The sequence below is a fragment of the Nilaparvata lugens genome, chromosome 6 (assembly GCF_014356525.2).
Source record: "Nilaparvata lugens isolate BPH chromosome 6, ASM1435652v1, whole genome shotgun sequence".
Lineage (NCBI taxonomy): Eukaryota > Metazoa > Arthropoda > Insecta > Hemiptera > Delphacidae > Nilaparvata > Nilaparvata lugens.
Genome location: NC_052509.1, coordinates 52,891,794 through 53,035,972, shown reverse-complemented (window position 1 = coordinate 53,035,972; position 144,179 = coordinate 52,891,794). Strand labels below are relative to the sequence as shown.

General features: G+C 34.1%; 7 protein-coding genes and 1 long non-coding RNA gene across 9 annotated transcripts in view; 4 read left to right on the top strand and 4 right to left on the bottom strand.

The window, feature by feature from the left end:
- The window catches only part of LOC111052661, a gene marked incomplete at its 3' end in the record, with an annotated part of 33,377 nt that extends 25,267 nt beyond the window's left edge, over positions 1-8,110 (bottom strand). Inside the window, 1 exon segment of the mRNA XM_039431251.1 lies at positions 7,734-8,110.
- Positions 8,111-21,085: 12,975 nt separating this feature from the next.
- Positions 21,086-33,056, bottom strand: LOC111052665 (proton-coupled amino acid transporter-like protein CG1139). The gene is made up of 8 exons (XM_039431249.1): positions 32,771-33,056; positions 32,415-32,565; positions 31,843-31,961; positions 31,054-31,138; positions 29,948-30,232; positions 26,017-26,195; positions 23,856-24,049; positions 21,086-21,741 (listed from the first exon to the last, which is right to left on the bottom strand). Exons 1-8 carry the CDS (start codon positions 32,827-32,829, stop codon positions 21,479-21,481), a joined length of 1,335 nt encoding a protein of 444 aa, XP_039287183.1. The 5' UTR covers positions 32,830-33,056; the 3' UTR covers positions 21,086-21,478.
- Positions 33,057-34,372: 1,316 nt separating this feature from the next.
- LOC111052663 (putative serine protease K12H4.7) lies at positions 34,373-49,470 on the top strand. Its single transcript, XM_022339406.2, has 9 exons — positions 34,373-34,492; positions 35,212-35,461; positions 36,504-36,706; positions 38,874-39,109; positions 40,263-40,401; positions 42,053-42,342; positions 45,803-45,935; positions 47,088-47,242; positions 49,197-49,470. The coding sequence occupies exons 2-9, from the start codon at positions 35,231-35,233 to the stop codon at positions 49,307-49,309; spliced, it is 1,500 nt and encodes a 499-aa protein (XP_022195098.2). The 5' UTR covers positions 34,373-34,492; positions 35,212-35,230; the 3' UTR covers positions 49,310-49,470.
- A 3,277-nt stretch (positions 49,471-52,747) lies between these two features.
- LOC111059247 (putative serine protease K12H4.7) lies at positions 52,748-55,632 on the top strand. Its single transcript, XM_039431488.1, has 4 exons — positions 52,748-52,969; positions 53,194-53,396; positions 55,089-55,324; positions 55,523-55,632. Exons 1-4 carry the CDS (start codon positions 52,748-52,750, stop codon positions 55,630-55,632), a joined length of 771 nt encoding a protein of 256 aa, XP_039287422.1.
- A 5,291-nt stretch (positions 55,633-60,923) lies between these two features.
- On the top strand, positions 60,924-61,947 carry LOC120351970. Its single transcript, XR_005571678.1, has 2 exons — positions 60,924-61,166; positions 61,658-61,947. It is a non-coding gene; the product is annotated as an uncharacterized LOC120351970 (long non-coding RNA).
- Positions 61,948-66,452: 4,505 nt separating this feature from the next.
- Positions 66,453-100,649, top strand: LOC111052660. Its single transcript, XM_039431487.1, has 19 exons — positions 66,453-66,549; positions 67,482-67,724; positions 68,891-69,093; positions 70,204-70,439; positions 72,191-72,329; positions 72,986-73,112; positions 74,331-74,505; positions 76,122-76,254; positions 76,846-77,000; positions 83,031-83,071; positions 84,919-85,122; positions 86,292-86,494; positions 90,862-91,097; positions 94,584-94,719; positions 96,345-96,516; positions 96,950-97,085; positions 97,999-98,131; positions 98,842-99,011; positions 100,415-100,649. The coding sequence occupies exons 2-19, from the start codon at positions 67,506-67,508 to the stop codon at positions 100,522-100,524; spliced, it is 2,928 nt and encodes a 975-aa protein (XP_039287421.1). The 5' UTR covers positions 66,453-66,549; positions 67,482-67,505; the 3' UTR covers positions 100,525-100,649.
- A 253-nt stretch (positions 100,650-100,902) lies between these two features.
- LOC111052657 (alpha-aminoadipic semialdehyde synthase, mitochondrial) lies at positions 100,903-131,154 on the bottom strand. The gene is made up of 21 exons (XM_039431486.1): positions 130,828-131,154; positions 128,884-129,030; positions 127,591-127,767; positions 126,727-126,879; positions 125,370-125,497; positions 123,783-123,880; positions 122,235-122,362; positions 121,031-121,160; positions 119,645-119,789; positions 118,058-118,229; positions 117,633-117,703; positions 116,685-116,821; positions 115,701-115,858; positions 109,615-109,758; positions 108,800-108,948; positions 107,971-108,220; positions 105,786-105,957; positions 104,526-104,620; positions 103,740-103,941; positions 102,841-103,020; positions 100,903-101,578 (listed from the first exon to the last, which is right to left on the bottom strand). The coding sequence occupies exons 1-21, from the start codon at positions 130,873-130,875 to the stop codon at positions 101,463-101,465; spliced, it is 3,000 nt and encodes a 999-aa protein (XP_039287420.1). The 5' UTR covers positions 130,876-131,154; the 3' UTR covers positions 100,903-101,462.
- Positions 131,155-131,698: 544 nt separating this feature from the next.
- Positions 131,699-140,379, bottom strand: LOC111052656 (sorting nexin-16). 2 transcript variants are annotated; one of them, XM_039431247.1, is made up of 7 exons: positions 140,131-140,379; positions 139,080-139,229; positions 137,344-137,485; positions 136,039-136,128; positions 135,270-135,488; positions 134,137-134,273; positions 131,699-133,135 (listed from the first exon to the last, which is right to left on the bottom strand). In XM_039431247.1, exons 2-7 carry the CDS (start codon positions 139,193-139,195, stop codon positions 133,006-133,008), a joined length of 834 nt encoding a protein of 277 aa, XP_039287181.1. In that variant the 5' UTR covers positions 139,196-139,229; positions 140,131-140,379; the 3' UTR covers positions 131,699-133,005. The 2 variants fall into 2 exon arrangements, with proteins under 2 accessions (XP_039287181.1, XP_039287182.1); XM_039431248.1 differs by having other exon boundaries at positions 139,080-139,220; positions 140,131-140,347.
- Between the last annotated feature and the right edge of the window lie 3,800 nt (positions 140,380-144,179).

Sequence of the window (144,179 nt, the reverse complement as noted above, 5' to 3'; positions counted from 1 at the left end):
TTTATCATTTCAGGCCCTAACCCGGGCCCCCTAGACCGGGTAATTTTATTTTTTCAGAAAACCTATATTAGCCTATATATTATCCGGGCCCTAGCCCGGGCCCCCCGCGCTGCGGGGGCAGCGGGGGTGTAACTGCCTTAAACCTACATGAAACACTACTAGAAACATGATAAATATATAAGGTCAGATGAAGTTAACTTGAGGGAGGTTTAGTATCCCTGGGATCACAAAAAAGTTCATTGGTTTCACTATCATCCTACTCAGGGCCAGTATTCTTATCTTGAACTATGAATTTATTTTTATCATCACTAATGTCATTGAAATATAGATCTCGAAGTGAATTTGTACATTCTTCGAAGTCTCTGTTCAAAATGTGCATATTGACTGCTTGAATCCAATCACTATTGCATAAAAATGTGCATTTGAGAAAAAATGAAAAAAGTTACGTTAGTCGTGACCCTTAGGTCCCAGGGACCCAAAAGCGTCATTTCACGAAAACAACAAGTCACAAAGCACTAACACTCTACATCAAGTTTGAGTCATTGAGTGTCTACTGACATGAATTTACATGAGTCAGAATAGACAGTAAAGCGAACGGAAGCAAAATTATAACTGAAATAAAAATTTCCTGGGTCCCTAGGGCCCAGGCTCACGACTAGAAGGTAAAGAGGGCTCAATAAATAAGGGCTCAAGATCATACTATTAACAACAATAGAATCTCTTCAATTCTTAATTCTTGGTTGACGGGACCAAGCGTTTACTTCTAATTAAAAAGGGTACGACTTATCGAGGCTATGGTGGAAGAGGAGGAGGTTAATTATAGATGGTGATGGAGAAATCATTCGAATTATATAATGCTACATATTTTATGAGCAATCATAGATATTATTAATGAAAATGGAAAATAATAATATGAGAGTAGCCTAGTTATAAACTTTGAATTTTAATTTATCCAAAAATATTGACAGATTCTACAAATGTCAAATAAAAATGTTCAAAATTATTGACAGACTTTTAAATTATTCAATCAACTCAATTGTTTTCGTTTGAATTCAAATTTCTGATTACATGGCATTATTTGCTGGTAGACTAGCGCAACACTACTCATAACTCAAATTCACAAACTTAAAAATAAATTCTTCCCGCTGACGTCAAATACTGTTCTGGATTGAGCAGAATACTTTGTCAGTAGACAATAATTTTGTCTGGCAGTCTATGAAATTTCCAGTTGATGACCTCATGTCTTGAGAATATTAGTGATAGTATAGTACACTGTAATTATCGTCCCCTTCCATGGTGTATGAAAAAGAGAAATCCAGAATACGAATCATACGAAAAAACAAAAATGCGAATTATAGAGGTCAACCAGGGTGTCCACTAAATCAGGCTCACAAAATTGCCATTAGTCCCGGCAACGAATGCTCAAAAAAGGGTATAGGGGCAAAAGTTTGCAAGACAATTTTTGACCTCGCAGTTCTGCTTGGGTAGTAAGGAGGTAAACATTTCAAATGTCCCAACCCCCTACTCACTGTGCTTAGGGGGTCGGGGTGGTTATAAGGTACAATTTCTTGGTTTCTTGCATATAACTCGAAAATTATGCATTTCAAGGACATGACTATTCTATACAAAATTGAAGCTTACATAAATTCCTACAATATCCCTCACAGCGTTTTCTATGTCTTTAGTCCAGTCAAGGAAAGGTTATAGAGGAAAAAGTTGGGAAAACAATTTTCAACCCCGCGGTTCTGTTGAGGGTAGTGAGGAGGTGAACATATCAAAAGTCCCCACCCCTACACCATGTGCTAAGGGGGTGGAAGTGGTTTGAAGGTACCATTTTTTGGTTTCCTAACCTACCCTAAACAGAACCGTGGGTCAAAAATTGTCTTCCAAACATTTCTCTCTACACCCTTTTTTGAGCATTCATTGTCAAATTATATTCTATAATTTTCGAAATATATTTTTTTGAAGGTGTAGCATTTAAAAAAACACCTTTGTCTCCAATTTTTTGCTATTTTTGCTCTTATAACTTTTTAGAAATCGATAGGAAAACCATGCTGATTTTAAGTTGATGATGAGTGTGAAAACTTCAGTTTTGCAACAATAGACCAATATTGACAAAGGAATTTGTAGGGAATGTTTTAAACACAATTTTTTTACTTTGCAGCTTTGTTGGGACTAGTTAGTACGTAAATAAAATAAGAAGTCCCATTCCTACCCCTTGTGCTGAGGGTGGTTAAAAAAATGCTTTTTCAATTTTTTGCTTACACGCTTATTTCCAACAGTTTTTGAGATACTCGCTCTTGAAAGAGCACGTGTGGAATTGTTGAAATAACAGATTTCATCAAATGTCTTGCTCTTTCAGGACTTAATACTCTTCAACAATGCATACGGTAGGCTAGTGAAAATTAATGCTTAAAATCATAGGTTTATATACGAGGGTAAATCAAATGAAAGCCTTAAAAGTGTTATAAATTATTTATTTTGATAACTAAGTGAAACTTACATTTACTATTTTTGAAATAGTCTCCTTGAAGTGTTATGCTAGTATTCGATCGCTTTAGAAGCGCATGAATACCGCATTTGAAGAATTCTTTTGTTTGTGCTTGTAGCCACTCGTGCACCGCGGTTTTCATTTCTTCATCACTTTGGTGATCACAAGCAAATGCTTGCCATCCATTGCTTCTTTAAGCTTACCGAACACATAAAGGTCACTAGGGGCGAGTTCTGGAGAATAAGGTGGGTGAATCGGGCATTAAAATTTGATATCCTGGATTGTTTGAACCGAGAGACGGGCTGTATGTGGTCGGGCGTTGTATATGCTATTTAACAACACACCTGAAGTGACAAGTCCTCGCCGTTTACTCCTAATTGCTGGCCGAAGTTGATTTTTTAAGCGATTTCAATCGAGAGGTATTGTTTACTGTCATTCCTCTGTCAATGTAATGTTCCAAAATTACTCCTTTTACATCGCAGAAGGGAGTCAGCATGAGTTTTCATGCTGATCACTGAGTTCGGAATTTTCATAATTTTGGCGATGAGCTATGGCGCCATTATTCACCTGCTCTTAGTGTTTCTGGTTGATGGTAATGTTTGTTTTTGGACAAGCAAAACTCACCAAACTCTAATGTCATCCTGCAATGAATTTCCATTGGTTTGGCACCCTCACTTCTCAAAAACGAATGTCTGATTGCTGTTCTAACGCGGTGCATATTGATAATAGGGCGGCCATATTGTGACTGAAATCACTGCTAGCTGTGTGTAGCAAGGTCACTGATGCTGTGATGCACCTGGTAGCCATTGTGTGAGCTTCAACGAACATCCCTGCCAACTATCGGATCAATCCTATAGCTTCTCGGAAGTTTAAATCACTTTTAAGGGTTTCATTTGATTTTCCCTCGTGGGTTTATTATAGGTTTATAGAGCATTAAATTCTCTTCCATTTGATGTACTATTGCAGGTTTTCCTTCAATTATTATAAAAGCTTCAATGTGGGAAATGACATTTTAATTTTTTTTTTAAATTGATCAATCGACAAAGAAATTTAAAGGGAATGTCAGGAATACAACTTTTTCTCTTCATCTCAATGAGGACAAGTTAAGAGGTGAACATAGCGTGCGTCTCTAACGCCGCTGTTGAAGGTGTGAAATGCTACCGGCAACACATTACATAATGTCTGTTCAAACGAATTAGTGAGGTATGGATGGGCCAACCAGAATATTAGCCCAGTCAAATAGTCATTATAATGCGGCCCGACCAAACAAAAATTAAGATAATTGATTTTATTGTTTTAAACGGTCCATTTGGGTATTGGTAAGAGTAATCTATGGTTTCCCACCAAAATTTCTGAAGGCATAACTTTTGGCAGCCTGAAAACCAAGAGCATTAAATTCTCTACAATTTTCATCCCCTAGATGTTCTTCTATCTCCAATAGGAAGCGAGTTATAGCTCGTTGATTTTTTTTTTTTTTCTACTTTGCGAAAAATCGTTAAATCCATGTTTTTTCCCTTTACCTTCTTATAAAGTGGTATGTGGTATTTTTTGATCGTAATTAGAGTATTACTAAGTTGTCAATACAATCACTAATGATAGAGTTGGAACAAAAAAGGAATATTTAGGGTGGTGATTTAATTTATGAGACTCATGATTTGGCGCTAACTTCTTTTGGGTGAATTCAGACCAACTGCTAATTGCTAAAAACGGTCATTGTTGGGAATAAAAAGTGTACGCTATACAGTGTTACATTGTGAAAAGTATTAAGTATTCACTAGAGTACATTTCATAAAAATAGTCCAGTTGAGGATGAAACAGCAGAGTGCCTCTGAGGGTCAGGCTTGATAGTTTTGTTAGATATATGATAGCCCAACAAGTTGATCGATTTCAGTGAAAATGAAGACTTCTCATTATTGATAGTTAGGTTGTATTTGTTTGCAGCGTTGATAAACTTTTTCAAGTTTATATCATGTTGCTACTGTGTTTTGCCACAGATTGTAACATCATCAAGGTAAGCATAAGTGTCTTTTGTAGCTGTTCAGACCGTATAACTTGGTCAATTACACGTTGGAACACTGCCACTCCATTAGTGACCCCAAACGGAATGCGTTTAAACTGGTAGAGTTGACCACATGCCTCAAATGCTGTGTAGTGCTTTTCTTCTTTCCTTATCGTAATTTGGTGGTATGCACTTTTCAAGTCGATAGTTCTGAAAAACTCATAATTTGAAACTTTGTTTAAAATATCATCGATTCTTGGTAGTGGGTAAGCATCCAGTAATGTAAAACGATTTATAGTTTTGGAGTAATCAATGACCATTCTTTTTCTATGATTTTCATTTGTAACCACTAACGCTTGAGCTCTCCATGGAGAAATGCTGGGCTCTATAACATCGTCTTTAAGCATTTTACTTACTTCATTTTCAATAAACTTCAAATCATCCGTACTGTGTCGATGATATTTGATTGCAATTGGTTTACATTCCGGTTTTAAATTAGAAAACAATGACACCGGTTCTACAGTTGAGGCTGCCACGCTGCATACGGTTAACTGCAGCTTTTTTCCACCAAAAACTACTTTAATACTTTCATGGTTTTTCAAAATATCATGTCCAACAATTATATCCGCACAAAGCTCTGGTAAGACCGAAAGATTTGCTTGTTTGTAACAGTGATCAAAAATGACAAGATCTACTAAGCATTGTCCTGTTATATTGGATGTGATTGATGGAGTCGCCATTGATACAGTACCCCTACCTGGTCTTATAGGAAGACCTAGGTTGAGAGCAGTAGAATTGTTTATAAAACTCAGAGAACTCCCTGTATCTATCAAAGCAGAGACAGATTTTCCATTAACCAGGGCTTGTACTGTACCCTTTGTCAATCCTCCGGGCGAAGCTGCTAGGTCAATAGAGTTCATAATATCTTTCGATTTTTTTGATTGTTTAGTTTGTAATTTACTCGACCTGCAGACCTCAGCAAAGTGCCCCTGTTTTCCACAATTATGACAAATTGTATTTTTAGCTGGGCAGCTGACCCGAGGATGTCTCAAATTACCACAAAAATAGCATTTTTCATTAGCAGCAGCTAATAAACAGTTTTCTGAATCAGTATTCTGATTGCTTGCTTGAGTATTTTGGGAAGAAGTTACATTTAATTGGGATGAAGATTGGAAAGCTAATGATTGTGCATATGCAAGTTCCAGGGATCTGGCTTGACTATATGCCTCTTCTAGTGTTAATGCAACATTCTCTAGTAAACGCTGGCAAATTGTAGGAGACTTCATTTCAGCAATAAATGTGTCACGAATATAATCATCCCTATTTCTTTCAGCTGTCACAGCTTTAAACTCACAGTCCTTACTTAATAGTTTTAAGGCATGAAGATATTGATCAATAGTCTCATCAGGCTGTTGTTGACGTGCAGATAGTTTATGTCTTGAAAATATTTCATTTATAGGTTTTACATAGATTCTCCTTAAAGTAGATATAGCATCATTATACGTACCACTTTCGCTTATGTACTCATAAATATCTGGAGTGATGAAGTTGATAAGTGTTTTGAGCTTTTCAGAGTCTGATGATTGTGGTGCGATACTGGTAATGAAGTTCTGAAAAGTTTTGTGCCAATGTGTTCATTCCTTGCGGTGTAAGTGCACGTCCAGTGCCAACATACCTATTATCAAATTTTTGGTTGAGATCGATTTAGTATGTTATTTTGATCACAAAATCACAAAAATTAAACGGCGCTCACTATTGTTTTTTAAATAAACTAAGTTCAAAGTAGCACAATTTTACATGCATTTAACCTATGAGTAGCATCCATTTTGATTATTGAAATCATCAAATTACAATATTCCTAATCTGAGTTTTCCTAACCCAAAGCTTTTCCTAACCTAAGCTTTCCTAACATAAAGCTTTTCCTAACCTTAGCTACTTATAGGTTAAATGCTTGTAAAGTTCTGCTACTTTGAACTTAGTTTATTTAAAAAACAATAGTGAGCGCCGTTTAATTTTTGTGATTTTGTGATCAAAATAATATTCTAAATCGATCCCAACCAAAAATTTGATGACAGGTATGTTGGCACTGGACGTGCTTGCTTGCAGTTGATAAGTTTGGATCCACACTAAACTTGTCTGGCTTCAGTATCGTATTCATTTTACAATATCAAGTTATTAAAATTGTAATAGGAATGAGAGTAAACACGACATAAGTATTTAATACATCAAAAAAGGTTTTTAATAACTTGAACTATACAGGTTTCGAATTGGAATGAGTTTGTTTGGAGACTTAGTAACAGTAATAACAAATTCAAAACATATGTTGTTATACTAAACTCTTCAAAAAAGAATCGAACGAGAATATCAATTGAACAATAATTGATTTTGAGATATCGTGAAAAACTGAAAAAAGTACCAAAATCTCTTGGTTTTCAGGCTGCCAAAAGTTATGCCTTCAGAAATTTTGGTGGGAAACCATAGATTACTCTTACCAATACCCAAATGGACCGATTAAAACAATAAAATCAATTACCTTAATTTTTGTTTGATCCGATGTAGGCTACTATTTGATTGGGCTATATTGCCATTGGTTGAAAATACATTTTAGCTACCGGTACCGTAGCCTTCGTTAGGTTGGGTTTGAAAAATACTTGATTTTGCAATAATAGTAGGCCTATGTTCATAGTGTTGGTTATTGTACTATAGCACAGCTCCTCTATGCTGATGTTGTCAAGTTTTGGCTACTATAACTAGGATGAGGCTATATTAAAATTATTCAGATTTGGAGAGTTATCTTAAGCTAAGATTTTCAAGAAGCAGAATACAATATTGTTATAAGCTTATAGTCTAATTTAATGCATGTTTATCCACTATTTATTTACTACAAGAAAATAAATGAATGAGCTGCAAGTAAACAATACCATAGTCAGGATACAACGCTATAGTCATTTCAACTTTAGCAAATACGGTTTAAGTCTACTGCAAGACAGCTTGCGATAGAGAGCAATTAATAGCTTCTTAGTCTCATGATATTCTACATTAAGCTATTAATTTGAAGTTATGTCAATGATAATATTGCTTTCCAGTTTATTCTCCTTGTAAAGTTTGTGAAATTTATAAATTGAACTCGGTTAGGTCTATTGATAACGGTATTTCAATTTGATGAAAAATATGTAGATTGTATACCAAAACATACGTTAATCGGAAAGAGAATTAGATTAGTAAACCTATAATTCTACTCACAATTTTTTTATAGAAGCCTTCCAGCCCAAAATTGACAAGGGCAGACAATTGAGTGACAAAATCTCCAATATGATACAAGTCATCTGGAACGCCGATGCAAAATCCTTAGCACAACTCTCAAACTCATTGTGCAATTGAGCTCAAACCAATTTTTGCAGATAGATAATGATGATTCTAAGCAAGAACTGTACAGAACACTGTCACTTCACTGCAAATCACTACCTCTCATCAACAACTAAATATTGCGCAATACCGATCTCGATAGTAATCAATATTCTGCTTGTGCTTGATAATATGACAATGATAACTAATATTATTGTGATTGATATGGATTGGTGGAGTAGGGAGTAGGGACGGACTTCACAACAAAGCCCAGCCACAGAGAAGGATCAGAGGGGAACATTCTTACCGACTATTGTTTCGCCTAATGTGTAGTATCACTTATACCGGTAGAAAGCGCTTGTATACGCAAATGACGATTTCTGTCTGAGCTTGATTAGTATTGTTGTAGGGGGACGTAGTGGTGAGTCATTGGCATCCTACACTTCCCTCTCCAACAAACCAGTTCACACCACTCTCTCCCCCCCACAAAACAACTGCTGACAGGATTTATGGCTTGAGGCATGCATGCATGTCATTGTTTTGCTAATAATACATAGACTAGACATTCATTTTTCTTATTCTAATCACTTGCTACTCTCAACTCTCCAGATCGCATGAATGCTGCGTCTCCAGTGACAAAGAGGATTAATTTTTATTTCTAATCAACAAGAACTAGAAAACAATAAGTGAATGAGTAGCCAGATAAACTGTTGTCCATTATAAAAATATAATATAATCCAAACTTTATTACATTATGTACTTCAATTCAATAATTGAAAAAATTTAAATCAATCTAATTTAATCCATAATATTGCGATTTTGAACTTAAAAATTGAGAAAGAGCATGGAATAATTTTAATCATGACATGTTCTTGAGGTGCTGTGTAATGCAGCATTATATTTCTCTATTATTGTTCTAAAATGATTTTAATAAATGATGTCAAAACTGCTCATTAACAATAATATTGTTTCAGTTACTTTTTTTCATTGAATAGCCAAGATTGTTAACCTTAATAATATTATTTCAGTTGCTTTTTGTTTTCATTGAATAGCCAATGGTTGTCAACCTTTTTCATGGACTGTACCCATAGTGGAAAGTTCTAATTTTGCATATGAACTAAATGCTGTTAGGCTAGCCGTCTAGCGGGAGATTGGGGAAGAGGGAGTAATTTGAAAATTCAATGAATTTCTCTCATTATAAACTTATAAGAGTTATAATCTTCTTAGCATTCAGTAAAATAACATCCAGTTTCATTGTATATTATAAGGAGGAAATTGATTGATACTCTTAAAAAGATTTACCTACCCCTGTTATTATGTATGTGTATTTTTGTCGTAAATGTATTTCCTTTGCTTGATATAATACAAAATTATAAGTAGAGCAATAAAGAGCAAAACTAAAATCGTAAATCGATTTTGAAATAATCTTCATGACCTTTTAGAAGAAACTTTGTGGCTGAATCTGCTAATCAATTCCGACCGTGTTGATAAACTTGAAACGCAAAAAATGCTGTTGATTTTATCATTTTTATTCATAGTTCACTTGGACGCACGGTACGATTCAATCACTTGAAAATATCAAGAGATTGAAGATATTCTCCTCATATTCACGATCTCGGTAGTTCTAAGATGGAAAACAGTAGTTGAAGATAAATAATTAAGGTAACTGAGCTCCTATAGGATAAAATTTAGAACCAATCATGAGTTTCTATGATGTATGATCCTCGTTTAAGAGACTCTTGATTAACAGTGGAACTGCGAAAAAATGGTAAAACTTTAATCGTCACTTTTTCAATCGGTTGCAACTTTCTAATGGTATTGAAATCGAAAGTATTGTTGATTGGAGTGAGAAGAGGAGGAAATTCCTCACATCCTTGACTAGATTTTGATTTTATATCTGAATTATTTCATAAGATATGCAGCATTGAATAAATAAATTGTCATTATTTTGTGTATGGAATATGGGTTGAAGTACAGTGTACACTCAACAAAAAATTTCCCATTTCTCTTGGGAACTTGACTCATGATATATGATTTCCAACTACCTTGACAAGCCGAAAAGAAAGAGCGTACGGGAAGATCCGAAAATTGTATCAAAAGTTATGAATGAAATTTCGATCCTTGAGGTGTCCTGAAAATCTTTGAGATAGAGCGTTCTACCTGTTCTCAGATTGTAGAGCACAAAATTACGCCTAGTAGGATGTTGAATTATACATTTTTGAATTGTGACAATCGGAAGATATTGTTGATTAAATACTATAAGATTTATCAAAATTGATTTTTCCATGAAATTCTACTCGTTTTGGAAAAACTGTAGGATAGAACTGATTGAAGTTAGAGAGGTCTGAATGATTTCATTTTATTCTGAATTTTATGTACAGTAAAAAAGGAGAGAGACGATTTTTTTTGTCCAATGACTGGATTTGATTGTAATAGCTCAGAACTGGAGAATGAACCAGACATATTAGGTATTTGGGCCACTCTGTACAAGAAATTTTGCATGCGAAAATTGGTTCTGGACTTCTCTTATGCATACAAACCCTAAAAAATCAGAACTACAATGAATATAAAATATTGCCTCTTTTTCATGTCTAAATTGACTGGACTAATTATAATGTTATAACGTGAGTCACATCTATCTTCTATAGAAGGTGGCGACAGGCGCGGATCGCCCCGATCCCCCCCCACCTATTTCACAAGTGGTGTTTGAAAAACTACAGTTACTATAGTTCAGTCACTATAGACATCAAAAGGGGCTGTGCTTGCATTTTATATTGTAGATCTGAATTATCAAATTTGGATACATGAGAGAAGTCCAATTTTGTCATGCAAGATTTCCTTGTGCAAGATACAGAATGGCCCAAATATACCTAAAATATATGGTTCATTTTCCAGTACACAAAGAAATGGCCAATTTCTATATTCAGATAAATTATAGAAAAATACTTGATCTTGTATTTTAGAACATAATCTCCTCTTTTAGTTGCTGAAAACGATTCATGGGAGAATATGATCCTAGTGTAAGATTAGATTGTTGAAAAAATCATGAAATCAAAGATACTTTCCCTAGTATTATTCTTTGTATTAGTATTACTCATGTTCATTCTTATAGAACATGATCTAATGAACTTATATCATGGTGCGAATTCTCAATGTTATGACAAGATTATGGAGTTGCTGGTGATGATTGAAGCTAAAAATAAGGTATTTTCCAAAATACAAGGAGCATTGTTATCAGGTGTACTTGAAAATCTATATGAGAAAGAGCGCTCTACCTTGTCTCAAATTGTAGAACACAAAACTACCCTTATACCACACACTCGAGTTTGTGCCACTGTACAAGCTCTTTATTACTGAAAGAAACCTAGTGGACATTCCCATAGATGATAATTTATAAAACAAAGCTCTTTTATTCACTGTATCGAATGCAGCCCGGTAGTCCACAAAGAAGGCATATAATTTACCACCTTTTTTGCTGTTTTCAATTCCGCCAATGAAATAAGATTAAATGAATTATCTGCTGTCGAGTACCCTTTTCGGAAACCTGCCTGATTTTCCTTCAAAATTTTATTACTGTGTACCCAGGACTCCAGTCGTGGTACTCATGATAAATTCTTCTTCTTTTGGCTTTACAGCTCGATGTGAGCTTTTGCCTCTCGCACAAGAGCCCTCCACACATCACGGTCACATGCCTTTCGTCTCCATGTTACCAGTCCCATTCTCCGGAGATCATCCTCCACTTCATCAAATCAAATCAAATTCTTTATTTACACATTGTTGTACAAAAAGTTAACTGTATCAAATAGTAAATCGTCAAAAATAAAATCAAAACATAGAACAAAAAACATATATGCCATACAGTAGGCTACCACATCAATCATTTTTAGTATGAGTAATTTCTTATATTATTGTAAGGTTCCATTATCAAAGAACTCGTCAACACTATAAAATGCCCCTTCCACCAAAAAAGAAAATACATCTTTTTTGAAATATCAAAATAGCCATAGGTGATTATTGGTCAGATCAGCGTTTTGTAAATGTTCAGTTTGGTTGCCCTATATAGAGACCTAGGTAGATGATAAATTAAGCTTAGTAAATATGTTTTGTTCATTTATAGTGGTTTTGAATAAAATAATTATTGAACTAGCGTTAGCGAGTTCTAACTTTTGACTTACTGAAGGACAAAGTCATTGTCCGTCTATTTGTATGACAAAACTTGTTGGTAATTTTGTAAGCTTCAATTTTGCACAGGATACGAATGTTCATAAGATTCATAGTTTCCGAGATATATGCGAAAAATGAGAAAACGGTACTTTCAAACCACCCCCACCCCATTAGCACAGGGGGTAGGGGTGAGGACTTTTGATATGTTATTCCTCTAACTATTCGTAAAAGAGCTGTGCAGTTGAAAATTGTGTTCCAAACTTTTCCCTCTATAATCTTTTGTTGACTGCACTATTTTTTATTTCTCATAGCGGCAAGGAAAGTTGTGTGAGTGCGCCACACCAGATTTTTCTATTTTTTCTTTCTACTGATTCACAAAATTTTGATTCTAATAATAATGCCGCGGTGGGAATGACGTCCAAACTTTGTTTGTAGAACTCGAAATGCTGTAAATTTAGAATATGCACGGGAAAATCAGCAGCAATGAGATATGGCATTCAATTTCCCAGCAAGCTGCACTCAACTATATCTAAAAATACAAACTGCTGTACAACTAATAACTAAGCTCATAGGAAGTCCATATTGAGATGAAAAATACTGATTGTTTGATAATTTTCATAAAGAATCTAGTGCATCAGATTAAGCTAAGACTAAGCACACCTGAGGAGGGCGCGGCTTGGTGATACAAAGTGTTGATCTTAATGGAGATTGTGTGAGTTCTTCCATTCAAACCAATAAAAGCAAGAACTATGAAAAAAATATTTTGAAACAGTTCTAAACTCTGGAAAACTTGCTGTAGTTCCTCAAGGAAGGTTCTTTGGTCCTTTAAGTAGCTGTTGATCAGAAGAGTGTTTTCCATAAGTCTGGTGGAGTGAAAGCGAGGATGAGAAAGTACGAATTTTTACCTGGTCCCATGACATTTTAGAGTTTTTGCTGCTTATTTACCTCTATTTAACGAATTTCGGACCTCTCAACAACAAAGTTTTCTCTTGACTTCCACATACAAAGTGCAGTGTGTATAGGAAGCAGACGGTCATTTTCAAGGAATTCTTTAGTTTCAGCAGAAAGGTCAATAGACTTAAAATAATGGCAATTCAGGTAGGAAGAAGATAGGGTGGTAGACAGTCAATAGAGGGTGAAACACATGTCGGAGATTGAATTCCAAGAGCTTGTCATTATTGTAGACCAGGCAGGTGAACGACTGGACTTTCCCATTCTTGCTTTTCTCACACATTCACAATTCTTTGAACTGACTATGATGATGATGATGATGACTGTGACGAACCTGAGGAAAAGAATCCGCCAGATCAGAAGTTCTAGAGGCTTTCAAAATTATCAGGCGAGGATTAAAACTGAAAAATAGTGTACCAGACATGTCCGACTGTTTGAATAGATGTGAGTCGTTTATCGAACATGATGTTTTATTCAAATGCAAAATCCAACCGATATTACTCACTTTTTCAAATATAAAACAAAAAAAAAATAGGAAATTTGAGTTATTATAGACTAGTATTTATAGTGTAGTTAACCATATTTTGCGTTCCATCTAATAGTAGTGTAAAAAGTTGAAAAATATTGCTACAGAGTATGTACTTTGATTAAGCTCTACTAATAGTACAAATCAAGCTTTCTGGAATAAATTGGTGAGTCTACTTATTAGATTCTACAAATATTAAAGAAACATGTTTTTTCAACAGCATAAATTTTAAATTTTTTATATTAATATTGGCCTAATAGGTACCCTACCTACGTTTGCGATGATATGTTTTATGTACCATATTCATTTATTTACCGCCGTGATACGATATAAGATCCATAGGATCGTGGCAGTTTTCTTGACAGAACCTCTCAATAACGAATACCTCTCAGCAGCGAATTTTTTCTCGGATAATCGACTTCGTTATACAGAGGTTCAACTGTATTTTCATTTTCATAGTATTGCTTTTCGTAACATTGAAGGACTGATGAATTTCGAAGTATTTTCTATTCTTGTTGGGAATATAGATGTTATTGTGGAATGTTGAATATTATTGTTTAACTTTGGGCTCATATATTCTATTGGTATTCATTATAAATTAAGCTTAGTAAATATATTTTGTTCATTTATAGTGGTTTTGTATAGACTAATTATTGAACTAGCATGAGTTTTAACTTTTGACTTACTGAAGGACAAAGTCGTTGTCCGTCTGTTTGTATGTTCTACAATAACTTTAGAAAGAATTGATCAATCTTCTCAAATTATGAACACGTATTCTCCGAACCCTTTTACAGGTCAAGTTCGTTGGACAACAAATTGACTCACTCTTTCGTCCTTTTTCAGGATATAAAAATAACATTGAAAGTGCATAAGAAAAAAATTGTTATGATCTATCATTTGGTCAGCTGAAGAATTCTTTGCATGCAATTACTACAGTTTTTCCATTCATTCATTCGTAACATCATCTGAGGTTATTTGGGAGCAAAGTTAGTAGACTGTCTACTAAAGTTGATTTGGGAGCTATCACACACGCTGACATATGATTTTAGTTGGTTCTTTATACTTTACAACTTTTGTATCAACAAAATGAAATGGGTTGATATAATTATCAATTTGCGGTTTTGGCTATTTATTTTCTCTTGGAACTATGTATCGAAATCATGTATCAAACGTTAAAAAAAATGATTTTGGATCCATATGAGTGTCAAAGATGTTGAAGCGACAGAGTAATATTTTTAGAGTAATTTTTCATTTCAAATAACATTCCCAATGGAAACTGCTGTCAAATTATTATTGTAAGAGAAATATTTAGCAGCTTTATTAATTTTCATAAACTCTGTATAATCAAAAGTTGAGGGTTTTAAAGATTACAATGCAAAACAGTTCTTGAGCGAGTTCTCTGAACCACGGGGGTCACAAGTTCATACAGATAGAAAAAAGATAAATTCTTTTAACCGTATATTATCATAATATGCTAGAATAGTATCAGTAGTTATTAGTAATTTTTCATATAGTGATAGCTAATAGTAGGTTATAGTAATTGCAAAAATAATAGACTATTTATTATTTGATATAGCCTATTACTAAATAAGTTTCATAGAATGTGTAAATTATTTATTATGCAGATTTTTATATAATTTGCATTCGTCAATTCCATTGAATTAAATTGAATTTTAATTCTGGGATATATTATATCACACACTGTCAACAAATTCATTACTTTATATTTCTTTACTTTGAAATATATTATTGAAAGGAAATAAATTATGGAGGTTTCTGTTTTCTTCGTGATCTATTCATTATTTGAGTTTATGAATTTTGTACTCAGAAATAAATATGGCTGTCTAGCAAGTAGTCAAATAGAAAAATACATGAAATATTTTTTTCTGTATACCCAGTTCCCAGTAAGTTACAATTAATCCAGAAGATATAAAGAATAATCTTATTTGACTTTAATTTTTATTAATGGACTAATCATATGAATAGATGGTATGTTGATTTAATAATAAATTATTTTGAATGAAAAAGACTAAGAAATTGTCAAAAGATAAATCATTCATTCAATATGAATAATTACCACAATATCAACTTCTCAACTACAAAAAAAAAAAAAAAAAAAAATTATTTGATTTGAAGTTTCACTTTGAATTGAAAAAAAGTATAACAATAATTGATGGAGCCTCAATTTAATCATTGATAAAAATTATTCTGGAAGGATCTCATTATCAGATTATTTGTCAATGTGTAATAGAATCGACTCATTCATTTATTTATTTATGCATTCATAGAAATAAAATAATTCCAAACTTATTATGAATTACCTATATTGGAAAAGGAACAACAGCTTTTATGTTGATATCAGCAGCATGAGATAATACTGAGAGGGAAATTATGGAGTACTGTAGTATCACACAGAAAATATTATTTTCCTTTCTCCTCTCTGAGAAGTTACTGTACTAGTCGAGGGTTTAGAGTCATAGTAGCGTATCTACAAAATTCCATTTTTCAGCTTATCTGACCTATCTAAATAACTTTTCGTGGTCTATTTAGTGACACACACGCTTATCTCATTGCATTAGCCATTGAAAAGATAAGTGGATATCGTATCTACAATCGAATGATGAAATAAATGACACAAAAGCATATGTTCTGTTACGCTTCTTTGACTTGAACAAAACTGAATGACACAAAAACTTATCTCCAGTTACGCTTCAGTTAGTGACCTACATAATAGCTGATGTGTCAACTTATGCTAGTGTGACAGTAACTTTGAGGGCAAAAAAGCTCACAAAATCAATGCTAACATAACCTTCATAGCCCATAAGTCTTGATTTAACAAGATAATCAGACTAGCTTTTATTCTGATCAATGATCACGAAAAACAGAGGAGTTTTTTTCGTGTGAGTTGGTAAAGAAATGCTTGAAGGAAGCTGATGATTGTGAGTTGGAAGAAAGTTAATTTATTTATTTATTCATTCAACTTCCAACGGTACAACACCAATTTCACATAAAAATAACATAGAAAATGAGATACAAGCAAAGAATATATGGATAAATAAAATACAACAATATAATATGTATATACAACAATAGAAAAACAATGTGGATAATTTGAAGACAAAAATTAAAATACAGAATGAATCATAGTTAACATACAATATTATATAAGTGAAACGACCCATGGAAGTTTACCACAAGGAGCATAAACAAGAAAGGGAACACCAAAATCACACATGCAGGGATCTTTTCATAGTTCTCCTTAGAAAGCTCAAGGACACCCCAAAGAAATCAACGTCAGCTGCAGCAGCCTCACAACCAGAGCGAAGTATTCTAGAAAGCCCATTATTATAGGCATAGGCTGTTGTGTGAGAGCATCTGTGGAAAATAGAACCTTGAGTACATTCCTCTTGAAACACAGATGTTAATACTAGCCAGAAGTTCAGGGCAGTCCAAATATCCATTGACAGTCTTGAAAAGAAGGACCAGGTCGTTGTGTTCTCACCTCAGAACCAAAGGGAGGAGATGAAAATGTCTCTCAATCTCCTCCACAGGAACTTCAAAGTACTTGAAACCCATCCTGCAGCTCAGCATCCTTACGAAACGTCTCTGCACACTTTGCAGCAGGTTAATCTGGTACAGATGATATGGTGCCCAGATAATAGAGCTATATTACAACACTGGAAGAACAAGAGCCCTAAACAAAACCAAGAGACTCTTGGGAGAACTGAAATCCCTGGTGGACCCAACCAAGGAGAGATCTAGCCTCTCCAGTGATCACACTTATGTGATCCAGTGGGCTAAGAGACTGAGTCATATTCACTCCAAGGTCCTTGAAATTGCATACTCTTTTCAAAGGAATGCCTCTCAAGGAGTATTGAGAATCAAGTATAATTGTTTCACGCTTGAAAGACATTACTACACACTTGGTTACATTCAGAGCCATACCATTATCAAGGCACCACAAATCAAGGTTGTTGAGAGAATGCTGCAGAGATTCATGTCCTAAGTCTTGCAATACCCTGTCGAATAACTTGACATCATCAGCATACATTAGAAACTTGGATGATATGAAGCTTTGAATGTCGTTTATAAACAAGTTGAAGAGGAGGGGGCCCAAATGGGATCCCTAAGGGACTCCAGAGGGAGCCAGGACAGGAGATCACATGTTTTCAAATGGTGACAGTTGTGGAGACTAGAGTCGACTGGTCTGAGTGTCACCATTTGGAAACACATAAGCCTAAGGCTCAACTCTAGTACAGCCAGTCAATTCAACTCATTTTAAGGCTCAACTCACACTTACGCGACTATAGTCGAGAGCATGTGTTTTCATATGGTAACGTCACGGAGACTAGAATCGACTGGTCTGAGTGTCACCATTTGGAAACACAATGTGTCATAAGTCATGCTCTCAACTAGAGTCGAATCTCTTCTCGACCTGAGTGGCGTTTGTGACTTGATATGTTTAAAGGCTAATGTAATACCTTGGTTTGCCTGTATAATGACTGCGATCAATTTACAAATATTAATATTTATAATATAACCAGCAGGTAATTCTAGCTCAGCAAGGATCCAATTAAAACTTGACATACTGAGAACTTAACCTACTGAAATGTTGAAGAATTTGCAATATGCCTATAGACATCCTTGGTAAATAAAGAATTTATGAGAAAAATTTCAAATCAATCAGTCCAGTAGTTCAGATGTGATGATGCGTCATTCGTGAGTTTCCCATTCCACGATGCCAGTTCTTTCCCTTATTAATGATATAGATTTCTAGAATATTCTCTCAAATGCCATAAAATGTTCATAGAATAAGAAAACAAAAAATAAATTCTCATTCCGAATAACTGTTTTCTCATACTCTCTTGAATTCTTTGCATAATATTATCAATAACTGTCATTGAATTTAAATTAGTGTAAAAGCAAGTTTATATTGGAACTAAAGAACTCCAATCTAATCTACTCTATATTAGTATTCTTATTCCTTTCTTTATAGTGAAGTCCACGTTATAATGGCAGGTAGAAGGATAGGAGCACAGTACGAATGATTCTATGGTTATTGTTGATCAATTGGATTGTATTTGTCAATAAAATAATTTTTTTCATTGATTAATTTCAATAATTTTGCAAATTGACTATATTTCTAGATTTCTAAAAAATTATCTGGTAACTTTGTGGAGCTAGAAAAGGATAGCACTATCTGCTTTGTTGGATGATAACATGGATTGCAACACCAATCAAATAATGCTTTTATAACGTGGATCTCTCTATAGTCTTGACACAGAATACAGATACAAAGTCAAAATTGAATAATCAGAAGAAAATCTTGGTCAGCAGTGATCAAAATTATCACATTGATATTCCATATCAACGTCTTGTCATAAGCATGAAACACTATGACAGCATAGGCTTGAGAATGTACAATAAGTTGCCATTGGATATCAAATGTTGTGAAAATATTGTTATTTTTAAAAAATTTCTTTTTGAGTGGCTGGTTTTGAGACCTTTCTATTGTTTGACAGAGTTTTTCGATTCTACTTGATGTAATTCTACTTTGTGACTTTAAACTATTGCTTTGACTTTATTATTTCGTAATTGTATTATCATGACTTTGTCAATTACCTATATTGGTCTACGACAATAAAATCTATTTATTTTATTTATTTATCATAATTGCGTCCAATTTGTTCATACCGCTTAAGTTGAGATTTGAATTTTTTTTCATTGAAAAAACCGGTATTCCAAATATTTCAACTAAATAGATTATTGAATTCAGTCAAGCTACAGTATATTGTTGAACCAATATGGCTTGGTAAATTAAGTGAACATTATCGTGCACTATCCTTGTTATTAATTGTTTGAAGCCATTTGATAATACTCACATCAGTTGGCATTCCTCCCAAAAAAACCATCAATAATTCTTTTCATTAAACTGATGCTGACAGTTGAAAGTAAATTTATTCCACTACTCTGTAACAATTAGTAACACTTTACGATTCGCAATTTCCAACAGATATACAAAAGGCTTAAACATGTTACCTCTCTCCTGGATATATTGATATAATAGGTAGTTTCTTTGTAATAACTCTAGTATGTTTCAAAAAAGAGAACCTTAGGTGTAAATAATGCTTTGAGGAATGTTTTACAATGTAACTGACTTACGTCAGTAACACTTTACGATTCGCAATTTCCAACAGATATACAAGAGGCTTAAACATGATACCTCTTTCCTGGATATATTGATATAATAGGTAGTTTCTTTGTAATAACTCTAGTATGTTTCAAAAAGAGAACCTTAGGTGTAAATAATGCTTTGAGGAATGTTTTACAATGTTCTGCAGTAAAACCTTCCCAATCTTGCTTCTCTGCTGAGAAAAATAAAATAATTATTTTTGTTATCTTCCAATGGGTGAACACTATCATAAAGCCAAATGTTATCCACTTTCTCCTCAACATAGAAGAAATTCATTAGAAAGCACAAATTTAGTAAAAATTCACCTGAACTTCTAACAGTTTGCTATTAAAATCCTAAAAAATCTGGTGTGGTACACTCACACAACTTCCCTTGTTCATTGAACTGTAAGCCTCATTCTCAAACGAGGAATAACTTAGGGGAATAACATAATGACGATTGGCGGTAACATATTTGAAACTACGATCAGACTACTGTATAATATGTGTATATATAATTGTTTTCAGAGTACTTTTTTCTTTGTGTAAATTGTGAAATTCGATTATTTTTTAAAAGTCGTCGAAACAGCTGTTCTACAGATGAAATATCTCGACTATGTGCGTTCTTAAAATAAACTGCTCTACCTACCTACCTCATGCACGAGAGGGAGTTGACAAAGTCCATTTCTCAAGGATGGGGTGGACCCCATTAGTTTCCCAGGAAAAAGACTCATGCCAGTTGATAGAGCTGATAAATAACTATACAGGGTATGAATTTGAAATGAATCGGTGAAGTCATTTTTTGAGAAAATCGTGAAAAACATGGTTTTTCAGTAACTATCCGCAATTTTTCTAAAGAATATTACGGAGCTCCTGCAATTTTCTTAGGAAGACTCATGTCAGTTTATAGGGCTTATAATAGCTATCCATGGTATAAATTTGAAGAAAATCGTTAATGCAGTTTTTAAGAAAATCGTGAAAAACATGGTTTTTTAGTAATCATCCGCCATTTTTTCCGCCATCTTGAATTGAATTTTATTGAATTTCTTATTGTCGGGTCCTCATGGTATAAGGACCTTAAGTTAAAAATTTCAAGTCAATCGGTTGATTAGGAATAGAGTTATCGTGTTCACACACACACACAACACACACACACACACACACACACACACACACACACACACACACACACACACCACACACACACACACACACACACACACACACACACACCAACACCCAAAAATCATGTTTTTTGACTCAGGGGACCTTGAAACGTATAGAAAACTTGAAATTAGGGTACCTCAATTTTTTTTGTACAGCAATACTTTCCTTAACTATGGTAGTAGGGCAAGGAAAGTAAAAAGGAATTCAGGAATGTGCTTGTTTTAACATGAAACTGTAGTCCTATAAATAAAGCTTTTAGATAGTTTCTCTTACCATGTAAAAGTTCTATAATGAATTATTTTTATTCAATAAACAATTATTCAAGAAACAGAATACCTGATACAAACTACTTGATACAATATGAATATTAGACAATGAAAATAAAAATGAAGTAGAAAGTGAAAGATGGAGAGGAATAAGTATCAAGGTTTTGAGAAAATGTTTCATTGCAGTGGAGCATTGTTATAGACTACTAAAAAAACTGTTTAATTATATTCAAGAATTTTATAAATCTTTCTCAACATTGCTTCTTTTTATTTTGGATCGAAAAGTTTGTGACCGATGTAGGGAATAATCCCCATATTCATTCATAGCAATAAAACTTCAACCGATTATCGCTTCAAGAGAAAAATGGATGGATTCATTAAAGAACTAAAACAAATTTTCAATCAAATGTCTCTTCACCATCATAGAAAATTGCAATGTCGTAAATAGCCTGTCCAAGGCCAAATACAGCCACACAGCCTGCTAGGAAAAGGAGAAATGCATTGTAAGCAATGAAAATGGCAAACTTCACTCCAGAATATTGATTCCAGTAAATGCAGACCCACATCATCACAATAAAGGCAAAACCAGTCACTGATAGAGTGAGAGCCCCCAGCAATACGATAAACAGACTCAGATTTGGTATTCCCATCGCACACAAGTCTGTGAAAAAAATGTTAAATTAGTAAAATTCTTACTCACGATGTTACATTGGAATACCAATATACGGACTTTAATCCTTTAACAAATTGAATGAAAATGGATAATGATAAATCAAAGATATATCAACGGTATGAAATTGTTATCATCTATCGAACTTGTAATATTGTAATGTTATATTATACAGGGTGAGTCATATGTATGGGAACCCTTCAATAAATTGGAGAATGATGTAGATATAATACTGTAATTTTCAGGATGAGTTATTTGTCTAATACTCCACCTTTTGACGTATTTCAACCCCTCATAAAAGGGGGTGAGTTAGGGGCTGTACTCGAATATTTTAAATGTAAACACCCATTGTGTTATACATCATTTTAAAGACCTTTTTAAAAGGTTGTAACTCAAACATTTTGAACGTGTGATACATCATTTGAGAACTTTTCAAAACCAGAAGGATGACATCGATAATAATGTTCTATGATACTTTTATCCAAAATGGCGGCTGATTGAAGTTTAAGTTTTTAAAGAAATAATTGATAAATTTTAATCAGCCGCCATTTTGAATAAAAGTATCATAGAGGATTTTAATTCCCATACATATGACTCACTCTGTGGAATGAAAAAATATTAATATTGTATATTCATAATTTACATGTCAAATGAAAATTAATGAGAGATTGCATCTATTCAAATGCTAATATAATGAATAATTATTATTAAACGAAAATCCAAATTGAATGCTGTAAATCACCCTAAAGACTTCTGCTACTGCAAATATTGACAGCAGAGTAGGGATGTCAATCCCGGGACTGATTTCCAATCCCGGTATTTCGGGATTATCCAATATCAATCCCGGGATCCCGGGACTGATCCCGGGATTGGCAAAAATCAGTTTAATGCATTTTTAACCAATTGTTCCACCTCAATTACACCAAAAAATGTTCAGTAACAGTGTGTGGAGATGAAAAAGGCCCATTAAAGAGGGAGAGGCTATTATCAGAATGAAAAAAAAATACTTGGGAATAATATTAAAATTGAACATTCTATTTCTATAAATGTTTTCAAGATTAGGAGTAACTGTTTCATTTGATGTCCCACCTTAAATTTGCTGTATCCTAAATGATAGTGAGATCTGAGGAAAGCAAGATAACTCATCAGAGACTTTTTTATGTAGAACAAAAGCTTTTCTATCCTACATCAGGACGGGATAGAGTTCACACTTTAATAATGTCAAATACTGTAAAGTGAAATATCACTCAAATTAATAATATTTTAATAGAATAAAATACTTTCAGTAAGACCGTAACGCCATACCGACCGAACAACGCGAAAGCTGAACCACTACACTACTAAAGTACTAAATGAAATTTCGTACTATAATATTTACTTCAACTAGATAATATTCTACTTATGATAGAAAAAAAGAAGAGGAGAGGAATAATATTAGGGAGTGAATCGTTAGTGCTTTTTTATTTCTGATTTCTGAAGTCTTTTCAAAGTTCGGAATGCATTTCAAGGAAATGCCATCAGCACTATTGCAAATATTGCGCCGTCTAGACTGGTAATTGGTGTGCTGTGTAAACAGTGTAGAGACATAACAACCGATCAACAACCATTCTGTCAATTATGCGAACTGATAATGCGAATTCTATTAAGCCAGTAAAGAGTACAGTATACAATCAATATTATGTATAATTATATGCAACTGTAGGCTGTGCCTGTAGAATAAATTAGTCAAACACTTATTACAATAAATTAGTTATAAAAACTCATATTCATCACCGTAAATGAATTCCATATTGAATTGTTTTTGGAAAAATATTATTCACAATTTCAGGTTCACAATCCCGAAAATCCCGGGATTGACGCTGGAAAATCCCGGGATTGTTAGGTATCAAAAATGGACCGGGATCCCGGGATTCGGGATCCCGGGATCTCGGGATTGACATCCCTACAGCAGAGTTAACAGCCGGATGGAAATTCGATGAGAGCTACTATCCAAAAGTTATTATAATATCAACTACTGACTCTAAGACGGTTTCTTGATTGCTTCATTTATAATTATATGAGTTTAAAAGTTCCAACAAAGCTGACGATGAGAATATCATACTCACTTGTACCAAGGATTATTGCCAAGCGGATCATATAGTGTCGAAAGAAATTTATTTCCACATGAGTTTCAGTATTTTTGCTTTCATCAGGACCACCCAGATATGTTTTCCAAATCAGGTCATAGGTTACGAACACTGATAGATGATAGGTCACAAAGATAGCGAAACTCATCGAAAAAAGTATCACTTGAGCTATTCTGTGAAAAATGAAAATAATAGAATATTTTAATAATAAACCTCACACTATAGTCCAGGCAATGAATGCTCAAAAAAGGGTATAGAGGGAAAAGTTTGGAAGACAATTTTTGATCCCGCAGTTCTGTTTAGGAGGTAAACATATCAAAAGTCCCCACCCCTAGCCCCTGTGCTAAGGGGGTGGGGGTGGTTCAAAGGTACAATTTTTTGGTTTCTCGCATATAACTTGAAAACTATGCATTTTACAGACATGACTATTTTATAAGAAATTAAAGCTTACATAATTTCCTATAATATTGATCTCTCAACTTTCTCTATATCTCTTTCACTTTTCGAGATATCCACTCTAAAAGATGTGAGATTTTTGAAAAAAAAAACACATTTTCCCTAATTTTTTTGCTATTTTTGCTCTTATAACTTTTCGAATATCGAAATCCATGCTGATCATGAGCTTATAGAGCATCAAATTCTCTTCAATTTGATGTATAATTTCACAAGTTTACGCACATCCCCACGACTGTTGCAGCAGCTTCAGTGTTGAGTGTGAGATCTTCAGTTAAGTAAAAATAGACCAATTGACAAAGGAATTTGGAGAGAATGTTTTGAACACAATTTTTGACTTTACATCTTTGTTGGGACCAGTTAGGGGATGAGCATATTAAAAGTCCCCAACCCTATCCCTTGTGTTAAAGGGATGAGGGTGGTTTAAAAGTTGCATTTTTCAAAGTTTTGCCTACACACTCATATCTTGAGAAAAATGCGTTCAACCGACATGACTAACTATTCAGAAATGAAGCTTGATAAATTCTCTACAATATTTTTTCTGTGGTAATTTGTGATATCTCCGACAGTTTTCGAGATATAAGCTCTTAAAAGTGTAATATTGTTAAAATAACAGCTTTTAATCCTATTTTTTGATGTTTCAGGGCCAAATTGTCTTCCAAACTTTTCCCTCACACACTTCGTTGACTGGGCTACTAGATAGAGAAATGTAAAATTCATCCATATCAAGGTGATGAAAAATATTACTTTAATAAGCTAACTATAAAATTATATTAAAAATATAAAATTAAATTTACTTTAATAAGCTAACTATAAAATTATTGTTACGGTATCGGAAAAAATAGAACAATGATTATGAAGTAAAATCGAACTACTTGAATGTAATAACCAAACAAAAAGACAGAATCCAAATCAGAGATGAAAAATCTATTCTTTTTTGTGATTTTGTAAAAAAATCGACTTGTCGAGAATCGAACTCGGGCTTTTTACATCTGACGTGTTATCAACTATTACTGATGAGTTCCACATTATAAAATCAGTGGAAAAATAGGTCAACATCGTTACCGATTATCTGCTTTACCACTCTCTTCTATAGTAAATAGCATTCCTAATAAATATCCGATACTGTTCATTCTTGTTTATAATAATCAGTCATATTTTATTTATCAAGGAATATATTCTTCAATTATTTAATGATGAATTTCCATGATTGAGATTAAATATTTTGGTAATTTATTATATTTTTACATGTTTAAACAATCTGGCAACGTTGCCGAACTAGAAAAGGGATAGAGAAATCTCTTTCGTGAAATGACGGGCAAGGATAGTAACACCAATATTTTAATCGAGTGCTGACTATAACTTGGACCTCACTATACGATATGGGATATAATTTGATGAGTAGTAGATGCAAAATTTTGTGTAGGCTATTTCTAAACTGAAAAAAGTCAAAATAACCTATTGTTCTACAGATAAAATATCTCGATCTCGTGACCTTTTAGAGGGGCTTCATCTGTTAAAAATTATGAAATCTAGACCAATAATTGTGAAGAATCGAGAAGGAAAATTGAAATTTAGTCTTCTCTCCAGGGAGGTGAATGAGATTCATATGAATTCCGTTTAATAACAACAATTGCTCATGAACTCTGATATCATTTTCATTCTCATCTGTAATAAAAAATGTCACCTGTCCCCAACGGGTAGATTGAAAGTAGCTGAACTCTTGACATCTTCTCCATATTTTAGGTATCCACAAAATCCAAACGCTGTGTAGAGAACCACAGCCGGTATCATTGCCATGTTTACGATACCAAAATACCCTGTATAGTGCTTGGGAGTTTTCATTTCATTTTCCAAGGCTAGAATCTGCCAAAATCAAAAGAAAATGTCAATTCAATAAAATTTAATTCAAATTCATTTTATTTCCAGAAAGTACATTTTACAATATATTCCCTGAAAATTACTCCCTCTAATATGGAACAAGTCCGTGTTTAGAGGAGGAGTCATTACAACAATAGACACAATACAAGAAAGAAAAAGTTGACTTTCAACTGCTGTAGTTTACAAGCATAAGCTATTCAAACATATTTACATACAACAATACTAACACTCATAAAACAATTGAAAGAAATATAATCTTAAATTCTCAGTCAATAATAATAAAAAATAGATTCAATAAACAAAAACTTATTGCTTCCTTTCTTTTGTCATAGTTCTGGAATCATTACCGATGTACTCATTTACACATTTTGAAAACAATCATTTCTACAATATACAATTATTTACATTAATAGAATAATAATAATAATTTATCATAAAATAAGAGTCGATGGTACTTATTCAGGATCAATACTAAACTGCATTCAAAAGCAATGCCAATTCTCAGTTAATATCAGTAGGAAAAAGGAATTTTTTAAGCTACAACTTGAAGCATTTCTGATTGATTTTTTGTCTTAATTCTGGCGGCAATTTATCGAATAATCTTGGATTGAATAATTTAGCTTATTTTACAACAACTGCACTACAGTGAAGGCTATTCATTAAGGATAGAGTAATCATGAAGATTGATTATGGTAAAAATTATACAATTGATTACAATTACACATCGATTGGCTTTATTATAATACATTTTTTTAATCCACCTCTAAAATATCAAATAGCAAGATCAAACATCAAAAAGAGCTAGTAAGCTCTACAATATCGATAATTAATTGTGTTCTAAAAGTTTTATCAAAATAATATATATTTCTATTATGATTTGATATAGAGCTATCCGGACTAGATTCAACTGATATTCTTCCTTATAATCTCACCGATTGAAAATGTTTTGTACGTTATCACAAAATCAAAAATATTCTCTCTTGGTTAAAAGTTCGACTGATGTATGTTAATATATAAATACAAGCATCTTGAAAAGAGTGAAATGTTGATGATTGAATAATTGATGAATAATTTTATCATCGTGGCATTCGTGGAGTACCCCTCAAACTTTTCACCAGCTATCTAAACAATAGACATCAATTCCTCAAAATTGACAACAAAACTAGTTGCAAAGAACTCTCTGAATACGGCCTACCGCAGGGTACAGTACTATCACCAATTATTTTTCTTGTATACATCAACTATCTTATCAAACTAGAAATAGAGAATTGTGTGACAATCTCCTTTGCGGATGACACGTCATTGTTATTCACTGGAACTACATGGGAGGAGGCCAAGGATAAATCTGGAACTGGTCTTAAAATTATAAAATCCTGGCTTGATAATCATATCTTAACCTTGAATATAAATAAAAGTAACTTTATAACATTTTTACCAACTATAATAATAATAATATCGAGTGACCTGGCTGGCTCAGGTCTGGTGTCAGAGTTTTCAGGTCGCAACTGATCAATTTCAGGGCCTCTGACATGACCTAACGACTGCTTTTTAGGCAGCCGGGACCGACGGCTTAACGTGTCCAACTGCTGCTTTCACCAACTGCTGCTGGTCAGCCACATGCTCTTGACAACATCATTATACATAATTTAAATTGTCCAGACACTAAATGTTCTTGCTCCAAGATGAAAAAAACAGAAACATGTTAAATATCTTGGCATAATTGTTGACCAACATTTACGATGGGATGTTCACATAAACACCACTTGTAATAAACTTAAACATTGGATAAGTAAATTTCGCAATATCAGCCAAGTTAGTGACAAAGAGGTTTCAAAGCTTATATATTTTGCTTATATACAATCTTACCTGGGATATGGGATAAGAATATGGGGTGGATCTTATTCTAATCATATAGATAAAATTTTTGTTATTCAAAAAACCCTAATCAAAGCCATACTAGGAAAACCTAGACGCTATCCAAGTGAAAATCTTTTTCTTGAATTCAAGGTTCTAACAGTAAGACAGCTATATATCAAATTCTCATAACTTATATAAATAACAAAAAGATCTATTCAATTTGCGTGAATCTACTTATAATCTTCGTCTCTCATCCATAACTTTTCAGGTTGCTGACACTAATTTGTCCATTTGCAGAAAACAATTTTCATACATTGCATCTAAACTCATTAATAAAATCCCTCATCATTTCATCACCAATAAATTGAGTAAAAAGCTGGTAAGAGATATAAATGAATGGTTATCTTCGTATGACATTAGTTTTTAAATATCTGCTACTAAAACTAAGCCAATTTTATCCATTTTTTTCTCTTGAGAAATAGATTAATTTAATTCTATTAGGTATCCCTCTTCTTTCTTTCCTCTCCTTTCTGTTCTCTCTTTTCCTTCTTCCTTTTCCTCTCTTTTTTCTTTTTAAGTTAAGTAACTTTTTTTCTAAGTTTAAGAAGTTTAATATTTTTCTATCAGTTATTATTTTTCCTTTCACTGTAATTAGTTTAATATTCTTTATTAATTAGTTTATCTTTTATCCTGAAATTAAAAATATCTAGATTTTTAACACTCGGCCCCTGCGCACAGGTTCTTTAACCTTGCGGGGACCTTCCTTATATTCACTGTATAATTTAATTTTATACTGTAATTCATCATTCTAATGTAATTCTATTTCTATGTTTCTGATTTTCTGTTGATGTTATTATTATTAAGGATAAATAAACGTTTTTGATTTGATTTGATTTTGATCAAGACTTACAACAAATATCCAATAAAAGCCTATAGGCTACAAGTTAGAGCTAGTTTGGATTTTTTCCTCTCAACGAACAACACACAATAAGATTACACAGGAGGCACTTCGTTCTGCTCTGCACAGGCGGATCAGCAGTATTATTTTAAAGCATTCAAATAAGGGTTTATAATGATACAATATATTTATAATAGAGAATAATAAGAGATAACCAATTTATATGAACATGAGAGAACAACTCCCATTCTAATTCGTAACAAATTAATCAAGAGCTGCTACTTAATCAGAAACATAGGTGTAGTTTTTGTACTGTAATCTTGACTTACCTTACTTCAAAATAATTGAACACCCTTCGATTCTGCATGGTACAGTATACATTTAAAACGTCATAATATAAAATAAAAAACACCACAATTATTGTAGATTCACAATAAAAATATTTGGCTACTATGAATTGATTCACTGTAGATAGTGATGTACAGGTGATGTCTATGGAGAAGATTCACTTAAAACTATATAGTGAGGTCCACGTTATAATGGCAGTGGAGAAAGATAGGAGAACAACGTTGCCTTGTCAATGCCTTCTATAGACGGTAGCTGATACACGTTTATTGATGTAATAGTAACTGTTCATTCTCGTTTAAAATAATCAATTATATTTTATCAAGCAAGAAATTATATTTTTCAATAATATCATATAATGAATTTTCATAATTAAGATGGGATATTTTGTTGATTACCTAATTACTAATTCTTCATTGTTAAAAGACGATCTGGCAACAGAGCAAAGCGAGAAAGAGTTAGCGCTATCTGCTTTGTTGAATGATAGACAAGGATAGCTATACCATTGCTAATCAAACACTTCCATTATGACGTGGACCTCACTATATCAGAATATATAATGGATAACACACCAATATCCAACCAATTTTGCCAGTTTGAAGTGAAGCTCACTTTGAAGTATCTTCAATTCACTTACAATTGCAACCGCCTCCATTGAGAAGAAAACAGTAGCCACAAACATTGGAAATCTGTAGACTCCGTTGTTGGATGGTGAGATCTCGGACAGTGACTTGGTATCAACCAGCAGATAGCAGGCGAACATTAGGACAAACCCGGATATGGTGCAAATGTCGGCCAATAGTGAGAAGTAGGACAGGTGCTTGTAGTTGTCTACCAGGCCCACTATGCACTGAGGGATCATCACAATGAGCATGAACAGTCTTATGTCGGGGTTGGTCTCCGGGTAGCAGTAGTCCCAAACCTGAAAATTCAACAAATTCACTTATAATATTCATGTTTTGCTGTCATTATTTATAATGATTATATTTCTTGTGCAGACGCTGAACGATTGTGAGAAGGCTACTGGTATTACAAAGGAGGAAATTCAAAATAGAGAAATCTTCAGAGGAAAATTGCAGTGTGATCTTCGGGGATGAGGAGGAGGAAAGAAGGAGACGTGAACCCCACAACATCGAACATTTGAGAAGGGATGATAGAAAAATGAAATTAATGTGATCAAGGAGGCAAATGGAGCAGAGGAACATAATAGTGACCCAAAATATTAATAAGACGTGCTCTCTCAAATGAGCTATTCGGAAAAAACATAGGAAACAGGCAACAAATCAGTATATAATACAGACAGAATCTGCATCATTTTGTGATCGGAATCAAATTTGTAATCACAATCTGTTTGCATTCCAATTATTTTACAATGCAAATTTTAATTGATGTTATTTTCCATGACAGAACATTCCATAAAAAGTAGGCTACTCACTTGAAGTTAAGACACAATTCTAAGACCAAAGTACTGTTTTTTGGATGAATAAGATCTTATTTCATTTCATTTCAAGTATCTCATAATCAATAGAGAAAATCTCACATTCGTACACATTGTACGAATCATGCTGAGAATAGATGTTCATTCATCTCAAATGACAATAATTATGATTATTATCCTAAGAATAATAGGCATTCTACGAATCTTTTTTGAGAAAGAAAATATGAAATTGAATGAATTTTACTCCAAATTGAACTATTCAACTCTGCATGAATGAGTAGAAAAAAAATAATTATAGTACTCACATGCTTCAAATTTCCAGATACAAAGACAACATAGATACAAGAGCAGCCAAACTGATACAGGATCAGGAACATGTTAGCAGTAGATCTGTAAAAAGAAACCTCTTAAATGAATATAGCCTTCTTTTCAAATTCTTCCACTGTTTATTTCAAATTGAAAATGATGATGAATTGACTTTATGAGATACTCTACCAAGAATAATGACTATAGCCTAATATCACTACTCATCTGCACTTCATAGTATATGATATAAAATTACTCACAGCAGAGTTCAAAATGGACTGGATAATATAGCTGTACGGGACAGTTATTGGGAATAGAAAAGATTACAAATTTATAGTACATGTTATAATTTGAGTAAATGAAATATTTATTTAGTGAATAATTTTACTAAAACATTTTTTCAAGAGTTGTAGTTATAAAAATATTTTTTCCGCAGTTTGCGCCGAGACAAATATTGATGCCTTAGCAGACTTACATAAGCAGGATTGATTAGTATGTAGGGAAAAGTTGTAAATAAGGTGGGAAAATGTTGTGAAACATGTCAGTGTTGTGTTTGTTGTGAAAAATAAATAAATTAAAGTTGAAAAAAATGGTGGTGTTATCTCAAAAATAACAAGTATTGAATGGAATAACACTATATACATAGATTTGATTGCTGATTGCAGTAATAATGTATAAGGTAAGAGTAGAATTTGAACAGAGCATGTAGCTCTTTGTGATGAGGTTTTACTTAAAAAAATATATTCTTATATCTCTAATATCAAAACAACAATTTAGCACGTTTTTACCCAAAATATTTGAAATTCTTCGTCAATTCGGGACCATATTTGAGACACGCATTGGCTGTGTTCACATAAGACATGGTCGGCTTTTGCTCCAGAATACACATTCTGCGAGAACTTATAGCCTGTAAAATAATAGCAATATAAAACACATACACTCAATTGAATGATTTTAAAGAATCTTGTAATAGAATCTAGTTTCAAAAATTACTATATTACTATTAACATAGGTCTATCGGTATATGGACAATTAATTGACTATACTCTTGCAGAACTAATGACAGCCACTGAGACTATAATATTGTACCAATTTACATGCAGGTTATGACAACACAACGGTTAGCAAATCAACACAAAGGACGATTATTATTAAAATATTCATAAATATTCATTATAATATAGTGGAATGACTTTTTTATTTGTAGTGGCAAAGTTTTGACAGTAATTCCCACTCTACTACTCAACCTCTTAACCATTATTCATACAGTACTGTATATAAATAATAATGATAATTAATGGATATATATAGGCTAATCATTGAAAGTGAGTTGATAAGAGTAAAAAATATTTCAACTTGCCAATCTGTTGGTCATGTAGACACATAATGAGCCAATGACAATTGTGATGGCTAATCCAGAGGCCCAGCCCACTTCTTTGAAAGCATAAGGCATTGCCATTATACCGGTACCAATACATGCTTTATAGAAATGAATAAGAGTCTCCATGTAGCTGGAAAAAATTGATAAAAATTGTAATTTATTGCCTTATTAGGCTATATATAATTATTATCTAACGTGAATCCAAATTAATTGCTGTAAATATCATCTGTGGACTCATTAAATAAGTTTATCCATGTAAATGAATAATTTTTACTAATAATTGAATCTTACATCGTTATCAAAACAATTTTAATGAAAAAAAATAATTTTCTTACTTTGTAGGATGTTTCAAATGCTGCCTATGATCTCCAGGCTCATATCCACTGTCAGCCATATTTTATCTTGTATTGTGAAGTTACCTATGATTCCGTACCAGAACAATTCAGATAAATTTATTGACGCTGAAGACAACTAGGCCTATACAACCTTCTCTAAATACATGAGTTGAGGTTAGAATCGGAAAAAACTAATCTGGTGTTATGCTTGAATAAAGTAATTATGGAAATTTCTTCATCTATACCGCATATTGAAATATGGAACTTGTTCAATTCCTTGTCAAAAGTTAAATTCAGCTGGTATTGGAGAAATAGTGAAGCACAGTTGTTGATTTTACTTAAGCTGCGTTTACACCAAAGTTATTAACAAAATGTTAATAACTTCATCATTATAGATTCTATTGGATTGGACGGAACTTGACAAACATATATGTGTTCATCATGTGTATGATAAGTTATGTTCAATCTAATAGAATCTATAAGGATTAAGTTATTAACATTTTGTTAATAACTTTGGTGTAAACGCAGCTTAATTCATCGGCCAGTAGTTTTCTATTTGCCGATTACTTTATTGCCACCTTATATTACAAAAATTAAATTTGAATAATTATTTTATTTAAAAAAAGAAAGAAGAATAAAATATTAAAAAAGCCATATATAGTCTATACAAAACATATTTTTGCCTAGGGGTGCTCAACCCTGGTCCCTCAAATAAAGCACCACCCCCAAATTGATAAATTTTCGCATCCCCATGCTTTGGTAACCTATCATAAAAGGACGTTGTCAGTTCTAAACAACACTGCTGAATGTATTATGGGGATCCCCCAATTTTTTATTTTTTGAGCTCCCTTCCAAAAATTTCAAGGACGATGTCTGCGTCCACCTCTATGAGCACCCCTGCTCCTACCTATTTGGTTACCATTTGAAAATGCGTTCCTCATGCTATATCATATTCAAAGCAATACGGATTACAGCAATACTGTATTAATTCTATTTATAAATTAAAATGGAGAATTTTCTAGCAATTTTCACTCAATAATTTTTGGAATGATATGATATAGAATTATTATAATGAATGGCTAAAAAAATCCAGACATCTCAGAAATACAATATTTTTGTATTTCTCTTTCCCCGTTCACTCTCTACTACGGTCGATTTGTAACTATACTTAGAAAATTAACGTGACATTCCTTTGAGAGGAATCTTTTGTATTGCCAAGAAAATCAATGGTATTGCCAAGAATTTATCTGAAAGTCTTTCACGAGTCTTTTTCGATGAGGTTATGCATTGTAAGAATTTTACACATTACATAATTTTCTTACAATTTCATCCCTCTTTTCATTATCGAACTGTGATTTCAAAATGCTCCTTCTCCAATATTCTCTATGCAAACATACATACGTTACGCAAACATGATAACTTCAAAAAGCTATATTATCACTTCAGATTTAATTAGAAACGTTGTTTAGATAAGGGTGCACTGATGTATACCAATACCTACGTAGGTTTTGAATTATTGCTAATATGTGTCATTATTAGTAATTAGTTATCGGTTACGGTTGGAAGATAAAAAATGCAACTTATTACGAACAAGAAACAAACATATTCGAACTGATTCACGTGAGGAATTATGTAATTTGTATTTAATATAATCGCGAACCGATTACATTGTAGTCTATTTGATTCAGAGTTTGCGGAGTGGAAAGATTGGATCATTGGAAGGTGAGCGCGAAAATAGAATAACTATGAATTTAATACAATAAAATTTATTCTATGTAGAAGCTTATTCAATATTTGAATAGGACTTATAGTTTAATTCTTACCAGTTATTCATTATTTTTTATACTATTTGATTTCTCTCTGAGCATGCGATGCTCACGCGTAAGCCCAGGCTTTTACGTGAATAGTTAGAAGGAATGCTTGTGAATAATTGTGTATTTTTGATAATGTTGATACTGATTCTCAAATAAGCTATAGGTTTGTCCATGGTAATTCTATATATATTATTATACGAAAAAAATTATTGATAAATAAATTTATGAATTTATTGATTTTATCTATAAATTTATTGATACGTGGACCTACTGCAGTTTCGGCAGATTTTGAACAACCGGGAAGATTCATAAATCATATTTAGCGGAATCGACTCTACAATTGTTTTCTAGTAGCCTAGTCATTTAACTATTAACGCCTACTATAATTGCTTCACTGTAGTAAAGTTGTAATAATATTGTTGATAAGCCTACTAACATTTCAAAGGCAGAGTAAGAATTATGAGATTTTTTAATGATATTATTCATGAAAACATAAAAACAGAAGTTGCTCCGACTGTATATTCTTAGCAATAATTGTACTTTTTCATTATAGCTTCAAGGCAGAGTAAAGATTATGAGAATTTATGAAAGCATAATTAAGATAGCCTTCTGGCTATATTTCAACAGGTGAAAGAACAGAATCATCATGAAGGCGATGACTATTGTTGTTGCTCTTATTTGCTTGGAGCACTCGTTAGTTGAAGGGAGAGGGCTAATAAATAGAATAGTTAGAAGGAGACAAAAGCCACGTCTGATGAAATGGGTTGAGAGGTATGAGCCCTTGCCTGAAATTGCTGCTCATGAGACTCCGCCTGACGAATATTTCGACCAGATTTTGGACCACACTGATGAGTCTGATGGAACAACTTGGAAACAAGTGAGTATTGATTCAATTCAATTTTTATAATATAATTTTTCAATTTTGAATATTTAGAGAGAGAATGCTGGGCCTAGGAGGAGCTTGTCAAGTTCTCCGAGTTTCTAGAGTTGGTTATGTCAAGTTTATATTCTGAAAAATTAGTAATTTGAATTAAAAATACAAAATCCAAAATTTGAAGTGAACTCATTATAACTTCTAAAACTGAACTAGGAATCATCAATCTCTTGAAGTTCACAAAATGAACGCCTTCCATTTGTATGAAAAAAAGATTGGAAAGTAATAAAATTATATTAGAATACCTCGATGAAACGAATCTCAGGAGACCAAGATATTATCGCCATAATAGTGGTACATAATTTGAAGTGAGGAAGCTAGTTTTATTGGGATTTCAAAGCTATAATTTATTATTATATTGATTATTTATTCAGAAGTTTCTCATAGCTCTGGAACTCCTAAAACGAATGATTTAGTGAAAACTCTTATGTGGGAAAAGAATACCATTGGTGCTTATAGGACTGTTCACACAGCAGTTCGCAGTCACCTGAGCAGAAATTTATAGTACAGCATGGATTCAGGGCGTGTGCATACAGAGAGCGGTCAGTGGTCGAAACGGTCATTAGGTTATACATAGACGAAGGATATGACAAACGAAGGATATAAATATCCTTCGTCCATTTATATCCTTTTAAGACCACTGAAGCTCGGAGCACCTGACCGCTCTCTGTATACACACACGCCTTGGAGAGCTCTCAAGAAATTTGATGGATTTAGGTCAATTGAATAAAAGCTAGCATTTGAAAAAATTCTAGTTCCAAGTAATTTTCAAGCAAATGCTGATTTTACTAGTTGCTAGTCACTAGATTCTAGTTTTTATTCAATCGACCCTTTGCAGAGACTCTTCAGAAGAGAAACATATCATATTGACGAGAAACATATCGCCTGAGGAGGCAATGGGTATAAATATGAGACGAATATGCCTGTCTTCGTGATTATTGGTGGTGATCAATTTTATCAATGTGATTTGATTGGTATTTTGCAGAGATTCTTCAGAAGAGAGACATATTACCAGGAAGCAATGAGTCGGAATGAGACGAACATGCCGGTTTTTGTGATGATTGGTGGAGAGAGTGCGTCAAGTGGCACAGGAATGCTGCACGGCTATTGGCTAGGACCGGCCAAGAAATATGGCGCCCTCCTGTTCAAATTGGAGCACCGGTTCTATGGAGAGAGTCATCCCACCAAGTATGTCTCACGTTTAAAGTTTTCCTCTCATTGCATCTGTTATTACCATAGAGTAACTAACTCAGGGTTGCCCCCCCCACCCATGACCAATGATGCACCCCCCTGAATATCCCAATTTTTCGTACCCCCATAGTCTTGCAGAAAAGGTCGTCAGTCGCTATTTTAAAGAAAGATATTGTCTCATCACACATAAAGCACGTAACTTATCATGTATTCAGTCCAATATCAATCCTAATATTTTATTATTATTGTGTAATCTGTATTATGTACAGGTGTTAGTACAGCTATAGGTGTACACTATATTAGTGTGAGAAGATACAATACTATATCTGAAGATTTAGTACTATCTGAAGAGAATAAATCTGATTCAATTTGTGAGCCTCTCAAAATCTAGACGTTCTCTCAATATGCTACTTCACTTTTTTTAATAGTATTATTTAATAATTTGTAGTCTACATGAATCAGATACATTGTAATTGTAAAATGCATTTTGTACTAAAATATAATTATTGTAGAGTTCTCTTATTATTCTGGGTAAAACCATAGAAGAAAGATATTCCATGGTATATGGTTATTTTGTTCTAAATTTCAAGCTTACTGTGGACTTCAGTCCATTATTACTGTTTTGGCCGAGTAAGAGTGTACGGCACAGTAATAACGGCACAGCATGAGAGATTACCAGTGTCACACAGCTTCGCGAAAAAGAACTACTAAGACTATCGGCTTAAGTTTACATTGATATTTGGAGCATACACACCATATAGCATGGGATTTCTTCTTGTGCTATATTTTTTCATGGTACAACTTATATTATTGTGACATGTTCGAAGAGGATAGATGTAATGCGATTTGTGAGCCTCTCACATTCTAGTAAGTTTTGTTATCGTGGGCTGTGTGGACGATGCATATTGGCCGAGCTAGTGGCGGGAGAGCGATAGGAGGAACGCCTAAGGGGAGGCGGTTTCTAGGGATGAATGTTCATGCGAACCTGAAAAGGGCCACAGGGGGGGGTGGGGAGGTTTAGTGGCGGCTACGTTTATAGCCGGAGAGGATGTGGAGGCAGAAGGTGTTTCTGGCCCTCAGTCGTCCTTGGATCCGGGGCGGCCCTTCTTCCGGAGGGATAGCCGGGGATGGGGGCGGCAGATCCAGTGGCAGCAGCAGCCTCCAGGGAACTGGCAGCGTCGTCCTCTTCACTGGGCCATGCATCGGGCTGACTGGGACACCCTGAAGACAAGTTCGAAATCGGCCTTCAAATAGGCTAGGTCGGCCTATTCCTCAGGTGTCAGCAGGTCTAGCAACGCATCCCCGTTCAACCCAGGGTAGGCCGGGTCGTAGGCCGTCAGAACGTCGGCACCGGATGGAGAGGGCCCATTAGCTATTCCACTCACCAGTAAACCGCGGTAGTTTCCCTTAAGTTCCGCCACACGGTCTTAGCGCAGCCCGCTTAGGCTAGGCACACACCAGTTAGTCAAGACAAGACAAGACATGATCAGACACGTTTAGTCACAATACTTCACATAGTTGCTTATGAAGACATGTCTAATTGCTATGACTAATCAGTGTGTGTTGCGTCATAAGCAGCATGTGAAGTATTGTGTCTGGTCATGTCTTATCTTGTCTTGACTAACTGGTGTGTGCCCAGCCTTATGTAAGATGGAAGTCTCCTACAGCGAGCAAGAGTTAGCTGACTGAGTAGGTGCTGGCTGCTAACTAACGAGACTATTATGCTAGGGCGCACTCCAGTTAGTCAAGACAAGACAAGACAAGACATGATCAGTCACAATACTTCACATTGTTGCATATGACGCAACTCACACTGATTAGTCATTGCAATTAGAAATATCTTCATAAGCAACTATGTGACTTATTGTGACTGGAAGTGTCTGATCATGTCTTGTCTTGACTAACTGGTGTGCGCCTAGCCTAAGTCACCTAGGCTAGAATTCTGAGCTTGGACAGTGGGCGGTTGGCGCCATCTGGTGGTTTCGAGCTGAAGCGAGGGTATCAGTTTCATCAGAGTAACGGTATCTTCTCTGTATGGTCTCATAATATATAATTATTCTCTAGTGATGCTACTCAAATTCTTCTGTTATCGTGTAGGCCTGCTAATGTTATTCATGAATCTGCACAAGGAACTACAAATTTGAATGCGATTTAATGTTGATAGAGATCTATCGGTGGAAAATCTGAAATACCTGACCAGCGAGCAAGCATTGGGCGACGTGGCCAATTTCATCCGCAGCATGAAGAAGGAGTACAAACTGACAGACGCCAATAAAGTGATCTGCTTCGGAGGCTCCTATTCGGGCAGTTTGTCGGCTTGGATGCGACTCAAATATGCTGACATGGTCCATGGTTCGATTGCTTCCAGCGCGCCTGTTCAGGCTAAAGTCGACTATTTTGGTGAGTGAATCGCCCATATTATATCATTCTCTATTATATCAAAGAGAATACAATCTTAAGGAGATAAATTCTATTTGCCCATGAAGGTTTATTTACCATAGTAGCCGATAGAATTCAGTGGAATTGCTATATTCCCGTCACTTTCTCGTAATAGCTTAGTAATAGCTTGGTAAATAGCTTAACTTCTCAAAGTTACTAGTCAAGTTTATTAATTTTATTCCAAACAGCAATGTTGATAAATTCAACTTTCAAATTACTTATCAAGTTATTAAAGCTAATAAAAGATATATTTTTAATAACAGGTGTTGCCATTATCCCATAATTGAGCTTGATTAATATTCAAATCATATATTCAAACGGGGTGAGACCTTCTCGCAAGAGAATCTCCATCGACAAAAAGCTATAGGAGTTAACTTTACTCTTCTTCTCCACCTTCTTCTCCTCACCTCCTTCTCCTCCTCCTCCTCCTCCACCACCTACTCCCCTCATCTTCTTGATTTTATTTCGTTGGATCCTGACTTCCTTCTCTTTAATTTCTTTCCTACTTCCTCATCACTCTCTCTCTCTCTCATTTCACGTTCCTTTTCTCTTCTGCAAATTCTCGTGACTTTAAGTAACAGAGAAGGTTTTATTTTGTATTTTCTTTGCTCAATGCAGAGTACTGTATTCCTCTCCCAGCCATGCCATCTTCTCTCATCTCTCACACGATGTGTTTCTTAAATGTAGAATAATTATATTGATTGTTTCACCTGTTATTGAGCTACAATGATCAGATAATAATTATTTCTGTGATTGCCAATGAATTTCAACCAGAGGAATTTATTGACAAAATATATAAATAATTATTATATTATAACTTACATACAAAAGTTGCTAATACTAAACTTAGTCCTAATTTTATGATACCTCACTATGAATCATTCTACAGTATGTAGAAAAAGCTTCTTCCTTCTATCTAAGTGTTTTTATCCATGTTCATCCCCCTTCCTCGATGAGTCTCATTCTTTCCCACAGAAATGATACAAGCTAAGAAAATCAATATATAATTATTACACTATAATTTCAATCTACATCTTGAGTGAAGGTGACTTCTGTCTATAATTTTGTACTGCATATTTCGATAAACAATGCTTCGATATTTGCAATATTTCAGAGTACTTAGATGTTACGATGGAATCTATGAGGACAGTTGGTGGAGAAGAATGTATAAATACTGTCAGTTTAGCTATTGCCAACTTGACAGAAACTGTGAAAACAGAAGAAGGATGTGACAAACTATTTGATCTACTCCAGTAAGTATATTCTGTATTATTACTCTAATTCAAGCTCTTTATTCCCAATCTCATTACTCAAGCATGAATGAATAATGTTATAATTGCAAGTTGGAGCCTTTTAACATAACATAAAATCAAAGCTTCAAGAGCTTGAACGTATATCTAATATCAAGGGATTGAATATCAAGAAAAGTATTACATTATCATCATATGAGTGTAATCAATAGAATAAGAATTGAATAGAGAGAAGTCAATTGGAGAATTCATATTAGTTTCATAATTTTCCTAGTAGTGCTAATGGATCATTCATCTTACATGAAACTTATAGAAAAGAGTTTCTTTAGAACTTCTTGAAATTCCTTCTCGAATTCTATTTGCTGATTCGAATACTCATGTCAGCAGAGACAGTTACGTCACACAACGTTAACCAATCACGTGAGAGTATACTCCATCTGCTTTGTATTAGTCCACGCCCACAGCACGCTCCCATTGGCTGATGCTACTGCGTCATCTCCAAATTCTCCTTTCTCTTGGACTGACCAATGGAAAGCGAGTATTAGCTTCAGCAGCTTCAAATGGGAATGGGATCATTCATTATAGTATTAGCTGATGATCAACAATGTATTTTGTTATTCTAATATAATTATGAACTATATGTACGGTATTATCCAGAAACAAGACGATAATAGAATGTATGAGAAGATAATAATATTTTTTATTCAGAAAGTTAATGAATAATTCATTATTCATTGTGAATTTTCTGAGAACACGCTCCGACTTCACAAAAATACTCTTATACAGATTATTCTATAAGGGAAAATATTTTTGAGTTGTCAGCATCTTTTACTATTTGTTCTATCTTTTACTATCTCATATTGATGTTGAGTTGAAAAGTCTTCTGCAGCTCACTGCCTATTGCCAAGGTTTCCTTTCGATAGCAATGCCAATGAATACTCATTGAAGTTTCTATTATTGTATTTTTATTACTTTCAAACTTTATTTTTATAACTAAAATGTTCATACTAATTCGATGATTGACTATATTATTATACTGTTTGTTTTTGAGAGGAGCCTACTTTTGAAATACTCCATAGATGAAGATTATTTGCTAAACATGATATTGTGTTTTCAATTCACGATCAAACAATTATTTTCTTGAATAGAAATACGAAGTGAGTTGTCACACTAATAGATTTTATAAAATAGCGATCGATATACGGGTTTCAATAAATACAACATTCTCAATCTTTGGTAAACTAAAACCAATGTACACTCTCTGTATACCAGATATTTAGTATAGCAACCAATACTGAAGTAATAAACCATCTATTGAAATTTGGTTTCAGTTTACCAGAGATTGACAAAAGTGTAACTACCGAAACCCGGTAACACGTTATTTTATAAAAGATTTGTGATTTTGACAACTTCAAGTCCCATATTTTTATTCAAGAAGGATAACTATCACAATGTAACCACCACATAACAACATTGGATATTGAAACTATTTGAGATGAGAGCCAACTGATTCTAGCTTTAATCAATTACATCCTCCTACACACAGATGAATAGTCTAGTAGGGGGATTCCTAAATATGTCGTATATTGTATTTCATATTCGTGTATTATGTTTTTTGCGAAATAAGTTTTAATTTAAATTTGATTTTTTTCAGTTTGTGCGTAGAGATTTTCCCAGACGAAAAACTGAACATCCAGACAATGTTCAGCAGCCTTGGTCAGAATATGGCGGGAATCGTGCAATACAACCCGACCACCCCTCACAAGGGTCAGACCACTATTGCTGACATGTGCAAAATCCTCACCGATCCAAACGAGAGCGATCCTCTCCAGAGATTTGTCAACTGCAACACCAAACTGCTGGGCACCGAATTCTGTACAGGAAGCAGCTATAAAGACTCTGTCAAAGATTTAAAGACCACGTCCTATGAAGAAGCTGATAATCGTGAGTATGATAATCACAGGGAAATAATGACATGGAGGCCAAACCTACTAGTGTATCCAATAATCCACTCTGATTTAGTAATTTATCTATTCATTCATTTACAAAGACAACTTTCAAGTTCAGTTTAATAATAATAATACAGTACAAACGTTTCTATTTGTAAAGATTTCATGTAAAGATCAATACAATAGAGAGATAAGCCAAGTTCTCATGAAATTCGTATTGTTTCTTTGAATTTATATTCTATTATTTCAATAAAATATCCTTCACATAATGACATGGAGGTCAACCCTGGCAGATTATTCAATATAATTTACTCTTGAATAATACTGATATGATACTTGTGTGATAATACTGCCAATAACACAATCTCGAGAAAAAGGTCGGCTACCTCTATCGTTCGTGACTGAAACATCTATCCATATCATGGAAAATGCATTCAGGTTTATCCTCAGCTCACGTTTTTATTTACGATTAGCTAATTCTAGATCGAAACATAAGAAAAGATAGTATATGAAAATATGACAAGAAGATGATAGAGGTAGTTTATGTTCCGAATTTCAAGCCGATCTTTTGTTAACTTAAGCCATTACTGTCGACTACTGTCTATTATTATAGTCCAGTCAAATGGTCGTTTTTCAGGAAACAGCCCCGAAAGAATTTTTCTCGGCGGGTCTATATGTATTTTGGGGCGCTGAATTCGAATCTGAAATTTGCTGACATGCAAGAGGGCGGCTTCACCCTCAAAACCCCAAAAAGCTGTAACTTTTGAACGATATCGATATCAGGAAAACGATTCATGAGAGCGGAAAGAGGAGAAAATTCTCTACAACATTGACTACTTTTTCGATTTTTATCTGAAGTTTTTCACAAGATACGCAGCTTTGAATATACGAGACTGTGGAAATAATGATTGATGTATCAAAAATTTTTCCCATATTCAAAGTTGCGTATCTTGAGAAAAACTTCAGATAAAAATCGAAGAAGTAGTCAATGTTGTAGAGAATTTTCTCCTCTTTCCGCTCTCATGAATCGTTTTCCTGATATCAATACCGTTCAAAAGTTACAGCTAATTGAAAAAACTATAATTTTCATTTTCTCATTTTTTCTGCAATTTTACTGTTATTCAAGGTTCTCAAAACGAGTAAGATACATGATAGAAATTTGCGATTGGTCTCAAATGGAAGAGAATTACATGCTCTATAAGCTACGTTGCCTTAAACCCATCTTGCTTGCCTGTTTATTATCGGCAAACTGTCGAGACTGTGAAAATGAGGAAAATATCGCAAATTTCTTGATTTTTTGAATCAATCGTATCTTACCTCACGATCATATTTTTATAAAATTAATCTACCTAACATGAAAGAGGAGATTCTGTTCTTCAAATCAAGACAAAGTACCATTCTTTATCATTTCGGGTTACCGAGATACACAGTTTTGAATATAGAAATTGGCCATTATTCTGTGTATTTAAATAGGGGCTAAAATACACTAAAAGTGTTTTTTTTTATTTTCCCACCAAATTTCAATTATGATACATGATTTTGAACCGCCTTGACGAGCTGAGAAGAAAGAGCTGTAGTACGAGGAGATCTGATCATTCTGTCAAAAGTTATAAGTGTTTGAACTTTTGATCCTTGACGTATCCTTATGACGTACCCCCCACTAGGAAATACTGAAATTGAATGTTTCTAACGGGTGATTCTCATAGAAAATAATTTGCGTGAGTTGATTTCAGCCAAAAAATGTATTTTTTTGTTAGAAAGGCCTTAAAAAGGTATTATAATGAAAAATTTGTATTTTGGCTGTAGGACATGATTTTCTATTTTTGGGTGTATTCCCCCTCCCCCCACTACTAAATTCAAAAATTCTCAAGGAATCCTGTTCATAATGAATTGTTCTTTTACGTGATGTGTGGTTTTTTTATCTATACTAGAAAAATATCCAAGTTGTATAGGGTAGAAGTGGTAGGTTTGCATAATTTTGAAAACCCCTTGAAAAATACCCCTTTTTTGAAAATTCGTAGCTCCGGAACCAAAAATGGTAGAATCCTGCGCGACCACTCAATTTATTTGAAATTTTATTCTCTTTAATTTTGTCGAGAATAATTTTTCTTGAGAACTTAAAGTTCACGGGATAAAATGGAAAAATTGAAAAAAGTCCGAAATTTTGGGGGTTTTGAGGGTGAAGCCGCCCTCTTGACGTGTCAGCAAATTTCAGATTCGAATTCAGCGCCCCAAAATACATATAGAACCGCCGAGAAAAATTCTTTCGGGGCTGTTTCCTGAAAAACGACCATTTGACTGAACTATTAATGTTTTGGCCGAATGAGAGTGTCAGAACGGCACAGTCAGTATGAGAGACTTATGCGTCACATATCTTCACGAAAAATATCTACTAGGACTATCGGCTTGAGTTAACAGTGTGATTTGAAACATAAGCGCCCTATATCAGGGGATGCTCTTACGCTACTATCTTTACTTCGTGATAGAAACTTAATCTATATAAATATAAGAGCGAAATGGCACTCACTCACTGACTCACTCACTCACAGAACTAAAAATCTACTGGACCAAAAACATTTAAATTTGGTAGGTATGTACAGTTGGCCCTTTAGAGGCGAGCTAAGAACGGATTTGTAAAAATTTCCAAATATACGCCCAAAATCTGCGTTTTTCCAGCGTTTTCTCAGCTTCATCGAGAACAAATAAACAGAAAATCTTCAAATTTAGTACAGAAGCTCAGCTAGGGTGTAATAATGTTGTGTTAGAAGGAATTTGCAATAACGCCAAAGATACGCCCAAAATTAGCGTTTTCCAGCGTTTTTTTGCTTTTTCTCAGATTTGTCGAGAACAAATGGAAAGAAATTCTTCAAATTCAGTACAGAAGCTAATCCAGGGTGTAATAATGTTGTGTTAGAAGGAATTCGAAATAACGCCAAAGATACGCCCAGAATCTGCGATTTTCCAGCGTTTTTTACGCTTTGAATCGAGCGAGGAAGTACTTTGACTTTCTGATGGAATGAAGCATGCTCAAATGAAAAATGCAGGCGAGTGACGTGAGCCCGCTGATCTGATTTCTGGAAGATTCAGTCGGGGTTCCAGGGGGCGGAGCCCCCAGGCTAGACGGATATGGCGAGCGAAACTGACGGCCAGTAATGTATATAAGGCAGGGTAAAACTCACATAATTTGCTCCCTACCTATAAAAGCAATACCATAGTAAGAAACTGCCAATATTTTTTTAGAAGCTCGATTGACGTTTGGGCAAGTGAGAGCATAACAGAGAGTTTATCTGTATTCTTTTTAGAAGTGGAGTGGGCTGTTCTATCAGGTTGAAGTATTGTAGACCTACATGTTCAAATTTTATCAACCCTTATTCAATTGAAATAATTAATTCCCACAATTTCAGTGATTTTAAATCTTTGAAATAGTATAAGAATTTGAATTGTTGAATTTGCAGACAAACAATGGAGATGGCAGACATGCAATGAGTTCGGATACTTTCAGTCAAGTGAAAAGGATGACTCATTAGTCGGAGCCAATGTTCCCTACACGCTCTTCTCCCAAACTTGCAGAGATGGATTTTCCAAAGGGTAAGACATGTTATCATCAATGCTCGAACAACAAACAATAAACGATTCCCTCGAAGGTTTCCATCCCAACTTGAACTATCCTGAATTGGTAACTTATTAAACTTTAGAATGCACTTTGAAATTACACTATTGTAAAAGTGAACGAAGTGAATCATGATGTTCATTCACAAAATGGAATAAACTAATAATAGATGAATATGAGGGCGAAGTGATGTGATGTCTGCATCAAATAGTACAAAACCACTCAGATTAGATTAGATTTGATAAGAGCTATTTTTTATGTATGTTACAATGTAGATTACTGACACCACTTAGATAACTCTATTATGCCCTGGAAATAACTCAGATAGACAGCAGCGTTTCAATTTGTTACAGAGTTCCGAGAAGGCTCGGTTCCCAAGAACCTTATGAATCTAATAAACCATCAAACCTATGAATTCAATATGGATTAAATGGTACGTTAGATTTGATAAGTGCTATAGAAACTGGGCCTGATTACTCTCAACTTACTACTAATTCAATAAAGCTGAACAGCACAAAAATGTGCTACGGAAATAAGCCTCAAGCAGCTTAGCGAAATTAGATGGAACTGTGGTCTGGCATAGCAGCCCTAACAACGGTAGTGTACCTTCATTTTTAAAGGATAAACTTTCAGCACAAGGATTTTGAATTTTATAATGGGAAGAATAATGAGTGTGAGAACAAGTGATAATGAGAGATGAGTCTTCCTTCTTACGACAGCTTTATGTGGGTTCCAAAGCACTGGGAAGCGATTTCAAACTCGTAAATATTAATTAGCGGACCCAACAGGAGAGACGCAATTCTCTAATTCTATCTGAACAATAATTGAATCTACTGCGCGTCTACAGAGCCACCCGTTTGCCTAATATCACTGTCATTATCAGATTGCTTCATTTTTATCTTCATATCATGAATACAATATTATGAAATTGAAATACAAATATATAAATTGAATACAAATATGACCGAAAGTACTACGAGCTACTCAACCACAAAATTACAAGAAACTAGTTCTTGTGGTTACACTATTTCCCAAACTCTAGATAACTAAACACCTACTTCTGACCTCTTCTTCAGACTGAAGCTTTTAAAATTTTCTCCTATCAATCAAATATATGCATGTATTTCCAGGTTAACAGATAAGGTAATCAACAATAATATTGACGAGACAAATTCCATGTACAAAGGAAAGACGAAGATATCAAAGGTATGCTACGTGCAAGGATCGTATGACCCTTGGAAAGCATTGGGTCTTGATGCCAGTCAAGGAGCTATAGTGATAGAAGGTGAAGATTGTTTGCGATTCTTTTTATATTCTGTAATATATAAATGAGATAAAATTGAATAACAAAATAACACTCGCTAATCACTTGAAACTGTGGAATAATGATTAACTTTGAATATTATGATATACTCTAATAAAATTTAGAATGATATCCCATTTCATGTCAAAAAATCAGATTATTTTGATCCAGTTAATTAAAATTTCTAGATAATATTTATCGTGATATAAGCTGATTGATTCAACAGCTGAACATAATTCTGTCTCTCTCCCACACAGACACTCGCATCTTCTGTTATAATCAGACGACGAAATTATCATCTGTTTCTCCAAGGATGAATAATTATTAACTTATCCTTTTCATGTCCTTCAGCGAGTTTTCCCAGGAATGTGAATTAGTGACTTAGTGCAATCGAATTTTCATATCATAAACCTACTATGTTTCAAATTTCGTGAAAATCGTTATAGCTATTTTTGAGATCCGTTGGACATAAATAACCATATAATCATATAACCATATAAATAAATATAAATACCGAAATTGCTTGCTTAATATAATAGGATATTTTGGAAAATCGATTATAATTATTATAACCAAACAATGCTACTAGTTAAATATATTAATGAGAGTGATATGCATTTACAAACAAACATTAGATAGGGCTACTCACTTTGCAGTCTGTGATCGCTCAGGAATAGAAAATATTAATATTAATTTTTGGTGACGGGAAACGGAACTATATCCTATTATCTTGAATCCTTTCCTTAGATCACTGGTCCTTTGGTTTGCACCTCAGGGTTTTGGATAAGTACCACTCTGCAAAATAATATTGAACATTACATGGTTTGATGTCATCTATGTTGTTCACAAATAATAGTTTTCTACAAAAAAGTTGTCAATGGTACTGTAGAGAACAAGTTATATTGTCCAGTCAAGGAAAGGTTATAGAGGGAAAAGTTGGGAAGCCAATTTTTGACCCCGCAGTTCTGTTTAGGGTAGTAAGGAGGTAAACATATCAAAAGTCCCCACCCCTACCCCCTGTGCTAAGGTACACCTTCAAGAGCGGATATCTCGAAAACTAGAGGAGATATAAAAAAAGCTGCGAAATGAATATTGAAGAAAATTATGTAAGCTTTAATTTGTTATGAGACAGTCAAGTCCTTAGGATACATTAGTTTTTGAGTTTTATACGAGAAACCAAAAATAGGTACCTTCAAACCACCCCCACCCCCTCAGCACAGGGGGTAGGGGTGGGGATTTTTATGATATGTTTACCTTCTTACTACCCTTAACAGAGTTTTGGGGTCAAAAATTGTCTTTCAAACATTTGCCTCTATACCCTTCTTTGAGCATTCATTGCCTGGACTAATGTATGTTGCTGTGCTTTTTAAGAATGGCAACAAATTTCGGGAATTTATTTGACTGTGAAGTATGTTGAGGTGTGTTGAAGTGTGAGTTGGAGTGTGTTTGGAGTGTGTTGGCAACGTTGGAGACTTTAAGTTTGAAGTGGGTGAGGTACGGTAGTATTGCGGCGTAGAGAGTATGATAAGGGTCAAATAGTAAGCGAGGTGGAGCCATGATTGGTAGATCACTTATCAAGGTAAGACTCTTGCTATTGGCCGAGACAACACACACACTCATAGTGGGCGGAGCCTTAAGCTCCAATTCAAAGTTCTAGCATATTATTGATGTCAATCACTCACTATAAATTCTACTAAGCATAATGTGTCTTATCCAAAGTATTACTATGAACTGACGATTTCAAATATCAATTGATTCTGTATTGTGAGTTGTATGTTTAGAGAGTCTTCCAGCTGCATTGGAACACTTTAAATGCTCATGTCGCGGAACGAATAGTAGAACATTTTAAAATAACTTATTAATAATGGGATTGGTTATGGAATTCAACAATGTTCCTATGTAATTGGATTAGAAATATGATCCTTGCTTTTTTCAGGATCTTCACATTGTGGAGATATGCACAGTCCTCACGAAGACGATCCTCAGTCCCTGGTTGATGGCAGAAAGGAAATTGACAAATGTCTCGATGATCTCCTCACACAGAACTAATAACTTATATGGATTACCAAACAAACAAGGAATATTATTCAAGCAATAATTGAAGGATCAAATTTCATGCCATGACATGAGACATCATTATCTTTATTATTGAAATAAATGTACTCTAGTTGACCTGTATGAAGTGAACAATAAAAAATGTATACTTTGAACTGATTCCTACTTCATTATACTGATCTTACAATAATTATAGTTTATTCTGGTTGATTGTCGCATACGGTCCAAGTTTATTTGAGGTGCCATAGGAAGGAAAATGCCATTTTCAGATTAGATTAGATCGGGTTTCATGGTTCCAATTATCTTTCCAGTTTCTAAGATGTTAGTGTATCGCTACTATATTCCTATAACTTTTTGTGTAGTTGAGAAGTCGATATTGTGGTAATTATTCATATAAAGAATGAAACTTAATAGTCCTATAAACTAATTTCATAACATAAAAACAATGATTACTCAATTGATTTCATAAAGTATGGATTGAATAATAATAATTATTATAAACGTTATCGTGATAAAATGCAAATTATTGTTCTATGATGATAGTTGAGTGGATGACCCACAGCTTGAAGTGAACTCCGAACCACCGAACTTGCTTTACATAACAAGACAAATAAGTTTGTTGAGGCTTGTATGGTAAAGGAGAGGAAAGAGGATATAAATAATATGAAAAAATCGAATTGTTCAATTTCTTATCAAATTATAACACTAATTCATCAAGTCTCTCAACACAAGTAATATGAAAGCACGTGTGACAATCAATAGTTGATATTAGTATGCATATTATATATTGATGATATGAATATTATGATAATAAATCATATTATATCATGAATATAAGTCTACGTCAGTTATTACATGGTTCAGATAATGAAGATCATCATCTACTGTCCTATATAATATTGAAAAATATAAAGGAACAATATTTGTTCTTATTTGTGTTAGGTAAAAGTACTTTCTACAAATAGTTTCAACTCCACCCTTGAATTCTACCACAGATAAGACATTATAATTCTATTTAGTTCAGTCTATGATTCCACTCATCAGAGGACGCCCCAAAGGTAGGAGAAATCTTCAAGTAAAACTGATGTTAAAATTTATTCTTGAGTTTTAAACAATCATATTGAGTCAGATCTTCCTTTAGATTCTGCTTGATAGACATAAATATAGTGGAAGACATACTTCAAACAAATACTATTATCTAAATCCGCCATTGCATCCAATGCAATAATCATGATCACTTTCAAACGGCATGTAAAAATTATTGTGAAGCACTTGAAATGAAATTTCTAAGAATGAAATACAATGAAATTGTATCACAATCTTATATTGGTGTTCGAATATAAATCTTATTCTGGTGTTCTATTGGTTAGTTCAAATTGTTGAATTATCTGTAATTTCCATTATCAGACATTCACACGACAAAATCTCCCATTGGCTAGTTGTGATTGGTTGAATTCTCTCCTACTGAGCTTCTACTGGTTGACCTTCAAACGACAGAAGCTTCATCCTCACATTGGCTTCTTGGTTGCTTTCTATATAGTTTTACCAACTTTGGCTTTATTCTCATTATTGGTTTTCATTAACGATATACTTTAAGAAGGCCTTGCTAGGCAAACAAGTCAAGTTTTTTTGTAAAATAATAAGTTTTTCAGGGCTTGAAGATATTCAAGAAATTTGAATTATGGAGAGCTTACAAAATGCTACACAATAGTCTAGAAAACTGTCTGAAAAAGATTAAACTAGAATCAAATGGCCATATTCACGAAGCTCCAATCAAACTCAACCAACGTAGATTTATGTCATTTAATGGAACTAAAAAACCGATATAACCAATGAGAAAATTATATGTTTGTACAATGGCGTGATTTAATGCCGGTTAAGTTCGATTGATTCTTCGTTCAACCAGAGAGAATAGAATACTCCCTGTAATTATATGGATATTATTGTTTGTGCAACTAACCCTCTACCACAGATAAGAATCTGAATCTTGAATCTCGAATCAAGACAAGAATCAAAGACAAGTGGATAAAGGCAGAATTCAATCAAAGACAAGAATCTTGAATCTGTGCCTTCACCTCAAGTTCTGTTTCAAACATTAAAATGAAAATGATAAATCAACAGCTGAAAGGTTGTATAAATTCACTTATTTCTGAAGTATAACTTCACCAGTCCTACCCTCTTCAAGGGTATTGTGGAGGTCGTGGTGTAGTTTATACTTTACACAAAAGATATAATAACTATAATCTAAAAATAATTTCTACACTAGTTACATTACAACTGATAAGTGATAGAAATTACAAGTTCGAAGAAAGTCTTATTTCCTTCACCTTGCAAACGCAAACTGATCGATCGATTATTACTTACAATATGGTAATTATGATAAGAACATACTTGTTGATAGTTGTTAATTTTTCAAATTACCGTATAAAACGCCTATATAACTTTGAATCCACTTCCTTCTTACACTTCACTTCGTTGTTCTGCAGGAGAGTCGACTCTTTGGAAATTGTAAGTAAAAAATATGAATTATATTATTGATAGGAAATAATATACTATAAGAAATATCTACAGAATTTTGTAAGTAAAAAATAGTGAGAAAACAGGTAGATCCTTCAATAACAATGGAGCAAGTATTTCCTTGCTGAATCTTTGAAATGCATTAAGAGCACTCACTTCTCACATCCACGCACTACAGATTGCACCAGTTTCTTCATGAAGCACTGGACTCAGGACTGATTGAAACTATTATTAATATTGAACCATTTGAGATTCGAATCCAACTTTATTGTATTTATTATCTACTCTATTCCTATAACGATTTCTTATTATTCTGATCCTCCCATTCAGTATCCAGAAAGTCACGCATTGGGATTTAACACTTCTATTCCATTAGCCATCCTATATATTTTTGAGAATTTGCTAAATATGGCAACTGTTCGAGCCACAAAAATATCAAATAAGAAATTCTGGAGTAAGTCTTATACCAAGTGCAATTAGATGCCCAACAGATGAAATATGCATCATTGAATGGTCTTTGTCTCTAATAATTTATATTTTGTCGACATTGGATTTCAAGTGATTCCACACAGCGCTATCCATCAAGTTCAAGCTTGAATTTCGTATGGCCAATAATTCAAATTTTCATAAATATTTCAAGCGTGCTCCGGCTAAAAAGAAAGACAGATTCAACAAATATTGTGCAAAGGATATTCTGGAATATATTAACAAAAATATAGAAATTTACTATTCTGATCTTTTTTTGATATTACTTATATGGAGTAGAAGTGTACTGTAGGGGCGTGATTTTTGGGGAGATCCATAAGTTATACTTCCTATTTCATGAGGAATTCCACTGTATCATTATTTGGAAGATCATCAATCTATTTTCCAATATTTTGTTCGATACAGTGACTCTCATCTGCAGTTGGAAGAATGCAGCCGCTGCTTGTAGTTTTGGCGCTGATATGCGTGGAGTCGAGCCGGGGGTTTGGAGGCGGTATGCGGTCTGGCATGGACATGGGAATCGGGTTTTCGCGAAGAATCAAAGACCCCGAACCACATCCGAGCATTCCGCAAGATGGCGCCAGCAGTGATGAGTGGTACGATCAGAAGCTCGATCATTCCAGTGATTCAGACGGTACTACATGGAAACAGGTTGGTTATGAGTGATATTTTAACAAAATATAGAATTTTTTCAATCTAAGTTACTTCTTCTTCTTCTTCTTCTCCTTCTTCTTCTTCTTTTTCTCCTTCTACTTCTCCTTCTCCCCCACCTAAATCTTCTTTTTATTCTTCCTATCCGCTAAGAAGCGGACAATGTAATAAGTGAACTCCACTGAATGTAGTTTCAATGAATGATTCATCTCACCTGCTTGCAGAGGTTCTTCAGGAGAGAAACATTCTACAATTACGGCAAAAGCCAGAATATGACGAACATGCCAATGTTCGTGATGATTGGCGGAGAGGGGGAGGCCAGTCCATCCTGGATGCAGGGCGGCTATTGGATTGAGCCGGCCCAGAAATACAACGCTTTGCTTTTCATGTTGGAGCACAGATTCTATGGAAAGAGTCAACCAACAGAGTATGTATTGGTGTATTTGAACAAAGGGCACTCTGGATGAATAAGTTCATCTAGAGCGGCCTTGGTTTGACTGTCAATAAAACTGCCAACATAATTTTAAATTGCAATTATAGATGGTGGAAGGAAACAAAATTCATTTACTTTAAACTGCTATCTGTTGTTTGCTGCTATCTTGAGTCTTCAAACTTATGATAATTATAATTGAGCTATTCTCTCATCTCTCTCCGCTCATATAATATAAAGAAAAAATGACATTAGAAGCAAATATTAGTGGCTGATCTGGCCACAAAAAAATTGAAGTCCCATTTCTGGGGGAGAGTTCGGGGGGGCTACTGTTATTGAAGTTGAGTTTTTTCTACAAACAATAATTTGGACAACAATGCAACTGTCCAGTTCTAGAAAGAATACAGAAAATGAGGGATAACATTGGATTCTCATTTAAGGTGGAAACACCATATCAATGATAAATGCCAGAAGCTGAAACATATAATACATCAATTTTATAAAATTAATAAATAAAATAACGAAAATATAATAAGATTGATATATTTTGCTTATGCACAGTCTGTGCTCCAATATGAAATCTTGATTTGGGATGGGGCTTTCAACTGTCATTTCAATTAAATGTTTGTTGTCCAAAAACATATTCTTAGAGTTGCTTTGGGTAAGCTTTGGCTGCATCCCAGTGCCGAGCTTTTCCAAGAAATGTGCGTTCTCACTCTATAACAGCTTCATGTTAAGAGCTTGATTCTATTCATAAATATGAATTCAGAATCATTTATCACCCAAACCCATACAATATTCGAAGCGCAAGAGTAGAATGTCCCCGAACTGATCTAATCATTCGCAGAAAACAATATGTGTATAATTGTGAAATAATTTTTAACAGTATTCCTCAAAATTTCATCACATCCAAGCCGGTTGGACATGTTAAAAACGTATAGAAAATTGGATTTGTACCGATTTAAACTCTGTCATGTGTCTTATCAACTGAACTCTACACCTTGGCTTTTCCTATTCCCATTAGCTACATCTTCATGATTTTATATTAAGTCTTCTTCTTCAGCTTATCTTCATAATTTGTCTCCTTCCTTACTACCACATTATTATAATGGATATTTGAGTTTTCACATTGTTATACTGTGAGAATTTTTTAATTATCTTCGATCTGAGAATCTTTTATATTTCATATTAATTTATAAAAAAAATTAAGCACTCGGCCTCTGCGCTCAGGTTTTCTTAACCTTGCAGGGACCCTCCTTATATAATATATATTTTACTTGTACTACCTACTGTTTATCTAACTATCATGTTATTTATTTTATACTTTAAGTCTCTAATTTTGTAACCATCATTGAGGATTAATAAATTTGATTTGATTTGAGTAATTATTCATTAAAACGTAACGTACACAGAGCTGTATGCTGGTTAGGCATGCTAAGTATCATGCATTAATTATTGTAAAGTATTTTTATTCCATCATACATTATGAAATAAACATGTTTGTAGCAATTAACGTTTCTCCACGTCCTAGCAACTTCCAACTCACTATATTTGCGCTCAGAGATTTGACTCTCTGAAACTTTGTAGGTTGATACTTTTCCAAGAATTAACATCCCGTTGTACCTGAATGAGAGCCTGTCTCCTGAAAGAAGGAAGGTTCTTTTCATTTACTGTTAAATGTTTGTACAGGGATTTGTCTTTGGACAACATCCAATACCTGCACAGCCAACTGGCGCTGGCCGATCTGGTCAGGTTCATTAAGAGTATGAAGGAGGAATACGGCATGACAGACGAGAACAAGGTGATCTGTTTCGGTGGCTCCTATCCGGGCAATCTGGCCTCCTGGGTGCGAATCTTATATCCAAATATTATCCATGCCTCAGTGGCATCCAGTGCTCCAGTCGAGGCCAAGGTCGACTTCCATGGTCAGTTTAAATTTATTCCAAATTTCATTTTCCAATAGATTTGTGCTCTTGCTGAGAATGATCCACATGTGAGCTCAATAGTTTTAGATTCACTTTATTATGGATAGGCCACACGAGCGTTTCTCTGGCGTTTTCCAGACTACAGTAACTAAATTACCTATATTTACTATATTGGGTAGTATAGTTACTGTATTCCAGAAGCTCTCCGATTGGCTGATGGGTTGGCGTTCGGGAATAAGCTGATTCGGAAAGCTGACTGGTCGAGAATCAGCGAATTGAAGAGCTTCCTGCCCTGCCGACTCGTCTGAAATATGCTTGTGTGGCTTCACCCTGAAGCTACTAGAAGTGAAAAATGTTATTTTTAAAGAATTCTAACAGTAGTTTCAAGTGAGTCTCACAATAACTTGTTTGACTGAGAGTGGTGACCATGGGATACCGTGTATAGTGAGGTTCACGTTATAATGGCAGTGTTTGATTGGCAATGGTATTGCTATCCTTGTCTATCATTCAACAAAGCCGATAGCGCTATCTCCTTCTCGCTTTTCTTTGTTGCCAGATCGTCTTTTAACGAAGGAATTGACAAGACAGAGGATCGGCAACATTGTCCTGCTATCTTTCTTCACTGTGACGTGAACCTCACTATAGGATTGTGCTTTGGTGATTGAAAATATCACTTTATCACAATCTCATTACTATTGAGTTCAAAGCACCTACTGTGACTTGAAATTAATTGAAGAGACTTGAAATGTTATAAAAAAACACTTTATTCTAATAAAAATTAATATTTTACAGGAGCATGCTTTCGTGTGTGCTCACACATCATCAGCTGTAAGTTACTAGAAACTAACTTTTGATAACTTGGTTTTGTAAGTTACTAACAGCATCGTTATTTTGTTTTTGCTCAACAGTGTCTCCTGTCTTTTGTTCCATTGCTCCGCCTATTGTTGTAAGACTTGTGTCTTGTCTAAGCCAATGACAGAGCTCAATATTGATAGGTCAGCCAACGGCCAATCATATGGCTTCATTTCTTACTATTTAATTGATTTTTGTCACTCTGCTGCGCGATTTTCAAGCTTCCAGTTTATTCAAGATGTTTATAATGTATCCAACGAAACCAGTTACTCAAAATCTTTTTTATAAATCAGTGGTTGTAACAATAAATTCAAGTGTCGTTTCTAAGTTTCTAATCAGTATGGTGTCTCAAACTATGTACTGTATACTGAAACCAACTCTAGAATATCAAGCAGCGTGATTTATCAATACTCAAGACTGTATTGTTATCTCACAGGAAAATGGATCACAAATCGGCGAAATTGAGTTATTTGCTGATTCAAGTTCTTTGTTCTATTCAACTCTCTTTAATAATTTACCGATAAACTTCTTCCTCAGAATACTTCGAGGTTGTGGACCAATCACTGACTACAATATCGGGTCAAAAATGTTCAGACACTGTGAAAGAAGCGATCACACGGATGCAAGTGATGTCACAGACTCAGGAAGGATGCAACAATCTCACACAACTTTTCTCGTAAGATATTTGCTCGGATTACTTTCCAAGATACACGTACATTGATTTGCTAATGGTTGAAAAGTGAATTCGTAACACATATAATACAATTGAATAACACAGCTTTATTTCTGTCATACAGTACCATTTGAAACATCCAAAGGCCTACTTCAGGGCTGCAGTACGTCCCCAACTCTTTTCAAAATCTATTTGGAAGACACCTTGACAGCATGGAAAAGGAAATGTCAGGGAATGGGAATACCTATGAGGGAGGAGCATCTGTTCACCCTTTGCTTTGCAGATGATCAAGTGGTCATAGCCCAGGATGAGGAAGATCTGAGTTACATGATGCGTAGGCTGAAGGAAGAATACAAGGAGGCGGGGCTCGAAATAAACCTAGACAAGACGGAGTACTTGCAAACAAATAGTGAAGTCACGCAGAATCTCAAAGTAGACGATGACGTTGAAATTAAAGGCACAGATAAATTTAAATACTTGGGTTATACTGTTACGCAAAACGGGGGTACAGATGAAGAAATAAAGAGAAGGCTAGGGCAAACTAGAAGTTGTATAAGACAACTGCATCCCATAATCTGGAGTAAGAGTATCCACAGAAAGACCAACAGATGATATTCCATACAATAGTCAGAAGCATAATGACATATGGTGCAGAAGTATGGGTGACGAACAAGCGAAATAGGGGTAAGATTCTGGCTGTGGAAATGGAGTATTGGAGAAGGTGTTGCGGGGTCACCAGGTTGGATAGAGTAAGGAATGAAGAGATTAGGAACAGAATGAAAGTTCAATCGGATATAATGAAGTTCATTGAGGACAAGAGACTGGTATGGTATGGGCACGTGAGAAGGGCTAGTGCAAGTAAGTGGATCGGAATTGTGACGGACTGGAGCCCATTGGGTAGACGGAAGCGAGGGAGGCCAAGGCGATCTTGGCGAGACGAGGTGGACGACGCCATGGAGGCTAGAAATCTCACAGATGGGGAGTGGAATGACCGACAAACATGGAAAATCCGACTAAAAGAAGGAAGGCGGTGATTCACTGTAAAATCCTAACATATATATATATTTCTGTCACATCCATATATTTATTAGATTTGTATCCCACACAGGACTGCAGTTTGAAAGATGTGTTGGTTTCAACACGAATCTGCTCTCATAACTCCAGTCCTGTGAACAAATCTAGTAGATGTGGATGTGACAAGACAACATTAAAACTGTGTTTTCCCAATTATGGGGAAATTCCACAATATAAATTTCTTATTCAACAAATAATACAGTTTACTGTTTGAAAAATATGCTCGAATTCCATATCTTGTGTTCGATTTCTATTAATTTTCTTTTGCTCCTCAAGATATCTTTTCCCAGAGTTCTTAGGGCGAGACCACATTGGGTGTTTTTCAGTGGGCACGACAGGACAGGAAGTTCTTCGATTGACTGATTCGTTTGGAAAAACTCTTTATGTAGTCTCGTCCTTAATCCCTTCCAAACCTGCTTTCTCTTATCATGACAAATCCTTGCTTTAAAATGAAAGGGCTCTTTCCTTATATTATAATGAGTAATAATACTCGTATAGATTTTATTGTTGGAGATTCCCTTTAGTTCCACCTCGCCTGAGTATTTATTTTGAGTTCTCAATGGCCCTCACAACTCTTATATAATATCAGCTGGAACCGACAGTTTAACGTGCCTAGTCGATAACAAAGGAGTGATTTCATTTGTGTTTTTTGATCACAGCACAATTACATAGATACGGCCACCCCATCTTTCGGAGTAGACGATAAGCCGTCGGTACGGTACCGACTACCTAAAAAGTAGTCGTCATCTCTCATCATCATCCCTCGCACTCATTACCCACGCACAATCCTAAGAGCTTTTGTGGGCATCACCCTCAGTATTATTATTATTCATTACTATTTCCAGCTTCTTAAAATAGAAAAACATTGTATTATCATTATATTGTTATGTTGCAGATTATGTGAAACGCTGAGCGCTGACAATGAATTGGATGTACAGATGTTCTTCAACGGTCAGGGCCAGAGAATGGCAGGAGTAGTCCAGTACAACCAGCCAGCCAAACCAGAACCTGCCAATTTCCAGGTGAATTAAATTTAATTTGTAATTTCAATATGAAAATATCTGCAGGTGCACATTTCGAATTCAACGCTAATGTGTAATTACATGAAGATAGGTCTCATCTATGACAGTGTTACATTCCGTGTTCTAATCAACAGCTGATTCAATTCAGTTCAAACTCAGGAGGTGCAACGGCCGCAACAATTTGAAGAGGTAGTGAGAGAGAAACACATTCTTACATGCAAAGTGATGATTAATTTATTCCGTGCAATGTATTTTATCAATTGATTGGGAACATACAATCCAATGTACCTAGAATACATGATTATTCTATACATATAATTATGTGAAGAAAGAAAAGCTGCATTTTCTCAGACAATGAAAAGCTGGTGGGCGAACAAGAAAACCGCCAAGTCTAATAAAAATCGATGATCATGATTCTACTCAGCGTCTTCCACTTCGGGAGCTCTACGACTAATAATAATAATAATAATTATGGTACAATGTACCTAGAATATATAGTTATTCTATACATATAATTATGTATTCTAGGTACATTCATACAATCTATTAGACGACACTTATGAACTGCTAAAGAGAGTCTCACACAAATCATAATATTTCACTACATAAGAGATAAGAGAATGAAAGATGAAAAATATTTCTCAAGTAACAGAAAAGAGAAATGTGAGTAAATAGATTCTACATTCATAATATTGTCATAGTTTGATCAGTTATTACACATAGCTCGTTTATCATTATATTCATACATTATAAATTAAACTCATTATACTGTAATAGTCGTGTTCTCAAAAAATGAGTAGGTGTTTTATTGGAGGTATTGGATATTGTTATGAGAGAGGGAAATCATCAAGGAATTATAAAGGTAGATTTGGAAGATCGAACATAGTAGGAATTTAACCAACAGTTATAGAAGCTTTGAATTGAGCGATAATTGTTATTCACACTCCGACACTTCTCTAACAAAAGCTTATTAATAGAAGATGTTAATTCACTATGGCTCACATCAAAACCTGCTTTCCAATGAACTTTTCTGCGATGGACAGAGATAAAATATGCTACTATTGTTCGTATGAGTGTTCACACATTGGCAAGATGAAATCATTGAATGAATACTTACTTCAATAAGAACCACAAGATTATTATCTTACTTGCACCGTCAACAATTATTTCTGAACCATTGTAAGCCTAGCTAACAATAGTAATGCATTTTCTACTTGCAGGTGGTCGACATGTGCAAAATTCTAGAGGATGAGAATGAACCAGACGCCTTGCAGAGGTTCATCAACTTGAACGACGTGTTCAGGGGCCAGTACTGTGTGGCATTCAGCTTCAAGGGATACGCCGACGGTCTGCGAGACTCTGTCGCCTGGGATAGTCCCTACGGCAAGGGTGGAAGTACGTTTTCAAAGAGTTTGATTCTATAATTGACTGTTTTGAGAGAATCTCTCACCAAATTTCAATATTCGTAAAATCAAAATTTTTTTTTGAAACTGATTCACTTTACTTTCTCATATTCATCAGTTGATTGACTACAATTTGAGAACCAATACAAGTGGGGTTTGAATTGTCGGTACCAGTGCAAATCTCAATTGAATTGTATCGGGATCATTGAATCACAATATTTCAATCAACAGAAGCAATACTCTTACCTCTGAAATAAGACAGACTGAGTAGAAGTTTCATAATAGAAATTATGCGTGCGGTCATTCTTTCATACCCTCTGATGAGTTCTGAGAATCAATAAAAAACCTTGAATGACTTGAAAGGTATTCACAGTTGTAGAACACGAATGAAACTATCATCGTCCCGATGTTGATTCAAGGTTTTACTTGACCTGTACATCAAAACTAACATGACTTGTGGATTCACACAACATTACACAACGAACAACGAAGCGGCCGCTCATCCACAGCAATGCTACTAAACTTTGGAAAAAAACCCTGAGAATTTCAGCCTTTTCCTGCCATATGCAGGGCTGTAAAAAATGGAGTAACTTAATTCTGGAACGATCCTCTCATTTCTTTATACATTCCAATAAATTTACATTCATTTCTTATTCATCACAGGTTCACAGATGACAGAATATATAAAAGGATTGACGACACCAACGCGGCATATAAGGGCAGAACAGCTGATCCGAATGTATGCTACGTTCATGGATCTATTGACCCTTGGAAAGCATTAGGTATTACGGCTGACCAGGGAGCTATTATTATAGAGGGTGAGAACTTTTATCAAAATTAGTTATTTCATGAGAATTGTTCTTCAAGAAATTCAAAACGTATGACAATTTCCAATCGAGGCATTCCTTCTTAAAGTGAAGTGGAAATAGCTCACTGTAAATAACTTATTAAGAAATAACTCTTACTAAAATTTTCGAATAACTGTCAATTTACATTTATAATTTCAACTTTCTCCATACGGCTTGATCAATGATGTTTGGTACTCTATTAGCATTACTGTTGAATTACTACATCTGAGATATTACAAAAATTTTAACAAATAAAATGAAATTCCCTCATCCAATATAAGGAGGGCTGATGTCTAGGACGTCTCTCAATAACGATTACGTTCGATAGTAATCGTACGTTAAAATGATGTTCAGAAATTAGAATGTAGATATGCTACGTTATAACAATTTTTTTTATTGGAGTTGAGGTTCTCTTTTATATAATTCAATAATGTAACCATTCTTGTTTACATTTTTTTCAGGTACGTCTCATTGTGCAGACATGAATACTCCGTTTTCTACTGATCTTGACTCTCTTAAAGCTGGCAGGGATAAAATCAGCCAGTTTTTGGACAACGTTATGCAACAATGAAAGGATTATTGCAGATTCCTGACATTTCAATATAGATTTCATCACTAAGGTTCATCAAATAGGAATTATCTCAATGCCATTGAATGGATAGAGTGAAGCAATTCAATGATGAAAAGTGTATTATTTTTGTTCCACTACTTGATTCATTCTTGATTTAAATAAACCGATTAATGAATAGTACCTACTCTTCATTAAAAACTTTTATTCAATAAACTTCAATTTAATACAGGGTAATTAGATTTTTTATTCCCTGATAAATGAGCAGTAACATTGTTCATTGAATAGTTCATTGTTAAAATATTATTTTCAAGCCTGTTCAATCTTTCCTATCCTGACCCTGAAGTCTTCCTCGACCCTGTAATATTCAAATAAGCTCTTCAAATACGTGAAGATTGGAGTTGAAATTCTTGAAAAAACAAGATTCTTCAATAGTGTTATCATAGATAAAGGATAAGCATAAGCTATAAACTATAATCATAAGCTATATCTCTTGTCTCTGGTGTTATCAAGGTAATAATATAAGAGAGAATTATATTTTTATCAGAAGTTGAACCAAAGACTGAGAGTGTTAAATCGATGATTGAATGAATGCGGAATTTCATCAGAATAATACGTGATAATTTACTTTATCTACTTTCATTCACAGAAAGTGCAAAAAGATTCAGCAAAAAATATTAAAGGTATTATGCATCTCATAAGTATAGCCTTAATTGGAAATGGATGATAGGATTCAATGGAAATGGAAATAGGAAATGAATTGAATTGAATGACTGCCTTTATTTTGACCTTGGAAGTTAGGGCGTAGTCGGCCCTCTCTAATGAATGATAGGATTCAAAGGATTTACTACATTCAATGAATTTCACGGTTTATTTGATCATTTTTCACATATTCTTGTTGGTACAGCTATGATTTTACAAACGCCTTTCAAGGAATTAGGAATATGACAATATCATCCAAGATGTCATATGCTTCAAATGCTGGTGATCTTCGCTCTCTCAGAAAATATGTATAAAACGAAAAAATATTGTCTGAATGACGTAATATCAACAGCCAATGGGAGGGCGTTGGGGGCCAACTAAGCACCTGGAGTATACTTGCACGTGATTGGTCGATGTTGTATGCCATCCACCAATAGAATTCGAGAGGGGCGTTTCATGAGCATACTGCTTGTTTCGCACTGCTTGGCAGTTCTTGTTCCTATTTCGATTTTCATAATATTGCTTTTAAAGAATAATTTATTGTCAATAATTATGACTATTAGTCAAGTTTCTATTGGTTATCAAATCAAATCAAATCCATGTATTGCCAACGACAAGTATAAAACAAGTATAGGCCACGTCATAAAAATACAATCATTGTTATACATGTACTTAATATCACAATTTCATCACAATCTAAAAATTTTTCATATTAAAGCTAAAATATTCATCCAGATTGTAAAAACAGTTTCTAATTAGAAAATCTTTAATTCTTAATTTGAAATTTTCCACAGCCAAGTCTCTAATGTTTAAAGGTAATTGGTTAAAGAATCGAATTGCACACGCCCTAAAACTCACATGACTGGATTTGTACCGACAGTATTCATTTCTCAGATTCAATTTACTTCTGGTATTGTGGGAATGAATTTCAGAATGACTGAAAAGGACATAACATTAGTTTTTTACGAACAATAAACATTGAAATATGAAAATACAGGGTAAACACATAATTCTAAGCTCAATGAAAAGAGGTTTGCAATGAGTAAGGGGTGGTACTTTACATATATTTCTTATTGCCCTCTTTTGTAAAATAAACAAAGAATTAGCATCATTGTAGTTTCCCCATAATAACGTACCATAGTAAAGATGAGAGTGTACATAGCTATAGTAAACAGTAATTAGGATTTTTTGAGACACTATTTTTTTCAGTCTCTTCAGCATAAAAATACCCCTTGTGACTTTTGGGATAGTGCAATCAACATGACTCTTCCACTTCATATTACTTTGTATGTTGAAGCCTAGGAATTTGACTAAATGTGGTGAATGTCGGGTTCCATAAGACACAGATAAATCCTGTGTTTTGTCTAAATTCAAAGCAAGTTTATTAGCTCTACACCAATCTGACACAAGATTCACCTTTTCTTCTAGAACAGTTTCTCTCATTTCGCTACCAGTAATTACATTTAGACATACATCATCCGCATACATGTAACACTTTGTACTCTCATCCTCAATGTTCCCTGGCAGGTCATTCAAATATATTATGAATAACAAGGGTCCTAAGATTGAACCTTGCGGCACACCAGTTTTAACAGGCTTAAAACCAGGCATTTCTTCATTAAAAGAAACAGCTTGGAATCTATCATTCAAATATGACCCTATCAGTGCTACAGATATAGAATTTGAACCTAAATTATCCAGTTTAGTTTCAATAGCCATTATTTTGAAACTGGTATAAAATTTTGATCGATGTGGAATCTTTATTATCAGCTAATAATAGAGAGATTTAAAAATAGGCTACTTCATGATTCATTTTCACATTATTCTCTCTTTTAGATTGACATTCTTTAGATGACATTCATCATCCATTTCACTCATTTCAAAATTTTTAAGAAACATGTAATCGATTCACTTTTTGTATTATCAAGTGATACTCAACCCACATAAGATTCAGGTAAGTTCCGAACCACCAGGAAGCAATAATTATGTTCCAAGTTGAACTACTTTTATCAATTGAAGAATAATAATATTCTGAATAGTGCTTCATCAAATCGTGTCAATGGATTTCATCCCCTCATTGAGGAAGCTATTCCATGTTTCAAATGAATTATTGTAGTTTATGTGGACCTACTATTGAGTGAGATGGATAGAAATAGCAATAATATAGAGAACCTGAATGATTATCAATTTTACTGGAGTATAACATTGGCACTGTTTCAATTTAAGGTTTGATATAATCATTTATACATATTCTCCTTCATGCCTACAGTAGTAGGCGTTCAAACACCTAAAAAGGTTATACATTTTGATGAAATTACATTTTATTGAATGACTACAATATACAAAGAGCATGTGTTGGTTGTATTAATACGTACAAATATACAGAGTACAACGAGAATATGACAGAATGTAGCAAGAGTTGTATGAGTATACAACAGAGTATGACGAGCTTATGGAAACATGAACTCTGAGTTATCATGGACTCAGTAAAGACCAGTAAAGCTGATATCAGAATCTCTCCTCGAGTTCTGAAGAAAATTAAAGACAGATCTCCTTTTAGATTTTACTGGTGGATTATAGAGGTTTCCTCTTATTGTGTAGCTTTAGAAAAATAAATTTGGAAAAATGGACCTCCTACAATTACTATCATCTAAATCCTTCATTGCGTTCATTGTAAGCAATGAAGACATTAACGAATTTCAAACGGAATTTGAAAATTCCAGTGATGTTCTTGAAATGAGATTTCTCATAATGAAATTAAATTTGAATTTAATTTGAAGTTTTTTATAAAATTTGCATTTTGCTGAAGACTCCTATTGGGTAGTTTGAAATAGTTGAATTATCTGTAACTATATTTCCATTGGCAGACGTTTGAGCGGATTGACTCAGTGGTCGCTCTAAGCTATCGCTTAGATAAGTTAAGAATCATGTGCCTGCTACCTACTCCCGTTGAAAGGGTGACCGCTTTAACTAACTCCTCTAAATATGATTCATGAGTTGTAAAATCGCTTTCCGGTGGCTTGGAACCCACCTAAAACTGTAGGTCCATTCATCTCTCATTATCATCCGCCTCATTATCCACGTACCCACGTACAAGCCTAGAGCTCATGTGGGCATCACCCTCAGAAAAAAGACAGTCACATAATCTTTGTTGTCTCATTGGCTTGTTGTGATAGGTTAAATTATTTCCTTCTAAGCTCCTATTGGCTGACCTTCAGACAAGAAGAGCTTCGTTCTTCCATTGGCTAGCTCTCGATTGGCTGCTTTCTCTATTTCTCAACTTTCTTTGCCTTTACTTTCAGGGCAGTTTTCATGAACAATTCTCAAGAAGGCACTTAGTTTATTTCCGCTTTAGTTGCCCAGAAAGCATTAACTGATAACGTAGCGATGTCAGAAATAAAGTTTTTTGTTGAAATCGTACTTGGATATTGAGTTACTTGAAGATATTTTTGAAAGAAAAAACAAATTATGGAGAGCATACAAAATGCTACACAATAGTCTAGAAAACTGTATAAACGAGTCTCTCCAAACAATTTCGCTTCCCTAAAATTATGTTGTAAGCAGAACCAAAACACCAAGAACCAATGTACGAATCAGATGACAGTGCAATGGCGTGATTTCTACGGCGGTTGAATTAAGTTCTTCAATCAACTAACCCTTCACTTCACCTTTAGTTTTTCTTCAAACATTGATATGATAAATATGATAAACTGAAACATTATATATGTCTAGTTAACATTGGATTATAACTTCACAATCTCTTCAAGTGATGAAGGTCGTGGTGTAGTGTAGATTATACTCCACACAAAAGATAACTATAATATAAATAATTTTCACTCTACGTACGTTATAACTGATAAGGGATAAAAATTACAAGTTCAAGGAAAGTCTCACTTCCTTTACCTTGCATACGCAAATTAATAGATCGATTATTACTTACAATATGATAATAATGATAAAAGCATACAACTTGTTGATAATTGTTAGTTTTTTAAATTACCGTATAAAACGCCTATATAACTTTGAATCAACTTCCTTCTTACACTTCGTTTAACTGCAGGAGAGTCAACTTCTCTGGGCATTGTAAGTATAAGATATGAATATTAATAGAAAATAATATATCATAAGAAATCGTTACACATCTTTGTGAGATTAGTAATAGTGGAATAGAGAGAAGTCAGGTAGCTCCCAATAACAATAAATCAAGTAGCCTATTTCCCAGCTGAATTTCAAAATGCACTAAGAGCAGTTACTTCTAATACACTGTAGATTCCACCAGTATATTCTTCCATCAAGCACTGGTTCAAGACGAATTGAAACCTTCTTTCAATTATGCTATTTAGAATGTGAATTCAGCATACTTATTGGAGTCTCCATCCTATTCCTATAACGACTATTTATTATTCTGATCCTCCTCCCATTGTTATCTCCAGAGTATCCGAAGTCACGCACCATTGGGATTCAACATTTCTATTCAATCAACATTGACAATATATTTTAGAAAATTTGCCAAATATGGCTACCGTTCACGTCAAAACATATCAAGACGATATTAAGAAGATAGTACCTCTAGTACCTCTAGTGTAAGGGAATTACATCAGTTGTGGGTCTAATTCGCATCCTTGTTGTCTCTTAATTTTATTGTGTCCACTTTGAATTACAAGTAACTCTACACATCACTATTAATTAGGTTCAACTAAGGAGTACGTAGGGCAAATTCCGCACAGTAAAGACTAAAAAGGGATAAACATTCAACAAATATTGTGCTGGAATATATCGCTGATGAAACAAAAGTGTAGAATTCAACATAGGAAATCACTTCCATGAATTATTATCTGATACCTAATATACTCATAAGTAATACCGTAAAGGAAAGATAGTATAAGGATATTTTATCGCATAAGCTAAGGCTATCTTTTCTCAATGGTTATATTTACTATTTGGATTTCATGAGGAATTTCACTGTATCATTTGGAAGATGATCAATCTATTTTGCAATATTTTGTTCGATACAGTGACTCTCATCTGCAGTTGGAAAAATGCAGCCGCTGCTTGTAGTTTTGGCGCTGATATGCGTGGAGTCGAGCCGGGGGTTTGGAGGCATGTGGTCTGGCATGGACATGGGAATCGGGTTTTCGCGAAGAATCAAAGACCCCGAACCACATCCGAGCATACCCCAAGATGGCAGCATCAGTGATGAGTGGTACGATCAGAAGCTCGATCATTCCAGCGGATCCAACGGGACGACGTGGAAGCAGGTTGGTGAGACAAAAAAAATATTTATTTCTACACTGAGTTTCACTACAAAAAAGAATCAATTTCCGATAGAAACATGAGTTCCACTCCAAACTATCATAGCATACTGACGAACAGTACGACGTGGGAAAAAGCTAAGAAAAGCGATGGAAAAACAAAGATTTTGTGCGTTTGTTTGGTGTTATTTCAAAGCCCATCCAATAGAACATTTGCACAGCTCTAATTTTACATAAAGATTCTAAATTTACCGAGGATGGATATAGGCTTATTTTCATTGCTCTATGTTAAGTTCTTAACCTTGAATACTTTTCAAAATCTTGCTTCATCAATCAACTCTAATTTCGTAATTGGAACAAATTTATTTAATTTGTGATTTAAAGTTTACGTAACTATAAGAGCCCAGTGACTCCGTAGCTTAGTTGGTAGCAAGCGCGACTCATGATTGGGAGATTTTAGGTCCGAGACCAATCAAACTATTTTTTATGAATTTTTCAACTAGGATGATGAAGAGTATTCACGTGATTTCGACAAAATAAAAGCAATATAAATGAAACTAAGGATTCCTGCCACTGCAAATATTGACCGAAGAAATATAGCAGAAGGAAATTTGAAGAATGAAACTGACCAAAAACTGTGCTCAAACCGGGAATCGAACCCAGTACTTCTCCGTTTCCGGCGAGATTCAAATTTCATTTTTCAAATTTTCTTATGCAATTTAGTTTTTTGGTCAATATTTGCAGTAGCAGAAGTCCTTAGTTCTATTTATGAAACTTTCATTGTATATTTTAAATAATAATTATTCAGTTATAATATATCAGCAGTTGGTGATCTACAATTTTATTTTGAAAAGTGAAAGTGACATAAGCAACATTTTGATTTGGACAGTATACTATAAATTGGAAATGGGACAGTTTTGGGCATGAGCCTGTTGTGCCTTTCCTCATGTTAAGCATTTGTACACAATGTGCTGAATAAATAAAATAAATTTCTAATAAATCTCTCATCATCAATAATTGTTCAATTTCTTTGTTGTTTCCTGGGCATAAGGAGCACATTTCACAACCATCATTTTCCCCGGTGCAAAGCACGGGTTACCTGCTAGTACTTAATGAAGAAATCAGTGAACTCTGATAAGTGTAAAGTTTCACCAAATTCCACGTATTTCCAGAGGTTCTGGAGGAGAGAAACGTTCTACAATTGGGGCAAAAGCCAGAACATGACAAACATGCCAATGTTCGTGATGATTGGTGGAGAGGGGGAGGCCAGTCCATCCTGGATGCAGGGCGGCTATTGGATTGAGCCGGCTCAGAAATACAACGCTCTGATTTTCTTGTTGGAGCACAGGTTTTATGGCAAGAGTCGTCCAACTAAGTGAGTATAGCTAAATAAAAATATAAATCTCACTACCCTTTCAAATTATTTTGTCCCAACATGTTTCGAATCAAATCACTTGAAAAAACTACTATAACTTGATTGATAGATTGGCTGTACTTCATGGAAATGATAAATTGGCTTTTCTTCATGGAAATAACTTTTTTCTCGAGACGAACATCGTCATCTAGAATAGTAGAAGAGTACTCAACTCTTAAGCGCAGATTTTACTCAGCCAACCAACTGCGTATAGCCTAAGTATTGGGGCGTTTGACTGTCGAAAAATTGGCTGTTCTTCAATGAAAGTAAATTTCTATTAAAGTTAAAAAAAACACCAAATTCCTGTATTAATTAAATTCCTCCTCGATATTTTTCATGATGTTGAAGCTAGCTCAAAAAAATTATGCTCCACTTCTAATTCTGGTGTAGAATTTTCCACTCACTAAGTAAGATTGGAGTGTTTGATAGTACAATAGAAATAATATTGAACTCTGAATCAAACTCTACCATCCTTGAGACTATGGACCACATTTTTCTCAACTCAAAGAGCCATTACAGCTCCATATTCCCATGTTAGAGCTTGAATTATACAGGAAAACCCATCCAACCGCGTGAGTATTAAGTTTTAATAGTTCATTGGAAAGGCTATACTGTTATTGGAATTTAGTCTTTTCTCGAAACAATCATCAAAACGTTTACGTGGAAATATACAGTACGCTGTGCTATGAGCAAGCTATGATGCATCATTCATCAATTTGTTTTTCTCTTACAGTAGAGACTCTAAGATCTATTTTTAAGAAGAAGAAGAAGTACTAGCGAGTCAAATCTCTACTGTATTATACAATATTTCATTTGAATGTTGTTGCAATAAATTATTGAAATTGATGTTTCATAATTATATAATTCTCACCAACTATTAATTATTAAGAAGAAGAAGAAGAAGAAGAAGAAGAAGAAGAAGAAGAAGAAGAAGAAGAGAAGAAGAAGAAGAAGTACTAGCGAGACAAAGCTCTACTGGATTATACAATATTTCATTTGAATGTTGTTGCAATAAATGATTGAAATTGATGTTTCATTTATAATTCTCACCAACTATTAATTTTTGCGCAGAGATTTGTCTTTCGACAACATCCAATACCTGCACAGCCAACAGGCGCTGGCCGATCTGGCCGGTTTCATTCAGAGTATGAAGAAGGCGTATGGCATGACTAAGAAGAACAAAGTGATCTGTTTCGGTGGCTCCTATCCGGGCAATCTGGCCTCCTGGGTGCGAATCAGGTATCCGAGCATAGTCCATGCCTCAGTGGCATCCAGTGCTCCAGTCGAGGCTAAGGTCGACTTCCATGGTCAGTTTAAATCTATTTCAATTCTCATTTTGCAATAAATTTGTGTTCTTGCTGAGAATTCACTCGTGAGCTCTATATTCTATAGTGTAGATTCACGTTATGAAGTTAGTGGGAATGATAGGCCACCTATCTTTTCCCACCGCCTCCTATAGAAGATAGCTGTGACTCAAGTAATCCCGGTATAATAGGAATAATATTCACACCCGGTTGCACAAAAGAATGTTAAATTTCAATCATAATTGAATGCGTAGCCTTCTTCTCAGAAAAACATTCTCTGATTGGTTCTCGTGGAATTTATCAGGATTAAAATTTAACAGGCTTTTGTGCAGCTTGGCCTTACTGTTGATTTAATCAAATCTCAAATATAATAACATCATTACATAATATCACATTTCATTACCATTATCAAATATTACATTATATCAACCATGGAAATAACTATAATAAGAAAAAGTATAACAATTCTCCATCATGGGAGATTGTGGTTATGTAGGCGGAGTGGAACTTCCTAAGGGACTCCCCACTAACCAATCCATACGTTTACAACAATGGAAAAGTATCATTTTATGATTTTTAATAATGAAGTTTCATAATCGAGATTGAATATTCCAGTAGTTAATCATATTTCTACATAGTCTACAAGTCTACAAATTATTCGAGGAATTGGATATTTAAGGATAGCGCTATCTGCTTTGTCTAGTGACAAACAAGGATAGCAAACCAATGTTAATCAGGTTCAACCTTTATAACGTGAATCTCACAATCAATCAACCTAGTATACTTTTTGAGACTGAGATTGTTCTCAAACTCATTGTATTCCTGTATATTCTTCTCTATCCTATATTTTGATAGAGATATTCACTTCAAACTTCCAGCATTGATTCATTGGGAAGCATTGAGGTTGTTTATGAGGAATGCGGATAGTTTGAAGTAATAAATCTCAGTAAACTTCTCTCTGAGAGTGATGTCTCCATCATCCCTAGGCTTGAGCTTTGGAAGTTATATTTATTAGATTACTTAATTCCTGTAATTTTCAGCTTAGATTACAGATTATGATGTTCGAAATCAGAAGTAACTGAATTGATACTCGTGAAACTGTGAATTACAATTCATTGCATGAGAATCAATTTTTAACTCAACCTATTTTTTATACATGTTATTATTTTTCTAAATTTGGGAACAGAATAGTTTTGGGCTGCTGTGCCTGTTGTTCTTACCCGATCATATTCATATGATTTGCAATAATTGTATCCACAAATAATTAAATAGAATGAATGCTCACAGTCCCAAGTGAAACTCACTATAGGCTGCATAAACAGACTATTTTCAATTTCCATGCGAATAATGTAGTCATTTAGCATCAAGTCAATGAGAGGCATACCATTACTTTTGAGCTCAAAGTATTACTAAGTTATACATACCATAGAAAAACAATAGCGTGAGTAGATATCCCATGGTATAGGACGTTCATCTCGCAACTTTTACTGTTAACTCAACCCGATTACTGTTGATTACTGTCAATTTTTACTGTTTTGTTGGGGTGAGAGTGTATGAACGGCACAATAATGTGAGAGACTACCAGCGTCATACAGCTTCACGGGAAAGAACTACGCGAACTATCGACTTGAGTTGCGACACAAACCCAATACCATGGGGTATCTACTCACGCTATTGTTTATCTTTGGTTATACGTAATTCAAGTGATTTGCTCTATTCAGTTCCTCCTGAATCACTGATTTTTTCCTCTCCAGAGTACTTCGAAGTTGTGGACCAATCACTCACTACTATCTCTGGTGCAAAATGTTCAAACACTGTGAAAGAAGCCATCACAAGAATGCAAGTGATGTCAAAAACTCAGGAAGGATGCAACAATCTTACAAAACTTTTCTCGTGAGTATTTTCCCATTGCTCTCAAATAGGAAAATGCTGTTGGAAAATATTGGTCTAGTATTTACAGAATATATGTATGATTGTCATGGATTGTCTTACGTTTTTGAATTTCTATTTTGCTTCTGCAATGGATTTTGGTGAGCATATTATTCTTCCATAATCTTATGGTTACATCTGCCAAAGACCTCATTGTACAATCGCACATTTATATGACTATATCTGGTCAAAGTTTTGATAAAAATTCACAGCCATCAAATATTTGATAATCTTACAGTACACGCCCCGTGTAGCTTCGCCACCGTGGCATATAGGCAAGGTATGGTTCGCGGCTTTGAAGAACATCAGCTTCCGAGACTGTAGATTCTTAGTTTTGGTTCATTTTTATTAGAGAATCACAAATCTCTCAATTCGCGGCTTTGAAGAACATCAGCTTCCGAGACTGTAGATTCTTAGTTTTGGTTCATTTTTATTAAAGAATCACAAATCTCTCAATAAATATCACTTCATTTCCATATAAAGCTTATGAAATCGTGTTTCCTTCATCCACTTCTAGATATAGACGTTTTGTTTTGTCCTATATCTATCTATCATAATAAGTACTTCCTCTAGCTTTTCAAAATGAGAAAACATTGTATCATCTTCATATTACTTTGCAGATTATGCAATACGCTGAGAGCTGACAATAAATTGGATGTGCAGTGGTTCTTCAACGGTCAGGGCCAGAGAATGGCAGGAGTAGTCCAGTACAATCAGCCAGCCAAACCAAAACCTGCCAATTTTCAGGTGAATTCAAATTAATTTGTGATCTCAATAAAAAAATTCCAAGATCAACGTCAATATAGGATTTCGCCTACATGAGGATCGATCGTATTCACTAAAACGTGTCACATTCCGAGTCCAAAACAACAGCTGATTCAATTCAGAACGTTCATAGGGCCCTAACAAAGTGGAGGGAGAGTAACACATTCTTTCGCACAAAATAATATTGTAAATGAAAGTGAATCCATGGTGTACAAAAGTGCAATGTATCCTATCAATAGATTGGGAAAATACAACCAGTTTCTCTCGAACAATATTTTACTACAGTATATTAAAAGAAGAAAAATATTTGTCAAAGAATAGAAGATGAAAAATGTTAGTCGCCAATATTCTACTATAATAAAAGAAAGAAAATATTTGTCAAAGAATAGAAGATGAAAAATGTTAGTCAGATAAGAATAGATTGTACATAATATTGATCCTTCTCCCATAGTTTGATTGGTGATTGAAAGGACATTGATCGTTGATCAATAAACAGAGTGAGTCATATGTATGGGAACCTTTCAATAAATTGGATACCTTTTGACGTAAAACTGAATTTCAACCCCTCATAAGGGGGTGACTTAGGGGTTGTAACTCGAATATTTCAAATGTAAACACCCATTGTGTGGTACATCATTCTAAAGGCCTTTTTGAAACAAGAAAGATGGCATCGACAAAAATGTTTTATGATACTTGAATCCAGAATTGCCGCTGATTGAAGTTTTAGTTTTTAAAGAAATGAGGGGTTGTTACTCAAATATTTTGAACGTAAACACCCATTGTGAGATACTCATGTTAAAGGCCTTCTCAGAACTAGGAAGATGACATCAATAAAAATGTTCTATGATACATTAATTAAAACCGGCGGCTGATTGAAGTTTGAGTTTTTAAAGAATTAATTGAAAAAATTTTAATCAGCCGCCATTTTGGATAAAAGTATCATAAACTCACTATTAAGTATGTTAATTCACTTTTACTTACATCAAGCTTTCCAATAGACATATCTGCGTTGGACAGAGAGAAGTTAAGATTGTTCTTATGAGAGTGTTCACAAGCTCCGGCAGGATGCAGGTTGAATGAACTCACTGTGTGTGAACACTCCCATAACAACCGCAAGTATTCTTCCACTCACACTTGTGATAAACTCTACTGTTTACAATATGGTAATAAATAGTAATATGGTAACAATATGACTTCTAGGTGGTCGACATGTGCAAAGTTCTGGAGGACGAGAATGAACCAGACGCCTTGCAGAGGTTCATAAACTTGAACGACGTGTTCAGGGGCCAGTACTGTGTGGCTTTCAGCCACAAGGGATACGCCGACGGTCTTCGAACTTCTGTTACTTGGGATAGTCCCTATGGCAAGGGTGGAAGTGAGTTCTTATCGATCAGAGGCACTACTCACATTAGCGCGACTCAAGTCGTATGACGCCAGTCGGGGATACTCAAGTCTCTCTGACCTTACATTTTTGAGTCGCTTGTCTTACTCATTGTCACTACTCTAGTTCCATGCTATTCCATTTCTGATCCTCCCCAACAAAATCCATATCAATTGTTTCTTCGTTCATTTCCTCTTGATTCTTCCTATATCTTTCAACCACAGAAAACATAAACAAAATGCTGCAACAAAAAAGAAACAACAAGAAGGTTATGTTTCTTTTCACTCTATGCTTCACTCAGCCAGGAGGCAAAAGAGATGTTGGCAGACCATGCAAGTGGAAATAATAGAAAATTTCACAAAATCGTATGCTTAATAGAATAATTCGATTGATGTGAGTCGAAACAGGCTTCAGCCTAATCCTTGTTTGTAAGAAAAAGAAGATTCTGTGCTTCTTGCACAGAACCTTTACAACCATTGTCCTCATAATATGGTTGCATAACACTAGTAGTTCTGTGAACAGTAGACCTCACGCAGTATTCTCATCCACAAGTACCTGATTGAAACTATAGACCTTATGGAAATTCAGCAATAGACTGGCTTCTCCACGCATCTGTGTAACCACAGATTACACAGCTGATTTATGATGAATAATTCTATAGTCTGATTTTTACTCTAATATTGGCGTATGAAGGAGGCTCCTTTTTCCTTTTATATTATCCTTGAAATGCAAAATTCTCAAAAGCCTTGTATATACGTCGACGCGTAATTAAAAAAGGAACATACCTGTCAAATTTCATGAAAATCTATTACCACGTTTCGCCGTAAATGCGCAACATATGAACATTTAAACATTCAAACATTCAAACATTAAGAGAAATGCCAAACCATCGACTTGAATCTTAGACCTCACTTCGCTCGGTCAATTATGATAAACCAATATTTGTATTGACGTAATAACATCATGCTATTCAACTTCAAATGCTAACCCTACTTCATCAAAAATACCACGCAAATCAAGTCACTTGTCGACCAATACATCGAGTCGCCGAGCGACTCAGTATCTCGATACTGTCGCGAAGTTGCAGACTAGAATCAACTGGTCTGAGTGTCACCATTAGGCATTTGGAAACACATGCTGCTTCATGAAGAGAATGGAGTCGCAGTCTCTTCGCGACTTGAGTCGTGTAAGTGTGAGTAGTGCCTAATTGTTTTGTGTTAATCGCTAACTGCAGAGAGGGAATACACACAATTTCAATTTTCATGAAATTGAAATTAAATTTTTCACATTGACTTACTCTTCTTTTTGATATTCTTCAGTTGATTATCTACAATAAGTGTACCAATACAAGTTGAATTTGAATCGTGGATATTATTGAGGACTGTAGTCTGTCTCTTTGTCCTTAAGCTGATTGATTGTAAATTACTGTTTTGAGCATTGCTTGAATAGTGTCATTCTGTTTTTGCTTGTAGGCCATATTCGAGAACTTTGATGAAAAATAGTGAGATTTTGAATAAATGGATTATTGGCTTTATAATATCATTCTGCACAAGTAAAACATATTTTGACATACACTCAATTCATTTCATACTTTATTTTTGATTTTTCAGCTAAGCAATGGGTATGGCAAACTTGCAATGAGTTCGGATACTACCAGACCAGCAACGAGAAAAATGCTCTACTCAGCTCAACAGTTCCGGCCGGAGCTTACACTGAAGCATGCAGACAAGGATTCACAACTTGGTAACAACAATAGATTGATCCCTCTCAACTTATACTGTAGAAGAGCTATACTGTTTGGGAACTATTCACAAAAATATTTTGGGCAGTTCACTTCACTTATACTGTATAGTTATAAGCTCTTACTGTATTTACAAAATATTATTGGCAGTTCTGAATTTTTGTGTAAGTTGTCAGAGAGGACTTTCAATTCTCAACTTTGACTTATTAAGAACTCACATACTTACAATGATGAATGATGTTTTATGATAACTTCCGTTGAAAAACGGATGACACTACGTATTTTTCATCTGGCGGTAGAAGTGAGTGGTAACTCCAAATTGGATTGATCCCAACTGATGAATGTATCACGGCAGCCGCATAAAAAGTTTACGGCACTGCTATTAAACCTAGACACAGGGAAGAAGTAAGAAATTCTTAAGGAAAAAGTAAGTAATTCCTTCTACTTTGTGACCTAGAAGAAAGTTTCATGAGAATTCCAGCGTTCTCCTGCCATGTGCAGGGCTATGAAAAATAGTGCAACTGAAATCTGGGACGAACCTTGTATTTTTGCACATTCCATTTAATATTTATTTCATTTCTTATACACCACAGGTTCACAGATGACAGAATATATAAAAGGATTGACGACACCAACACGGTATATAAGGGCAGAACAGCTGATCCGAATGTATGCTATGTTCATGGATCGATTGACCCTTGGAAAGCATTAGGTATTACGGCTAACCAGGGAGCTATTATTATAGAAGGTTGGTGTACTGTCATCAAAAACAATAATTTTGTGGGATTTTTCCTGTCTATTTCCATATACAATGGAGAGTTTCTAGTTTCTAGTAAGTTAAGATTACCATGAGGTTGAAAGGTTGATATTATCTACACAATTCGATTTACTCTATGCTATCTGGATGTATTTTAAAGATATTCAATACGTATGAAAATTTCCAGTTGAATTATTTCAAAATTTCTCCTCCGAATTGAAATAGCCAACTGTAACTTTTTCAGGAATACATTTTCTTTATAGTCCAGGCAATGAATGCTCAAAAAAGGGTATAGGGGGAAAAGTTGGGAAGACAATTTTTGACCCTGCAATTCTGTTTAGGGTAGTTAGGAGGTAAACATATCAAAAGTCACACCCCTACCCCATGTGCCAAGGGGGTGTGGGTGATTTAAAGGTACCACTTTTTGGTTTCTCGCATAAAACTTAAAAACTATGTAGGTATCCTAAGGACTTGACTGTCATTTAACAAATTAAAGCTTACATAATTTGTTACAATATTTATCCTATAACTTTTTCTATATCTCCACTAGTTTTCGAGATATCCGCTCTTGAAGGTGTGACATTTTTGGAAAAAACACGTTTGCCACAAATTTTTTTCGATTCTTGCTCTTATAACTTTTTAAAAATCGACGGGAAAAATCCATGCTGATTATGAGCTTATAAGGCATTAAATTCTCTTCAATTTGATGTATAACTTCACGCTTTTACAAATTTCCCTACACCTTTTGTAGCATCTTTAGTGTTGAGTCTGAAATCTCAATTTTCGCTACAATAGACCAATTGACAAAGGAATTTGGAGGGAATCTTTTGAACAAAATTTTTGACTTTGCAGCTTTGTTAAGACTAGTTAGGAGGAGAACATATCAAAAGTCCCCTTTCCTAACTAATGTGCTAAGGGGATGAGGGTGGTTTAAAAGTTGCATTTTTCAGCGTTTTGCTTCCACGCTCATATCTAGAGAACATTAATTTGCCCTATAAGAACAAAAATAGAAAAAAATTGTGGCAAACGTGTTTTTTTCCAAAAATGTCACACCTTCAAGACCGGATATCTCGGAAACTAGTGGAGATATAGAAAAAGTTGTGGAATAAATATTGTGGCAAATTATGTAAGCTTTAATTTGTTATATGACAGTCAAGTCCTTAGGATACATAGTTTTCAAGTTTTATGCGAGAAACCAAAAAATGGTACCTTTAAACCACCCCATCCCCTTATCACAGGGGGTAGGGTTGGGGACTTTTGATATGTTTACCTCTCAACTACCCTAAACAGAACTGCGGGGTCAAAAATTGTCTTCCCAACTTTTCCCTCTATAGTCGTTCCTTGACTGGACTATTAATAAACGTGATATATTGTTTCGATCAATGATTTTTGATAGTAGTTAGAAGTAGATTACTAGATCCAAGGTATTGCAACAAATTCTCCAAATAGAATGGAACTTGCTCATCAGATGAGAAGAGCTGTGATGATTCACTATGGAGATTCTCTCAGAAAAAATAATGGTTTTTATTTCCTGTTCCACTTCCGCTAAGGAAATTCTATTATTTTTAATATTGTAATAATAAAATTATTTGAAGTGACACAAATTAATGAATGGAAATCTTAAAATAATATTGCAATTTTATGATTTGAATATGCATCTCAATGAACCAAAAGAGTTACTAGTATGTCAGCATATATTCTTGATGGAACAGTTACGTTTAACATACGGTATTTATGGTGGACGTATTTTTGGACGATACTCAAGAACGGTCTTCAAGTACGCTCTTGTTGCCTTGTATCAATCACAGATTGACTTCAGCAGCTAAACCTTATGAAGTCTTAAGAGCGATTACATTCGATACGTACATGATTACGTTCAGAAATTAGAAAAAATGAATAGGCTACGTTATAACAAAGTCTTTGTTTCATCAGTGTTGGGTTTTTTTATATAATTTAATAAAGTAAACGAAATTGTTTAATTCTTTTTTCCAGGTACATCTCACTGTGCAGACATGAATACCCCATTTTCTAGCGATCTCCCCTCTCTCAAAGCTGGCAGGAGGAAAATCAGCCAGTTTCTAGACAGAATGATGCAACAATGAAAATATATTGCAAATTCCTGACGTTTCAATATTGATTCTATTACGAGAAATCATCACATAGGAATTATCTGAATAGCATTAATAAACAGAGTTTAGAAATGTAATTATGAAAAGTGTATTATTTCCACCCCATTACTTGATCATAAAATAATAAATACCACTTCATAACAATGAATTTGATAATGAGTAGAAATGAACAGTACTCGCATGATTATTACAAATGGATGGGATATTATTTTAAAGCCTGTTTAATCTTTTCCTCGACCCTGTGATTCTAATATAAGCTCTACAAATACGTAAAGTTTGAAGTTCAAGGAAAAAAGAGGTAAATGTAGAAAAGATGTAGGTCAAGATAAGACAGTAAAAGAGAATAATATTTTTATACGAAGTCCAAAATTGCAATAAGGACTAAGAGTATAAGGAAGCTATGATTGAATGCATCGGGGATTTAATTAAAAGTGATAATTCACTTTACCTACTCTTATTCACAAAAATTGTGAAAATTTTCAAAGTACTCGCGTTCCATTAGCTTTGATTGAAAATAGAAGAAACGTTCAATAGTCTTCACAGTTATTGCCACATACAGTTTCCTACATCTTCTTGTTGATGAAGTTACAAAATTCATCATTCATTGAAGTTATAATACGGCTTACCTTTTCAAGAATTGAGGATATGACAATACCATCAAACGTATCTTATGCTGGTGATCTTCCTCTCTATAAGTATGAAGCAACAAAACAGTGTCTGAATGACGTAATGACGTAATGGGGGTCTACAAAGCATCTGAAGTATTCTCGCACGTAATTGGTCGATGTTGTTTGTCATCCACCAATAGAATTCGAGGGGGGTGTTACGTGAGCAGACTGATTGTTTCGTTCTGGTTAAGCTGTTTTTGTTCCTAATTCAATTCAAATTTAGTTGCTCATCCAGAAGAATCAATCCGAAATTTATTGTCAATAATTATGACTATTGGTCAAGTTTCTGTTAGTCAAAATTTATGACTATTATAATTTTGCAATTGATTTAAAATTTTGGTTGAAGTGAAATTTTGATTCTCTGCTAATAAAATCAAGAGATTTGAAAATACTTCATGATTCATTTGCATATCATTTTTTTTGTAGTATATAGTACAGTAGTTTATTTATTTTATTTAATAGATCCCTCACTTTTACTTTTTGGGACAAACATTCAATCGAACCACTTGGTATCATCAAGAGATAACAAACCGACAAGGTGAGTTCAGGTGAGTACCGAACTATCAGGAAGCAATTATGTGCAAAGTTGGACTACTTTTCATGAATTGAAGAATAATTTAAAATCCGAATTGTGCCACCTTGAATCTTAAAAATGATCTTAATTCCCCTCATCAGGAAGCTATTCCATTTTCAAGTTAATGAACATGGGAGATGAAATGCGAATGAAAACACAAATAGATGAAGGAGAAGGAATCAATCAATGAATAAATGGAAAGGTAATAATTTGAGAGGAGGTACAGGTAAAGTAATATAGGTCATAATTTTATGAAAATGAGAATATTTGTAGGAAAAAATAGACAACTACTGTTCTCCTTCTTTGAGTTTCATTTGTTAGGTATGCTTCTATATGGCGGGTTTATTGTGATGGATTAATAACTCGTGACGTGATTGATTTATCATCAAAACAGTTTTACAGAAGTTTTATATGCTCAAAATACATGTAACTCTTTTATGAAAGCAAGGCAGAGATTCTTTAAGTGGAGGTTCACATTTTTCTTTATTTTTGAATCTATAAAGATTTCTGTCGTAGTAAGAGAATCTTAATAGTAGAAGTTTATTGTAGTAGGCAGCTTAGAAGTACCTACAAGGGAAAAATAATACAAGTTTAACGGTATATTTACTTCATGGTTATTGATGCTTGTAAAAGCTAATTACTGAATATTTTAAGATACAATTTCAGAGTGTAGAAATTACCTTTATAACCATGCTATCATTATATCGGATTATTAACGAGAAGTTTTGATGCACAATGCTTTATGAGATCAGTCTTCAGAATCAAGATTATGTTCAGAACGTATTCTGGGATTGGTCGAAATCCTTGTTTCAAGCACCTGATTGGCTGGAATACACTTGATGATGAATCACTATGGTGAGGTCCACGTTATAATGGCAGTGGATAAAGATAAAAGAATAGCGATGCCGATTCTCTGTATTAATTAATTATATTTCTACACCGTCTAAAATATAATTGGCATCGTTGTGAACCTAGAAAAGGATATTACCACCGGCTTTGTCAAATGATAGACAAGGATAGTAAAACCAAAGTTGATCAAATACTGTCATTATAACGTGGACCTCACTATAGGAATAAAACAATACAGTCCAAAGAATGGCAAATATTCGATGTTTTGTTAGACTGGTTTGTAGTATAATGTTTATCAAATTTTCAAATAGTATCTGATATCATCAGGGAGGCCGCTCGATTGATTGATTGAGTACTTTATTTATGTAGATTACAATGTATACTGGCTTATACACTTATATACAATAGCTTACAATACAGCAAAATTATGGATGAATTTACATAATATAGACTAAGAAAATAATTATTGAACTGTATATGATATGAAAAAAGCAATTTGTAATATAATAACTATAGATGATAATTATATTGTTATGCACCTACATAAATTGGCGGAGCTTTGGACATATCAATGTCCATTCTTCGGAAAGAATATTAAAAATATCCTCCCCACTAACTCTCTACCAAAACGTTAATTTCGTTATTTAAACTAAGGATTTATTTATTAATGGAAATATTGTAAAAGTTTTAATCAATATGAATATTAAAGAGAAAAAAACAGAAAATTGATAAAGTAAAATAATTATATAGGTAGATAAGATCAAATAATTGATTAATAAAATGAAGTAGGCTGAAAGTAGATCAGGGTTATCAACTTTCAGTAATATACAGCAGTATGCAGTGAATGATTGAAATGAAATGAGTTTATATAATATATATACAATTCATTCTATAACAGGTTTAAAGGTTTATATTGGTGGAATGGGTGAGGGATGGTTGTCATGTGATCGTTCTAGGGCCGGACAGTTTCAGTCATTTGTTCCAAAAGATGTTTTTTAAAGTCAGGATGGAGCCTCGACAGAGGCAAAGAGATGAAAATTGGGGAGTAAATGAGAATGTAATTAGATTTTCTTGAAAATGTACAACTCCTACTCATTAGCATGTCCAAATATAATTATTTGACATCTTCAAAGCTTACTGCTTATGAAATATCTTGTTATAGGAACCAAACATCAAGCTATAGGGCAAAATCACACGAAGTGTTTTTTCAGGCGTTTTTAGATGAGTCGGTAGAGCAGGAAACTCTCCGATTGGCTGATTATCAGCTGATTTCCGAACATCATCCCCAATCAAGCCAATCGGGGAGCGTACTGCCCTACCGACACGTCTGAAAAAATGCTTCGTGTGGCTTGGCCCTGACAATTTACAATTTTATCAACTCAATTAATGTGCAATTCCAACTTGATGATGTAATAACGATATTGATTGATAAGAACTATTATTTAGCGTGTGATTTATCAAACATCATTTTCAAAAATCAGTAATTCAATTATTTCAGATAAATCGAATGTTATGTAATGTTAACTTGAGAAAACATTGTCGGCACATTACCGTATTAGTATTTTAAGTTGTGTGATAAATTAACTTGATTTACGTAGATGGAGTTGTAATATAATGTACTATCATACATGAACAGATCACTAATTGTCTCTTATCACTGAATTATAACAATAGAATGACATGTAAAAGTACAAACAGGTCTATGTTTGCAGGTAATTGATCATTTACCTGACATCGTGATAAGGATTATAATTATAGGCATTGAATTAAATATTGCATTGATACATGGGAACTATCACTTGAAGGGAAGGTCGGCATCTGGATAGTACTATTTTTATTCAGGTGAGTCTACCCATACTTAGAAGTGGGTCAATTTTCACTCTATAATAGTGTTCAAATTGTGAGGAAAAGTTTAAAGACTCTTGAAAGTCTCCTTTGGAAATAATCATAAAAAGAAGGTATCAGGGCTACTTGAGCTTTAATTCAATATTTCAGTCAATGGAGAAATTTCAGCAAAGCAGTATAATTCCATACATTTACATTATTTATATTCGTGATTCATTCCACGAGAACTATTAAATTGAAAACTCCCCGATATTGGAGAGTTCACATATTCATGAAACGGAAGCGTGAATCTCAGAACTCTTCCAATGTTAAATTGCGATATTCATATCCCCATTCTGAGGTAGAAGGCCTGTTAAAAGTGGTATTATTATCATAAAATGATGTATTATATGGTTGTATACCGTATTATATTGCTTGTTGCTATCACATAAATACTAACACACCAGGACAGGGCCTGATTTTCCTTTTTGGAACCTCTAGAACCAATAGTTTCCACCATCCCTAGTCTAGTGAAATGTTACTTATTTAGAAACGTTCATTTCATTGCTTTACACATTGCTTACACCACTAACATCACTCTACTACTCCTCGATGTTATTTTATCATTACGTCACGTGGTTGAGATCAATTCTATTAATTTTTTGATCATTGAACAGCATCTCTCAAAAATACTTGACAATTTACTGTCACTGTCCATTCTCGCTAGATATTTTTCACGAAAATAATGATTCGATTCTTAAACAGATTAGAGATTTAACAGATTAATTTACTGCTTAGAGATAGAATTTTATCACTTACAACTTACTTGAACCGCATTCACTAGTAGAAGTAGATCTACTCGTAGTATAACTCACTATTCGCCTAAATTCAGTCTTGTCACATTTGGTTGGTTGGAATTGCTAACTCACTCTCACAAAAATTGAGTTTATGACGATAGTGATTTGTCATCGACCAATTGGATTGAAGGGCTTGTGCTAGAACGAAGCTAGTCGCTTGTGATTGGTGGAAGAGTTGTTGGACGTAGTTGGACATAGTATTGTATTTGTCCGGTAGATGGAAGCTGACTCAATAAAATGTCTGTATGCTCTACAAAAATAGTAAAATTATTTGTTTCAGTTCATTAATTTACTCTATTCATAATATCTAGTGGCGAATTCTGTTCTATATTGTAAGTTCTACTTGTTAGGACAATTAACTGAACTTTATTTGAATTAGCACGCGAGAGACAGAGAGAGAGAGAGAGGGAGCATGTGAGATAGAGAGAGAGAGAGTGAGAGAGAAAGAATGAGAGTGAGACGCTTATCATATTATTTAATTGATACTAATACTACAGATACTAACTCTCTGTCTGATACTATCTTGAATTTGTCTTCGATTGAGATATCCAAGTCCAAGTATTTTACCGCCACCATTATGGCTATAGAAAGAACGTTGACCGCATAACTCGAAATACTTGACCGCTCTCCAAGTGCATAAGCCTAAAGGATTCCCATCAAATCATACCTTCCTTTATCCAGTCCTATCAAACCTCATTTCCCTTCTCCTTTCTTGATACCGCTTTTACCCTTTCAAGGATAGACAGTTCTCCTAGAACATGTATAATCATAGTTGGAAAACCCTTTCAATCTTCCCCTTTCTTACACTTCAGATCCCTAATTAGTATTTTTTTCTTGTTGTTATGTCATTTCTTTGGCTTCTATTCATTCGTATCTCTGTATTTTTTATTTGTATCTTGTGAATGTGAAATGAATAAATACATATGAATGGTTGTGTTTCAATATGTTGAAACTAGGGGAAACTCCATTTTCCTAAGCTGGTCTCACTCATCATGATATTTCAGATAGCCAGCCACACAATCCACGATGGATATACATCGTTTTTTGACGTTCCTGCTGATTGGTCTGCAAGCCATGACTGGACTGGCTTTCGAACTCCCTCTGGGTTTGGGAGTTCCCGAGCCTCTGCCAGATGCTCAGAATCCCTACCAGGGCTGGTTTACACAGAAACTCGACCATTTCGACCAGAATAACAACTATACCTGGACCCAAGTGAGTATATCTCCAGTATATCTATTCTTGAACATAAGTTTCTGGTCACAAGTCGACTATAAGTTGATAGAATTTTTTGTTTCAGGTTAAAACACTGAGGGGTTGATCCATATCTTTTCAGATGTTGATTTTTCTACATTTTCAACTAATGATAGCATAGATACTTCTGCTTGAGGAAGCCAGCATAGTGAACAAATGTGAATCAACATTGTAAGAGATCGAAGGAATCAAACTCAAGTGACTTAAGTGTCTTAGCTGATAATAATTTAACAACCGAAATATCATTTTCCTGTACATCACTCCATAGTTTTGTTATGTTTTTCTCGGGGGAATATATCATAAGAGCAGCTCTCCTATAAACCGATTTCATTCTCTCCACAGAGAATATTACATACAATTCATCAAATTAATAGACAAACCATACTAAAGATCCATTCTATAGACAAACTCTGCAGACGGGGTGAAAATAAATCCTATCAGAGAATTTTCTTTGAGAATCGTTGATAAACACGTATAGTGTATTAGATTTTGATATCTCCTATCAAAACAATTGTTTTTGCTATCTTCAACACAAAAAGGTAAAGAATCAAGCTCAAGAATCGAATATGAAAACATCACTTGGATTAGATTCTTCGGTTAGATTTTAACTGTCATCATAAATCAGCTGTCTAGTGGACTGTAATACTACCCGTTCAAGAACATCGAACATCTTGAAAAATGTATCTTTCCATTAACGTTAGTAGACAGTTGACTATAATACTACCCGTTCAAAAACATCGAACACCTTGAAAATTGTATCTTTCCATCAACGTTGTACAGTTGCAACCAGACCTGATAACAGCGCTCACACTCACATTCCGGGATGACACGTCACGGTACGATATAGGACAGCAAGCTCTATGTTTATTTAGGATTTTTTCTAGACATTTTTAATTGATAAATTATTAATTAATTTTTGAGAAAACATAACAATAGGTCAATGTAACTCACTGAGCACGAGGTCAACTGTTCACAGAACTACTAGTAAATAACATCAATGATTCCAAATCAACCAATACTGATAGCTTAACGTGAATCTCATTACATACGAATTGTATGATCACAGTAATATGAGTGGATCTCACTATAAATACTCTAATAAAATAACTGTTTTCTTTTAATTTGCACAGAGATACTTCATCAACGACCAATACTACAGACAAGCGCTGCAGATGGGGTGGAAGAACATGCCGGTGTTCGTGATGATAGGGGGGGAGAGCCCCGCCAGTGCCAGTTGGGTTCAGGGGGGCTATTGGATGGAGCTCGGGGGTCCCAAGGGGGCGCTATTCCTGCATTTGGAGCACAGGTTCTATGGAGAGAGTCGGCCCACGCAGTGAGTAGATTGAACAACCCATTTATTGATTGATTGATTCTTTATTGATTCTCATACGACAAGTACATCATCAAAATCAATAATCAGGTAACAATAATCAGGAAGTCATGGAGAAAGCTAAGATTGCTGTAAAACAGATCAACAGGTGGTTTTTAGGGGTGAAACTGCAGGGGAACTTGAAGTTGTGCGAGCACTATTTTTAATTCAGGCCTTTTCTCAAGTTATAATAGTAAATTTAATATGCAATAGACTAGAGCCATTATTGTGAGTTAGCGAAATAAATTAACTTATTTTCTCTCTCTCTATTATGAACGGCCATGACTTCGAGTTTCCCATGATAGATATTTAAAAATTGTGGCTCCGAGTCGTCGAGGAATGTAGATTATGGAATTATCTCTAAAACTTAGCCTTCCTGTCGCGACATAGAGTGCGACAAGTTGGAAAACAGCAAGCATTGAAATTATAACAAACTACCGATTTTGCAGTTACTATTTGGTCAAAGGCTCTAGAAGCCACGCGACGATTGGTCAAATTGATTCCCTTCGCTCAATAGGAGACCTGTTTCTAAATACAGTAGTGGGGGGATTCCCCAGCCGAGGGACCAGATTACGTTTCGGAGGACACTTTGCTAGGAGCACTACGAGAGCAAAGATGTAGTCATTATGTTTCGCCCTTTTTGGCAGGTTTACAAGTTTATTTCATTATTTAATGTAGGAGCTAGTTTTATTTTTATTAAAGTTTAAATTTTCTAGTAGTGCCATGTCCTGAAAAGTTTAATTGTGTTTCTTCATCATATACAAATAATTGTTTCTTCAAATAACCGCTAAGGTACGTAAAATAAGGTTAAAATATAATTTAGGGAATTAATTGATTGAAACTTCCATAAGAGTATGTATTAACAAAGCCTGTTATTTTTCAAGTTAATAATATTGATTGAGAATAATCCTTTTGATTTTATCAGTGATGGAAGATAATTATGAATTTTTTTCTAAAGAAGTGTAGAAAGTTTTCAGTTATGTTACATTTGAGTTATTGTTTCTGGAGATATATTATCGTAGAGTATTGCTGAAAGTCAGGAAGATAGCCTTTAAATTGGAATGAAATTTTAAGATTATGTTCATATTGAGTTTAAGACTCAATTTTATATTTTTCTGACTGTGTTTTCTCATGGCGTTAAGGCTTTTAACTGAACGCTAATTTATTAAATTATAACAGAACTTTTGAATTATTTGTGAAGAAAGATCCATTAATTCTGATACAAAGAATCAGTAGTTTAAAGATAAAATCTATATAAAATGAGGATTCAAATAGAATGAGAGAATTTAATTAATTGTAATCAATAGATAACTCCTGTTTTAGCTTTTGATGAATTGTAGGAAGAGTTAGAAATTAATGCTGTAATACATTATTTACAGCGGTTCATGTGTGCCCCCAAACCAACTTCATGTACCACCCCTTTGGTTCCGCAACTTTATGTAACACCGCTTCAAGACACCCGTTCAGACGACAGGTCTAGGGATGTAAGAGGACGTCGCCGTCAAGCCAAATTCAACCGGTAAAAGTTCACCGCCAAAAACAAGGTACTGTAACTCCGACGATAAAGCAACGTACAGACCAACGAAAGTGCAGTGTAGAGAAACAAAGGTTCATTCGAGAATGTCAATCAAAAGTGGGGATTCAAAATTATTATGAAATGGGTTATATGGGTTACTATCGACGAAATTTGTGTTCAACGGGCTTTTCTTTCTTGAGTAATTTCAAAGATTATTGGCTATGGAGATGAATTACTGGAGAAGATGCTGCCAGCTGACCTTGAGAGATAGGGTGAGAAATGAGGTTATAAGGGAGAAAATGAAATTGGACAGGTCAGTGGTGGATGAGGTGGAGGAAAAACAACTGCAGTGGTACGGACATCTCAGAAGAATGAGCCCCAGTCGCATACCAAGGAAGGTATATGAGTGGATTCCGGCTGAGAGGAGGAAACGAGGACGACCACGAACGGTTTGGCAACAAAACATAGAAGAGGCCATGGAGAGCAGGGGCATCCAACAAGACGTATGGCGAGATAAAGGCAGATGGCGTGTTGAGTGCGGGAAACGGCCGGAAGGCTGTAAAAACCCGCGTATTAGGTATTAGGTAGGTTAGGAGTAATTTCATGTTGAAATTAATTTGTTATTTTATGACTGATATTGATTGGTTTTGTGACGTATTGCTATCTAAATGAGGGATAGTAATGCGCCCCAAATCAGATGAAGAATGTCAACAAAGTAACATGAAATTGTTGTTTCTGTTGTTCGATTTTAGTTGCCAATGTTTATTGAAGCTGTTTGTATTTTTCAATTATTCCAAATTGTAGTGTTATTCTATAATAGAAACCTATTAAATCAGGCATGGCAAGATTAATTGAAGTTTTCTTGACTCTAGCCCGTTCACCTGCATGAATTAGGTAAAGACTCAGATGTTTTCTAGATGTGTCGGCCTATTTCTAAATTCTAAATTTTATTCAAAATTATCTTCTTTATCATCTTTTAAAAAGGTCAGGCACAAAGTGGGATAGCCACGTGGAAATGCTCCAAACAAGAATGTATCATGCTCTCTTCGCTCTGAGAACTGTAAAGGCAAATTCAAATATTACGACAGCTCTAAGGATCTATCATGAATATTTCCTTTCATTGATTAGATTTAGTATTCTATTTGAGGGTCAGGAAGCAACTATTTGAACACATGCTTCAAAATGCAGAAAAAAGCACTTCGGGTTCTTGAGGGGTGAGTCCTTCTTCTTCCTGTAAACCTATACTCAGGAGACTCCAGCTTCTTCTGTTCCAGCTATCTATTTCTTGGAAGTGATTTCTTTTGTGTTCAAAAATTCAGAAATTTTCAATGTCGACAGAATTAATCATGCATACAGAACTCGAGGTAGAAATGCATGTTTGTTCCAGCTCCCAATTCATAGACTCTCTCTGCTTGAAAAAGGACCGTATTATTCAGGATTGAAGTTTTATAATTGTATTCCAGAGGATATTAGGTTGTGTGGGGGTTATAAGGTGTTTTATCTAAGATAACCAGGGCATTGGTAGAGGCATGTCCCTATACAATAGAGGAGTGCTTCAACGCATTCTCAGGATCCCGATCCTGAACTTGACATGTTGCATGCCACTTGAGCCTTGCTCAAAAATGTGTGGCTTTACGCAACTAAATTGTAATAATAATAATAATCAAGATAGGGAGAGAAAAAATAAGGTATCCTTGTGCCTTGTGCTATTCCTCACCCAAATTTACCTAAGGTTACATATAGTCCAAATAGGTCTTGAAGTTGTTCACTTCACAAAATTTCCAGTTCTTAATTATTTTCACAAGGTGGAATTAACTAATAGGAAGAGAATTATTGGAAAAGAATCGAGAATCTAAGGACTATAGATGATATTCTCAGAGATGATTTGGAAATATTGAAGAATCACGCCTGAAGGGATCGATTTCCAAAAGATTCGTATAATAATAATATCGAGTGACCTGACTGGCTCAAGTCTGGTGTCAGAGTTTTCAGATCCCAACTGATCAATTTCAGGGCAACGACATGACCTAACGACTGCTTTTTAGGCAGCCGGGACCGAAGACATAACGTGCCCATCCGAAACAGGATTCGTATAAATTACTCTTTTTGTTAAATATATCCATCGGAAATCTTTTCTAATTCGTCAATGGGAGAGGTGAGAGGAGTAGTCTAGAGGAAATGGAAAAACATCCAAAGGTGGGTTGCCAAAAATGAAAGGTTGGAAGCCAATGTAGATTGGAAGCTACTGCTCTAGCATGATAGTAATAATATTATTTTTATTTCAATTAAGATGTTTTCCAAAAAACAAGAATCAATGATATAAAATAATAATAATAATTACACTGTATGGATACTTAACTATTCATATTTGATACAAAAGTCGGTAGCCTATTATTGAATGCTCGGTTTGATGAACCGGAAAAGTTTTGGGTTGTGCCTGTTCCATTTTGGTCCTCCTCTAATCATTGAATGATTCGTGTATAATCGAGTCAGTAAAATTAATATTTAAGCTATTCATAACTATTCAATATTAATAGATAATTGAAGAAATAACGTGATGATGCTTCGCAGAGATATGAGCCTACAGAGCCTGAGGTTCTTCCCAAATCATTTTAATGGTTTGTGTATAATCGGATCAGTAAATGATTGGAAAAAATATTCATAAATATTTAATATTAGTAGATAATTGAAGAAATAACGTGATGATGCTTCGCAGAGATATGAGCCTACAGAGCCTGATATTCTTCCCCAATAATTTTAATGGTTTGTGTTAATTTAATCGAATCAGTAGAAAACTGCTCGTGTTGTTTTACAGAGACCTGAGTTTACAGAGCCTGCAGTATCTGACCAGCTATCAAGCTCTGGCTGACTTGGCCACATTTGTGACCGCCATGAAGCAGAGCTACCGCCTGACAGATGCTAACAGGGTGGTCGCCTTTGGCGGCTCCTACCCGGGCAACCTGGCTGCCTGGTTCCGCCTCAAGTACCCCAACATCGTCTTCGCCGCCGTCTCGTCCAGTGCGCCTGTGCAGGCTGAAGTCGACTTCTATCGTGAGTAGATTATTGAATATGAAAATTATGTCACCATCTATCAAATCATTTGGTTCTTCGAAGAAAATTACCAGAAAGATAACAATATCGAAATAATAAAATGAAATACAAATACATATTATAAATTATTATTACATATATGATTTTTGTTATAAGAGTCAATTTATCGTGAGTAAATTTTATAGAAACAATTTCTGTCAACTTCTAATGTGAATAAATATTAACTTTAGAACGATTTGAACACATGCTTCAAAATGCAGAAAAAAGCACTTCGGGTTCTTGAGGGGGTGAGTCCTTCTTCTTCCTGTAAACCTATACTCAGGAGACTCCAGCTTCTTTCTGTTCCAGCTATCTATTTCTTGGAAGTGATTTCTTTTGTGTTCAAAAATTCAGAAATTTTCAATGTCGACAGAATTAATCATGCATACAGAACTCGAGGTAGAAATGCATGTTTGTTCCAGCTCCCAATTCATAGACTCTCTCTGCTTGAAAAAGGACCGTATTATTCAGGATTGAAGTTTTATAATTGTATTCCAGAGGATATTAGGTTGTGTGGGGGTTATAAGGTGTTTTTATCTAAGATAACCAGGGCATTGGTAGAGGCATGTCCCTATACAATAGAGGAGTGCTTCAACGCATTCTCAGGATCCCGATCCTGAACTTGACATGTTGCATGCCACTTGAGCCTTGCTCAAAAATGTGTGGCTTTACGCAACTAAATTGTAATAATAATAATAATCAAGATAGGGAGAGAAAAAATAAGGTATCCTTGTGCCTTGTGCTATTCCTCACCCAAATTTACCTAAGGTTACACATAGTCCAAATAGGTTAAGTCTTGTAGTTGTTCACTTCACAAAATTTCCAGTTCTTAATTATTTTCACAAGGTAGAAATAACTAATAGGAAGAGAATTATTGGAAAAGAATCGAGAATCTAAGGTAGATGATATTCTCATAGATGATTTTGGAAATATTGAAGAATCACGCCTGAAGGGATCGATTTCCAAAAGATTCGTATAATAATAATATCGAGTGACCTGACTGGCTCAAGTCTGGTGTCAGAGTTTTGAGATCCCAACTGATCAATTTCAGGGCAACGACATGACCTAACGACTGCTTTTTAGGCAGCCGGGACCGAAGACATAACGTGCCCATCCGAAACAGGATTCGTATAAATTACTCTTTTTGTTAAATATATCCATCGGAAATCTTTTCTAATTCGTCAATGGGAGAGGTGAGAGGAGTAGTCTAGAGGAAATGGAAAAACATCCGATGGTGGGTTGCCAAAAATGAAAGGTTGGAATGAATGGCCAATGTAGATTGGAAGCTACTGCTCTAGCATGATAGTAATAATATTTATTTTTATTTCAATTAAGATGTTTTCCAAAAAAACAAGAATCAATGATATAAAATAATAATAATAATTACACTGTATGAATACTTAACTATTCATATTTGATACAAAAGTCGGTAGCCTATTATTGAATGCTCGGTTTGATGAACAGGAAAAGTTTTGGGTTGTGCCTGTTCCATTTTTGTCCTCCTCTAATCATTGAATGATTTGTGTATAATCGAATCAGTAAATAATATTTAAGCTATTCATAACTATTTATTATTAATAGATAATTGAAGAAATAACGTGGTGATGCTTCGCAGAGATATGAGCCTACAGAGCCTGATATTCTTCCCCAATAATTTTAATGGTTTGTGTTAATTTAATCGAATCAGTAGAAAATTGCTCGTGATGTTTTACAGAGACCTGAGTTTACAGAGCCTGCAGTATCTGACCAGCTATCAAGCTCTGGCTGACTTGGCCACATTTGTGGCCGCCATGAAGCAGAGCTACCGCCTGACAGATGCTAACAGGGTGGTTGCCTTTGGCGGCTCCTACCCGGGCAACCTGGCTGCCTGGTTCCGCCTCAAGTACCCCAACATCGTCTTCGCCGCCGTCTCGTCCAGTGCGCCTGTGCAGGCTGAAGTCGACTTCTATCGTGAGTAGATTATTGAATATGAAAATTATGTCACCATCTATCAAATCATTTGGTTCTTCGAAGAAAATTACCAGAAAGATAACAATATCGAAATAATAAAATGAAATACAAATACATATTATAAATTATTATTACATAATATGATTTTTTGTTATAAGAGTCAATTTATCGTGAGTAAATTTTATAGAAACAATTTCTGTCAACTTCTAATGTGAATAAATATTAACTTTAGAACGATTGTGTCTCCTTACATGAAATCAAATAATTAATTTCTTGAAAAAATATCGATATCACAATAATATCTTGATATGTATAATTTGAAATATAAATTACATAATATTATTATCATGTTATAAGAGTTTATTCATCGTGCATACATTTTCTAGAGAAAGATTCTGCCAACTTCCAATGTGAGTAAATTTATTGTAGAAAGTCTCTGTCAATTTTTATCGTGAGTAAATAGAGTAAAGGAAGTTTCTATCGACTTCTGTTGTGGGTGAGTTGACTGAAAGAATGATTCTGATGACATTTAAATTGACTGTAGAGGGTTTATGTAAAGTCCTATCGTGAATAAATAGACTATAAAAACTTTATAGAAGATATATAATATTCAAAAATTTGCTGCTTTCAAGGTAATTTTATTGTAGAATCACAGTAAGGGATAAGGAGAATGAGAGGGAGGAGGAGTAAGAGAAGAAGGTGGAAAAGAATGAGTAGGAGGAGAATAAGGGAAAGAAGGAGAGAAGGAGGAGAATAAGGAGAAGCAGGAGAGGACGAAAGGGAGGAGATCGAAGAGAGGGAGAAGAAAGAGAAGGAGGAGGAGGATTCAGAGGAGAAAAAGCGTAGAAAGAAGAAAAGGAGGAGGAGGAGAAGGGATAAGACAGAGTGTATGATGATCTTGGAAGAATGAGTAGAGGAAGAGGGGAACAAAAAAAGAGACAACAGGAGAGAAGAGGAATAAGAAGAGACTGGATTGGATAGTACTCTTAGTTGATAGTATTCACAATCTACTTGAGGTCTACTTCTATAATGAATTGAGTTGCAGAGAAATGAACATAATGAAAAGTCTCATTTCAGATTCTCTTCAAAATCCCCATCCACAGAGCACTTAGAGCAAGATGATAGATCCGTGAGCACAGAGGAGCTCCAGAGAGATCACACATTAATGTATTAAGTGGAGAGCTTTTGGGAAAGGGAAAACTATATCAATTAATATCACTTTCAGAAAAAATAATGTGAAAGGTAGCATAGTATTATCATTTTTCATTGCAATGTATGCCCTCTCTAGCATATATATTTTTCCTGGAAACCATGTTCCAAATGGGGGGCTGGTATTATTACATACTCAGTAGGCCTACTCAATTATCGTCTATGATAGTTCCTCAATACGTTTTTCAGTCAACATTGTTTCTTCAATTAATGATCCTATGATATCTGATAAATTTTTCAGACTACCTATTTCATTCCACACACAATATTTCTGGTTCACCTTTTCAGAATACTATCAAGTGGTCTCCAATTCGCTGGCTTATTACAACAAGAACTGTCCGCAAGCCGTCTATGCAGCTGCTACAAAACTCGTCGAGTACTCGAAAACACAACAAGGCTGTGATTATATCACAAGGCAATTCCAGTGAGTAGTTCAAAGCCAATTATCAATCAATAATAGATGAGAAGTATTCAATATTTATTTTGTGATATTGCTTTATTCATTGATATTAATTTAATATAATTGAAGTTAATATAAACACGTCGAGTACTCGAAAACACAACAAGGCTGTGATTATATCACAAGGCAATTCCAGTGAGTAGTTCAAAGCCAATTATCAATCAATAATAGATGAGAAGTATTTAATATTTATTTTGTGATATTGCTTTATTCATTGATATTAATTTAATATAATTGAAGTTATCATAGCAACAAATTTAACGTTATTTGTTTAACGCAATATTTGTAATTTTACCGACAATTTACTGTAATGGATAGATATAAAATTATACTGTTGTGAGTCGGAACAGGCAAGAGCCTAAACCTTGAATGAAGGAAGAAGAAGACAAATTTAACGAGATACAATTCTGCCTTGTTACGCTACATGATAGTCAATCTGATAAACTAGAACTAAAGTTATCATAGTATTATCATTTTTCATTGCAATGTATGCCCTCTCTAGCATATATATTTTTCCTGGAAACCATGTTCCAAATGGGGGGCTGGTATTATTACATACTCAGTAGGCCTACTCAATTATCGTCTATGATAGTTCCTCAATACGTTTTTCAGTCAACATTGTTTCTTCAAACAATGATCCTATGATATCTGATAAATTTTTCAGACTACCTATTTCATTCCACACACAATATTTCTGGTTCACCTTTTCAGAATACTATCAAGTGGTCTCCAATTCGCTGGCTTATTACAACAAGAACTGTCCGCAAGCCGTCTATGCAGCTGCTACAAAACTCGTCGAGTACTCGAAAACACAACAAGGCTGTGATTATATCACAAGGCAATTCCAGTGAGTAGTCCAAAGCCAATTATCAATCAATAATAGATGAGAAGTATTCAATATTTATTTTGTGATATTGCTTTATTCATTGATATTAATTTAATATAATTGAAGTTAATATAAACACGTCGAGTACTCGAAAACACAACAAGGCTGTGATTATATCACAAGGCAATTCCAGTGAGTAGTTCAAAGCCAATTATCAATCAATAATAGATGAGTAGTATTCAATATTTATTTTGTGATATTGCTTTATTCATTGATATTGATAAAATATAATTGAAGTTATTATAGCAAAAAATTTAACGTTATTTGTTTAACGCAATATTTGTAATTTTACCGACAATTTACTGTAATGGATAGATATAAAATTATACTGTTGTGAGTCGGAACAGGCAAGAGCCTAAACCTTGAATGAAGGAAGAAGAAGACAAATTTAACGAGATACAATTCTGCCTTGTTACGCTACATGATAGTCAATCTGATAAACTAGAACTAAAGTTATCATAAACTGCTACGTTATGTTCGAAGCCTTTCGCTATGATGCACAACAATGTATGACGACATGTTTGTGCAAACATGTTCATTATACATGTCCAGCCGTCAGTAGTCACCCTTACTGTTCAAGCTTCGCCAAATCCTCAAATGCTATCCTATTCTATATGCTTTAAAAGAGCCCAATTCAACCAATGCTGTCAGTTCAATGTGAATCTCACCAAAGTACAAGATATTGATCGTTTTCTGCCCACAGCCTGTGCACCCCGCTACAAGCCAACAGCCCAGAGGACATTCAGTACTTCTTCAAGGGCCAGGCTGAGAACTTCCTGTTCACCGTGCAGTACAACGAGCCTGGCTTTATAAAACCTGAAAAGATATCTGGTTTCAATATTCCACAGATCTGCAACATTATGACCAACACCCAGGTACAACAATTTAGAATAGAAAAGTTTATTTCTATTTTTCTCGAATTTCAACTGTAGAACATCTAGACTACAGAATATCAGCGGCATTTTGAGCGAATCTGAGCCCCAGGGGGCTCACTGGTTAATTTTATTAATAACTTTCTATCAACATTTTGAAGAGAAATGGTAGTCCTATAGGCTCAGCCTAGTTTTTTCCTTAATGGTCATAATTTTATTATATTTTGTGCAAGAAATGAATGAATTATCCATTTATAAATTCACTTCACTCATGGGCTATTTTATTAAAATTAATAAACACATGTAGTACCCTTTTTATTCAAAAAATTATTAAACTTCAAAACGTTTCAACGACTAGTTTTATATTGTTTTTATTAATTATTGATTTATTATTTATTGAACAACTTTGATATCAACGATTATTATTTATTCACAGGTGCAAGACCCAGTAGTAAGACTGAGTCAGGTGAACGATGTATTCAGAAAGCAGTATTGTGTCGCAAGTTCGTACAAGCAATTCATCCAAGGACTCAGTGCTACAGGCTGGAACAGTCCCTACGTTCAGAACAACTGTAAGAACTGGAACATTATTCTTTACAATATTTTGAATATGAATCATTCACTGAAGTTTCTTTTCAGTTTAACTGTCGATAGTTTAACATCTTGTGAGATCGGACTCATAAAATGAGAAGCTACACGAAGTCTGTGGACAATGACTGTTATTATTCATACAGGAGAGCCACCCTCCCTCCAAGGCCAAGGACTCACCCCCCTAGAATTATTAAAAACTCAGATGCTAAACACCCCTTGAATCCTTGAATTGAGAACCCAAGACAATGTTGTCAGTACATTCTTAACACACTGCTGAACTTTTTTTGGGACGGCCCCAAGATTTGATTTGATTGTCTGCGTCAAAGACACCCCCCACAAATTTAAGAGGATATATTTTCCAAATTCGTCATCATTCCATCTCTGTCACTCAGATCATTCCTCAGATCTTCCTAACGCTCAAATGCATCCCTGATTTATAACAAGTACACAACATTATTAATGATGAAGTATATGATGCTTTCGGCACCATAGTTTTACAGAGTGAATTAAATGTAATGATGTGGAATGACGTTAGAGACAACTAAATGTTATTGTAGAATTGAGTCCAAACATCAACATTACTAAGTCATGTCCTACAAGGCATAATAATAGAAGTCTTATCTCATGTGCACTGCTCATGACACTTTTTATTGGAGGTTCACGACTCCTGGACACTGCTCCTGATGTATCTGTACATGATTATGAATAACTATTTATCCAATTCAATTTAATTCTTCAATACCGTCATGTGAATCCTATAATACAACTGTATAGGCCTACTACTGATGGATCTGTACAAAACGTATGAGCATATTATATCTTTCGCTTACATAGTAGATAAAATTGACATTTCATGTTTGAAAAGTTTCTAATAAATTTAAAAATTAATTGCAGACCGTCAATGGCAATGGCAAACTTGCAGAGAGTTTGGATATTACGTGACTTCTGCCACTTCCAATAGTCTTTTCGGCCAGAGCATTTTTCTTGAAACGTTTGAACGGATCTGCAGGGATGCTTACACGCAAGGGTAAGAGTAAATAGAAATATCCATAATTATTAAGGATTCAGGATTCAAGATTCATGATGCAAGATTCAAGAATCATGATGAAAGATTCGAAAATCATGATCCAAGATTTAAGAATCATGATGCAAGATTCAAGAATAATTATGATACATAATCATGATTTAAGAATCATGATGCAAGACTGATGATGCAGGATTTAATAATTATGATGCAATATTCAATAATCATGATGCAAGACTTGAGAATCATGATGGAAGATTCATGAATCATGCATGATACAAGATTTCAGAATCATGATGCAAAATTCAAGAACCATTACGCAAGATTTAAAAATCATGATGCAAGATTCAAGAATTATGGTACAAGATTCAAGAATCATTATGCAAGATTCAAGAATCATGATGCAAGATTCAAGAATCATGATGCAAGATCCAAGAAACATGATGCAAGATTCAAGAATCATGATTCAAGTTTTCAAGAATCATGATACAAGATTTGCAATTTTCCGGACACCGCACATTGTCCATCCATATTTTCCTTGATCTACCATGCTTTTGATCTTTACTAACTTTCAACTATTTCCTCCCGTATTCATTTCACAAAAAAACTTACTTTCGAGAAGCAAATACACTGTAGCGAACAATTTGTGGTGAGATCAATCAGCTTCTACGGTTTACATACTACTTTTTATCAGTTAATGATGATTGTTGCAGATTCACGAGCCAGCAGATAGCGAACAATGTGGCGGGAACGAACAACTACTACGGAGGCAAAGCTATGACTGAGACGAGGGTGGTGAACGTGCATGGCTCTCTCGATCCCTGGCAGGCGCTCGGCATCACACAGTCCAAGTCTCAGCTGCAACCAGCCATCTACATTATTGGCAAGTTGATGTCTAATCATTCACTATAAACTAATCACTTAAAGTAATTCATTACTATTATTATTACTATATAAGTCATCCATTCTACTATTCATATAGGCCTAAACATTTTCTTCATGAAGAGAAACGAAAGGATAAGGGCGAGACCATATTATTTATTAGGTGTTTTCAGACGGTGTTTAAAGAGTCGACAGCGCAGGAAGCTCTGCGAGTAGCTGATTGGGTTAACACCTGAAAAAACATCTACTATGGTCTCGTCCTTCAAGTGAGCATTATAATTTTACGATCGGTAGCATACATCCATATACAATGCATTCGTATGCAGTGTGAGTGCAGATCAAGTGTAGTCTTCTTCTCCTACATCTTTTCTTATTGTTTTTTAAACATGTACATTCTACATTTTCTTTCTCTCCTTCATCTGCTCCATCTCTCGTTTTTCTCCCTCTCCCTTTTCTTCTTTTTTCTCCTCCTTCCTCATCACCTTTTTCTTTGTCTTCTTCTCTCATTTTCTTCTCTTCTGCTTCTTTTAATTATCTCTCTCAATCACCCTTTCCTTCTTCTCTTTCTCTTCTCCTTCTCTTCCTTTTCCCTCATCTACTTTCTTCGTCTTCTCATTTTTCTCCTTCTATTGCATTGTATGGTCCATGGTGAGTCTGTTCGAGAGTAGCCTACTTTGTAATATATTTGAGGAAACAGTTGCAATTATTGTATATAGTAGAATTTCAAATTCTAATTTATTTTCATTTTCACACAACACACACAATATAGTATAATAAGAATTTTACTAAAAATAATAATCAACTATTCAATGAAAATGAAAATTACCACCAGCTTGCTCGCAAGAATTGAAATAGCGTTCAGTAGTGATGGATACAGCAGAGTTTGCCTATTCATTCGAATAAATTGTTCAAACAATGTACCTAGGTATTATTTGGTAGGGTGAGTACCTTGCGGGTTTAACTTTAATGGTTGATGCATATTATGTTCAAAAGTTACAGAAGAAATAATATCTTGTTTGCTGAGAGTGATGCCCAAATAAGCTATCAGCAATGCATGAGCATGCGTGGGTAATGCAAAGAATGATAGTGAGAGGTGAGTGGAACGACAGCTTTAGGTGGATTCCTAGCCACCGTGAAGAAATCCTTAACTCATAAAAAGTATTGTATTCTACGGATATTTGAAAATTTTCGAGTCGGCTCCTCAAGTGGTCAACCTTCCAATGGGAATGGCAGGCTTATGGCTATTAATAATCTGGAATTGATATATTTGTAGTGATATATCTAATTCATCTGAAATTACAGAGGTGAAAGGGCAGCCCACCGTTTTCTCGTGATTGAGCCTTATTTATTGCAATTTTCCAAATAGGTCATCAATTAATTTCTCTCACATTTTTCTGATGACAGGAACATCACATTGTGCCGACATGACGTCATCAACAAGGAACGACCTCGCTACTCTGACCAAAGCCAGGCAGGACATCACAGCATACATGAACTCCTGGTTGGGAAGCTAGGCATTCACTCTCACTTTGCTGACAGTTTAAAGAGAATCCCACTATGGACTTGCTCCACAACATCCACAAAAATTAACAGGTTTCAGTTGTAGACTCAGTTGAATAAAAAATAAATACCACTTTCTTCACTTGCTTTGTGTTTTTGAGGTTGAACCAAAAAAATTGAACTAGAGTTTTCCTATAATGCTGAGGGCTCGTATGCTCAACAGCGGTTCTTTCAGGTTTGACTTACTCCAGAATTGGATCTTAAAATGAAATCCTAGTTCGAAAAAGTTGATATAAAACAATATACAGAAAATATACATTTATTGATGTAAGCCTCATAGGCTACTGAAGTACAAAAAAAAAATTATGAAATTCAATATTTATATTTTTTAATAATATCATATCGGTATATTTAAAGAGTTATATTGTATATTTAATTTACTCTGACCATTTTTTCCATTGCTCGAAGATCAAAGATAACCCTTTGCTATACACTCTATACACATTATTTTCATGATTGTTATCCACGAATTATTATGATATATATATATAATATATATATATATATATATATATATATATATATATATATATATATTATATATATATATATATATTATTATTATTATTATTATTATTATTATTGAGTATTATTATTATTATTATTATTATTATTTAAAACAAACAGTAAGATTTCTCACTTCATTTGAGAACAAACTTTATTGATAAATGGGGTAATGGAATGCGTTTAATGCAGCAGCTGCAATAGTACATTGCACTACAAAAAATAAACAAAAAGATATTGAAGATATAATAAAATACCGTAGCCTAATACGTCAGCTTTTCCAAGATTTTTTTCTATTAATGTTTGTTCAATTATGTAGAGTAGATAATGTTTGTACAATAAATTAAACGTTTTGGAAGCATTATATCACAGTTCCTGACATGGTTGTTCACAGTGACTTGATGGTTTCTTTTGAAACTATTCCTTCAGCTCGCAGCCGTGACAGTATTGGTCTGTAGATGTCGGGAGTGAAAGGCAGCACCATGCCATGCTCTTGGATTTCACCTAAAAACAAAAATTAAATAATTTATGAAAAAAATCAATGAACTAAACACTTGGTCATTCAATTTGGATAATATTTGGAGAATCAAATATCTGTGAATAACTCCAAATTCTATGATCAATTGAAGACTTCATGATTAGTTAAGTTAAAGTTTTCAATGACGAAATGACATTTCATCGAGTAGATTTAATCAATCAGAGTGGAGATAACCCCCATCAGTGGAAATAGTACCATTAGTTAGAATATATTCACTGAGCCGGAGACTGAACCGATACTGATAAGTGGGAAACCACCTCAAAACTATTTCTTGAAAATTTTTCAAATTGCAATAATTAATTTTGATATAAGTGTTTTCAAGAGAAATAATTAATTTTGATATAAGTGAGTATTATTTTTGATATTAGTGATCACATTGGATGTATACGTGCAAGTGCACGCTTGGTTATACATGACGTGCAGATAAGAGACAAAATCTGGGAAGAGCAATAGGAACAGTCACACTGAACGCGTGCACTTGCTGGTTGCGTTCAGTGAGAGCAGCTACATGCAAGTTACAACGTGTTTTAATAACATTTTTGTTTTTCGGCTTATGCATGATCAATTGACGTTCACTTGCACATATATACGCATTTACTGTGATCACACCCTCAGAGATTTGGGGTTGATCTCCTGAGAAATCTACTTCTATGGACTGGTTACACCAAGATATATTTTATGTATTTCCTGAATTGCAATAGCTTTTATCTTAGTTTAAGATTTGATTTGATCTCCTGAAGAAATTTACTACTCTTCTATGGATTTTGTGCGTCAAAAATATATAATCGAAATTACAATAATTTTGATCTTAGTTTCAGATATGGAATTGATCTCCTGAGAAATCTGCTTTTATGGATCATATAGGTACGCCAAGGTTATATTCTCTGAATTACAATAGGTTTGATTTGATCTTCTGAAAAATGATCTACTTTTCTATGGACTTTGTGAGTCCAAGATGAATCCAATAGTCCAATCATAGTCCAATAGTCCAAATAGTTCAATCATATACATCCCAAAAATTTAAATCTTAGTTTGAGATTTGGAATTGATCTTCAGGGAAATCTACTTTCATTGACTTGGTACGGCTAAGATATATATCCTCTAAATTGAAATAATTTTGATCTTATAGTGTGCGATTTGGAATTGATATCCTGAGCAATCTACTTCCATGGACTTGATACGCCCAAGTTTTATATAATTAGCAATAGTTTGGTTTGTATGAACTGACCATCAAGCACCATTTTGGCAGCAATGGCAGCGGGGAGGCCGACAGTCCTCGCCATGGCGGTGATGTTGTTGCTGATGTCTCCGTACTCCACCAGGGTCACCCCCCGCTCCTCGCGCCTGTCACCCGGCCACACTATGCCCAGCTCGTGTCTTAGAATCACCACGTCTCTCTCGCCTTCACCTACAAACAAAGTACAATTGACTAGTGATACGTTTTTATTGTTCCATATCTCCTCAAAGAGAATGAATCCCTTCAAAAGAAGATGACATGAATGTGACTCTATGGATAAGAAGCTGGACAAGGAAACCGACTCAACTTGAGATGTAACACTTTTCTTGATGAATTTCCAAGTATTCTCTTGTTTTATGATAGTCGAGGAATTATGGGAGGAATTATGTTTTCAGATTCGGTAAAGAGACAAATAATTTATTTTTAGAACATCTCCCAGCTGTAATATTCATAGAACATTTTCCAGTATATATTTGAGTGAAAGGAATAATATTTTGATAGCTGAGTGGGTTTGGAACTCACCTCAAACTTCATGAAAACCTACATTCATTCCCTCACCACCACCACCACCATCATCTTCTCATTACCCATGCACAAACCTAAAGGCTCACTGTAACTCTTGACAAAAAAGGCAGAGCTAGTCCAGTTTCCCCTGCCTTGACGAATCCGATATTCATCTCAATGATTGTGAGAATGATCATCATATATTTCTCATATTTAGGATGAAATTATTCGAAATATTTATATAATATTTGATTGTAACATAATATTCATAAATTCCAAAATGCTGTTAAACTTATATCGGTAGACTACAATATTTATAGAAACTGTTGAACTTCTAACGGTAGGCAATCTCAAACACAAATGAACTTGATAAAAATATTTCTAACCGTAAGCCAGTCGATTACTCAAGTAAAAGCTGAGTGTATCGAGTGGTGTGTTGTATTTGATGACTGGGTGGTCGTCCAGGATGCCCAGATCCTCGAGGGGTGCCAACTGGTCCACTCCCACGCAATCACTCACTTTGCTCAGAAGGTTCTCGTAGAATATGTCCGAGTGAGACAGTCCCACTAGTGAGCAGATGAATTCCCTCTGTAACAATCATAAATATTTTTCACTCTAGATATACAAATAACTGGTGTTGTGAATCCATTCCTTCTCCATTCTTAATTTAAACTACAAGTTTAAAACATATGACGTTAATCAAGTTTAAAATATATGACGTTATTCCATGTATCTGTACATTTGTTGAATAAAAATATTTGAATTGAATTGAACATTTTTGAAATGAAAATGCTTCTCCAGGATCTGAAGATGACCAACAACAGGTCGAAACGTCGTCACTGCTAGAAAGTGAGTGCTTCTATGTAGAAGGGGTTTTAACTTGAAGTTAAAATTGTAGATAAGTTGAAGTTCACTTTTTGAGGCTGAAGCTATACGTACACAGAATTTGTCTTTTTTATTATAAATTGCCGTTTTCAGAATAGTATACCTAACTAGCCTAATTCGTTCAACATTGAATTAAGTAATCAGTATGAGTTTCAGATATTTGTAATTGGAATATTTTTTTAAGTATAATCAACCTGATTGTCCTCTTTTATTAGTCATGAAATATGTATTTGTTAGTGAATATAATTAATAGAGTTAACTATAATTTATTCTTTAATTTCACCTACCCAAGATATTTCCGGTCCCTTGGGGTGTAGACATGGATGAGGATTCGGATCAATTAGTCCAAGTTTCTGCAGAGCTTGGATTGTTCTCACATAGCCTGTTCACATAATATTATCCACAATTAGTAATGTTGCTGTACCATATTTAGGGAAAAATCAGCTTTCTAATGTCTACAGTCAAAACATTTTAAAATCAATATGAAGTAGGAATTCATTGAGATCGAAGCTAGAAGTCATCATTATAATGCAATAGCATTTATACTCAATTTCACATGCTGGTAAACAACTCAGAATTTATTATTTGTTATCATTCAATATTATATCTCTCTATTGAAAAGATTATTCCACATTTGAACAAATAGCATAGGTACTTTACATGAGAGGTCGCTGATTCATTGATGGTACATATTGGTGAGATGATTGAGACTAAGCGCATTCATTCTCTAGCTCCACAACATCGTTGCCAGATAGTTTTTTCAACAATTTAGAAAAACAATTGATCAAAATATTCAATCTCACTTATCACTAATATTGAAGAGCCTAATGAAAATAAAGATGAACCATAAAAGATTGAAGATAATAAAAATAAAATTATAAAAAACATGAAAAGTACCCTTTTATTTAAAATTTTTAAACATTTCAAACAACTATAGTTTCGGCCTACTCTTTAGCCATTTACAAGTTTAAATGCAAAAATCAATTTTCATTTATTTCTAATTTAAATTTTCAATTTTTATTTATCAAATACATTTTTGCATTTAAACTTGAAAATGGCCAAAGTAGGCCGAAACTAGTCATTTGAAATTTTAAAATGTTTTAAATAAAATGGTACTTCATATTGTTCTATTAATTTTAATAATGTAGGGTAGCTCATTCAAGTGAAGTGATTTTATAACAAAATTATTAGCTTAATCTTACCTTATTACTCAATTATTGGAAAATATATTTTATTTACGGATAGAATATATATTGATCATTTCAACCAAGAATGAACAGTTAATATTTCATCAGCTATATTCGAAGGAAGTGGCAGAATCATCAATCCTGTTCTCCTATCTCCTCTATTGCTACTATACGTGGACCTCACTATAGAAATTTGGTTAAACTAATTCTTGAACCTTGTTTCATAATGTGTGTGTTACTTGCTACATTTCTATAAGATATAATCAATAGATTGTTAGCAAATTTTGATTTATAATAAAATATAATATAATATATACAATAATAAGTTATTGTCAATGAAATAGATGAATGAATATTGACCACTGAAACGAAGAGTGCCCCTGAATACAGTGTGAGCTTCGGCGGCAATGCCGTAGAGTTCGGCATATCGAATGCTGTCTCGGTTGGCGAATCCCTCCAGGGCAAAGCCGGGCAGGAAGTCAAGTGCGCGCGCACTTTTCATCAGGTCTCCTCCTGCGTTGATCTCCACCGTCTGTCAACAAAATAAAATTTATTCATTCCATTTTTATCAATCAATTAGTTGATTTATCTATTCATTTCGTAGTATTTATTCAGTTCCACGATGGATTCCGATAAAGAAAATGTGCTGTTGCTGCGATGGGTGAGGAGTAGCCTACATAAAGCAACAAAAATATGGGTTCATTACTCGATTAGGGGTGGACAATACAACTGTATGAGTGAAAATTAATAAAAACAATATAAAAACTTGTAGTACAAGTTTTAAACTAATAGTTTTTATACTGTTTTTATTAATTTGAACAAAAGTAGCCCATCTAAGTGAAGTGATTTTAACTGAATGAGTTATGATCTTTTTTTCGTTTAATTCGTTTAAAAACAATTTTAAAAAAGGGTACTTAGATTTTTATTTTGTATTTCTATTCAAGAGTAGCCCTAACGGAAAAATATAATCACTCATACAGTAATTGTTCATAAACAATTTAAAAAAGGGTACTTGAATTTTTATTTTTATTACAACTGCATGAGTATAACCATAAATGAACTATATCTAAATATAGTTTTGCTCTTCTATAATATTTTTTCTCAATATCAGTGTCGTTCCTGATAAATTCAGGGATTTCAGTCGGATTCAAAATCTTGTGGGGGGGGTTACAAAAAAAGGTGAGCAATGTTTAGAATGACTACTGACGATATTTTTCTGTTTTTTCAATTCAAGGTTGAGAAGATAGCAGCTGAATTTTCCTAGATAAAATTTTATTATAGATACAACAAATTTATACAACAATTTAGTCCCACGAGGAATTATACAGAAAAAACTATGAAAGTTGTTGGGTAACGGAGGAACATGGAACGCGTTTGAATGAAGTAATTTATTTATTTCCTTAGTTCCATTGAAACGCGTTAGACTTTCATTTTCAACTTGAACGCTTTAGTTCAAGTGAAAAATGAAAGTTACAGGGAGTGAGATCTACATTATCGAGATCTCAGTTGGTCAAGTATCAGCCCGAATAAGCAACTCCAGTACGTCCTGTTTTCATTTCGTTAAGTTCATGTTGCTTTGTAAAAGTTCAATGAATACAGTTTATATTTAATTCGAAAATTATAAAATAATACCAGCATACTGCTATTTAATTCTATATTATTGTTTCCATGACCTGCATTCAATGTCTCTTATAAGATTATGAGAGTAGGTTTTCAAATAATACCTGAGTTTTCATGTCTCGTATGAGTTTGAGCTACAGCATGAAAGTGAAAGAAGACATAAGCAAACACCTAATCCCAAGCTTTTCCCAAACCAAACTTCAACCTTTAACTATGGTAACTTCTCCCTAATACCATAGAGTAAATTCGTATGGCTTTTGTTGGTGGGGAGTCCCTTGCGGGAAGGTCCCACCGCCTGAATATATAATATGAGCCGTCAATGGGCCTTACGACTGTCATACTTCAACCGGGACCGACAGTTTAACGTGCCCATCCGATAACACGGGAGTGATCTGGTTAAAAAACTTTCGGTTGTGATAGGGTTTGAACCCGGGATCTCTATTCTGCTACGCAAGCACTCTATCCACTAGACCACGGATCACTCCAATACCATAGAGAAACAATAGCATAAGTAGATATCTCATGGTATAGGGCGTTTATGTCGTAACTTTTACTGTTATCTCAAGCTGATAGTCCACGTAGTTCTTTCCTGTGAAGCTTTATGACGCTGGAAGTCTCTCATATTGTGCCGTTCATACACTCTTACTCGGTCAAAACAGTAAAAATCGACAATAATCGGTTTGAGATAACAGTAAAAGTTGCGACATAAACGCCCTATACCATCTACTTACGCTATTGTTTCTCTATGCTAATACCTAACTAAAGTGTAACGGTGTAACTGACTCAGCCATAGCAATTTAAAACTTGATGCCCAGAGAGTGAGAGAACTGAGTGGCTCAACTCCCCTTTGGTTCCAGTATCTCAAGAAATTGTCAACATATGTAGGAACTTGACAAACATTGATACACACTCATTACAGACCTACCTTTGAGTTGAGCAGGAACCTAGCCTGTCCCAGCGTGTTGAGCAGCACTCCACGCGGACTCCAGCTGAATTTGTAGCGAAGTGGGTTGTCGGAGTGCTCAGGAGCTGGCAGACCTCCGCAGTAGGACACAAACGACTCCACCTTGCCACCATTGGCATGCACCTCGTCAATCACCTCCATGGCTAACAGGTGGTCTATGCCAGGGTCCAGTCCGATCTCGTTCACCACTGTCACACCGGCTTCCACTGCCCTGTCAATCAATTAATCAATCAATCAATCGACCAATCAATCAGCCAACCATCAGTCATAATATACATGTTCAACAGGTGGTCGATCCCTAAGTGCAGTCAAATTAATAATCTCGTTCACTTTATCTACTTTACAATTCTATTATTCTGTTCATTACAAAAGGGCAATTCTGCTCATCACATTGAGCATCTAAATTTATTTGATCAGAAGAAACACCAATCACAGAATGTCTATCAACAGAAGTGTAATTCGAATAAAATGTTTGCCCATTTACTCTTCTAAAAAAGAACTAAGTGGAAGAGTAATGGGAGGAAATGAGCTCAAATATGAAAAATACTCCTCAACATACTTAACAATCCTATCACCTATATACGCTTTTCCAAAACTATTCAAGTGCAATCCATGACGTGTGAAAAATCTTCGTCCTAGGTTACTAATGTCCATGAATTTTACGTGTGGATACAGGCTACATATTTTCAACATTGACCTATTAGTTTCCTTAATTGCGACGTTGACGCAGGACCAGTCTGCCAGGTCGTACCGAAGAGGAATTGAAAAAACAAGAACATTTGTCCTATACAGTGCCGCCAAACTCCGTCGCAACGCTATTAGAACATCGTCAGCCTCATTCTTGCTTACATGATTTGAGCTGGCTTGAATTATGACAAAGTCCTTTGCACCAAAGCTATCAAGGTTATTGGGTAAGATATCCCGGAACTTCGCACCCGGCTTTACAAAAGAGGTAACATTGTAGCTGTTATTCTTCATGAACTCTCTGCAGACATTTCTCCCTTGACTATCAGCGTAATGATGTATTTTAGCCTCACAAGTGACACTAGCATTAGATTGTCCGGATTGATTCTTGGTCTTTCGATTAGACGACCTCCTATTACAACAATTAGGGATTTCACCGTTTGACTGTGTTTCTTCATACTTCCCCGACTCAACGTACAATTTATCATGTAGGGTCCTCCATTTATTGGTCTCTCTTCGCTCCACAACTCTCTCATTTCTTAAAGCTAAGTTATCCGCCGATATATGTTATTTACGAATAGAATGCATAATTGATCATTTAAACCAAGAATGAACAGTTAATATTTCATCAGCTATATTCTATAGATGAAGGAAGTGGCGAGGCAGAGAATCAGCAATCCTGTTCTCCTATCTCCTCTATTGTTATTATACGTGGACCTCACTATAGAAATTTGGTTAAATTAATTCTTGAGCCTTGTTTCATAATGTGTGTGTTACTTGCTACATTTTCTATAAGATATTCAATAGATTGTTAGCAAATTTTCATTTTCAATAAAATATAATATAATATATACAATAATAAGTTATTGTCAATGAAATGAATAAATATTGACCACTGAAACGAAGAGTGCCCCTGAATACAGTGTGAGCTTCGGCGGCAATGCCGTAGAGTTCGGCATATCGGATGCTGTCTCTGTTGGCGAATCCCTCCAGGGCAAAGCCGGGCAGGAAGTCAAGTGCGCGCGCACTTTTCATCAGGTCTCCTCCTGCGTTGATTTCCACCGTCTGTCAACAAAATTAAATCTATTCATTCCATTTTTATCAATCAATTAGTTGATTTATCTATTCATTTCGTAGTATTTATTCAGTTTCACGATGGATTCCGATAAAGAGAATGTGCTGTTGCTGCGATGGGTGAGGAGTAGCCTACATAAAGCAACAAAAATATGGGTTCATTACTCGATTAGGGGTGGACAATACAACTGTATGAGTGAAAATTAATAAAAACAATATAAAAACTTGTAGTACAAGTTTTAAACTAATAGTTTTTATACTGTTTTTATTAATTTTAACAAAAGTAGCCCATCTAAGTGAAGTGATTTTAACTGAATGAGTTATGATCTTTTTTTCGTTTAATTCGTTTAAAAACAATTTAAAAAAGGGTACTTAGATTTTTATTTTGTATTTCTATTCAAGAGTAGCCCTAACGGAAAAATATAATCACTCATACAGTAATTGTTCATAAACAATTTAAAAAAGGGTACTTGAATTTTTATTTTTATTACAACTGCATAAGTATGACCATAAATGAACTATATCTAAATTTAGTTTTGCTCTTCTATAATATTTTTTTCTCAATATCAGTGTCATTCCTGATAAATTCAGGGATTTCAGTCGGATTCAAAATCTTGTGGGGGGGGGGTCACAAAAAAAGGTGAGCAATGTTTAGAATGACTACTGACGATATTTTTCTGACTTTCCAATTCAAGGTTGGGAGGATAGCAGCTGAATTTTACTAGATAAAATTTTATTATAGATACAACAAATTTATACAACAATTTAGTCCCACGAGGAATTATACATTAAAAACTATGAAAGTTGTTGAGTAACGGAGGAACATGAAATGCGTTTGAATGAAGTGATTTATTTATTTCCTTAGTTCCATTGAAACGCGTTCAACTTTCATTTTCAACTTAAACGCTTTAGTTCAAGTGAAAGATTAAAGTTACAGGGAGTGAGATCTACATCATCGAGATCTCAGTTGGTCAAGTATCAGCCCCAATAAGTAACTTTCTCGTATCCTAACTGGATCATACGTCCAGTTTTCAGTTCGTCAAGTACATGTTGCTTTGTAAAAGTCCAGTGGATACAGTATATATCTAATTTAAAAATTATCAAATAATACCACCATATTGCTATTTATTTCTATATTATCATTCTTATGACATGCATTCAGTGTCTCTTAAAAGATTATGAGAGTAAGTTTTCAAATAATACCTGAAATTTCATGTCTCGTATGAGTTTAAGTTACAGCATGAGAGTGAAAGAAGACATAAGCAAACACCTAATCCCAAGCTTTTCCCAAACCAAACTTCAACCTTTAACTATGGTAACTTCTCCCTAATACCATAGAGAAACAAAATCATAAGTAGATATCCCATGGTATAGGGCGTTTATGTCGCAACTTTTACTGTTATCTCAAGCTGATAGTCCACGTAGTTCTTTCCTGTGAAGCTTTATGACGCTGGAAGTCTCTCATATTGCATGAGACAGGTTTCTGTGGAGGTTAGGAATAATGTGAACAAAATGAATGTTGCTTTGAGTCAAGTTGATGAGTTCAACTTTCAACTGAGAATTGAAAAGGTGTATGCTATGCATTCTCAAGTGAACATGACTAACTTTTGTAGGCAAAACTGCTTGGTTGAAACAAATGAACCCATGAATAAAATCATGCTATTGAAGAAAACAAAACGCAAAGTCACCATTGATGTGTTAGTATTCAAAGGTTGTTTCAAGTTGCTTATTTACAAGATGATGACAGTGAGTCACATGATGAAAGGGTATTCCCCAACACACAATGATTAGGAATCCTGTGTCATGCCGGGATTCAGAATAGCAATGACCGTAAATACTACGTATGGTAAGAGTCCATAATTGTATCTTTTTTCTTTCCTGTAGCCTATTTTCTTGGCCCTTAATCTTTTCAATTTTCGATTCTTTCCTGTCTTTGTGTAATATTCAGTAAATTTCTTCTATGAAGCATATCTTAACCAATCTTGTCCATAGTCATTTAAATTTGTATTTTTTCTGAAATAATATTAGAAGTTGAAATAGTAGCTTATTTTCCTAATCTTTAATTGTTGATAAAACTTAACTTTTCTAAAATCTATCCATTGTTGTGTAAATAATTGTTTGCTTGCGGTATATTTTTTCATCATGTATTACATATTTTAATCATGTCTATTTTTTTTTAGGTATCATATTAGGTAATTAGGTTTTTCAGAGAAAATTTTGTCCCATGTTCTCATCTTTCATTGCATATTGTGCCATAAGCCATATGTAATTAGGTTATAGTTTTCTTCTGGGCTTTTAACCCATTTTGCATTTTATTTTTTCTTTGCTGTCCAATACTTTGGATTTTTGGTAGACAAGTAGGTGTGATTCTTTTAGAGGTGTGGGCGTGAACCACATACGGCTGGACTCGATTATCTGACCTACTTGTTTGCGATATAAAAACCTTATGACTGCAACAACAAATGTTTGTAAAACCTTTTGCATACTTTTGTTTTTGTGGTCCGATACTAGAGTCTGCTATCACATTGCCTTACAGACATCTAGGAACTATCCACCCAGTCACAATAGTCAACATTTTTTCCTTCACCAGTTGTTTTTGTGGGAGTGATAGCTCACAATTAAAACAAATTAGAGTCATACTTGGAATTTACAAAATTCCATAGTAGTATATTTTATTAAATATACTTCCTCATGAAAGTTCAGTACTGACATGTAGGATAGGCTCTAATTAATCTTTCTCTTCTTTGTATTGTTTTAGGGAATTTATTTACCCAGTTTTCTTTTTCTCTTGTTTGTATTTTTAGGGAACTTATTTACCCAGTATTCATCTTGATCATCTTTGTATTATAATCTTGAAATGTTTGTACTTATTATACAGTCTTTAAATTTTAAATTATTTTAAAAAAATAATTGGTTAAATTTAAAACGTTTTGTTATATTATTAATTGAAATAAGTGTTTTTGTAATTGATTTTTTTTTAATTTTAAAACTGTTTGTTCTATAAATTTTGATATGATTGATTATCGTTTGAAATGGATGCTGGAGTGTATGTAGAATTTTTAGTGGGGTTTGTTGATTAGAATTTTGCTGGTATGTGATTGTTTTTTGAGATGGAAACCCATTATTGCCTAAAGAAGGAATAACAGAGGTTATGACTTAGAGAGGCAGTAATGAGATAATATTTTTTGTGTTGATTACTTATGTTGATTGCCATAGATGCAAAAATAATGATTAATAATGTTGATTGCCATGGATGCAGATTACTTATGAATATTGTTTGCCTTTGAAGCAAAATATTATTGATGTTTTGAATGGTTTCTTGTTTAATGATTGATAGTAAAGTTTTGTCATGAAATGTAGTTTGTGTTTAGAACATTGAAGAGTCGAAATAAACTATAGTATCCAGCAAATGATGATTAACAATATTAAATAATTTGCTTTTTATACAATTTTGAAAACAAAATTAAAACTAAATAATTTTGAAACCCTGAATGATAAATCATAAATGTGAAATGAACATGCTATAAATGAAATGTTATATTAAATGATAATGAAATGCAGACATATTATGAAATGATTGTGAATAGAAGACCAAATGTCTGAAATTATTGAAATATGTATTGAAATTAAATTTTTGTTGTGTTGTTATGATGTTTGTTTTTTACAATTTTGATAATGATACAGGGTGTTATGAAATTATATTTCTATTTTGAAGAATGAATTAAATTTTGATATTTGAACAATGAATAGATGAAAATGAATGATTTTTTTTTTTAATTTATCATTGATATGTCCATATTTCACAATTTATGTATTGCTGACTGTATATAAGATGTTAACAAATTTCAATTTCATAGATACTTAAAATAATTTTATGTGTATTAGATTGTATGGATAGCCTAATCAAGTTTTTCTTCTTAGTTTATAAGCATTTTAAGACAACAGGTACAGCACAGACATTAACATTGAAATAGTTATCATGTGAATCTCGAAATCAGTAACAAGTGAACGCCATGAAGAGTGTTAAGAACATTTGGGTGATTTTCAAACTAGTGTGACATAACTACGCCAATATCTACGCCAATAGCTATGCCAATGCCTGCGCCAATGCTGATGCCAACGCCAATATCTACGCCGATGCCTGTGCCAATGCTGATGCCAAAATCTGTGCCAATGCTGATGCCTACACTAATACCTACAACAATATCAACACTAATAACTACGCCAAAATGCCAAAATCTACGCCGATGCCTGTGCTGATGTCAACGCCAATATCAGCGCCGAAGCCAATATCTGCGCCAATGCTGATGCCAAAATCTGCGCCAATGCTGATGCCAACAACAAAAATCAATGCAATGCCTGCGCCAATGCCAAAATCTGCGCCAAGCCAACAACAAAAATCAATGCCAATAGCTACGCCAATGCCTGCGCCAATGCTGATGCCAACACCAAAATCAACGCCGATGCCTGTGCTATGTCAATCTACGCGCCAACGCCAATGCAATATCAACGCCGATGCCAAAGCCGACACCAAAGCATACACCAATAGCAATGCCAATGCTTATTGCTGACTCTGTATCTCAAACTTCAACACTACTGCATTACCTGGAGGTAATTGCCATCCATCTGTTCACATTCACAACTTTGAATTCAGAAGAACAGTCACAGTATCATGAAAGAATTGATTCAAAAATCCTCTCCTGAATTATTCCTGTATGCAGAACTCTAAACCTTGAAAGCTGAAAATATCAAAAAGAACCAAACCTTACCTAAATTAATCCTCACCTAAATTAATCCTGTATGCAGCGTCTATCTCTTTTCCAAAAAACGAATTACATTGTCATTTCAAGCCTGAATGTACATTGTATAATTACAAATATGATACAAAATTTATGTGACTCTGTATTGAATTTGAAATACAGCCGTCTACTACAAACATGAAGCAATGCCAACTGAGATGTCACCTGTATCGAGTTTGGAATGCAGCCGTCTACTACAAACATGAAGCAATGCTAACTGAGATGTCACCTGTATCGAGTTTGATATGCATCAGTCGACTACAAGTATCAGCCCAACACTACGTGCATCCAGATCAGCCCAACACTTAACGTCATCACATTGGAGTCACACTTAACTGAAAATCATACTGAGTGTCTTAACGGACTGTTTTCCAAAATGTGCATCAATAAAATCAACCACGTCAATAGTGAAAGAAATAAACATTTTTTGATTTATTGAAATTTTATGTGAAAATTAATGTAACAATTCATCAAATTCAAAAAAAAATAATAATAATAATAATTTTTTCATTCAACATACTAAATTTTTTTATGCAATAAAAATTAAATTTTCTATCTATTAAATTTATGTGCATTTCAAAAAAACTATTCTTTACATATTAAACTTTCTGTTGAGATATTTTTCTTTAAATTATAAAGCTAAATCAAAAGTAAATTTGATATTCTATATTTTGAATATTGTTTGGAAACATATAACAACGCTTTGATGAATTTTTATAATAATTTTCAATATTTTTGGATGACATGTAATGTTTTTCTAGAAAAAATTGTTACTGTTCTCGAATTTAAATTTCAACAATTTTCATTAGGGTCAATGTAAATTTTTTTCTTTGAATTTTTCAAACAGTAAAATTTTTTTATGTCAAGAGGGGGGTATTTGTAATATTACATTTTTCTTCTCACATGGAATTGAATCTTCAATTCGAGATCTATGATTCATGTATGAACCCTATAGTCGTATAATAATCCGACCCTATAATAATCCTCGTGGTCTTCTATCACACGTTTACTATAAAACGGACAAAAAATCGATTATGTTGGAAAAAATCTGTAGAAGAAAATCTTTAACTTAATTGAAATAAATATAATAAATTATCATAGAATTTTATGTTAGAGAGAAATTCTGTAGGATATTAAAATTGAGCATTTGAATGGCATTTTTTGTTTTGTATAGTGACAAATAAATACCTCGGTTAGGTGTTCGCGGCTGCTCTTCTCAACGTCGATCAGAACTGAAGAGACGCGAGGATATTTTTCCGACATGCTGTCCATTTCGTCTCGCAGCAGTGAGCCTGGAATGATGAATCTTGATCATTTTATATCTATGATCAATTGAATTTGATCCAGTTTTATTCATATTCATAGATTGAGGGTCCGGGATCACAAATAATGTATTGTTTATTGATTTATTCCATTGTATTATTTCATTAATTGACAATCACAAATCATTACTAACATCAATTGTGATTTAAATTGGGATAAACGCAATGAACTTTTGAATCAATCAATTAGATAAACCGATTACGAAAAACCAGATAAATCAATTTTTGAAATATCAATGAACGGAATTGAGCTTTTATTTGAAAACTACAAGAAAATACTAGGGATTAAAATCAAATTGCAGCTTCCAACTTCTTCGGGGAGTCCGATCCCATCGGGGAGTTGATCATCCGATCTCTTGTTTTGGAGTGTAAAAATAAAGGTGTTTATCTTTATGTCTATTTCACTAGGCCACAAATCTGCAAACCCGTAGAAATCAATAGGCAGCTTCCAACTTGAGAAAAAACACGTCTCTCACAAAATTTCTTGAGTCATTTCGATGAAAGCCGGGACCAATACACAATATTATATTTGAAAAAATATTCAACTTTTTGCCATGTTGTGGTGATGTTGATGTAGTGGTAAATATACGGTACACATTGTATGAAAGCAGCTTGAAACCGACACAACCATGAACCATACTAATGAATTAGAGACTTTGACAATTTCATGTCGTTTTCATTCATCTTATCACATTTCTTAATTCATTCAATTTTATCTAAGGCTTTTTTACTGGCAGTGAGATACTTTAGGATGTTCTACCTTGCCTTATTATCGCATTACCAAAAATGTACTCACCTATTTTGATGTTGATCTGTCCTTCTCTGTTCAAGTACTCGATTAGAGGAGAGCACACGCGTCCAGCTCCCAGCACCAGAACATTCTTCGATTGGTCGCCGTCATCCTCAGCCATTGTGTATTTATGCCGACTGCGTCTGACAAAATAGATTATTTATTCATTCGTATGATAAAAACACAAAATTATATAATCATTGCGAATGAAAAAACAACCTTAGCCCTTACCATTTCATTCTCAAATTTTGATTAAAAATGATTATAACAATATGTCTAAACTCGTAAGAATTCTATCAAGTTCTCTGAATACTTCCGCACACAAGAATTATTTGCAATAATAGCTATGGGAATTTCGGATCAACGTTACTGCACAAAAATATTGTATAAACACAATATTACAACAAAATGCAATTACAATAAACATTTTGTGGAAACACACAAAAATATTGATCTGAACTAGGAATTAAACCCAGAAACTCTCAGTATATGGCCGAGTGTGCATACCAAGTGTGACTCATGGTTCCATTTCATAGGAGAGCATAGTTGATACTATTCCTTCTCCACCGCATTTGAGTTGAATACTGTATTAATAAATAAATAAATGTTTATTTCCCAAAAAAAACTAAAACTACAACATCAGTCACACAAAATATCAGATAAATTACAATATTAAATACAATAGTTAGTTACAAAAAATTCTTATAATGTGTCCTCTACTTGTTTAGTTTTTTCTGTGTGGAAATTGACCTACTCCACTATAATGGCGTACCATGTTCTAGAGTAGGTTAATGTATCATAAAAGCAGACAATCATTTGTTGGAGAAAAAAGTGTTAATGGAATATATTTTCTACAGCCCACATGATAAACATTATTTCAAATTTATTCAAATTGGGTTAAATCAAGTGTTGAGTTATACAGTTCTTATCCTTTCTTATCTAAAGAGTACTCACTGGTTCAAATTCCTCAGCTCCTGGATGTATTGGAAGTTTGGAGTCAATTTTCCGTTACTTGCTATGATTGCCTGAGAAATGAAAACAAAATATAAACAGTAGCATAAGACAGTAGAAAAATAGATAAATTATATTTAGTAATAAACAATATTGAATATCGAATCAAATCAAATTTTTCCCCTTCATGAAACAGTTCAAAAAATTATGTAATCAGACAACCCACAAAAATGAACAATAGCAATACAATATTCCACCAATGAATCATTACCATGAAATCAAAAGAAAAAACCCATCCAGCACACAAGATTCCTTTGTGGTCCGCTGATGGGAGTCGCACATAAAGAGGTAGGCCTAAGTGAGATATACTGTATATCTAATCAAATTATTCAACTTAATTAAACTAGACAACCAAATTGAAAACTTACTGCTTCTACGGAAGGATTGAAGTTGTGCACTTCCAAGGGTTTTGTAGCGTCCGACTGTAGAATATCAAATGTATAGGGAAGTACGAGGTCTCCGAAAAAGTCAGTTGATTCTCGCGGTAATTGTGTTGGCATATTATCAATGGAACATACTAGAACACCTGGTCCTTTGAAGCTGTAAAACGCAAGTATTGAAATCATGTGAAAATAGAACCAAAATTATAACTTCATTCATTTTCTGAACATTTTTTTTTTTTTGAAATTGATTTTTTTTGTGGAATATGTTGATTTGAATTGAAAAATACATAGCCTATATGAAAAAATCAAAGACTAAAAAAAATAGATACTACCTTACTACTTATACTAAAGGCAGCTTAATTCATAAATTCCATACTCTGCCAATAGAGATGTTTAGATGTTTAACAATGTGAAGAATTAATTGGTTCAGTGAGGTCCACAAGTTATAATGACAATATTTGATCAACATTGGTGTTGCTATCCTTGTCTATCATTTTGATAAAGCAGATATCGCTATCCTTTTCTAACTCCGCAACAATCGTTTTTCAACAATGTAGAAAAATTGTAATTAATTAACAAAATATGATAACAATCGTTTTTCAACAATGTAGAAGAAATATAATTAATTATTTTTAACAAGAATGAACCGTTGATGATATCATTAGATATACCGGTATCAGCTCTATTCCATAGAAGGCAGTGGCAAGGTGGAGAATCGGCAACGCTCTGTTCTCCTATCATTCTCAATATTGCTGTATCTGATTAATTACTTATTTGATCAGTTACTTACATGTTTGAACAGGCAAACAAATTGTAAGAGGTCTAAAAATAAGGAATCTTGAATCCTTAAAGCAGTGGTTCTCAAAGTGTAGGGCGCGACCTCCAAGGGAAGCTCAAAGCTTTGTTGGAAAATTATTCAAATTTACTTATAAAATAATTACGATAAACAATCTTTCTACTTTTATAATTCAACTTAAAAATATTTTAATGAGAAATTGAATGGTTCAGCATGGATTCAAAACTCATTCAAATTCTCAATTAATGAGTGCTCCCTCAACATGATAGAAAATGAAAACCTCATTGATCTCCAAGGTGACTATTGCGCTTAAAATGAAGTTTGAAGAATATTCTCTCAAATCCTTTTGGATTGGTGTGCAAAAGAAACACCCATTTTTGAGTGAAAAGGCATTGAAGATTGACTCCATTTGCGACAACTTATTCGTTTGAAACTGGGTTTTCTTCTGTAGCTGCCATGGAAAGTAAATTTACATCAAGACTGGATGTGACCCAGGAACTTAGAGTAGCGTAATCAGAGCTGACACCTCTTTTCAACAAACTCTGTGCGAAAAAACAAGCTCATCCTTCACATTGAAGCTCTTTTTATTGTTAATTGCTATGAGAAACAAAAGTAACAACTATGTACTATAGTATATATAGTACCTGAATAAATTATAATTGTTTGTATAGAATTTGTTTTTACATGTAGGGGGCCCGGCTTACAGCTGAATTATGCTGGGGGGGCTTGAAGTGAAAAGTTTGAGAACCACTGCCTTAAAGTATTGAAACCGTTACCTTTTGAAATCTTTGTTTCTGTCAGCATCATACAAACAAAATGGCGTATCAATAGTTGTGCACTCGTTCATGAATTCAATGGAACCACCCGGATCTGCACTGATGTCACATATGCCAAGCATTCGATGGGGTAACGGTGGGGCGCCTGCAAGTATTTCAAACAGGAGATTATAATAGAATAATTGTTTAGTGATACTCATTTCAAACTGTCCGCATTATGTTTGAATGAGGAGCAAATTGTCCACCACAACTCGTGGATAATCACGTCAAACTAAACTGTGAGCAGGGATTGAATGAAAATCAATAATTATATTACTTTTATAAGGGATGCTGCAAGTATTTTAATTGGGAAATCATACTTTGTGTGATGGTATTCACTTCAAACTGTCAGCATTGTTTGAATCTGAAGCAAATAATTATTCACCAAAACTAGAAAGAGCTAGGCTACTTCAATCTTTACACTGTAAGCATTGGTTGGATGAGCGTCAATGATGATATTCATGAAAACAGCTTTGAAGTTCATCTCAATAGTAACAATTATAAGGTAGGCTACTGTTGTGATAAGAAAAATGCGAAACATAATTATTTATTTATCATTTACAATCAACTTAAGGACAAAGAAACTGACTACATATAGTGATAGTGCTCTTATTTCCTCGTGTTCTTTCACACGATTGGAAACTCATCGAACAAATGCTGAAGCAGACCCTAAGGTGAGAATTTAAATATCAACTAAGAACCTACAAAAATTGTCTATACCATAGAAATCGGACATATGCTAAAGCAGACCCTACGGTGAGAATTTAAATCTCAACTAAGAACCTAGAAAAATAGATTCCATAGAAATAGATTCATAAATTAAACCTCGAAATCATAAGAGATACCGAAAAAGTCAGCATTCAATATTATAGAACAAATTTTCCCCATCTTGTCAATGTCGACAATTTGATAGAATCGCACTATAGATACAAAAGCAGTAAGTTGTTTTGAGAAATCTCACAATAATAATTTATCAAGCAAGTCTGCATTTCTAAAAAAATTAAGTAGTTACCAGTCGCATACTTTTACGTGCAAGGACTTATCATGAATGATAGTAATTTACAGGTTTTTAAGTTGTTCAACTTGAATGTCCAAGTGATGAATTGTTATATAAGTTGAAATATCTTCTTATCAGGTTATTGACCAACAGTTCAAGTTGGGATGAAGAACTTAGAAGAACTTAAAATTACAAATACCATTTACTATGATTCAGTGATAAAGTCTGAAAAGAATTTAAAATTAGAAATACCAATTACCATGATTCAGTGAAAAAGTCTGAAAATAACTTAAAATTACAAATACCATTTACTACGATTCAGTGAAAAAGTCTGGATTTCCACTACTCACCTTCAGAGGTTGGTAGCCATGGTGTGTGTGCTGGTCTGAGAAGGTTTTTAGCATCGGGTAGCGTCAACAGTTTGGGAGAATCAACTGCCCAATAAATTCCGTTTATTAAGACTGACGTGTGTGGGGCGATCTGAAATCATTGACCAGTTCAATTGAAACTACTGCTCCTACAATACAATGTGATTCACGTTCAAATGTCAGCACTCCCTATCGATATCCATCAACAGAATTGTTTCTTTTGTACTGCTGTTATTAGATTAAAAAATGTATTTCTTATTTTTAGAACTCGTGGCTGGAGCTCAAGGCTTCTTTTTCCAGTCATGCCAAAAACTATTGTATTTCAATGATTATTTCTATTTGTAAAAATATTTCTTGTATTTGGAAATTAATTCATTCATTAATATTTCCCATTCAAACAAGGCTGTCGGTATGAAGTGAATCTCACTATATATGAATGTGGAGTTGGAGAAAGGTTAACGGAGAAACAAAGAAAGAAGGAGATGAACTTAAATCTATAGAGGTTCACTCCATACTTTCAGCATTGATTAAATGGGAAGCATTCACATCAAATATTAGGAATGCTGAAAGAATGAAGTCAATCTCAATATAGCCATACTATAGGCACTTGAAAAATTTATATTTCAATGTTTGTAGAATAGAGATTGGAGTACGAGCTAAAACAAGTTAAATTATTGTCTGATAAAAGCTATAATTAAACAAAAATAACCCTGATAAAAGATGAAACAATAAATCTCCAATAGATAAAACTTCTATGTTTGGTTTTGAAGCAACTAAATTTGAAAATCTGCTTTGTGAAAATAATTAAGTACTGAAAATTTTGTGAAGTGAACAGCCACAAGACATCCTATTTCGGACTATGTATAACTTTATTTAAATTTGGGAGAGGAATAGCCACAAAGGCTACCTTTTTTTCTCTCCCTATCATTTCGATAACGATCTTATGAATCAATGAGATCAATAAAAGATACCAAGTTTGATTATTTTAAAAAATCTAGAAAATTTCTTTGGTCAATAGTGTTATAAAAATTTTTCGATGGCAAAGAAATATGAGGGTAATGAATGTTGATAAATGTTATACTTGAATCTTATTTTTAGAAATATGGAATTCAATAAGAGAGAGATATACGTTTTTGCCGAACTTGAGTTCAGTTGTATGATTTCAGTAGTGTTCTATTATGATCACCTTTTTGCTGAATGTTGAGATGTATTTGGATGGATGTTGTTCGTACTCGAAGCGATCATACCCCCCTCCCTCTTTTCTCTCCAAATGATGTCTCCTTCTCACTTCACAACCGTACACTTTCGTGGTTGCTGAAAAACAGATGAAAATCTATTCAAATTTGATCGATCAACATATTCTAAGAAGTTTTGAGATTTAAAAATGTAACTCTGACAGACACCCACATAGTACGAGATGTGAGATTAACTTCTACGCGTCAATAGTATTCCTAATAAATCCATAAAATAATAAAGGAAATAACTTGCTTATACATGTACTGGATAGGAAATCCAAAAATGATGCATCATCACGTCTGAATTACTGGACTGATTAACTTGAAATTTTGAATATAGATTCTTAATTTATTGATGATGATTATAAGCCTATTTTAAATTCTTTAAGATTTCAGTAGGTTAAGGTTTCAGTTTGTTAACAATTTTAATTAGACCCTTGCGGAGCACGGGTTACCTGCTAGTAAATAATAAAACCATCATCCACTGTAAGAAAATATTATAGAAGATATGAATTGGCATCATTTTAGTGTATTAAATAAACCCTAAAATATAGCATCTACTGAAACTGTAGAATGTTCTAATGGCTACAAAAAGCTGTTGAATTCGTTCATAAGAAGAATTATACGTAATAGTTATTGTATTATATAATAAGTTACATACCTTGAAATTAATAAGTCATTACGAGTAAAAGAACAAAGTAAGAGGATTATTTAATAATAATTGTGGTTGCACTTTTTCTTACTAAAAGAGTGGAACAATATAAATGAGAAAGTTTTTCCTAGACTTTCAACTGAGTTGCAGCAATGTTTGAACGTTATAACACCACACATTAAATGAGATAAAAAATTGATGATAAAGTTTTCGTTGTTAAGAGGTCATACGATAGTTTACAGCGATGAAAGTATTTCATTCAACTGATATCAACTTTCATTTCGAACAATGTTTATATTCTAATCATGCATGCCTATTGGCAGATTGCCATGTTTTGTACCCTAGTTGAATTGAAAATTTGGTTTAAGAATGGATGAAGTAGTACCTGAATGAATTATTATAAATACCGTATACTAGATCATCATTGAATGTTTTTCATTCAAAAAAGTATTCAAACAGAACCCACGTACGATTTCAATAGAGATGAAATTAGTGAAATTGAATATGACAGAATAAAGGTAGTATAGGAGTATAGGAGCTAATATGGTAGTATGGTAGTATAGGAGCTAATAAAATTACTATGAATGTGAGAGGAGAATCAGTTTAGAATTCATAAGAGTGACAATGCAAAAATGAAAAATAACTTAAATAGTATTTTTTTTATTTTTTAACTTGTTTATTATTTTATACAATTACTACAGTAACCTTTCATTTGAAAATTAATCAATAGAGAGTACTAGTAATTCTTAAAAATCTCTAATTCGGTATGATAAATGATTTTTTAATTGATTTAATTATAAAATAGAAATTGAATTCATAGAACGAATATTTTCAAAATGCAACGTACCTCCATGATTAGCAACTTTGGACAGCATTTCTGGTGGTACATACTCGTGAGGTAATTCTTGAAACACTTCTTGAGCACCTTGTGACACATTACCTGACCTGGAAGGGAATTAAAATTATCATATTCAGTTGTTACTGTAGCTCATTAGAATGTTCAAACATCGATTGATAATTTGACATCTTTGGGACCAACAATTATATTACTTTGAATCCGTTTTAATCCGACGTGTGGGGGATTAGCCCAACGACGTCTTCTTGGAGCACTTCTTCGTCTGACTCCTACCCTTCAACCTGTCCGGCTTGGGTGGCCCTACCGGTAGTTAGACTACCGCCGGCATAGCTCTCCGGGTCATGGGAGTACACAAGCCCCTTCACCACGACCAGGTGTTGTGCTCCCCAGGAGGGGGAATCAGTTGAAGAGAATGGCTATGGATTAGATTAGATTAGATTAGATTTCTTTATTTATGTATGTTACAATATTTACTGGCTTATACACTAATTTACATTAAATGACGATAATGCTAGTTATTCAACGAATATCACAAAGTATAAATAATTAGGTAATCAATGAGAATAAATATAGAAATGCAATTAAAATAACGATAATATAATAATGTGATGTAACTTCATAAATCGGCGGTGTTTCAACAAATAATTGTCAATTGTCGATTCTTTTAGAAGGATATAAAATATCCTTCCCATTAACACACTACATGGATTGATGGATTGATTGAGTACTTTATTTATGTAGATTACAATATATACTGGCTTATACACTTATATACAATAGCTTACAATACAACAAAATTATAGATGAATTTACAAAATTTAAATTAAGGAAATAATTATTGAGCTGTTTATGATATGAAAAAAGCAATTTGTAATAACTATAGATAAAATAGATAATATTGATATGCATCTACATAAATTGGCGGAGCTTTGGACATATCAATGTCCATTCTTCGGAAAGAATATTCGAAGTATCCTTCCCTCTAACTCTCTACCAAAAATGGACAGAGAGCAGTGGAGAAGATGGATCCGAGGCGACCACCCAACGCTGTGAAAACGGCACATTGGGTTAGAAAAAGAAGAAGAAGGGACCAACAATATTGAACATGTATTACATCGTGCTATAATCGTGAATTCCAAATTTGAATTTCTCAACGTCACTTCTTATTCCAATTTCCAGCAATACATTTAAAACTGGACTTATATTTTACTTCATTTACTGAGTTTTATTAATTTATCGAATTTGTTAAAATATCGTTTTACTTGGCAGAGTACTTAAGTACTTTATAGTACAGACTTATAGTAATTCTCAGTTGTATATGCGTCTATTAAATTTAGCCGTGATTGAATTATGAATGAATGATATACGAGATATTGGTAAAGCGAATAGTCTTTATCAGTGATTAATTTCGGCTAAATTCAATGGACAAACGTTCAACCGGGCCTCTGTTTTGAATATTAATCTTAAGAGATTTGAAAAATTAATTAGGTATTTGGTAATTTAGTTCTGAATATCAACATAACGAGAGTAAAAATCTTGATAAGAAGACAGAGAAAGAGTTAGGAGAAAACAAATTACCCAGTAAAAACGAAGGTAAGAGGTCCGATAGATTTTGGCATCATTCCTAGGGCTATTTCATAGCCGGCATCTCTGATTGCTTGTCTGGCCATTGACGAGTTACGATAGTTGTGCGCCGGACCAACATGCTGCAAAATAACACACATTTACTAGAAGTTCTGTGAACAGTAGACATCTCGCAGTTATCTCGAACACATTGTGTATAGTGTGAGTGAGTCACATTATGTTAATTCGTACCTATGTTTTTTTTCAGGTGGTGAGTCCCTTGTGGGAAGATCCCACCTCGCCTGAATGCATAATTTAAGCCGTCAATTGGCCTTACGAACATGTCATACTTCAGCCGGGAACGACAATTCAATGTGCCATCCGATAACACGGGAGTGTCCTGGTCAAAAACTTTTGGTGACAAGCGGGTTTGAACTCAGGATATCTGGCCTGCAACGCAAGCTTTCTATCCACTAGACCACGGATTATTCCTGAGTCACATCGACTGGGACAGAGTTGTTGAATCATTACGAAATAATGTCTTCGATAACTATTAAGTGATTGATTGATTATTTGCCTTTATTAGAGCGGAGTTGGGACTCTAGGTCCTCTCTGCCACACAACCCTAAATGATGCCCAGTGATGTAGTGAGAGAGAGTATTCAAGGCAGCCTCATGGTTCTCTGAGAAAGAAATACGCAGAAATCTTTTCCTCATTGATTAAAGAATAATAAGCTCGAAATCATAGATATCTAAATAAGAACAGAGATTGAATGTAATTGAATATCATCAGTAAAATTATTAGATGATAACAAGGTGTATTATAATAAATTGGTAATATATTAGTCTCAAGCAATTTTAGCATGAATTAAGAATAAAGACAAAGCCAGTAAGACTTGAGTAGTCTACAATAATGAGATACACTATAAACTCTCATCATTGTTTGAATATGAAACATCATTCAATCAATAGATTATGTATATTCAATTAGATTATGTATATTCAGATTATGTATACATAATCAATAGATTATGTATATTGATGCTACTAGACAAATTAAGACCATTATGTATATTCAGATTATGTATACATAATCAATAGATTATGTATATTGATGCTACTAGACAAATCGCTCCTCTCTCACAGGCATGTGCCCGTAAGAGAAGCCTCCAATTAAATTTATTTTTATTTTTTACATGCAAATATAATCGTATTGTTATTTTTTTAGATAATAAATAATTTCAATTTCAATACTTGAAGCTCGCAGTGTATCTCGCAATAACAGCGAGTGAATGTTAATAATAATATTTATTCATTGTGAATAGTACCTAGTCTTAATTAGAACCAATGAAAGTGATGAATCTTTGACAAACCATGAATGGTGTATGATGCCCCAGAGCCAGCAGCCTGAGTCCTATACCATGAAGGATGTTGACCATGCCAGCAACTCCAGCGTACTTCCCAAACGCCACAACTCGTCGACCTTGCTCGTCGATCAATTTCTCGTAGTCGATCAATCGAATGTTCTGAAAATATTCAGTATATTCTATTAATAAGCCTATAACTTCTACTGATCGTTTTTACACTGTTTTTCACCGATCTCTCGTCGACACGACACCCCCAGAGTGTACTACGATTGGCTACTTCTCATCAACTGCTAATTCTCAGCCAATCGGAGAACATTTTGAGTGTTGTGTCAGCGAGAAGTATTAGAACGGCTAATCACTTGTTTCGATTAAAAAAAATATATTATCCTTTGAAGGCTTTGACTAAGCATACAGTATACAGTAGCTCTCCTGACTAAATGCTGCTTTCTCAGATAAAATTATACTCTTAATCAATGTACCTAAAATACATTGTATTCTGGGCTCCTTGCTCATAATCTACTGTGATAGTACTGTAATGTTATCAGCTGTCATATAAACTGATATAGTAACCAATATAATACTTGCTATTTGCATAGAGGAAAAGTACTAGTATATATTTTGTCTGTTATTCAAAGTATATAATTGAAATTCAAATCTAACTTGAAAAATATATTACAATTTAATAAGCTATTCCTATCATGCATGACAATGTAGCACGTCAATATGTTCTAGAGATGCGGATCTAAGAGCTGTATGTTGAGTGCAGCAAAAAGAGAGAGAGTGGGTTGATGTAAGCTTAAAAACACCATCCTATTGGGAGAGATAAACTCGATATTTATTAATACTGTATTCATGTAATGAAATTGATACCTTTTCAATAACAGCGTCGAGAAGAGGCATATTGGACTCTTGTGCCTTGATGGTGTGTGAAAACATGCAGTAGGTCCTGTCGGGAAGAAGCAAGTCGACGGGCACTTGCTTCACGCCGAATATCACCGACGCCTCCGATATGTCCTCCTGGATTACGGCGCCCGCATTTATGTAGCTCTAAGTCAAAAACGAACAAATTGTAATATATTAATGATTTAAACCGAAAATCTGCATTAATTTCTATCTACTACCATAAAGATTTAATTGTGCTAATTCAACTATATTGACAACAGTTAGAGCTAGTAGAAGGAAATTCGATGAAGACTAGAAGAGGAGGGGGTGAAGGGGGAGGAAAATGAGAAGGAGGAGGAGGAAAAGGATCTGGTGGAGGTGGGTGTGGAGGAGGTGGATGTTAAGGAGGAGGATGTGGAAGAAGTGGACGAAGAGGAGAGGCAGGAGAAGAAGAATAAGAAAAAAGTACCTAGAAGGAGAAAGAGGAAAACTTATTAAATCCAAAATCAATCAAAAAATTCAAAATGCATACTCTTGCTGATGATTGTATGGTCCGATAGCAAAAGAATTAAATCTATCTATCTTGCTATTATTACATTCAAATAAAAAAGGCTGTGATAATATGCTAAAATCTCTAGCTGTATGTAAAAAGCATTATAGCCCCCATTAAACAGTCTTGACTAGAAGGCTATTATAAAGAGCTTATATAAATGTTCAAAATTCTGATCTACTATATTTGATAGTGTGATATAATAGTAGATCATAATATACGGTATATTTTCTGGCAGTTCAACACTGGTCAAATTATCAGGAAATCAAAACTTAGATATTGACTGTCAAAGTTGCCTACATGACTTATTTATTATTGGTCTCATATATTGAATGACTGTGTAATGAAACCCTAAAGCCCTGCACACACACATCGACTTTTGATCGTATGAATTCTATCAGATTGAACGGAGCATGGCAAACATCATACGTTTGGAATCATCTATTCAATCTAATAGAATTTAAGAACGGCAAAATACCGTACGAACAAAAATCGATATGTGAGCGGGGCTTACCGCATGGATGCAAAATTAATCGAAATTTGAAAAATGCATAATATTATGCAAAAATTAGTTGGTGAATGTGATATTACCTCATACTTGAAATTCGTTACATTGAAAATATTAGGTATATATTTCATTTTACACTAGTTGTAGTTATGTTAATTATTTATCTTGTAATGGTATTCATTTCTGAATAAACTTAATTGGATTTGATAGATGTGGGGCGTACCTGTACAGGATAAGCCCTGCGATTGGACGGTTGAACGATGACCTTGACACCTTGACGCACCAGCTGGCGGACGTTTGTTGGAGCCAAAGCTGCTCTGCGCTCCCATACTGACTGGTCCTCCCTCCGGATAGCAATCACCTTTCCTGTCTAGAAACAAATCAAAGGAGGCCTACAGGCTACACTTATCACAGGAAAACATATTTATCTTTTCCCTGCCTGTACTAAAAATTTGGGTAGGCCTCTCAAGGGAACCTGGTGCTTCTTGGTTCTTGCAGTGATCACTTTTCCTGTCTAAGAACAAATATAGGAAAACACTTTTCAGAAGAAAACTTAGAAAGCATATTGCTCACTTTGGTATCACAGTGAGTAAACCTAAAAGTATACTTTTTCTGTCCAGATACAAATCAAAGTATAGGTTATGTTAAAGTAAACATGCAAATTTAAAGAAAAAAATCAATTCTGATGAATTTGAGTTTAGGACTAGTACCTAGGCTACACTTTTTAGAACAAAACATGTTACTCACTCTCCCTCCCTGTCAAACAACAGCGTTCACCTCCTCTCATTGAATTCAAATGAAAAATACATCCGAACTTTTATGTCAAGAACTTCCAAATAACGAATTCCTCTATTACTATATAATCATTATTTTAAAATATCCAATGTAAGCTATCTAAATAGAGCTTTTGCTACTACAAAGTCCTTTGAAGGACTTTTGCTACTACAATATTGTACAATAATATTGCCCGGAGAACTAAATAGCAGAAGAAAATTTGAAGAGTGAAACTGTTCAGAAAACTGTGCCCAGACCGGGAATGGAAACCTGGTTTCAAAAGGAATTGAAGGTCTGCACACAGTTTTGAAACAGTTCTCCTGCCCCTAATTTATGAAAGTAAATGTGTAGAGAAAGCACACAAATACATTTCTAAGGTTCACTTTCTTCTGGAAAGTCAATAGAAACAAAAGTAATAAGAAGAAATTGATGTAGATAGAAAATAATAGGATGGTAGGCGAGACCTATGTTTTTATGTAGCCTATCTCTCAATTGCTAGTCCTATTCTATCTATCTCTATTGCTAGAGGTTAAAACACAGGTCGGAAGTAGTATGCAGGTTTCATAAAATAGAATTTCAATAATTTGTCTTTCTACAGATCCTTCTAAGGATCTACAGCCAAATCACTCCAAAAATACGATTTTGCCACACATTTCAACTCTTGAAACCTTGAAACTAGGCATTCAGTGGACATTTTACTATATACCGGTACTGAACATAAATTGAAAAAAAAACTAAATGCAGTCAACTACCAATTTGATTGAAGTAACACTTTGTTGAAATAATGCTTCCTGGAAATAATTGTTGAGTGTTCTTGTAATGTACATTCAATAAATATTCAAAAAACATGTTTCTTTGTTTCAAAATATACCTATAGTGAGGTCCACGTTATAATGGCAGTGAAGGAAGATAGGAGAAAAACGTTGCCGTTCCTTTGTCTTGTCAATGCCTTATCTATAGACGGTTGCTGATACAGGTTTATTAATGTAATATTAAAGGTTCATTCTCGTTTAAAATAATGAATTATATTTTATTAAGCAAGAAATTATATTTTTCAATTAGCTTCATAATGAATTTTCATAATTAAGATGAAATATTTTGTTAATCAATAATTAATCCTACATTTTTAAAATACGATATGGTAACAGAGCAAAGCGAGAAAGAGATAGCGCTATCCGCTTTATTGAATGATAGACAAGGATAGATAGCAATACCATTTGTTAATCAAACACTGCCATTATAACGTGGACCTCACTATATACCAACGCAACCCTAGATTGATTTCCACTGTACCATACAGTATGATTACATTAAAATGTTAATTCTTTTTAATGGGTAGGCCTACTGTGGATTTATAATTAAAACTCCTGAAAAATAACCGAACAGTACTTACATGCTTACTTCTACACAATAATAGAGAACAATTCTTAGCTTTCAACATTTTTCTAGACTGTAGTCAGTAACTTTCATCAAACAACTATCATTTTAAGTCCTAACACACATCTAGGCTACTTCACTTTACTCCACTTATTATTTATCTGAATCGAAACAATAGTTGAGAGGTAGTTTCATCTTGTAATATAGTAAATTACTGATGAGAATAACAGTTTTTGAAAACTGATTGGAAATATTTGCCTTTTCCAAACCTATGAGCAACAGAATCTCTTGATTAATTTGTGATGTATCAATGAAACAAACCAAATTTTGTTGACCCAGACTAGAGATATTGTTAACCTTTTGATGACTGTGTACAATACAATACGCTGCCTTGATCGACTTATGTAATAACAGTGTAACAGTATTCAATGATATAATAATCAATGAGAACTGATAAAACAATCTACGAAAACATTGACTAAGTTCGAGTCTTCATTATGTTTATTCCAGTCTCTATAGAGAAATTCAATTTGAATTGTCAACTTTTGGTTGAATGGGAAGCATTCATGTTTTTGGGAAAGAATGCTGACATTTCAATGTAAATATTACTATAACATCTTCTTTGATCCTATTATTAAATTCCTGCATTAGGCCCACTAACACAACAATCTATCGAGTCAGTCTGCTAATGGTTGTCTCTTGTCTCCACAGAGACTAGAGAAACAGAGATAATGATTCCTAATCGGCATCGCTATTACTAAGCTTTATATGGTGGCAAAAACTGATTTCAAGATTTTTATTGATATTTCCAATCGAAAGTGCTGTTAGGCCTCTAAAAGTAATACGATAAATCTAACAATCAGGTTAGCAATAACAAAACTGTATGATTTCATAGAAAAATATTTATTGCCTCTGTAAATCTACATAAAAATCATACTAATTCTATTATGTACAAAGGTTTAATTCAAAACTTTAGATGCCAGCGAATGGGTTCATCGAAAGAAGAATCAGTTTTTGGTTCAGTGTTATGCACTATTACCACTTATTTGAGTAATCTGCCATAAATAATAAGGCGCTTTATAAATAGTTTCGAATGGAAAATTGGCCGAGTTTTTTAACTAAGATCTCACATTCATTACAGTGATACTTTGGAGTACTGTATCCAATTTTTTCTGACATGAAGGTTTACAGTTCCACTCCGGTAAACTGGATTGCAAAACGTTTTGATTGCAAAAGCTTCCCTTAGTTTATTCATACTAATACAATAAGAATATTGCATTTTTGTGAAGTTTTTTTTTTGTATTTCGTACATATAATTTATAAATTTCGGTTATCAGACAACTGTGGCTGCTATTGGTGGACGGACCACTCACATTCTCAACTAGTAAATTCATTACAAAGATCTGTTTTAAAGATAAGTAATAATGCCAAGTGACCTGGCTGGTTCAGGTCTGGTGTCAGAGTTTTCAGGTCGCACCTCTTTTCAGGGCCTCTAAAATGACTTAACTACTGTTTTTCAGGCAGTCGGGACCGACGACTTAACGAGGTAAGATAACAAAAAAGTATCAGTGAGTCCGAACTATTTTGTTAAAAAGACTATGTATCACCGAAACTATTGAACATGATTATATTTCACCAATTATTTTCAAAACTTTCTAGTTCTCTAGATTTTTAACATGAAGTACGCTTTGGTGTTAGGCAAATTCGAGTAAAGCACCCTAAACACATGAAACCATTCAGAGAAGTTAAGCTTCCTTTTCTACAGTACTTATGTACGAGTAGTTAAAAAAAATCAATCTAGATACTCTTTCTAAACTGAGGTTATCTCTACCAACAGTATGGCTCTTGTTGGTAAAGAAGCCCAAAGGATAACATATAGCATTAAAACGAGAATACATTAATGGATTGAGTACTCATTCGAAAACAATTTAAAAGTTAAGTTTAAAAATTACCTTTCTCACTAAGCGAAGATGACAACACAAATGAAATATGAATTCATACATTAGTATCATAAAGCACAATTATTAATTTTACTGACATACAACTTACTTAAATACTAGGAAGGCCAATCCAAGAGTCTAAAATATTAAGATCTATCTTAGATTCCTACAGCTACACAAAAACTGATCATGAAATAGTATAATCATCAGTGAAATCAGTGCTTGATAGAATATACAATATAAACTATTAAAAGTCAAGAGCTAAGGCTAGATGAAGGCTTTTCTGATGAGCTGACGTAGTTTGAAGCAGTAATTGTTTGCTGTAACTCCGCCAATGATTTGAAGACTTTGGCATTGCACTCTGCGCAATCTTTGGTTTTATCACTGAAATTAAAAATTATAATCAAGTTTTGGTTGTTAGTTGGATCGGAATTCATTTGCCAGATCTATAGACAGTCCATAGACTGATAGTCTAAAGACATACTATCTGACAGTCTATAGACAGAATGATCTTAAGCAACCTAGAACAATTATGAATAGAGACCAACATCAATTTATTAAGCTGCGATCAGACTTGAGCGCTACAAACACGCACATTTCACTTTGTATCAGCTGATGCTAAGCTTATTATATCTGTATCTTACTGTTCCTGTACAAATACAGATATAATCAGCTGATGGATAGTGGAATGCGCGTGTACGTGGCGCTTAAGTCTGTACGCACCTTTAGACTAACATTAATTTGACTATTAATATCGGGGCACTGAGCTTCGCTTGTTATTTTTATTTATTGATAAACAGAACACAATTCTCTGAAATGATCGTGTTTATATTCTACAGCTGGCTATACGTCAGCTTATGTATTTCGGGGATGCGATATTTTGATTTTCTACAGAATCACTCGCTCACTTTTTACTATCCACAGACGACGAAAGTCTCAGCTGTTTCAGCCAAGGATGAATTATCCTTTTAATGTCGTTCAGCGAGTTTTCCCAAGGATGAGACCTAGTGCAATCGAATTTTTATATCATAAACCTACTATGTTCCAAATTTCGTGAAAATCGTTAGAGCCGTTTTCGAGATCCGTTGAACATAACCAGATAACCAGATATAAAAATATAAACAGATATACAGAAATTGCTCGCTTAATATAATAGGATAACTAGTAAACTGTACTTCGATCAGGCCTTGATTGAATAACTGGATCTTTGACAATGATTAAATACTTGTAGAAGAATTCAGGATTGATTCAATATGGAAAATATCAGACAATCGAAAATATTCAATCAATATAGTAAGTAGAAAAATTAAATCATCAAAGCCATCTTGATGTATTGGAAAAATTATGATATAATATATTATGTCGATATAGTGGATTCAACTTACCATACACTCAATGCCCATTCTAATGATTTCGTTTGCAAGGATTTAACGACCGACTTTTGAATCTCAACTTCTTCCTCCTTCTCAATTAGCATCCGTCTCAAATGATAAACTGTTTCTTCCAATGCTTCAAATGTTGCCTGTGAACAGCAAATACAGTATAAATGCAATAGTACTATCAATATTATGATTATTGTAGAGTATATTAGAGAATATTATGATTATTGTAATACAGTATAAATGCAATAGTACTATCAATTATGATTATTGTAGAGTATATTTTGTATAGTATATTATGATTATTGTAATACAGTATAAATGCAATAGTACTATCAATCATGATTATTGTAGAAAAATATTTTCTCTCCAAGTTCAGACATTTTTTAACAAAAAGTCTTAACTTCAACAGAGTTATATTCAAGTGTTACGCCATGGGATCAAGATCAGACAAAATGCCGTTGTGACAAGTAACAAATTATTCAATGCAGTATCTTGAATGAGATACTTTGTTGGACGTACTCCTGTACAATAACTTACACGATTTATAAAATACAAAATTCAATTCATTATATAGAAAGTTATCAAGTTTCTCAATCATAGTTCAAAATATGAAGTATGAAATATTATTCAAATATGTATTAAAGTTACTATGTTACCTTCAAAAAAATTTATGTTTTGTTATTTTTCCTAAATTATATTTTTCCCTCAACACTGTAAAACAGTTCAAGTGTTTTTATTTTTTTAAAAAATATTCATTATATTTATTATTTGAACCTTTGAAACTAAGCAGCATGCAATAGAATAATTATTGTTAGATCTCTCTTGAATAATGGCTTGCTAAAGCTGACTAAAAATAAGCTAAAGGTATATAGCTTATAATAGCTTAGTTTGTAATGACTTAGACTTAATATGATAATAATACAGTATTTTCTACTTAATACGTGTAATTTAATTTTAGCATTTTTGTTGTATTTTCAAGTACAAAGTACAACAAATAATAGTCAACGAATCACTGTGTTAAGACAGAAATATGTTAAGATGAAAAATCGTGTTAATGTATTAAGATGTGTGATTAAAAATGTGTCAAGATAAAGGGATCTTCACAAATGAATCTAATCTCATGGAATGAAACTGACCCGAGACTCATCATTAGATTCGGTGCAAGAGGGAGGATCATCCAGACAGAAGAATTCTCTCACAGACGAGCAGACAAGCAGCTTTTCATCAGCAGTGATGGCGTCTATGAATGTTTGCAGTCCTGCTATTCTTTCCTCTATGAACCTTGCATCGAAATTATTGCCGAACCATCTTTTCTTCGGTAAAGATAGGTTCAACTTGGGGTACTCGTCCTTTAACTGTAAACAGAATTGAAAATTGATGATGAAAACTCATGTTTCATGAAACATTTGTATATTTACAAAGAAGCCAGTGTACTAATAACATGAAATAAGGTTAAGATTCCAATAGCCTATCATAATATAGAAAATAAGTAAATTAACAGTTTTTAGACATTTTTAACGTAAAATTCCAATCAGCATTAAAATGGTTATACCGTATGTTATATTAATATGATTATTTATTGCTTAAACTAAAATATTTGGAATTGTGATTTAGCAATTCGGTTCAGTAGATATGGTAAGTATAATAGATACGGTAATAAATATGTCCAATTATCTGGTTTTTATTACAACTGACAAAACTACCAGAGTTCCTGTATTACAGATTACGAAAGTTGAAAATTGAGTTAAAATATTCTCTAATGAAATTTTTTATCAAATATATCCATGATGCACTATTCAAAATTCATCAATTGGATTGTTTTACTATCTCAGACATAGTGGAGATTGGCCTATGAATCTAACACTGATGTGGAATAAAATATATTGAGTACAAAAATGAACTTACTTTTGAGCAGAGTCTCACAAAATCTGTGTATCTTCTGAAAACAAACCAGCAATCTCCAAAGACTTTATCTTCGATCCTCAGTTTATATACCTGTAATAGAAGGATTAATAAGTAGAGTAGAAAATGAGTACATGTAACATTTACATTAATTGAATTAATAAACAAACATTGTATTGATTCAATGATACAAAAATAAATCATTTGTTACAGCTTGCCAGATAAATTAAGGAGAAAAAAACTGATAGATCGCACAATAATGAGGAATGAAAGCTGAAAGCTTACTCGGTTCCTATAATATCTAATCAATCATAAATGTTATATGAATATAAACTTTTTCATGATGATTTCTTGATTTCATGATATATGACTATAAACCAAAAATTATTCATGAATCATGAAAAATTCTGCAATTTTCATGTTTTAGTGGACAACACGCCTTCATAAACAGTTTTCCTTTACTGTTCCTGTACAAATACGGATATAATAAATTGAACATCAGCTGATGTAAAGCGAAATGCGCATGTTCGTGGCGCTTGAGTCTGTTCGCACCTTAATACTTTCTCATTCCATTATTCAGCTGACTACTGGTTATTATTAGCCTATAGTCCATACAAAATTACTTTTGACTTGGAGGGGTATGCAGAGCAGAGATTGGAGGGAGATAAGCCAATTACAGTGATGAATAGAGTCATAGGTAGAAGCGCAGTTGCCAATTTTTCGATTACTCAGTCGACCCACTGCTTTCAGAGAGTGAACATCGTATGCGTATCATGAGCACTTGAACACTCACTAGAATTAAACTTGAACTTTAAAAAACACTTATGGAGTAAAAATGCACTTACATTGGTAGTTACGATCGTTTCGACCTGTTATAGATTCCTACAGTCTGATGATGACCAACAACAGGTCGAAACGATCGTAACTAGCCTACCAATGTAAGTGCATTCTCACTCCATAAATGTTTTTCAAAATTGAAGTTTGATTTTAATATTGAAAAAATATGGATATGCAACAGTGTACTCACTAGAAATTAGATAACGCTGGCCGCTTTAGAACGGCAGCATCTCCGCCGCTGTATCCCAACTTTTCTCTGCTGCGCATATCACTCCAAGTCAAAAGTAATAATTTTGTATGAACTATAGTTTGTATTTTATCATGCAACAGGGCCCTAAAGATCCAAAACTTATTTCACCTTTCTTTCAAGCTACTTTGTAGAGTAATACTACAATGATGTATGAGAAGGAATAATGATTGGAAATAAAGATTGACAAGGATGAGAAATATTTTGTAAAGCACAGAACTCACAGTGAACCTGGCTCTCTCTTCCATCACCTCATAGCCAACTATGGGTATGTTGACTTGATTCAAAGTAGACGGCGCCTCAATCGCCAAAGCATTGTAGTCTCTTGGAAGAGGGAGAACGGACGAGGATGAATACTTTTTGAATCTGAAAATAATTCATTATTTATCCAAGCATGAAAAATGAGATGATAGGTAACGATAAGAGAGATTTCAAAAGTCAAAAGACAACAACGGGTTTTAAATGGACCTAGCTTACTTGAATTTCGATGATGGCATGATATGGGTTGGTGCTAGGTGCAGCCCAACATTAGTGAATTGAAATTGAGATTAAAACGACATGATTCAATGATTTCAGCCGGAAAAATACATCAATACGTCAATTTACAAATAAGTAATATTATTACAATAACAAATATATTATCAACTTAAATTATTATCACAGAATGCACTAAACTTATTCTTTAGGAATATAATACATGCGAAATAAGTTTTAACCCTTAGAGATGAAATTAGTACAGCCTAAAAATTTAATCTGGTTAACTTTCAAATATAATAAATAAAATAATTACTATACAGATGAGCTGGCAATCATCGAATTGATATATTATACATAATATAATATTAATATGATCTCAAAGTGTACGTTATTGCAGATCATCGTCTCACATTGAAGAAAAACAGTAATCAATTATTACAAGTAGAATTTAACAATCAGACAGTCTCACTTGAAAGTATTTTATTCTGATACTGAGTAATCACTCAAAATGAGCTTACAATTTGAATAATATTACATTACATGTTTATGATCTCCATTGCAACAATGGGCAATATAATTTATCAGTTTCCAATATCCATTCTCGTGATCAAAATAATTAATTATTTATCCAAGCATGAAAATTGAGATGATAGGTAACGATAATAAGAGAGATTTCAAAAGTCAAAATACAACCACGGGTTTTAAATACTAGTAGTTCTGTGAACAGTAGACCTCACGCAGTATTCTCATCCACGAGTACCTGATTAATTACTTGTACCTTATGGAAATACAGCAATAGACTGGCTTCTCCACGCATCTGTGTAATCACTTGTCAGCTGATTTATGATGAATAATTCTATAGTCTGATTTTTACTCTAATATTGGCGTATGAAGGAGGCTCATTTTTCCTTTTATATTATCCTTGTAATGCAAAATTTCCAAAAACCTTGTATATAGGTCGACGCGCAATTAAAAAAGGAACATACCTGTCAAATTTCATGAAAATCTATTACCGCGTTTCGCCGTAAATGTGCAACATATAAACATTAAAACATTAAGAGAATTGCCAAACCGTCGACTTGAATCTTAGACCTCACTTCGCTCGGTCAATTAATTAGTTTGGTAATTAAAAATTAATTTCCATTCTTGTGTAGACATTTTTTGTATTTCAGTCAATAATTTATCAGTAAGTAGCAAGGCAAATGCTATATAGTCAAAGATATTGATTGCCCGTTGTCACACTCGCCAACCCAACACCCAGAATGTGCTTTAATCAACCAATTTCAGGTGTCGTGTTGGCGAGATTAGTGTAAAAACGGTCTGAGATATTTTTCTACTTGAAGTTTAGTTATCTGTGACAAATTCACTGACATATACTTATGACAAAAAGTTTACGTTATGACAAAATAGTAATTGCTGCGAATTACAGTATTTCATTCTAAATAGATTATTATCACGAACCGAAATTACTAAAGAAACCTACCTCTCATGGGCATTGACGTTAGGCTCTCCAGGTCTGTGTACATCGCTAGATGAACAGGAAACTTTCTTCTTCAGTCTAGATGTTGTATCAGACACACTTTGACTACTCTCTGACATTATCGCACTAGCATTAGGCTATAAGTAAAACCAGCTGGAAAATAAGGTACATATTCGAAATAGTTTCACACAACCATTTATAAAAATCAAAATAAAGTACAGCATTAAAATACAAAATACAATTCTTGTTCGCTAGGGAGAGTAGGAGAAAGACAAAATTATCATACGCTTAACCTGATTAAGATAAATTATTATTATTATTATTAAATAAAATCAGATCATAAGCCAATATATAAACAAAAAATAGCGTACATAGAAAACAATATTAGAGGCAATAAGTTTCAAGTTGAATCAGAATACCTTTTTGCAAATCATCTCCTCAAACCGAAGATGAAGAATACTCACTTTTAATCAAACATCTCAGCTAAGTGAATAGAGATAAAAATAAAAATCTCAGTACCCTTTTTTGAATTATTTTATCGCAGCATGTTTCAACAATAATACCATTATCAAGTGATCATTTAAAAAAAAGATATTTTTATTTCTATTTATATTACAAGTAGCCCTATACAAAAATCTCAACTAAGTTTTTAATGCAATAAGTTGAAACTCATCTTCTAGGGCAGACATTCAAATTCAGAAACAACGTTTTTTTGTAGAGCTGTGGCTCAATATTACATCTTATGAAAAATAGTCTAATCTCAGAGTGATTACCTAGTGAATTTGATTCAATTTCAAATTTATGGAACATGAATGTAATACACGATAATATTATTAATAATTATATAACAACTCAATATAAGACTGAAAAATGTTTAACTTAACTGTTCCCAGTGTAAGAAAAAAAATAACGTATTATAGCCTACAAGAAAAGTCTTCCGTCCAAATAAAAATTTTACAATCTCTTCTAGAATATAGTGATTCGATAACTTATAATATACTAGTGGGCTTATTAGTTCAAATAATAAAATACTTTTGATTCACGGTACACTTACATTGGATTTGACATCTACTGATTTCTGAACAACATGTTTTCACTTTCTTCAATCAAGTTTGGCTTGATCATGTAACATTATGTTAAGATGTTCAATAAGAGAACTTATGTTGATTCAAAAATAGTAATTTAGAAAAATAAGTAACAATATTGTGTAATAAATTGGAATATAAAATAACCTCAATCTAAACCAAACCAAAACACAAAGTGAAGTGACGTTTCTATTGACTTGACAGACAAGAAGCCAATCAGCTGTTTCAGCCCATGATTCCAGTGCTGCCATAACAATCTAATTTATTCAATGTGAGAATTATTTTTGAACTAATGAAAGAATGTAAGAATCAATTAGATTTTTTAAATGAATTATATAAAGTCAGTCGTGCCTAAAAGCAGCTATTTATATGTAGGCCTATACCAAACCAACCTATTCTAAATAGTGCAGCCTTGAATGGATGCACTACCGGCACTTTAACTGTTTCCGGTGCGAAGTTTGAAATTTTTAAATGCTATATAATAATTATATTATTATACTGTATGGATTTGAAATAATTAAGTTATAATAATAATAATATTTGCATGACTTTTATTGGTGGGAAGAGTCCCTGACGGAAGTTCCACCTCGTCTGAATATATTATTTACTATTTAGGCCATCAATGATTCCTTACGATTGTCATACAGTCGTACTCCAGCGCGGGGACCGACAAAAACACGCCCATTCGATAACACGAGACTATAGTGAGGTTCATGTTATAATGACAGTATTTGATCAACTTTGGTATTGCTATCCTTGTCTATCAACTGACATAGCCGGTGGTACTATCCTTTTCGAGGTCCACAACAATGACAATAATGTTTTTGACAGTGTAGAAATATAATTAATCAATGCAGAGAATTGGCATCGCTATTCTTCTATCTTTATCCACTGCCATTATAACGTGAACCTCACTATAGCAAACTGAGTTGGTAAAGTGCAGGTTTGAATCAGGCATCTCTGGGCTGCTACGCAAGCAATCTATCCACTCAAGTCATGTTATCATTTAAACAAAAAATAATGATTTAACGGATTTGAGCTCAAATCATTTTCAATTCAAGCACTATAATGCAGCCCCCCAAATTCAGCACTACACTACACCTTCAAAAATTAAGTCCCTTACAAAAAGGTCATAAAATACTTGGTACTAACTTGGCCTATATAAATATTGAGCAAAAAGGATTATTAGGAATGGAGATATATTTTTCTTCAGCATGATTTAAGTTTATATCAATATTTATTAGACTATGAATTACTATAATAATAAAAAAATAATCATACACCTATACCGGCAAACTAGTCGCATTCTTATATTATGCTTTTACAGCTTACATAATTATTTTCTATTCTCAACACGATAACTTAATATCAAAAATAATTGGCGCCTTTGATCAGGACTTCCTATAATAATAGCCTACTTCGGTAGTATATAGGAGGTCTTGCTTTCATGATTTTCCGATTCACACAAAAAAGATAGTTTCCACCTTCCTAATCTTAATCTGAGAATGCATATATTTATATTCCATGATCAGGAATAGAATAAATAAATAAATTTGTAAAAATACAATATATGTAATGATTATAATAATTATTGAAGTTCTCCGAGCATAAAGAAGTTCTGTAGAAGGCAACAAACCTATATCTAATCGATGCCACTTTGAAATTTTTTTTATTTTGTCAGCTCGGATGTTTAGTGTTCATGTAGCAGTGATCAAGTTTTTAATCATAGACAAATTTAGAAATAGCTATACAGTAATCATCTTTATTATATTCTTTAAAGAACTCTAATAAGTAGTTTCACATATTCGTCACTTTAAAACCAGAGAAATACCGATAATCAAGAGGGAGCAAATTAAAGCCATTGTTATAAATTTGGCGTGCAACAAGAGACTCAATCATGTCTCGTAGGATAATCAAACATGAATACCTTTTGATTTGAGCTGCAAACTTCATTCATCAGACAATTACCTAAGAATATGAAGCACTGTAGGGCTTATACTGAGATAGGAATAGTATACAGTTTGTAGTATCTGGATGTTGATGTTTCTAATGTGTTCCTATCAAAATGTGTACTGTGCAGTGTCGGGAAAAGTGTCAAATTTGCATATTTATTTTTTATAGGCTGATGAATAACGTTTCCTTGTTTTTTTTCTACATCAGGCTCTGGTATAGTTCCCCATCAACTTATGAGGCGAATGAAATGAACAGATTGAGTTGAGGGTTATTTTGGGCCCACTATAGTTTAGTTTTCGATCATTTCTATTGGAACTTAAAGTAGAACATGCTATAGTAGCTACAGTAGAACATGAATATTGAGGTGCTAGAACTTGCAAGATAAGTGAATTTTCCGATTTTAAATTACATTTCCGATTTATAGAATTTAGTAAAATTAAAGTTTTCATTAAGGTATTGGAATGAATTATGATCAAGAAAAATTTCAATAAATTCGGGTATAAGGATTTTGATTGTCGTAATTCCAAAATCATATAAAACCTTTTCTTAATCTAGAATGAACCGATTAATAAAATTCAAAAATTTTCCAATTAATGGTGATTTGAGTGTGATATTTTTGTTTTTTATTATGTTTCCAACCGTCAAAATTTAAAAATCTTAGTTTTTGTTGTTTTTGGGTGAAAATGGACTAAATTTTAGTAAAGTGAAATCATAACCCTATTTTGGACTATAAAAATGTTATCTAAATTTGGGAGAGAAATAGTACAAGGAGTATCCTTAGTTTTTCTCTCCTAATCAGTGTTTCTTTGTAAAAAATATAGATAAATAAATAATTCCATTCTGTCGTCTGATATTTATTCGCAAATACTATTCTATTTCAGTTATTAATAAATCTGAAGAATTGAATGATTATTGAATACAACTGACTTCATGAAGAGTAGCTTGATTTGTTTTGAAACTCATCTGAAAACTAAATTTTTGAAAATGTAGAACAAGGGAATTGAATTTCAATATATTTGAGGATCATGGCGCTTGGAATGGGCTCACTCAGGCGTCTTTTCACAGGTAACTTATTTTTATATTATCTATCACTGTCTGTTTATCTATTCTCGAAAAATACTATGATATCATTATTTTTTAATCACTTCTGAATGAATCGACGAATAATATATTCAACGTATTAAATGGCTACGGTAATCTAATTCAAGAATTTATCTGTTTCAGTCATTTCATGTATGCAATCATCAATGATTATTGAATTTATCACAAGCTATGTGTTTTTCAAACCTTCCTGTTCTATCGGTAACCACCTTATTTAAATGAAGGGTCTTCTTGTCAATTCCAATTATTGAGTACAGTATTCCACAAAATTGATAGTTGATTCTTGATTCATCTGCCTTAACAAGGCTGTGAGATTAGGCTGAGCTTTAAAGTGTTTAAGATTTTTCCTATGCTGTGATAGACCTACATACATCAGCAGCACCATCAAGAATATATTTAACAATGTAGCTCCATTTCCTTTTAATCGATAAAGTGACTTGCAAGTTGCCAGACTGGATTGATGAACTCAATATATTATATTCTGGTGATAAATTATCAGCTACCAATGTGAATGATCACATCAGGAATTGTATTATCATCAATGAAGAAGTGGGTGAGTAACACAAGTTAAAAATAGAAGTCCTCAAGTAATATAATACGGTACCCTCTAAATAGGTACCTACCAAACACAAGTGATGTCCCCAAATTTACATTAATTTATTATCATTACAATTATATTATTGTAGTTTATTCAGTATGATTTCGATCAATAAGCATGGAGTTGAAGGGGATTGGTAGCTATACCTTAGAGGAAGAGTTCTGTGCCATCAAAATACTGTTAATACTTTTTACTCTTGTGCAGATATGATACTTCAATTACTCATAGTAATATGAAGATTGGCCTGAATTATTTTGAATAAGATGAGTAGAAAATCAGAAAGTATCCAATATGTGACTGAATAGCATGAATTTTTCCATGGGAACTTTCCTTTATAGCCTACTCCTTAAGCTGTGCAAAAAAGAC

What these genes read in the sequence shown, in the direction of transcription:
- LOC111052665 (XM_039431249.1), bottom strand. Translation starts at nt 32,829, where the DNA reads ATGGCTGACAGTGGATATGAGCCTGGAGATCATAGGCAGCATTTGAAA. An exon ending in AAGAATTTCAAATATTTTGG is followed by an intron (nt 31,139 to 31,842) that starts GTAAAAACGTGC and finishes TTCTTTTTACAG; the next exon opens with ATCTACTGCTAACATGTTCC. An exon ending in AATCTACCCGTTGGGGACAG is followed by an intron (nt 24,050 to 26,016) that starts GTGACATTTTTT and finishes CATTTTTCACAG; the next exon opens with AATAGCTCAAGTGATACTTT.
- LOC111052663 (XM_022339406.2), top strand. Translation starts at nt 35,231, where the DNA reads ATGAAGGCGATGACTATTGTTGTTGCTCTTATTTGCTTGGAGCACTCG. An exon ending in AGAGATGGATTTTCCAAAGG is followed by an intron (nt 45,936 to 47,087) that starts GTAAGACATGTT and finishes ATGTATTTCCAG; the next exon opens with GTTAACAGATAAGGTAATCA. An exon ending in AGGAGCTATAGTGATAGAAG is followed by an intron (nt 47,243 to 49,196) that starts GTGAAGATTGTT and finishes TGCTTTTTTCAG; the next exon opens with GATCTTCACATTGTGGAGAT.
- LOC111059247 (XM_039431488.1), top strand. Translation starts at nt 52,748, where the DNA reads ATGCAGCCGCTGCTTGTAGTTTTGGCGCTGATATGCGTGGAGTCGAGC. An exon ending in ACGGTACTACATGGAAACAG is followed by an intron (nt 52,970 to 53,193) that starts GTTGGTTATGAG and finishes ACCTGCTTGCAG; the next exon opens with AGGTTCTTCAGGAGAGAAAC. An exon ending in GGCCAAGGTCGACTTCCATG is followed by an intron (nt 55,325 to 55,522) that starts GTCAGTTTAAAT and finishes ACTGTATTCCAG; the next exon opens with AAGCTCTCCGATTGGCTGAT.
- LOC111052660 (XM_039431487.1), top strand. Translation starts at nt 67,506, where the DNA reads ATGCAGCCGCTGCTTGTAGTTTTGGCGCTGATATGCGTGGAGTCGAGC. An exon ending in TCCCTATGGCAAGGGTGGAA is followed by an intron (nt 74,506 to 76,121) that starts GTGAGTTCTTAT and finishes TTGATTTTTCAG; the next exon opens with CTAAGCAATGGGTATGGCAA. An exon ending in GGCTGAAGTCGACTTCTATC is followed by an intron (nt 91,098 to 94,583) that starts GTGAGTAGATTA and finishes TCACCTTTTCAG; the next exon opens with AATACTATCAAGTGGTCTCC.
- LOC111052657 (XM_039431486.1), bottom strand. Translation starts at nt 130,875, where the DNA reads ATGTTGAAAGCTAAGAATTGTTCTCTATTATTGTGTAGAAGTAAGCAT. An exon ending in TATTGTGTAGAAGTAAGCAT is followed by an intron (nt 129,031 to 130,827) that starts GTAAGTACTGTT and finishes ATTTGTTTCTAG; the next exon opens with ACAGGAAAGGTGATTGCTAT. An exon ending in CGACGGAGTTTGGCGGCACT is followed by an intron (nt 108,221 to 108,799) that starts GTATAGGACAAA and finishes ATTGATTGACAG; the next exon opens with GGCAGTGGAAGCCGGTGTGA.
- LOC111052656 (XM_039431247.1), bottom strand. Translation starts at nt 139,195, where the DNA reads ATGTCAGAGAGTAGTCAAAGTGTGTCTGATACAACATCTAGACTGAAG. An exon ending in TTGTGAGACTCTGCTCAAAA is followed by an intron (nt 135,489 to 136,038) that starts GTAAGTTCATTT and finishes TTCTGTTTACAG; the next exon opens with TTAAAGGACGAGTACCCCAA. An exon ending in GAATGGGCATTGAGTGTATG is followed by an intron (nt 133,136 to 134,136) that starts GTAAGTTGAATC and finishes TTTTAATTTCAG; the next exon opens with TGATAAAACCAAAGATTGCG.